The sequence below is a fragment of the Cnephaeus nilssonii genome, assembly GCF_951640355.1.
Source record: "Cnephaeus nilssonii genome assembly, chromosome: 12".
NCBI classification, from domain to species: Eukaryota; Metazoa; Chordata; class Mammalia; order Chiroptera; family Vespertilionidae; genus Cnephaeus; species Cnephaeus nilssonii.
This window is the reverse complement of record NC_137083.1, coordinates 5,827,282-5,971,460: the sequence shown is the minus strand read 5'-3', so window position 1 is coordinate 5,971,460 and position 144,179 is coordinate 5,827,282. Positions and strand designations below refer to the sequence as shown.

General features: G+C 48.3%; 1 protein-coding gene and 1 long non-coding RNA gene across 3 annotated transcripts; both read right to left on the bottom strand.

The window, feature by feature from the left end:
• Positions 1-46,553: 46,553 nt before the first annotated feature.
• LOC307107979 lies at positions 46,554-101,705 on the bottom strand. Its single transcript, XR_013814268.1, has 3 exons — positions 101,328-101,705; positions 50,716-50,981; positions 46,554-49,765 (listed from the first exon to the last, which is right to left on the bottom strand). It is a non-coding gene; the product is annotated as an uncharacterized lncRNA (long non-coding RNA).
• A 9,643-nt stretch (positions 101,706-111,348) lies between these two features.
• Positions 111,349-131,505, bottom strand: HERPUD2 (HERPUD family member 2). 2 transcript variants are annotated; one of them, XM_079786572.1, is made up of 9 exons: positions 131,147-131,504; positions 130,533-130,938; positions 122,306-122,383; positions 119,285-119,398; positions 116,214-116,368; positions 115,745-115,867; positions 113,448-113,771; positions 112,661-112,775; positions 111,349-112,203 (listed from the first exon to the last, which is right to left on the bottom strand). In XM_079786572.1, exons 2-9 carry the CDS (start codon positions 130,677-130,679, stop codon positions 112,042-112,044), a joined length of 1,218 nt encoding a protein of 405 aa, XP_079642698.1. In that variant the 5' UTR covers positions 130,680-130,938; positions 131,147-131,504; the 3' UTR covers positions 111,349-112,041. The 2 variants fall into 2 exon arrangements, with proteins under 2 accessions (XP_079642698.1, XP_079642699.1); XM_079786573.1 differs by lacking the exon at positions 122,306-122,383 and having other exon boundaries at positions 131,147-131,505.
• Between the last annotated feature and the right edge of the window lie 12,674 nt (positions 131,506-144,179).

The window sequence follows — 144,179 nt, the reverse complement described above, 5'->3', positions numbered from 1 at the left end:
ATAGAGATGTCAAAAATTCAAGGCAAAGGCCTAGGACCCTTCAGCTCTTCTCCACTCCACCTGGGAGAACACCTGTTTAGGTCCCAATAAAGAATGACTGTCCTGGAAGGTGCTGTCTGGGCCACTTTGCATGGGCTCAAGAGCCAGTACCTGTGGGATTTCAATAGACCTGTAGCCCATGTCTCTTTCCCACCTTAGGCTATGACAGGTAGGGATATATTCTGGGAGAAGTAGAGAAAGAAAAATCTGGCGAGGATTTAAAAAAATGCCAGCTACTAATGCAAGATGCTTATTAATGAAAAGGGGTGACTAAAGGCCAGTCCCTCAAAAACACAAACTCTCCCTGGTAAAGCACATTTTCCATCACAAAGGACACTCCCGTCTATTTCCTTATGTGAGCCCCATAACGAGTCTGTGAAGGTTTTCTGATTCCCATTTTAAATATGAGAGAATGGAGGCACCCCCCAAAAAATTAATCACCAAGTTCATACAACGGTGAGCCTGGGATGCAAAGCCCAGGCTGTATGATGTCAGACATGTTGCTGTCTAATACACAACCTAATTGCATGGGATGGATCGCCCCTCTCCCCATCTCCTCCGATTTCACTCCTATGCAAAGCTCCAGACTCTACTGATCATCTGATGGTAGACCTGTTGGCCCATCAGAAGGGAATCCTCAGGGGATGGCACCCTTGTGCCAGTTCTGTGCAAGCAGGGAAAGCACCTCACTGCCACGTAGGGATACATGGGATGTGAAGCAGAGAATCCTAGACTGGGCTCCCAAACTTGCTGTGGCAGCCCGTCTGTGAATTTGGACAAGGGGCTTCCTCTTTCTACTCCCAATGCCATCTTGGCTCCTTGCCAGCTCCAACATTCCCAGATTCTAATTCTCCAGTTGTCTAAATCTCATGAATGGTCCCTCGGATCCATTTCTTGCTGCCTACAAATTCATTTTTGTGTTTGCCCTTCTCTTCCTTCCTAGCTTTCTCTTTTGCTACACCAAGTTTGGGTGGTCATTAGCATTTCCAGTGCAAAAGCTACCCCCAGTGTCTGCTGGGTTTGCAAAAAACACCCCTCTGCTGCCCCTCCCGGGGTAATGCCAGACCAGAGGATGGAGCCCTGGGTCTCTTCACTTTGCGCCACATTATCACAGAAAGGTGGATTAGGAGTTATCTCCGCTCTGCTTTCTCTCAGAGCTCCTTGGCAACACAGCCACTTCGATATAAATACACACCAGAAACGTGCACAGACTCATACTCAGAGCTGAGGCCTTCAGAGGCCCGGGGGCAGATGCCGCCAGGGAGCAAGGACATCAAGAGATGCCCAGGATGCAAAGGAGTGCCAGCCTTGCCACTTCAAGGTCAAAGATGGCACCCATCAAACACAACGCCCTGAGAACTCTGGCACCCACCTCCAATGCACCCACCCAAACACAAATGGAGATCTTTCATCCCTCTGGATAGCCAGCATTTCACAGTTGAAGCTTCCTTTCATTCTTTACAATTAAACAGGGTCAGATTACCATGCCGGTCTTTGTTTTTCTAACACTTTTTCTCCCTGGTGTTGCTAATGACACCCATTCAGGTTGAAATTCCATTGTTCTTAGCCATGGGTCATTGAGATTAAACTCAAATGCGATGAAGTCGTGCTTCTGAGTGTGATAGTGTGCCACGTTTTAGGACTGAACTGATTCCTAGCACACTGTTCACTCTGATGACTAAAAGATCTAAATATTCAGGAGACCGAGGCAAACTGATATGGGTTCAATCACATATCATTACCTCCCACTGGCCCTCTCCTCGGTCGGACCATAGACAACCACCCACAAACCTGATTCAAGCACATGGAGGAGACACATATGTCAGCTTTAAGGACGGGGCAACATACCCTCCTGCCTGGAGAAGCAGGAACGAGGTCCCCTCAATGTCTCTCAAATATATGACAGTCCTCTTAACATTCATGAAGCTGTCAGACATTCTCCAACTTCAGAGAGCCTGGGGAGAAAATACAATAAAGAGATCAGAGACCTAAAACACCAGGCCGAGGAAAAGAACCAGAGGAGCAAGATGTGTTCATTGTAAATATTTTTAAACCGTATTCTTATCTTGGTTCAGCGCTGTGTCCTGTCTTGTCTCTGATCAGTGTAAATATTTAATGTGCTATAGCTGCATCTCTCACTGACACAAGGAAGATGAATAAATCCACACGGGGGGCCCTGTTTCACTTGTGCGCAGGCTGCCCGTTGAGCACCCGCAGAGGGGCCGCTGTGGACGGCAGAACCCGCTGGGCCCTGTACGATGGGCTGAAAATCAAGTGCCACCCACCCAGCTCAGCGGCGTGGGGTCACTTCTGAGCAAAAGGCTCCTTCGTGCACTTAGCTGGCTGCTTTTTTTTTTTTTTTCAATTTCCAGCTTCCTAGCGTGAAGGGAATGAGCAGAGCCGATGAGGAAAACACTCCTGTTCATTAAAAAAATCCAGAAATCTTTTAAGTCTCAGTATGATTTTCTCCAAAGGAATGATTTTCATTCCTTTTTCATTTCCTCAGCAGCCTACGCCTTATCGCGGGACTTGGTTTCCATTGCCAGCGGACCAAAGCAGCTTCCAGAGCAGCCGTCTGCGACAGGGGAGAGAGAGGGAGACCGTGAGGACTCGGGCTCAGAGGCCCTGCCTCTGTGGACAGGTCTGTCCTGCCTGCCATCCCCCCCCCGACACCCGGCTGTTGGCCCCAGGTCTCCCTTTGCCTTGGCTCCTCCAGCCTTCCCACAGTTCACCCGATGGCTTCCTCACCCAGGGCCGGGCATGCTTCAGCTCTGCGGCTGCGGCCCAGGGCCTGCTCTCCCGGGAGAGGGCGGAGAAGCAGGCAGAGGAAGCCCTTGAGAGTCTAACTGGAACACCCTCCCACAGTTACTCTGACCACTGTGTTGACCTTGGGAAGATGAGCCCTCTCTGTACTTCAGCTGGCACTTGTACAAAGTGGGGATAAACATACCTACCCAGAGACTGTGTGAAGAGCCAATCCTACCCCAAATTAGACTCAGTGTGCACCGGTGTGTTTCCTCTCAGAAGGGCTGGGGCCCCAGGGCAGTGCCAGCAAGAAACGGTCCCTTGGGGTGGACACTGTGGGCTTTGCTCCTGAACATGAAACCAGGAAGAGGTGCCTGAGAAACAGTCTGTGAGGAGGACGTTTCTATGCAAGAAAAGCCGTCTGTCTTTCCCTCTGCAGGGAGGACAGCGTGTGGCCTCCCACGCAGGAGGATTGGCGGTGGGTCGGTGGTGGGAGATATGCGCCTCACAGCTCAGGTCCCCTGGCTGGTGGGGCAGGGGCCATCTGCCCAGGGTGCCCTCTGAGAGCTGAGAACCCCCTGAGCTGCCGCTGTCTTCCTCCGCTGTCTGGCCTCTTTCTGCTTTGCCCATTGAGTCTTCAGAGAGAAGGGGCGAGGCCAGGGGACAGAGAAAGCAAGAAGCAAATGTGTCTGGAGCCAGGTCCCAACACAGCTGAGCATACCAGAGACTGGCGCCCACAGGCAGAGGGAGCGGGATAAATACAGTGAAAGTGGGCAGGGGCCCTCATGGGCTTGTCTAGAGAAAATGCCGGGACGGTCTCCCACAGACCTGTCCACAGAGGCAGGGCTTCTGAGCCCCTGTGTCCTCACGGTCTCCCCATAAAATGTTGAGATATACAGAGACCTGGGGTCTGTCTATATAGCATCTACCTGTCTGTCTGTCTGTCCCTCTACCTACCTGTCATCGTTCACAAGTTGACTTGGATTCTCTACTAAACGCACACAATGCAGATGCATTTGGATGCAGATACACCAGGAAACCTCCAGGGTGTGCTGTGAGCCCCAGGGGTGCAGGTCACGGCACCAGGTGCCTATTTAAGTGCATCCTTGGAATCAAAGGTCATAAATATTCTTCCCACAACCTCCAGCTGCATTTCTCAAATGGGACGCGGGGGATTGCTCTCCGGTCTCTGTTGTCTCTTTTGCAGATGTGAAGGTCATTTAATAGTGTTCTTGCATCTCATAACATCGTTCTTATATGAGAGGGGGGATTCCTCTCCTCTTTACAGTTCTCTCTCTCCTCTCAGCCTCGGTCCTCTTCCCTTACCTAACGACGTGCCTGTCATTCATTCATCTATCAGCCATTCAACTCATGTGCACCAAGAGCCCATTAGAAACTTTGCTGGGAACTAAGGATGCACACCGGGCACGTTAGACACAGTTTCTGCTCTCATGAAGCTCAGAGTCTAGTGAGAGACAGAAAACGTGCAAAACTTACATGAATAAGGATACGATTCTGAGGTGCATGCCGGGATGTCCTGCCCAGACCCCCTTCAGGGTGGGAGTATTCATTATCCAGCTGCTGGGAATTCTCCCAGAATACAGCCCTGAGGGACTGCCTTAACTGGAGAGAGCTGCAGCACCCCAGGTCACGCCCCCTCCCTGGGAGAGTCCACTTGACCCAATGCCACTTGACCCATTGCCCCCTCTGGGCGACTATGAATGACTATTTCAGCTTCTGAACCCCCCAAATGTACAAACTCACTGTGGCTGTACCTTCTTCTTCCCATAGGGCCATTGACCTATGAAGCAGCCAAAGTTTATAAGCAACCAATGTCCCTTCCTACACCAAGTCTTAGAAAACAGGACATCAGGAATCAAAAGAGAGGACTGGTGATGATATTTTGGGCAATGACAGTCTCCAAAAATAGGAATAGCTGGGGTGATGGGGGCAAGAACCTTCAAAGCAATGCATTCTCGGTGTTGTGACATTTTCATATTCCAGTGGTTCAGAGTATGACAGGACCAGATAGCAAAGAAGGCCTTCTCAGCAGGGCCGTCATAGGTTGGTAAAAGCCTGACAAGTACTGTGAACTAGACTGCAAGCTGTGAACATCAATCCACCTTTCAAGCACAGGACGAAGAGCAGAGCTCACCCACCACGGGTGGACACAGCATCGAGCCAAGGGCCATCCACACAGGTTATCTGCTGACACCCCGGAGCTTAAGCTGCCCTCACCTTTTTGAAAATGACTAATGCTTTTGGACCACTTAATGGTAACAGCTACTGGAATTTACGATGGACTACATACTAAGGTTAATCAAAGAGGATGTATTCTTCATTAAGAAAGCTGCAAGTAAAGGAAAAATCAAGGAAGTATAAAAGCCAGAAACCACAACAGAATAAGGCAGATATAAAATGAAATAAGTAAGATTTAATAATAAATGTAAGCAGGTTAAGCTTGCCTAATAATAGGTCGGTAGTTTCATACAGGGTGGGAAAATCCACATAAACACATAATACGTGTTTAGAGATAAACACATCATACATGAAGATAAAGCCGCAATCAGAAGGACAGCGTATGATTAGCAGCAACAGAAAACAGTGGTCACAGTTTTAATTGTGGAGTCGAATGACTCTGGGGGTGACAGTGTGTCCGTCCCCTCCTCTTCTGTCTCCCTAGTTTCTCTTTCCTCCACCACTTCTGGAGATGGATTAACAGCATCAGGGACAGATTGGAGGGAGAAAATACAAGTCAAAGGACTGTACTCCATGGGGACAGACACTGTAAAACTGAAGTGTCAGGGACATGCTGTGGCACTTTACACGGGACAAGGCGGAGCGAGGCACGAGATAAAGGGATCAGGATGCTGTGGCCGAGAGTTCTGGTAGAGTAGGAGGGAGAGTGTTTGTGGTTCTGTAAGGAGATTACAGTAGGTCTCCTTTAAAACTTAAGAGAAACACAAGTACAATTAGAATTCCAAACTTAACTGTTTTCCCTTTTTCTTGATGAAACACTGGCTAGGGACTCAAAGAATCTCAAAAATGTCCAGAAGTTGAAAAAAACCTCTACAGTCCATCCCTACTCTTGACCACAATGTAGCAAACTAGAAATTAAAGACAATTTTTAAATGAAATCCCCAACTATTTATAAACTACAAACTTTTATTTCTCTAAAATTCTTTTGTTGGCAAGTAAAATGGCAACACAAATTATTTAGAAAGCAATGTCTAGAAGAATATGCCATACAAAATGTATAGAATTTGGCCAAAACCATGAGAAAAATATTCATAGCCCTAAATTTTATTAAACAGAAAGAATGAAAATAAAGTAATAATAAACTCTAATCATGAAGCTATAGAGAAAACATTTAAAAATATAAGAAAAGAGAGGGAACATTTTGCAAAGAAGAGCAGGAATTAATGTTTTAAAATAATAAAATTGAGAAATGAGCTGATTCTTTGAAAATACCAACAAACATATAACAATCATTTAAGAAAAGTGACATATACACAATATTAAAAATAGGAAACATAATAAAATTACAGATTTTGGAATTTTAAGTATAGACTTGATCATAATACCATACAACTGGGTAACTATTTGGAAAGAACAAAGCTACGTTCTTAGTCATACAAAACCAAAATTAATTCCAGATACGTTAAAGTAGAAAATAAAGTATATGCAAATATTTATATTAATTTATGGTAGAGAGGTATTTTATAAATATGACATCAAAAGCAGCAACCATAAATGAAATAATTGATTAGTTGCACCACATTAAAAAAAACAAACTCCTATATAGGAAGTAAAAATATATCACCCAAAGAAGTAAATGACAAATTGGGAAAAATATTTCTAATATATGTGACAAAATATTTGTGACTCTAATACATAAAATATCCTATCTAATAAAGAGGGAATATGCTAATTGACCTTCACGTCATCACGAAGATGGTGGCACCCACAGCCAATTAGGAGGGAATATACTAATTGACTGCCCCACCTTCAAAGATGGCAGCACCCACAGCCAATAGGAGGGAATATGCTAATTGACTGCCCCACCCTCAAAGATGGCGGTGCCCACAGCCACAAGATGGCGGCACCCAGTCCCCTCAGCCCCATTAGGGTGCCTGCCTCCAGAGTCCCCCAGTCCCCGCAGCCCTCCAGCCACCCAGGGCCAGCCCGAGGCACAGGCAAGCCTCAGATGGCGGCTGCCCAGCCGCCCAGGGCCACCCGAGGCTCAGGTAACCGGGGCTGGCCAAGGCTTGCGCTGCTGGCAGTGGCAGTAGCAGAGGTATGATGGGGGCATCGCCTTCCCCTGATTGCCAGGTTGCCTCCCGCCCCTGAGGGCTCCCGGACTGTGAGAGGGGGCAGGCCGGGCTGAGGGACCCCCCCTCCAGTGCATGAATTTTCATGCACCAGGCCTCTAGTATTAATATAACAATCAATAGAAACAAAATTAATAAGATAGAAATCTCAAAAGTCTAATACATAAATTTGAAATATTTGTTTTTTTGGATGTAACAGATATGTTCATTTAAAAATGAGATATGTTTTTCAGCTATTGAATTAGAAAACATTAACAAACAATATCTTTTGGTATAAATTTCTTGGGCTGCAGTTGGATTATGTGTCAAAAAGTCAAAAAATTGTGTGCACACTTCTATTGAAATGCCACTTCCAGGGAGTTATCCTGAGCAAAGAATCTGACCGATGTGTAATTATTTAGTTACAATGATTATTTCTATGCTTTTAAAAATCCTATCTCCAAATTGAGAACAATACTAATTCTTAGCAACAGAGGGTGGGTAGAGTTCATCTGATGGACTACTTGCCATATAAGCAATGGAAAATAATATGTTCAGCAAAAAGAGCACACAACAGTGTGGACAGTAACATCCCAGCCTTGTGTTAGGATAAAATATGACAAGTAATATTACATACGGGTACTGTTCAGACATTTCCACTACTGATTGGTGAGACTGGGGGTTACTTTGTTGATCTTCAAATTTTACAGCCTATAATAGGTTGTATTATTTTTTTAAAAAGAAAGATAACATTAAATAAAACCAATTACAAAGGCATTGGCTATGGTCGAGTTTATATACTTCTACTATCATACTGTTTTACAAATTTTTTTTTTACACCGATCAGTTTTCATGTTTGTTTTGTGCCTCTAGCCATTATTCTGTTGAGGACAGGCACTGTTGTTACCTTTGCATGCCCAGCACTTAGCCCAGTGGTTTATATATTGTGGACATCATTAAATGTTAGTATTTCCAGGAAGGAAGAAAGGAGGGCAGCGTGGAGAGGAGGGGAGAAAGGGGGTGAGGGAGGGAGGGGAAAACAGAGGGAGAAACGAGAGAAGAAAAGGGAGGGGAGAAGGGGAGAAGGAAGGAAAGAGGAGGAGGAGGGAGAGAAGAGGGGAGGAAGAGAAAAGAAAGGGAAGGGGAACTGGGAGGGGAAATGGAAGGATAAAAGGGAGAAAGAGGGCTGGAGAAGAAGGGCAGAAACTTTGGTTATAGGTACTACCTCTGCACAGACCTCTACCTCCTAGAGATTAATTAAAATCCCAACCTTAGCTGCCTGCCATGCCAGGTCCCCACGTCTGCCATGTTCCTCTGTCTCAGATGCCCTGTGACGCTGCTGGGTGTCCCAGTCTCCCAGGGCTCGGACCAGCAGGACCCAGTCTAAGAAGACCTTTTCCCACAAGGTACGGGGGCGCTGTGCAGATGTGTGCTAACACGGCCACAGCTGGAGCACTGCCTCACACAGTTCCTCAATCACTAGCAGACATTACCTAATTGATAAGGGCGTCCCTGGGAGCAGAGCGGCCGTTCCCAGTTCTGTGTGACACACAATCAGACCCTGTTCCCTTTCCCTGTGACATCAACATTCTTGGCCAGGCCATCGGAGGGGAACTTCTCTTCCACCCAAGATAAACTGAGATCTTGGGACAGAACCATTCCCCGAGGATCCCACAGCCACCCTCTCCCACCCACTCCCATCTGCCCTGTCCACGCAGGGCCCCGGCTCTAGCCATGAGGCTGCTCTTCGGGCCTCGCTGACATTGACCCCAGTGCAGCTGCGGCTCCTCACCAGCTCCCCGTGACAGTGGGAAACAGATTGGAGGCACCAGGCCTTTGGTGTAATCGGACGGACATACGCAAACCCCTGAGGACCATCTCTCCCTCTGCTCCCCCCGCCCCCCCGACACAACTGTGCATCAACACTGAAAATGTCCATCTGGTCTCTCCTGGCAATAGGTTCCTGGTGATAACGTATTTCCTTAATGGCACTTGGATGGCGTGTGAACCCAAGAAGCGATGGGCCCTGGCCACGTACGGCCAACTCAGGCCAAGAAGCAGAGAGAAGCACAAAGCAGAGCCCCGCTTACAAGGAGCACCCTGAAATGCAGCCCGAGGCAAGCGCGTCCTCTGCCTGTTGAATGCCCCTGCGGGTGCCGATTCCTGGGCGAGCAGAGCCTGTCCCTCAAGTGCTGTGACCTCTCTTCCGGTTGCAGAGGAAATCTTTGTTGCTGAATTGGTCTCTGGCCCCTGAGATTAAAGGAAAGATATACAGGGTGGGACAAAAGTAGATTTACAGCTGTGAAACAGTTTATTCTTGTATTATTATTTATCAATTGTTGTATTGTTTTCCATACAAACAACTGTAAACCTTCTTTTCCCCACCCTGTATAACTAGTAGGAGAGAGAACAGAAGTTGGGTTTTATGGGGTGTTGGGAGTGGGGGTGGGGAGGGGAGGTTTAGATAAATGAGAGGTTGGTTTCTCTTATCTCTGTCTCATAACATAATGGGGAATTTGGAGCCAAAGAGACCCAAGTTCAAACACTGTCTCTACCATTTACTGGCTTTATAACTTTGGGCAAACTTACCTCCCTCAGCTGAATTTCCTCGTGTGGTTCTTGTAAAGACTCAGTGAGAAAACTGTAACCCCCAGCCCAGAGTGAGAGCAATTCTTTTTCTTTTTTTAAAAAATACATTTTATTGATTTTTTACAGAGAGGAAGGGAGAGATATAGAGAGCTAGAAACATCGATGAGAGAGAAACATTGATCAGCTGCCTCCTGCACACCCCCTACTGGGGATGTGCCCGCAACCAAGGTACATGCCCTTGACCGGAATCGAACCTGGGACCTTTCAGTCTGCAGGCCGACACTCTATCCACTAAGCCAAACCGATTTTGGCAAGAGAGCAATTCTTTTAAATCCATGTGCGTGAGGAGCGCGAAGCCCTGCCTTGGATGTGTGTGTCCAGGTCGCTGTTTTTCCCTTTTGTCACTTGGTGGTATCTTCCCACTTCACAGTCAATGGTGACATGCTTAGCAATTACTTTTGGTTATAGTTGTTATAACCAAAAGTAATGCAAACCGTGGCCAGCATTTAAAAGAAAACGTTAGCACGGCCAAGGTCTCCACCCGTCTCACCCAGCGCGGGCCTTCCCAGAGGAGGAGGCTGAGGCCTCAGGAGGGACCGTGAGGGACATTGCTGCTACGGGTCTTGACCCCAAGCCTAGTCATGTGTCATTTGTCCCTGGCAGCACCCTGAGGGGCACAGTGGGCACAGGCCTAGGCCCACACCTCTCCCAAGGGGGAGGCAGCCAGCAGGCTAGCTCGGGCTCTGGTCCGCCCCGTCTCTAGAGCAATCATACTGGGACTCTTCACCCCTCAGAAAAATTCCGTCATATTTTACCCAGTTTTCTGTTCTCCTCACAGTTGGGTCTCCACTGGAGTGTTCAGCTTAAGCTTTTTGCTAAAATATCCCTCCAAAGAAAGCTAGTGTGGGTCTGGAATAAAACCCCATGCCATTGACATCAGTGGGGTGGCCACACCCTGGCCAGCTGGGGGCCTGGAGAGAGGGGGGGGGTGTTGAAACTCAAGCCCCAGTTGGTGAGCAGGCTCAACCATCACCCCACTACACCTGCCCCCTGAGTTGCCGCAGGAGAGCCTAAGGGAGCCTGGTCACTGTGGGGACATTGAGGGTTCAGCGGGCACCTCCAACCAGCGAGTGATGGAAGGAGCCCTGGGCTGGTGCACCTCCTCCCTGCCCCCTCACCCTGGGAGACCTTGGGCCACCACACCCCTTTCTCGGGGTCCCTGTCTCCCCTTCTAGATGAGAGGACCAGCTGCCTCCTTCAGCTCCACCGCTGTGGAGTGTGGAGTGCTCACCGTGTTGGCCTCCCCATCCCTCCTGCCTTCCAGGCCTCTGCCCAGGCCTCCGCAGCCCCAAATTCAACTGGACCAGAGGCCACAGCCCCCAACCCCCACGCCATTTAAGCATTTGCATCTCCAGAGGGAGGATTCCGTGTAGAATTTCACTCTCATTCACCTGAGCACACACTGCCAACTCTCTCCTGTCAGGGAAGCCATCAGAGACCAGACGAAGTGAGCTTCTAGTTCCATATCTCACTCTCTCGAGGAGAACACAGCCATAGCTCCACCGAGTAAACACACAGCCTAATCTTTCTCGGCGCTCGGACAGTTTGTTGAAACTGGTGAAATGATGCAGACCCCACTGAAAGGGTTTGATAAGAGCTGTGCGTCCGGCTTTGTGATTATTAAACAGAGGGAGTGGAACTCAGCTGCCCCTGATAATTTTAAAAAGAGCCCTCTCCTACCCAAACCTTACTCCCTACCACGTACACATGGCTTATCGTGAGAGCTCAATGGTGCGTACATGCACGATCCACATTTTGTTTCCTTGGAGGGAGGGTGTCTGTGCCTCCAGGGAGAGAGAAAACCCCACCCTGATTTTAGGATCACTCATTGGCTTATTAGCAATATCACGAAAGAGGAACCACGTTGGCGTGATTTACACTGCACAGGCATGATGCTGAGAAGGAAGCAGTTTAATGTAGTTTTGGAGGCAGAAATGCTTCCTTTCTTAGAGCAAGGCTCAGCCAGCCACAGAGACCACGCCCAGTCTGGCCCACGGCCCACGGCCCACGTTTGTAAGGCTACAAATCTACATTTCCATTTTTGAATGCTTGAAGCAATCAAGAGGAATAATATTTCATGACACATGAAAATTATGTGAAATTCAAATTTCAGTGTCCATAAATAAAGTTTTATTGGGACATCGCTTTGATCCTTCATGTGTGTATGGCTGATCCTGCTAACCAAACATATTTACAATCTGGATCTTTATAGAAAATTTTGCAGACCCCTGAGCTGGAGAATTTTTATGTCTTTTTTTTTTTATTAACCAATATATTTTTTCATACCATTTCACAGATGGATGAGCTGGGAAACTAAGTGAGAATGGGACGTTAAGGAATGTTCTCGATGTGACTGAGCCCAAAGAGAAGCAGACGGGTCATCCCACGAGCCGGGTCCCTTTCTACTCCCTCCACCATGCACTGTCCCTCAGAAGCTATCCCCCGCTGAAGGGCTGTTGAAATGCCCATTAAGAAAAATTGATTCTGAAGTGTGACATCATGTCCTTGATGATACACGGTATCATGACGGGACATGATATGATGCCCTGGGAAAAAATGAATTGCACTGTGAGAGCCCCAGGTGCTTGAGGAGGAGAGACGGCTGTGGAGAAAACCATAGCTCACGAAACTGTGGTGTTTGTGGAAGGATCGCGTGGCGCTGAGAACTCTCCTCTCTACAGTGACCGTCACAGCTATGTTAGCTGCTCCGTGGCCACGTGGTTGCCTCCTTTGTTCTACTGGCAACCCCTCAGGACTGGGTTTCCCCGGGCTGTGTTATTTTTAGGCGTTGCTTTCACTCAATGATATTTCTCAGGAAGGTCACTTTCAAATTCAACTTCTTACATACCATTAGAGCAACACCAGGTTGAGAATTCCCAGAACTTACTTTAAAAAAAAACCCCAAAACATTCTTAATGAAAACACGAGGATAATGAAATCGTCTAATTCGTTTAAGAGCTGTAGGAAGTTCAGAGAAAATACCGTGCGGCCATGTCCTACGCGCCAGAGTCCACGCAGCCTAAGGAGTCAGGGGAGAAATTGTTTGCCCCTCCTGGGGATGGAAGGTATAAATTCTATTATGGTTCATAAATGACATTTGTCCCAGACCAAATTATGGATCTGTTTCCATACAATACCCTAACCCGGCCGAGAGTGTCTCCCCCCAGCTCAGAATCAGCCCGAAGAAAGGGAAGTAAGAGACACACGGGTCATAGGCACGTGGGCAGCTTCTCTCTGACTGACCTTGGGTAACAATCAAGGGCAAAGACAGAGCAACCACAGAAAGGTGGGGACGGAGGGCCCAATACTTCTGGATTTCTGTGCGTTGAGGGAGGTGGCGGGCACATGAGGGCCCACCTACCAGGCCCTGGGAGCAGCGGGCCTGGGTCCCCTTACCGTGTCTCAGCCTCATCTCCCCAGAAAATCACCTCATTCCACTACCCAGAGCACCTCATGGCTCCTTTCATATATATCCATGTTGAACACTCAAAACGAGACTCCAAGTTAACGCTGCTTTAGAGGGACTTGTCTGTGTCAGCCACTGCACAGGCAACCAGCTCCCTTGGACTTGATGTCATTCTCACAATAACCCTCAGTGATGGTCATTGTCATTCACATTGTGTAGATGCGTCACACAAGGCTCACAGAGGTTATTTTGTCCCAAAGCTGTGAATTCTAAGAATTTAAGTCTAGGCAAGTCTACCACTCTTTGCCAGCCACACCCCAACCCCCACTGCTTCTCCGATAAAATGAATCGGACTGAACGGGCTGTTGGGGCAATTGGGGTTTCACGTCAGGAAGACTTTCCCAAGTAACAGTGATGTGAAACATTCAGCCTAGGGAAGGACCTTGTAGAATCTCCTGGGAAGACTCTGACACTATCCATCCTGCTTTCCCACAGTGGACACCAACTTTTGAGTTGAGCAATGCTTTCTTGAAGATAACATTTTAAAATACTTAAATCTCTGGACCCACTTGGCAAGTTAGGGCCAGATTAAGAAGTGCTGAGCTTCTCTCTCTCATGAGCCATCCTACCCAAGCAAGAAGGTCCTCAAATGTGCAGCGAGCAGTTACCCTGGACCATCTTGCCCAGACCAGAGGCTGAGCGACAAGTCCAGCCCAGGACAGGACGGCTGACCCTGCTCAGCGATCACACTTCACACTTGCTTCTCTCCCATCTCTGATGTTAATGGCTGGTTTCCCCAAGGCTCCCTTTTCACCTTTCACCATGTGTCTGTCACCTCGGCTTGTTAATGGCTTTGGGGGATCCTGTGGCACCGTGTATTGCTGTGCATTTCCACAGAGACCCCCTCCAGCCTTTCTCCTTGGTAAAGGGTTGCTTACAACTTGTAAATCAGCCTATTACTCACAGTCAAATGTTTACTGGAGAACTTTCCAAACACCCTGGAGCCACCCCGGAGCGTGGCTTACAGCGTGCAGGGTGCTTCCGGGGCAGAAGCAGAAATCGGCTTGCGGGCCGGAGTGCGTGCAGTCCCAGGGCACCACTGCCAGGTGCCACCCTGCAGGGTGAGGCCACCCAACACCCGGAGCACCCCAGGAGAAAGCACGGGCACCCCAAAGGAAGCAGGGGAAAGCAGACATCGCTGCTGCCCATCTCCCTCAGGCGTCCTGGCTCAGGACCTCTCCTCTTTACCCTGAAGCCTCAACTACCAGCTTGCCTGGATTTATGCGCAGAGCGTTTTTGTTTTTTGAGAAAATGGGTTTCCATATCTTCACAGAACACGCGAGCTGCATGCCTCCTGGCCCCGGGAGCTCCTCACACCATCCTGGAACACGCAGGCTGGCCATGCACAGGCTCCGGTTTCACAGGGGCCTTTCCCCACATGTGGTTTCTGCGGGCCACTTGCTGGCAGTCCTTGGGCTGTGCTAATGTCCCGCAGTTAGACAGACACAACCTGCCATCTAGAACTGGCCTGGATGCAATTCCCATATGCTACAGTCTCAGAGGGTACTCCATGAGAGCCCTGCCTCTCCCGCACGCCACCACGTAGTCCTTTGGGAAAAATCCAAGTAGCACAGCCCAGCAGAAGAGAACCGTCAGAGGAGGAGGAGTGTCCAAAGATGGACAGAACAGTCAACACTGTACCGGTGGCCCTCATCCTCTCCTTGGAATTAAAGGAACTCCTGTCCAGTTGGTTGCTTAACAAAATACATTTCCTGCTGCCTAGAACTGACTTCCATTGGTATAGAGATCAAGTTTATATTTTCACGTTGGATGGCCAAACAATTGAAGTCAACCCATGAAGCCCCCGCTTGCCAACCGCCAGTGTACAAAGCCTGCATTTCTACTGGTGCATATTTTAATACAGGAAGGCATTTAATAGATACTCAACAAACACTGTGGAGGAAGTGACGCGGGTCTGTCTCCCAGCTATCAAGCTGACACAGGAGATTTCAGATTTTCAGAGGGTGGGCCTCGGAAACACGCTGCTATGGAAACACACGAGCCTGGGTAGTGGCTTCCGCAGTCCTGTTGATATTAGATGGAAAGTTCCGGTCCGCCTCCTACATTTTGGTTAATGACCGTCGTTCACACCAGGTCATCTTGGAAAATGAAAGGAGGTTCCACTAATAATGACCCTGGGAGGTCAGGTGTAAATGGCACTGCCCCAGGTGAAGTGGACACTCGGTCATCTTTCTCAGGACCCACTTCACCTCGGACCGCCACACATCAATCATAAGAAAGCAAACGGCCCAAGCTGAGAACAACCTCAGAGGTCACTGTCGTCAACACTCTTACTTTACAGAAGAGGACACCTGTGCCCAAGAGCTTTAAACACTTAGCCTGAAGCCACACAGTGCGGTAATGCCGAGTCAGGCGAGAAGTTGGGTCTCCCGTTCTCAGCCCCGGTGCCCATGCTGTTGGCAGTGCCTCTCTCTGTGTGCAACCCAGCATGCTCGCTGCCACACACACAGCGAAGGGAAAGGCGCAATCTCCAAAATTCTTACTTTCTCACACCAGCGTGTGTGTCCTGGACTTCCTGGGCGATTTTAGATAAAGTCCCTCATCCTTCTGCGTCCTGCTTCCTGACTTGGGAAAGCAGGAGAAATAACTGGCCGCTGCCTTCTACCCAGGGGTGTAGTTGGGAGGAATGAGACGAAATCTGTAGGGAAAGGGGAAGTGATACTCATCCACACAGAGCAGTCGGTGTTCTCGGGCTGTGAAATTATACCCAATGCACCGATGGACCAATTACTTAACAGTACTCCTGTGTCCTGAAAGTGATAAAGTGGCCCCCAAAAGCTAACTTGTAAAGCAAGAGAAATTTATTGAAGGGAAGGAAGGGCACAGGGGAGACCGGGGGAGGGGAAGAACATGAAGTAGGGAAAAGCTTTCCTCAATGTCATCATGATTTTCCCTAACTGAAGAGTGGGAGACTGATAAAGAAATAGACAACGTTGCTCATTTCAAAACATCTGCAGAAAAATTGAACACAGTCTCACTATCCCCTTAAATCCAAGTGTGATTGCTTCACCCAAATAGGAAAAACAGAATGCACTAAAACCCTGGAGATGCTGTTGGTACTTATGAAAACCCTAGGCAATCATCCCAGCTTAACTCACTGTCCTCCACAGGCCAACCTGGCCATCAGCCGCCATTTGCATAATGTTGCATCAGTTTGCAACATTATGCAAATGTAGGTGGGCTTTGCTCCCCACTGCGCCACACTGCTCTGCGCTTCCCAGATCGATTGCTTCCTAGAGCGCAAGTCCTCTGTAACTTCCCAGGTATCGCAGTGTGACGTGTGCACAGCCTGCAGAATAAGACTTCCACCTGCAGGGTCCCCTGGCTCCTCGCATCCCCGAGGCAGTGACACATCCCAACAAAGCCACGTGCCGAACGTGGGAGGAGCAGGTTGGGGTGTGCGCTTCAGCTGCCCAGTGTCACTGTCATCTTACGGACGTCTCGTGCGAACAAGTGGTGGTAAGTGTGTGTGAGAAGGTGACAGGGAGGATGAGGGAGGCCACAGGCAGGCAGCTCCTTCTGTGGTCAAGGACGGAACCTGATGATGGATTATGAAATTGCAACCTTGCACCAGGCTGGGGCCACGTGGGTTGGTGCTCACCTCTGCTTGTCTTTAAGGAAGGAGGCAATCTGATGAAAGCATGTTCCCCTTATTAAAATCCAAAAATGTAAATCGCAGGGGCATCAGCTCTTGGGCTACTTGCGACTTTCAGGCATAAACTTACATCATTTGGGGAAAGATGCTATGGATTGTGAACTCAAATGTCAGACCCTGACAAAGGGAAGGTTGCATGAGACAGAAAGCAAGTGAGCGAGCTTTCTAGCACTAGTGCTTGCCAGGCCGCAAGAGTGAAGCCACCCGAAAGCCTGTGGAAAGGAAAGAGGGTTGTGTTTCTTCCAAGTTGAGGCTTTTCCCATAGGGGGTAGGGGTTTGGGCAACAAGAATATAAAACCGAAAGGGTGTCCTGGGACCACGCTGCCCAACTGCTCGGGGCTGGAGCAAGCAGTAAAGCAGGGGAGGGGATCAAATTAAGTAAATGGATTTTAAGAGGGGATTCCAGCAGGCTTAAGGGATCCTTGAAAAGCCTCCTCGGAAAGGAGATCAAGGGTCAAACAGGGGCCCCGAGGCGGCCAGGTGTTCCTGCAGGAAGAAAACTGCGCAAAGCGCTCACATGGTTATGGCTCACGGGAAAAGAGGTGGGAGGTGAAGGGAAGCAAGACAGCAAGCCCTCGACAACTTCCCTTTACGGCAACACACATTGAAGCCGCCGGAGAAACTGTAAAATGGACTCGTCCCCAGGGAGGACGGCAAAGAAATGAGAAAAATGTGTTTAAGGAAGCCAGGAAGTGGGGGGCAGTATCTGAGATCTTCCCCGGGGCACCGTCGAGGGAAGTGCCGTCCCTTTATTGGGTGGAAGGGTCAGGGAGGAGATGGCCACCGCCCCTATTCAGATGCTGGCGTCTGAGAACTATGAATGAGCGTTCCTTAGAAGAACACCACGTTCTACACTTCCCAAAGTACTTCCATGCCATCTTATTTGAGCCGCCTCACAAGCCAACAGAAAGATTAAGAAGGCAGGTAACCCAGAGAGAGGGAGGCATGAGCAGGCGGATGCCAACGCTTGCCTCAGGTTGTGAATGGAGCTTGACTCCACGGCCTGATTGTGACCCAGGCCACCAAGAGAAACGCCCAGAGACCTGCCAGGTGGGAAGCGCAACAAGCCCTGGTGTGATGGTGAGGCATTTGAGGGAACCTTCTTTAACCCTCTGTACGCCATAAACGTCCACAGATGCGGGATGGTTTCCGTTTTGGACATGTGGCAGTAAACTAGTTAAACTCAGACCCTACAACCAGCAAGGCAAAAACAATGTCTTTGTAAGCACTCGGAGGTGTTCAGGGAATGGTGTAACATTCTTACTCCTGTAGTCATTCATTCGACAAATATTTATTGAGGACCCTACTAGGTGTGAGACTCTGTCCTCAAGGTGATGATAACCAGCATAGCCTTATAAAGTAAGCTTTCTGTCAGAGGGACCTAATTAACCTTCCTAGGATAGGCTTGATGTCTGGGTTAGAATTCACCCTGGCAGTCGATCTTGACTTTGCCAGCTTTGGGGTTGTCCCTCACATATAACCCTCCACCAATGGAGAAAGACCATGCATGCTCATGCCCAGAGAATGCATCAGCCCACAGGATGGAAAGGGTCAGGCCACACATCCCCTTTGCTCCTCTAACCACTCTGCTAAACAGGCAGGCCAGGAGTTTCACCGATGAGCAGATGGAGATTCTGAGAGGGGAGGTGCCAGGCCCAGGGCCCACAGCTGGAGACTGATGCCGTGTTATGGAGTTCTTCCAGAATGGACTGCTGTTGCTGCCAACAGGATGGAATGGAAGGGATAGGATGGAACAGAGCCAACATACTGTGCAAACCACAGAAGGCCAAATGTGAGGAGATAAGAGGCCCTGGGGTTAGGAGCACTAACCAAACACAGGATGCCCAGCTCCATTTGAATTTCTGATATGTCCAAAATATTGTCTTTTTTTGTTTTGTGTTTTGTGGCTAAATTTGGCAACAGACTTCCTCCGATCCACTGAAAAGTTCCAGACTGCATTCCAGGGGCCTTTGCCATACACTCCGTTGGGGCCCAAGTAGCAATCTCTGGAGAAGGAAGGCGCTGCTCCCTTGCATATGACCTGGGTTTGCTGCCTTCTCTAAAGGAGTGTTTGAGCTGATGAGGTAGACATGACTGTCTCTCCGACCAGCAGAGAACCTGGAAGATCAACAAGACTGACAGCTGCCGTGTGTGGAGCCATGACCTGTGCTTCAACCCTTGGGACAATGCTTAGGATCAGCTATGACTTTCTCCATTTTAGAGTCCATGATTGAGTCAATAAACTGAGGCCCAAACATGAAGTGTGAGGAGCTGGGATTTAAACCCCAAGGACAGGGTCTGCGCTCTCCCCATGACGCTCCATAAGGAACGAATGTGCATTTTCCTGAAACTGGACCTGAGCTGCTCCTAACAGGACTTCCTAACAGCTTCCAGCAGTGAGACCTCCCCCAGAGACAACAGTGCCTCAGAGGAGGAGGACACGTGAAGAGGCCCAGGAGAGCCCTTAAGATTTGACAAGCAATGGAAAGGTGTCAAAATGATGAATGCTGTGTTGCCCCAGGCACTAGAATTTCCCTGTGGGGAGTGATGGAATGAAATAAAACTTCCATCTTCTGGGGCTGTGTTGAGGCTGTTAACATCTCCCCCTGGGGATCTATTCTCCCACACACCCCTGGCCCGTCCTCCCAGTAGGGTACTCAGCCCAGGGCCTCACTCTTCCGCCAGAGCCCCCAGCCGTCACAATGAAATGATTTGCCCGAACCCTGGACATTTGGCGAGGGAGCAAACACAAATGATTTTCTCCAGTGCATGTGTTGGTAGGGAGAGAAGGGGAAGCACAGAGGTTCCTGGGACTTTCCCATTTTCTATCGCCTTCAAGAACCAAAAGCAAAGGGTTGTGTCCTTTTGATTCTCTGATTGATTTGAGTCCTTGGCTATCCATCCTACTCCACTCTCATTTCACCTCAACCATTCACAGACTGGGGTGAAGAGAAGGGAGAGAACGCGAGAGAATGAGAGAGCTTATTCAAAGTCAGACTCATCCCAGGCCAAACCTCCATTCCACCCCCACAGTCTGCCCACCACACTCTAAAAGGCTTTTTGCATGAACAATCCATACAAATTCAATTTGGGACTCACAATAGAATGGCCACATAGAACCAATGGAGAGGCGGGTTAAAAACTAAATATATGGATCATCTTCGGGAGGAACTTTGGTTGACAACATTGCTCTCTTAGCCCAGGGGTGAAGGCCAGGACTAAAGGTGGCCCCCAATGTTTCCAAGACGTTCTGATCAGACCTGAAACAGTAGGTACATCCGGGACGACCAGGCAAACTCAGCAGCAGCCCAGGGACAGGAATGAACTGTAACCTTGGGCCAACTCTACAGATATGGAGACGTGCTGTCGGAAGAGGAAATAACAAGGAGAAAAACTCTTTAATGGACCCAACACAAAAATTTTTATTGAAAAATACGTCATCGTTCTGTGTTGGGATAGACTTTATCTCTTGTTCTCAAGAGCTGGCTGCATGTCGAGTTTTGTTCGCACAGCCGTGTTTAATCCTCCCAGCTTCAGGATTTGCTCTTCCCCCTCCTGGGAGTTCCCCCCAGAAAATGACATGCAGGTCTTGGCTCAAATGGCATCTCTTCAGAAAGGCCTTCCTTCCTGGGCCACCCTACATGAATTAGCATCCCCATCCTCTCCACCCCCTTAGCCTTTCTCTTTATTGCACTTATTAATGTGTCTTTGTCTCCCCAACATTCCATGTGGGCAAGATCAGACTTAAATGAGCATCCAGAGTGACTTTGAAAGGCAAAAATGTTCCAATCAGAAGGGAAACATTCAGCTTGGTGTGCGTATGTGGGTGTGCATGTATGTGCATGTGCATGTGTACACACGTGCAAAAGAGAAAGATCGGTCCTTCCCATCTGCCTCGATGTTAGGCTGGCTGGTGGAACCATACTTGGGAGGATGTTTTTGGTTGTTTTCAGGAACAGACATAGATCGTTCACAACGTACAAAGCATCTGTGCTCTGACGGGAGCCTGAGGACTCTTCCTCTCACAGCGAGGCCAGCTCTGTCCATTTCACTGATGAGGACACTGAGTTTGGAGAGCCTGAGGGACCTGTGAAATGTTTAGAGGTGCGTGTGGAGGAGAAAAGGGGCCCAAGATAACCAGCCTGGTGCACCAGACAGTGGGGGCAGCTCTCCTGTGAGGAAGGTGATTCATAAGATGGCAGCAAATCTGCAAAAATAGAAGGACAGCACCCCAAACCACTTCTCCCCGGGGAGGAGAATGGGGGTAAGGGGAAGCGTGTGGGCACCTGGGACAGCAGGGGCAGGGGAGTCTGACCCACAGACTAATGTCATGTGGCCCTGGGCTGGTCCCTTTGTCCTGCAAGCCTCTGTCTAGTGCCCTGCAAATGGGATGGTGATCGCTCTCCTTCTGCGTGCTGGGAAGAAATAACGTATGCAGTGTCTAGCATGAGGCCTAACTGGTGCTCCATGGGAAGTCACCAGTCGGAATCCGACACTCACCAACTTGCCTAAGGGCGACGGGAGAACATGCCAGTGAGCTTTCAGAACAGAGGCATTTCCTATGTGCAGGCACAGTGCTCTGGGGCTCTAACACTTGGAGAGACATGCACTTTGTGTGTTTCCCTGCAGGGCTCTGCCTGAGTTGTCTTTGCATCGGAGTCACCAGTCACCGTCAAGGCAAAGGAGGTGGGGACCTGAGCCAGGGCTGGCTGCTAGGCTGAGGGGGGAGGGCTGGCAAGCCCACAGGGCAGGGCGGGGCAACCACATCAGCAGGCAGTGTCGGGCAGCTGCAGTGTCCTCTGGCCTGTGGCTCCTGGGCCCGGGAGGGCCTCCATCCTCAGCCTCTCTGCAGGGGCCTGGGCTGTGCTGGGCCTTCAGGCTGCATGAGAACTTGTCAGGGCCTGGGAGAGGGGTCCACCCTGTGCTCACACCTCAGAATCCCCAGGAGCAGGGCCTGAGAATCTGTATTGTAACCAGGCCTCCACCCCCACCCAACCCTGGAAGATTTTTACCGCCAGGCAAGCTTGGCAAACCCTGATGTGGGCCAGTGATTTGTAAATTCTCCTTAGCAGCAGAAGTCTGTGCCAAGGAAATGTGTGCAAAAGCCTGGGCTGCCCCAGGTGAAGGGGGGAGGGGCCACAGTCTGACCCTCCCACCGTTTTTCTCCTCCCTTTCCTGGAGGTAGAGACTCGTAGGGTCACAGAAGAGAATGTGAAAACCACCAATTTAGTCCAATGCCTGCATTTGACAGATGAGAAAGCTGAGGCCCACGGAGGTTGCAGTGAATTGGCAGTGATCATGTGGTAGGAAGTGACAGGGCCACTTGTGAGCCGGGGACACTGGCGTCAACCTCTCAATCCAGAGCTGGGAGTAGTTTCACAAACTAGAGAACCAGGGGAGGAGGGGCCGGCTGGCTCTGTGCTGGGCCCCAGGGAGTAAGCTCGGGCCTTAATAGCATCGTTTCCCTTCTCAAACCCACTAATGTTGTAGCAAAGCAGCCACATACACATGGAGGGCAGGTCAAGGAGCGAGGAGGGACTAGGAGTGGAAGGTGCGGGGAGGGGGGGGGGGGAACGACACGTGTTGGGAGGGAGTCACATTCTTTGGTGTTCCATCAGGTTTTTTTTTCCTCTAGAAGGAGAGAAATCAGATAACAAAATAGGAGAGAGAGGGAGAGAGAGAGAGAGAGAGAGAGAGAGAGAGAGAGAGAGAGAATAGCAATGACTGGGGAGAGGATAGGATAATAAGACAGAGGAAGAAAAGAAATTTATTTTCCAAACATGAAGGAAGATAAAAGAACAGGAAGTGAATACTATGCATTTGGGTGCTCACCTGAAGGGGGTCTGTTTATCCCCTTAGCCTCAGGGATAAGAAAGATACGAGAAACCCCACTGACCCTTAGCCACCAAGCCTATGCTTCGCCCCGCCCCCTTGGGTCCTGTCCATCCGTGGTTGCTCCTTCCCTGAGCAGCAAGTCCCCAATGGCCACATGCAAGTCAGGCTCATCCGCAGCCCACAGGCCTGGTTCCCCCCTTGGGGCAACGCCACTGAGTTTGGGGTAACATGTTACACAGCAGTCAGTAACCAGAACAATGCCTGCCTCCGAAGACAGCCGGGAGGGCCTAATGAGATTTATGTGTAAAATGCATGGTGACCCACTGAACATTGTTATAACAGTTCCATTAACATGGTTAATCTATAATAATAAAAGCGTAATATGCTAATTAGACCAGACGTCCTTCTGGACAACCTTCCAGACAAAGCTGGGGCCGTGAGGGAAGCCTGGGTCCTGGGTACCGGAGGGAAGCTTGCACAAATTTCGTGCATTGGGCCTCTAGTTAATTAATAACCATTCGCATCTTTTTAGCATGGCTGCTCTCTCGGTCATCTCTAACCCGAGAAGGGGAGATTTTCTGCGTCGTTAGAGGTATACCACTTAGGATGTAGGTCACCAATCAATCCGATTAAAACAGAGGAGCTTCCTGCCATTGCCAACCACCCTTTGGAAACTTGACAACAAACCTCTTAATGGATGTTATTTGGAATCAGATGAAAGTGCTCACAATGCAATCTTCGAGTGTAATGCCAGCAAAATCTGAGTTTTTGATGAAGAGTCATCATCACTTGGCCATTCCTGTCCTCAGAAAAAAAGTATAACGGGAAGGTGCAGGGCCAAAACTTAACAAAAAGGACTATCAATGCCATCACATTTTTAAAATGTGCTTGAGGTCAAATATTTTATGTTCTCCCTATTAGTTCTGTCCACACCATCCAATCGTCCAGCTTAGCAAAGCTCTAGGCTGTGCAAGTCACAAAATAATAGACTTTTCCAGGACAATGCAGCAGAGACAATTGGATCAAAGTCACAATCCACTGGTCAATCAAAGACCTGCTGGGGTTCTCTGAGTCTCATTAGTCAAATGGTTTCCGTGGTCCCATACTACTAATTGGAAATTAAATGTGGCTTTTAAGGCATTTACGCAAGAGTTAGAAGTGTTAATTCCTGGCTTTCCTCTCAGATCTGTGCACACAGATTCATACACATATTGAACTGAATACTGCTTACGTGGAAATAGAGTCCATTTAATGTAACACAATTATTGAACACCCAAGATGTGATAGGTGACAGTGATATCATGGTGGCAAAACACTGCCCATGAAATTATCCCAGTTTTTTTTCATAAATTAAATTGAAAATATTTAAAATTCAGAGCAACAATTCATACTTGGTCTCAATGCTTATGTGATTTGAAACAAAGTATGTTGAGGACTTTCACACTTTTTTAATATTTTTAAGTATTTCAGTAAGTATATGTTAAATGAATGGCTGGGTGCTGTAGCTCATGTCCATTAGTTGACTCAAGCTGATTACAGCATCGATTGTGTTTCTGTTGGCACGTCCATTCACAACGCCATCCGTGTTGAACTTATGATTGTCATCTGAGTTGTGGGTGGTTAGTACTTCAACATTTTGTTTGCTGGCAAACCTGTTTCCTGGGACTCATTGATGGATTCTTTTTAACACCCTTTCATTTCGCTAATAGCCCCAAATAAAGCAGCTAAGTAGCTCACTCGTGAGTTTGAGGGCAGAAATATCAACACTTCTATACGCTGTTAGCTTCTCGGTCATGCTGGACACACAGTGTCCTCGGTCTGTTTATAGACGCCAGTGGAAAGTACACATGATTTGAAGCTGCCACGTAAAATAGAAATCATCTCAAGTCAGCTACTTGCTAAAACTGACGTCATGGGCTTTTCAAACGTAAGGGTGGAATTCTGGACTCTAAGACTTCTGTCCGTGCTGAAGGGAGCTGGGAGCTCCCTTTACCCTAGAAGCTGCTGTGCGATCTGTTTGCAACTCACGCAGGGGACGTTCCCACACCCCCTCGGCCATGTCATCACATAGGCCCGTGCTCTTGACCAAGCAGCACACACCATGAGGAGTGAGGTTAGGGTGCCCCTCCTGCTTTCTTACTTTCACAGTTTAAAGGTGAAGAATAATGACAACCCACTGAAGAAGAATGTTGTCTCCCCTTCTACAGGGCAGTTGTTTTCATGCAACATCTTGAGAGTCTCTGACTCTAAACAAATGGACTAGACGCAGGAACAAGTCCACCTCTCTGACAGGTGTGGATACTGTTCGTGGTTCCTAAATCTGAGTCTTTCTGTCCCACTGCCCCTTCAGAGTCCTTCCATATTTCCTCAGGCTTCCCGGATCCTTGGTGGTCTATTCTGACATCTGTTCACACTTATCTCCAATCATTTTAGCTGAGAGGCATTTACTGCAAAAAAAAATTGTCTAACAGATTTTTTAAAAAACTCCACTCACAATGACCCAGTACTCAGGAAACTATCTTGGTGGCCTGTGAGAGTGACAGTCCCAAGACTTCCAGAAAGAGGATCACCATGGAGGTGTGTTCTTATGCTTGACTGTGTTCTGCATCAAACTGTGGGATCTGTAAGCCTTCTGTTTCAGCTCTAGGAATCCACTGCACAGGAATACTGACTGCTGTCTGAGTGACCTGTGTGTGAGCCCGTTTGTGGCCCTTCCTAAAAGTGTGATTTTTGAGAAATCACAGAGTATGGAATAGCATGGGGCAGAAGGAACACACTGTTTTGTAATTGTTAGGATGAAGAGGTAAAAGGGAGATGGTGGTGGGGGAGGTGGAACATGAGAATGGATTTGAGGGAATTAACATGGAGGCAGGGAGTTGGTTGGGGTTTTGCTGTGATAGTTTTAACAAAAGATAAAGAGACTGAACTGGTCTCAGTGACAATGAAAAGAAGGGAGAGCGGATTTATTGGAATGACAATTAGGAACCAATTGACAGCTCATAGAAGTAATCGAATGACTGAGAGGGAAAGGGAGAGACTTGAAGGTGGCATGAGAGGTCTTGTGTGCACGGTGACTAGAAAGAAGATGGTGCCAGAAAGGTGGCCGAGGCTGTCTGTGGAGGATAAGACAGGAGAAGTGAGGCTGAGGACCAGGTCTTGCAGAAGACAGGGCAAGAAAGGTGAGGATTCCATCTAGAAGTGGCTGGTTTGAGGTAGAGACTTGGGGAGTGACAACTTACAATTGTTCTTTGCCATTAGAACACCTTTAGAAAAATGTAATACATGGAGTTCGTCGTGGTGGACAGACTTAAAGATGGCCCCATGACCTCACCCCCTAGTATTCATTCACACCTGAATAATCCCTTCCCTTTGAATGTGACAAAACCTGTGACTTGCCAACAGAATATGGATGGATGGATGGATGGATGGATGGATGGATGGATGGATGGATGGACAGTCAGGTAGACAGAAGGAAAGATGGATGGATGGATGGAAAGATGTGTGCACAGAAAAGACAAATAGATTAATGGATGAATGGATGATGCATGGATGAATGGATGAATGGATGGATGCATGGATATAACAAAACCCAACTCAAGAGAGAGAAACGAGTTCAGCTCCTTTGAAATTACACTCCTGATTTCTGTCCATGGACTCCTGGACATCCTAGAACTGTGAAATGTAAAATGTCCATAAGGAATACATAGTTTTCCTCCTCATTGTCTCTAGCCACATGTTCCAAAGATGTATTTTAAAAGTGGCAATAGACAAAGAATGTTTGTTTTATTAGGCATCAATCAAAAAACTTTCTAAAAATGAGCGAATTAAAAGACAGACATCATTCCTGCCATATCGAATTCTTCAGCGGGGACTTCACATACTGAGCCCCCAACTGGGCATGTAGGGAGCTTGAGAAATGGCACATTTCATGAGGGAAGCACAGGATTCATTGTGGCCCTGCCTGAATACTAACAAACTAATAAATTGAGCAAATTCAGGCCTGCAAAATGCCGAGCTAGACATTCAAATGCCATGGCTCCAAGCCTCTCTGCCTTATCTGCATTCTTGAAATTTAACCAAAGCTACGGGCAAGCTGGCTCCCAAGGGCTGATCTCTTGATACTGAGATGGCAAATGGGGTAATAAGCGCAGGTCTGGTCCACAGATAAAGGGTGTGCAGCTCCTCTTGCATGGAGCCGTGACTTCATCCTGCCACAGCCCATGTCTCCAAAATGCATCCTTCAGAGGCCAAGGAACTGGCAAGCAGGGAAGCAGGGGACATCGTCAGGGAGAAAGGACACTTTGTTGTGAAGTCCCTTTGGGTGGGGACATGTGCCAACTGGCCACATGAAGCTGAGGACATGGACATGTGATCCAGAGGGAAGCAAACAATGATATACACAAATTTTCCACCAGCCTTGATCCTTAGAGAAAGCTGTTTCCAGATGAGGCCTTTCATCAGCTTCCTACTGAGAGACCTCAAGGCGCCTCGGCCCTGTTCTGTACCATATGGATCATCTAACACACACACAGCATCTAGTGACACTGATGCACAGTTATCCAGGAGCTATTGATTTAGGGTGTGAGTTAGCCAGACCTCAGCTTCCTCTTCCCCTGCATGGCTGGCCTGGCTTGTACCACTGTCCAGCTCCTCCCTAGAGGAGCTCAAGCAAGGCTCAGCTTGGCTGCCTTTCTGTTGGCATTTGTAGGATTCTAAAAAGTCAGTGTCAGGACAGACCTTACCCAGCCATCCATTTCAATCTTTCATCCTACAGATGAGGAAAATGAGGCACACATTTGGGGAAGTTAGTGGCCATACTGGACCTCAAATGTAAGCCCCGGGATTTCTAGTCCAGTGTTCCTTCCACCAAGCCTAGTTAGCTCCAGTTCAAAACATAACTAGGCTAGGAAAGGCTGAACCCAAAGGGAACTGGGAATTTTGGGGCCTCATGCCTTCTTCATCCATCTATTCTTGCTCAGTGTCTGCCCATTTCCTATGCATCAAGTCTAAAGATGCTGGCCTGGGGTGGGAATAGAAAATAGACTGCATCCTGGAGGCCAGAGTGATCAATTGTCAGTGGCTGCCTGGAGAGCGCTACGGAGGACACAGTGCCATGAGTGATGCGTGATGTCTTCCTCAGAAAAAGGAATGGAGAAGGGCCACAGGCTTGCACATGGAGACCCACCCATCGTCTAGCCACATCCTTCGCATCCAACCTCATTTTTCCCATCTTCCAAACAAGGGTGCTCTGCTGGAGCCTGACTCAACCTTCCCACTGAACTACATCTGCGCCTTCCTTACTTCTGCTTTCGAGCTTTCTTCCTCTGTGTTTTCCTGCCTGGTGTACTCTCCATGATGTTCTCCATCCATCAGATCAAACCACAAGGCCTTCTTCACGACAGCCCACACAGATACCCCCTGAGTTGCGACAGATCACACAAGTTGGCATTTAACTACAGTCTTGCTCGGTGCCTGTGCTATTTTCCTTTGTGCTCATCTTTTCTCCCCAATTGGGAAAGGTGTCTTGAATAGAATAGTGGAAACATAAAAGGTTTTCAACAATTGACATTAGAAGCCAAAGTGAATAGCGAATTTAGTTTTAATTTTTAGAATATACCTGTATGTTTTACAGTTAGAAGAGAAGTGGGACTTGGGGATCCCATCTCTGTTGCCTCCTCCCCTCTCCTTCATTCAGCCATGACCTCCTTCCAAACGCAATCATAGTGAGGTTCAGACAAAAGCAGCATTTTCTAAAACCCAACCCAACTGTATTCTTAAGCAAATCAATCCTATCTAATAAAAGAGTAATATGCAAATTGACCATCACTCCAACACACAAGATGGCCGCCCCCATGTGGTCAAAGATGGCCACCCCCATGTTGTAACAAGATGGCCACCACAAGATGGCCAGCAGGGGAGGGCAGTTGTGGGCGATCAGGCCTGCAGGGGAGGGCAGTTGGGGGTGACCAGGCCTGCAGGGGAGGGCAGTTGGGGGCAATAAGGCCAGCAGGGGAGGGTAGTTAGGGGTGACCAGGCTGACAAGGGAGGGCAGTTATGGGTGACCAGCCTAGCAGGGGAGTGGTTAGGGGGTGATCAGGCTAGCAGGCAGAAGTGGTTAGGGGCATTCAGGCAGGCAGGCAGGAGAGCAGTTGGGACCCAGCAGTCCTGGATTGTGAGAGGGATGTCCCAGATTGGAGAGGGTGCAGGCTGGGCTGAGGGACACCCCCCCCTCCCCCGTGCTCAAATTTCGTGCACTGGGCCTCTAGTTTAATATAAATTCTTGGCACTTCAATAAGTCAAGGGGAGAGATTGTTAAGCCTTCCAAGTACAGTATTAACTTCAGTTAAACAGATGTTAACTGTCACCTATTGTAGAATTCCGTCCTCAGAACTCAGCAAGGAAGTCAGATATAGACAATATCCCTAAAGATTTTGCTTTCGGTCTCCATCCAAAAATGTTCGTAATCTCTTCCCCTTAGCAAAAAGCTTGTTCTTACCAAAAAAGAAAACACAACAATTATCAGTAATATAATTTTGAATAAAAACAAGACCAAATTAATGTGTTATTTATACAATGGCCATCTCTAACACATCTCTAGGAATTTGTGTTGGTGGGGGAGAGGTACAAGAAGCATAAAAATTCAGGATCTTTTGCCATTATTAAGGCCACTTCACATATTTTTCTAATTTCTTTCTAGGTAGGACTTTTAGTGTTTTTTGCCAAACTGGCTGGTAGATAATCAAAGCCCTTTCCTCCCCATCATTCACCCCCTTCCCCAACATCATTCCCTCACTTCCTCTCTCCTGTGACTGGTTGGAGGGCCTCTGAGTGTCCAACTGTCTGGAGACTTGCTCTCTCCTTCCATCAAGTCTGGCTGGAGTCTGGGAGCCAGCGGGGCAGTGTTTGTGGAGCCAAAGCGGAGATTAACTCATGTTTTAGAGGTGACCTCTGCCCACCCCTTCTCAGGCATCCCCTCCCCTCCTGGCCTCACTCCCCAGCAAGTCAGCACCTAGATGATTTCCTCTGGATGAGCCCCTCCCTGCCAAGACAAGGCCCAACACAGTCCCCACATGCCCACCCTCACCTCCAGACCGCCCTCCTGCCCCCGCTGACCCCCATGGTTGCCTTCTCCTCAAATGGACCTGGTCTTTGTTGTTCTAATTAGATTATCTCTGCCTTAGGGACCCAGGGAACGGTCCCCAGCAGCCTGGCTCGAAAGGCAGGTCCCATAACCCCTGTTATCAAGAGGCTTGTCATTTAGCATGTAGATCATCCAATTCCTTCGATACCAGGGGAGCAATTGTGCATCTTAATATTGATTTCTTTGGAGATACAATCGCCTACATTCCTGAGTCAGACTCACTTACTGCAGCTAAAAGGTTCCACTTATATTATGAAACTGCCCCCACCGCCATCACGTGCTCCATCCCAATGTAATGTTACAAAGCAGGACAAATCTGAAGGGCTTTGTGCTTTTCCACTTGGTCCCATTTCAGAACGAGCCTCCACTGGAGGAGAAACAGGAAAAACAATGCCGGCTGTTTTAACAGCGTGTGCCTGTGTTTGGGGTGGGATGGGGGAGTTTTCTGCCATTCCCACTCCCACCCGACCTGCCCATGCTTCCTCTACTCCCCACGCTCCACTGCAGTGATATTGGGCTCTTAATTTAATGAGGCCAGATTGTCCGAATTCTGTTTCATGATGAATTAGGGGGATGGGCTTTCAAATGAAGCTGGGGCATTGTCTTACCAAATACCCTTCCAGGGCAGTGGGAGGCAGAGAAAGAACATTTGAACTACAGCAGTAGGGTTAACAGTGCACCGAGCTTGGGACAGGTAGAGGCACTGATTCCATATTATGAAACAGTATGTGAGACAGAGGCAAATAGCAGCCAATGGCCAGATGTACGATTTGTTCGATCCAGAATGTGAGGGCACCTGCTACAATGAAGCACGTCGCTCTCCATGGCCACGCCCAGCACAATGACCGACCAGCACTTCCCTGGGGTGAGCCATGGGCGTGGCAGGACCGTGAGCTACATCTTTGACACGTGTTGCCCCAAGCAGTCTTTCACACAGCAAGCTTCGAGGCATGCTCTCTTCATGATGCCCATCTTACGATGACTCTACCAAGGCCCAGAGAGAGTCTGTGATTGGCTCAAGTTCCTAAAACCTGTAAATAGCAGAGGCCGATTCCAAGCCGAGGATGCCCGTCTAACTCCTAAACTTATAGTCCGAACTAGGAAACTGCTCTTGACGCTTTGCTGGTCGATAAGGGTGCATTCCTCTATGCCATTACCTGCCATTACCTGTGCATTTACTCATCTCCCAGGGCCTGGGAGCCAGAGAACACACAACACAGGGCAGGAAACAGACAAGACAGAGGAAAACTATACCATCGAATAAGGTGATGGATAGAGAGATGAACAAAATTCGGGAGGAATATTGGAGAGGTCTTTCTTAAAGATTCCACACAAGATTTTAGGGTGTAAGTTGGCCCCCTTGGAAAAAGTCCTTGCAAATATTAGATGCCTGCGAGAGGACGCGGAAAGGACTGTGCTAAGCGCTTCTCATTAAAAGTCTGTCCTGTGCACAAGCTGATGCGATCACACCGCTTTCCTTGGTATTCATGGGAACGCTTCCACCTCGTGGGCTCTAGAAGCAGGTTACCATTTTCCTGCCTGTTTAAGTCTTTAAACAGAAGAGGAGACTTTAAAATACTCTCAATGGGGAGCTGCTATGCCTTGGGGATAAGACATTAATGCATGACGTTTTCGTAGTTACTCTGCATTGAGGAGTGGAGAGGTATATTTACTTTTGCTGTGTAGTTATACATAATGCACGTGTGGTTGGGCAGCCTTGCAGGCTTCTGTCCTAGAAACTCTACCTATTATTGCATGGCTTTGCTTACCTATTTGTCTCATCCCATTGGACAGCAAAGTCTTTGCGGAACATGACGCAAGGGCCTCGTTCAGGGTCTAGCTGGAAATGTTTGTTAGGATAGAGAAATGAATGCCTGGATTCTGCCCCAACAAATCCCTTCGCCTCTCCTGTGATTGCTCGTGTCTCCATCTGTCGCCGGTGTGTGGAAAACGAACGCCATGAAACAGAAGGGGCAGCTGGGACTTTAAGAACAACTGCAATTCGTTTAACAACTTACTCCTTAGAAGCTGTTGGAAAAGTGTACACTAAAGAGCAATGATCTATAACCCTACCTTCACATCTGTTGTAAAGGCTAACCAGGTGTTTTATCCAGGACAACCTGTGTTTATCAATGCCTTGACTAGACATTGTAAGGATAATATGTGTTTGCTTTACAAGAAGGTGTAGATTTCACACTCCCATTTTAAGGTAAGGATCCAGACTCATCCGATTCTAACCAGGGTCTTCCTAAAATGACAAGGATGAGTCTTCACAGAAAAGTCACAATGTCTACACTTGAAAACGTATAAATTGTCTTCCATGCTGTGCACATCAAGCAGTTTCAAGTCTAGACCTGATGTATTGACACTATAGGTGAATAGTTTGATTATAAGTTTATCAAGTTCTTTGAGAGTCTTAGAAGAAGAAAAAAACATAGTAATTCAAGGATTCCGTCCAGACTAAATAGTGTGGCCTAATAGATTGAAAGCCTGCGAGAAACCAAGCTGTGGAAAAGTAATAATGTTAATAAAAATGTGATTTCAATCCCTGCTTGGCGACTGTCCTCGCTCAGGCCACCAGGGCTCGGTGCCATCAGATGCATTAATGCTGAGACACTGGTCACTCATGGAGGAGGGGGAGATCCCGGTAAAAGCTTTTTTGCCTGTAGATCCGGGGGAACTGCTTATAAGCCTTTGTCCTGAGTAATAACAATGGATGACCCCCAAAGACAGAGGCAGATAAACAGCGTTGGTGCCACACAGTCACTGAGGACAGAGCAAGGTACGGCAGTAACCAAGAAGACACTTAGAAAGAACTCCTGTTCTCTCGTTCTCTCCTCCTGTTCATTTTCAACTGCTGACACCCCGGGAGGGTTTAGGACTTTGGCTGGAGAAGAGAAGAGCATAGCAATGAACATCTGAAATCGAGGACTCGGAGCCCCTCGCTCAGATTGGGACGTTGCCCTGGAGCAGGGACTCTAAGAGCACAGGACTAAGAGCCGGGCATTGGAGTCAGACATCCTGGTGTTAGACTCTGACCTGTCACGCAGTTGCTGTGCAAACTGTACAAAGTGCCTAACCTCTCTGAATCTACAAAGGGGCCATAACAGTAATGTCAACAGGAATGAATTAGGATCACATTGATGCGCAAGTACCAGGAAACCTGAGACAACAGTGCTTTTGAAAGTCTATTTATGTATCAGTCTCTACCATCTTCGATGATGGCTTTCACATTTTGGTCCAAAATGGATGCGGCCGCTCCAGCCCTCATACCATACTCCACACAGAAGAAGCAGGCAAAGAAAGAAGGGGATGGCCTTCCCCTTCATAGACATGTCCTGCACATTGCACAGCCCTCCTACTCAACTTTCTCTCGTCCCGAACTTAATCATGGCCACACCTGGCTGCCATCAGGAGAGCCTGGGAAATGTGGTCTTGATTCTGGATGGCCACGGGCCTGGCTGCCATTAGGAAAGTCTGTTACTGAGAGGAAAGAATGAGACTGGGGGATGCATAGGGGTCTCTGCTATCCGACCTCTCAGGCTGTCATTAGGACTCAGGTAATGCTTAGCACAGAGGCCAGGTCAAAGGCGGTGCTCCCTGAATGGCAGGGTCTGCTGCCACCTCTCACTCTACCCCCCACCACCCTCAACCCCCAGCTTCTAGGTTGCCAGGAGGACGCGGCAGCAGCTGGCAGGAGACAGAGAGGACAGGGAGAGATGCTGTTTAGGGAGCGTGGAGGGTGCAGAGGGCTGTCAGGGAGCAGGGCTGGGAGTAGGGTACAAAAGTTGAGGAAGCTGTCAAAACTGATATTCAAGAAAAGCAACACTTCCATAAGATTTTTTTAAACGCAAAATTAATGCAAAATTTCCACAATGAACAAAATGTCCCCCCAAAAAATGTTAGTGGGACCCAACCCTGTCCTTGAACAATGTCCCTCCCTGCTTGAGCCTGCCCCCAGCCCCGTCATAGCCTGTCCTTCCTGCAGTCTTTCTCAGGCTGACAGAATGGGTGCAGTGTTTAAGGCAGGTTCCTTCAAGACCTGGGAGATGTATGCACAATGATTCAACAGGAGTCAACAAAGTATAAAATCTCTAAGGCCATATGGATATCTTAAATCTATACATTAGCTTTAAAGAAAAACAACACTCTTTTTTAAAATAAATGTAAAAAAATCTGTACTACCTAAATCACAAGAAAGAAAATTAAAAGCATTTAAAATTGTACCACTAAGAAAGAACCATAATATTTTGATATCTATCTTTTCGACACTTCAAAGCCATGGAACCATTTAAAATGGAACCATTCCGTATATACTATAACCTGCATTTTTGTTTACTAATATTTCTGTATCCTTACATATTCCTGTATGATATAATTTCTTATGTGTTAACACCATTGTGTGTATATAACAAATTTAGATGTTTCTAATCTTTTTCCTCTCTGAAATAAATATTCTTGTAGTTAAATTGTTTTTGCAATTATATGTTTATTTACTTGATATATAGGTTCCAAAAGAGGAATTGCTAGTCAACCTTAAGACAGCTAAATAAACTTCCAGAAGTTTCTACCAATTTATACTCCTCCCAGAAACATATAAGAAAGAGTGTTTCCCACACCTTTGGCAACACTGAGTATAATAAATTTTAAATCTCTGATTTAAGTCATGAAAAATTAAAATAAAACATTTTCATTCACATTTCTTTAATAGCTAATGTAGGTCGAGATTTTTTTTATTAGTATTTGCATTTATGTGACTCATAAATTCATGAAAAAAACCCACAAGATGTTGAGACTATTTCAATGAAGAAGTTGAACAGAGGTATCTCCAGGCAATCAGGAATTCTGAAATAAATTTGCTAATAGGTGCAACACTGGTTAATATCTTAAAGGTCAATAAAATGCAATGTTTTGGGTGATCTTTTCTACATTTATTGGATGAAGTTCATTTCCTTTGCTGTGGACAAGAATCCCTTGCATTACTGTCAAGTTTTCTAAAAGTAACTGCTACCCCCAAGGTTGGAAAATAGCCTCATGTACAGGAAGCTGGTCAAAAAGTGCACACCTTAGAGAGAGAGAGTATGCTAGACAGTGTCCAGAGAGCCCCTGAAAGGACACCCAATAGTCTCTTTTTACCCATGTTCCAAGTTTGGGACAAATTTTTTCTGATAACACCTTTTTTAATTGTTAAAAAAAATTAATATTGGTTTCCATCCCAGTCATTAACTGAGTGGATCGAAAATGCGTGGGGCCACTTCGAAGTCTCCTAACACGTAATCCCGCCTCCCCGCCTGGATTCAGGGCTGGCCACATGCTAATAATCCGCGCTGTGTGTCCCGGGAAGGTCATTCGGGTTTACTCTTGCTATCACGGGCAACACATTCAGCAAATTCTTAAGCTCTTGTCATCTCCCCAGCAGCCTTTGTGGTCCTTTTAACAGCCGGCCGGGCTGAGCAGGAGGAGACAGGTCGCTCTGGGCAGTGTTCAACAGCACAGCTCTTTGTCTCTCGTTGTCAGCCAGCCCTGTCACTACATTGTTCTTCAGGCGGCATGCCTTTGATGGACTATCAGCCCCTCATGTCTCAACACTCCAGGCAGCGTTTGGAGAAAGAGCAGCCCTGCGCTGATCCCTCTGGTACAGAATAATCCCATTATAATATGATGTCCTATCCACTCCAGCCCCTGCATTTGTGGAGAACACGGTGAGGTGAGTCCCAAAGAGGTAAAGGCACGATCCTTGGCCTCCAAGAGTTGTCCGTCTGTTGGGGAGACAAGCCATCCATGAGAGCAGACGGCGGAGGCCAGCAAGAACACGGAAGGATTATTGAGTCCAAATCCCTACTCTGCCCCTTGTGTGATCTTGGACAAGTATTTGTGTGTGTGTTTTAACATCATTACTGAAGTGTAACTTATATACCATAGAACTTACTCAGCGTAAGCATACAGTTCAATGAAATTATTTTTTGTAAATGTATACAGTTGTGCAAATGTCTCTTTGATCCAATTTTAGAACATTTCCATCACCTCGAAAGGCCCCTTATAACCACCTGCTGTTGATGCTCATTCTCACCCCAGCCCCAGACAACCATTGCCCTGCTTCCTGTTTCTAACGATTTGTCTTTTCTAGAAATTTCATATAAATGGAATCATATAATATGTACTCATTTGTGTATGGATTCTTTCACTTAGCATCTGTTTTGGAGTTTCATCCATGTTTCCATGTTGTATCATGTATTAGTGTGTATTCATTCCTTGCTGAATTGTATTCCATTTTATGGACATAACATTTTGTTTATCCATTCACCAGCTGATGGATATCTGGATTGTCTCAGTTTGGGCCTATTCTAAATAATGCTCCTATGAACACTCACATATAAATCATTGTGTTGATAGATGTTTTAATTTCTCTTGGTTAAATACCTACAAATAGATTTTGGTGTTGTATGGTAAGCATCTGTTTAACTTTTTAAAAAATATATATTTTATTGATTTTTTTTTTTACAGAGAGGAAGGAAGAGGGATAGAGAGTTAGAAACATTGATGAGAGAGAAACATTGATCAGCTGCCTCCTGCACACCCCCTACTGGGGATGTGCCCGCAACCAAGGTACATGCCCTTGACCGGAATCGAACCTGGGACCCTTCAGTCCCCAGGCCGACGCTCTATCCACTGAAGCAAACCGGTTAGGGCCATCTGGTTAACTTTTAAGAAACTGCCAAACTCTTTCCCGAAGTGGTTATACCATTTTACATCCCCACCAGCATTTCATGAGGGTTCCAGTTTCTCTATATCCTTGTCAACACTTGTTATTACCTGTCTTTTCAATTATAGCCATCCTAGTGGGTGTGAATGGCATCACATTGTGGTTCTGATTTGCAGTTTTCTAATGGCTAATGATGTTAAATATATTTTCATGTGCTGATCAGCCATTCACATATCTTCTTGACCAAAATGTCAATACAAATCAAGCCCAGGAGTGAGCATCCCGGCCAGCTGCCCCACTGGTGGCATGAGCCACCACACAGTCTTGTAACCTGGGCCAGTTCAAAACTGAGACCGTGCTGTCAGGGATTCAGCAGCCAAACACAGATTCAAGAGCCAAGGCCACTAAGCCATGACACCCAAACAGTCGGGAAAGAATAAGTGCTGGTATCTATTTGAGCTCATTACACAACACAGACAGGGTCAAGGTTTCATAAGAATTATCTCTGTTATGAATCAATCTTTGCTATTCCCAGTGAAGTAGGTCCTATTATTGTCCCCATTTTATATATGAGGAAACCAAGACTCAACATGATTAGATACTGGGTGGAGCTGGGTGCTGAATTTAAATAATCTGACCCAGGCCCTTGTGTACTCTATGCTGACCACATCCCAGCCTGGGATCCTGGCAGTGGCAGGAATCATTGTCTGTTCTCTCTGTAGCCTAGTCCGCCAGCACAGCACCTGACAGATGTGCAAGGACCTCAGAGGTGTGTATGGAAGAAAGAGTGGCAGGGACCAGGGCCAAAGCAACACGTAACGTCACAGAAGGAAGCATGAGGCACAATGAAGAGATGGGCCCACAGGAATGCCGTGATCACCCATGAGATGGAATGCAAGAAATATCTGGCTCATAGGAGTGAAGAATTCCAAAGTTTGCAAATCACCTGCTTCTTAATCATCCATTCGAGCAGGGCCAGGCTTATCCCCTGTAATAATAGCGTCATTCCACCCCACTTGATTTCACTGGACTTTGAAGCCAGTTCCATAACTGGCCCTCTGGGGCCTGTGCACGGACCAGTACCCACCACAGGAGTGGGATCGACGAGAGAACCACCACATTCCCAGCTGCCCAGGACAGGCTGGAAACTGCCCCTCCCACATACATGGTGGCCAAGGTCAGACCACATCGGCTTCTTGCTAGCTACACGATAGGCATGGAGCTGAATCTCTGGCCTCAATTTCGTCCTCTAACATCTAAATCATGAGTTTCAACCTCAACGCGAGCACAGGGCCTGGCTTTAGGAGAGCCTCAGAAAAATGCTGGTGTGTCCTCCGACTTCTCCAGGTGCGAATTCCAAAGTCAGGTGGGGGTGTCCCTTCCCCAGCCTATCACACCCTTCCTGCTCTATCCCAGGCTGGGTACTAGGACGCCTCGCTATTTGTATCCTCTGCAGAGGAGGGATGGAGGAACTCTGAAGATAAGGCATCCCTAATTCCCTTCCTTCCTCTGTAATTCTCCGCCACCTCTTCCCCCCCTTCAGCCTAGTAGACAAAGACTGAGTGATCTGGCGTCTGGCCACATGTAGCAGGAAGTTATGAATGAGGATTGCACAGGACAGTTGACTCTGCAGAGATAGTTCCCAAATCAATCCTGAAGGCTGGGCAGCGACCACAGGAAACCTGGAGCCATGAGGCCACCACTTAACACTTGCATATATCTGGCTCTCCTGGAGCTTAGGCAAACAATAGCCTAATCCACTAGAGGCCTGGGGAGGTATTATTAGTCATGGGCTATCTGAGATGACTTTGGGGAACATACACTCAGGACCAGAACCGGGTCTGGGGCCTCTGGTGGGACTCCATCCCTATATGAGGAATGTCACAGCAAATTTCCAACCACTGGTTAATGTCCACCAGTGCTTAGCAAATTAGGCCTGTGTTGAAGTGTCAATGCCCAAGGGCCTGATTTATTGAACTGCTCTAATTAGCACACCAAAGGGACAGTGAAGAAGAAAGTGCTGGTCTCAGAGACCAGCACACACAGGACACAGGCAGGGTCTGTTTCTTTGCCAAGCTAACAAATGCCATTCTGACACTGCAGTGGACTCTCACGGGACAGCAGCCATTAATTAAATTAAAACATTAACTCATCATCCAGAGCAGCATGGTGGAATCTCTCCCCCCAATGCCTGTTTTCTCCTTTTCTAGCCTCTCCCCCTCACCCCCCACCCCCTTTGGAGGTCTAAAGCTAGCCTAGCCGAGAGTCAAGGCCGGGAAAGCTCCTGGATCAAAGACCTACCCAGGACAGCCTGCCACTGAGGATTCAGAGAGAAGCAGAGACAATGAACCAGCTTTTGGAATTACGGTTCTCTTCCCACCACCACTACGTCTTACCTACGCATCTTCCACTTGAAATCTCTTAACCACAGCTTTCCTGTAGTCATATCTTGCCAAGCAAGTCAGTGTTGCTGCTGAGTACAGAGCCATAACTATTTCCACCCAAACTTGAGCCCACCCTGCCACGTCATTATCTGTAATCTGGAGTAAGATACTCAATCTCTCTATCTTGAATTCTTCATCTATAAAGAGGGAGAATTAATGATAACACCAACCATATGGGGCCACTGGGAGGATCAAAAATGCACATTGAGTGCCTGGTACACAGAGCTGATGAGTGCCATGATTGTTAAGACACTCCGACTATTAAGATCAAAGGAGACCCAGATGACTGGGAGTCACCTGAGAAACACTGACACATTTGTGCAGAGGGCCCTTCTCCTGGCCAAGACAGGGGCTGCCTCTCAGAACATCAGGATGCCTATGTCCAGGCAGCCTAGGATGCCCAGGTGCACATCTTTCCACAGCCCCAACAAGAATCAAATGAGGCTCATTATCTACGCTCCCATGTTTGCTGACATTGAAGAAGCGAATGCAAAAAGCAGCACTCACCACTACAAGTAAAAAGGTGATTTTAGGTATCAAACCTAATTTCCCTCCTTCCTCCCTCCCTTCCTCCCTTCCCTCCTCCCTCCCTTCCTCTCTTCCTTCCTCCCTCCCTCCCTTCTTCCCTTCCTTCCTCCCTTCCTCCTTTCCTCCCTCCCTTCTTCCTCCCTTCTTCCTCCCTTCTTTCCTTCCTTCCTCCTTACCCTCCTCCCTCCCTCCCTCCCTCCCTCCCTCCCTCCCTCCTTTCCTCCCTTCTTTGCTTCCTCCCTCCATTCCTTCCTCCCTTCCTTCCTCCCTCTCTTCCTTCCTCACTCCCTCTTCCCTTCCTTCTTCCCTTCCCTCTTCCCTCCCTTCCTTCCTCCCTCCTCCCTTCCTTCCTTCCTTCCTTCCTTCCTTCCTTCCTTCCTTCCTTCCTTCCTTCCTTCCTTCCTTCCTGTCCACAGTCATATGGTGGAGGCTGGATTGCTGTGCAGAGGGTTGGGGATATCTGGGGTGAGAAGCAGGGTCTGGGACTGACCTGAGAAGCAGATTGAATAGTAGGTTCATGGACAGCTAACTCAATAACCCAAGGTCAAACGGGAGCCACACACCAGACATCCTCCCAAACAAGAGGCCTCTCTGAAGGGCTGAGCAGAACCAGGTGTGGGGCCCGCAGGATGGAGCTGGGCCATCAGCCAGGAGAAGAGACCCCCAAAGAGCACAACTGAGGAGGCGTTGGAGCTGATCCCCACAGCCGATAGGCAGGGGACCACAAGTGCCTCTGGGGTCCAGACCTGGGGGCTATGGAGGCCTGCTCAGAGAAGCCCTGTTTTCCCTGGTGTCACCTACCCACCTTTCGCCCTTTATAGAGTGCCCCTTGTGTCACAACTCGGCTGAAATACAACCTCTCTCCAGGCCATTCGGTGCTTCAGTCACATAGAACTGGATACATTTCTGTGTTGGGAGAGCCTCAGACACTGTCTAGGTCAGTGGTCGGCAAACTCATTAGTCAACAGAGCCAAATATCAACAGTACAACGATTGAAATTTCTTTTGAGAGCCACATTTTTTAAACTTAAACTTCTTCTAACGCCACTTCTTCAAAATAGACTCGCCCAGGCCGTGGTATTTTGTGGAAGAGCCACACTCAAGGGGCCAAAGAGCCGCATGTGGCTCGAGAGCCGCAGTATGCGGACCACAGGTCTAGGTCATAGATTTCAAACTGTTCCAAAGCACCCGGGCAGCCCTCTCAAATCACCCCATGGGTCATGAACCCAAAAGTTGCTCTTCTCCTTTTCTGTCCCATTAATGCCAGCATTGCCTAGCATGCCCTCGTCCTTTAGATCCCTTCCAAGTCAAGTTATTGAATGTCTACCTATGTTCAAACCTCTGAGCCAGGTGAGGTTGAATTTCAGATCAACAGCCAAAAAATCATGTCGGAAAATGTGTTCTCCCTCTCTCCTAAAGGAAATACCTTTCAGAATTTGAATATAGGTTGTCTCTAAAAGAATGCCTCCTCCCAAACATTCTAAAATAACTTATGAGAACTGTCAAAGCCAATGTTATACGCACTGACGTGTAGAGCATACCATTGTCCAGGCTGGATGGACTAGATGTTCTGATTCGACGAGGGCACGTTTGGGTGAGAGTAAAACTGCAAAGCTGCTCTGTGAGATGTATTGTTTGTGAGTTATTGGATGCATTTTCTATTTCATAGGGCTTGCTGCTCAGTGGGAATCTAATTAGAGCAAATACTTTCAGGTTGCATTGTTTTGTATAGGATGAAAATAGCATACAGATTTTGATATTTTTTTCGAAAGAGATATATGTAGCAAAGCATCTTCTTCCAGAGGGTATAATTACTTTTATGCCTGAGATCCTTCGAGACACCGGCCTCCTGAGAGCCCCATCTAAAGCAGCCTCTAAAAGGGAGATGGTTTGATGTGCACCCACTAACAACTGGAGTTGGCAGGGATCCCTAAGGCCAGGTCAGAGGCAGACCCTCTGACTCAAGTTCATTTCTCATTCGTGCTCCAAGGCTGACCTTCCTGCACGTCTCCTGATTGTTCGATCCGAAACAGCCAACGGTATAACTGTGCAGTGAGAAAAGAGACCCAGGAAGGCGAGGTGACCTTCCTAAGGTCACGGTTGGTAATGGCAAGACTAGAAACAAGGTCAGGATGCCAGCTAAACGTCTAGCCCCCAGCCTCTCCGCCCTCATTGTGTGTTCACTTCCCCCCTCTGTTTTTCCAGCCCTTTTCTGTCTCTGTGTGCCTTGCTTGCACATCTAAAGCACCCTGAAGTCCCCAAGGCTGAGTTCACTTGAGTGGCCTCTCAGACAAAGCCAGGTCTTCTGCCCTCACTGATGCCCGGAGGCGGTCGCCACCCAGCAGCTGTCAGGGTGCAGTGCTTCTGGGGTCTGTGTGACCCCCACCTGGGCCCCAGGTCAGAAGCAGCCTGTCACTCTAGCTGAGTGACATTGAACTCCCTTGACTGTTTACAAGATGGGCGTCTGTTTGAATGGCTAGCTCAGAAGGAGGCACAGGTGGAGAGGGTGGAGAGTGGGGATGGGGGCGGGGGGATCCTGGTTTCCCCACGTTCCCTGGAGCAGATACTACTCTCAAGAATCCAGGGAAGAGCCCTGAGCCTCGCCACCTATGGACCCAGCTCTACGGCCACTGAAGGCCATGAGGGATTAGAAGAAACCCAGACCCTCCCCAGGAAATCAGATAGAAACCACTTCCTTCCTTCCCTCCTTCCCACCTTCCTGCCTTATTTACGTAGGTGCTAGGTTTTGGAGGGGAGGGGAGAAAAATATGACACTGAACTTAGAGCTCAAAGACAGGAGTAAAACGACAGCAATTTGTCAGATATCAGCCCTGTACACGTCACTCACTGTCAGACCTTTGAGACAGGCGTTCACACACACTGACACTTAGGAAACTGCTGCTTAGAGGACACGGGAAATTCACCCAAGGTCACATAGCCAGTAAGCACAGGACAAGGATTTGAGCCCCGCTTTGAAGGCAGAACCCAAGCTCTCACCCACCGAGACAGAGAAGGTCCTGGAACCTACCTTGCATCCTCCCTCACCCCCGCTCCCCGCAGACGAGAGCTTCTTGAGGAACTTACCTTCAGAGTTGACCGCTAGCAGGTGGGCCATCCAGGAATCTGGCAGGCAGAGTAGAACAGCCATTGGCTGGCAATGCCTCCCGGGGTCTCTCCACAGCCCCCAAAAGGCCCTCTGAGAACCAGCCCTTCTGAGCCAGCAGGCCCTTTGTGGAGACGAGCTCTTCCCAGGCTCTCCGCCCTCGGCTCTCAGCACACGTTCCGGACTTGCTTGGGCCATGGGAGCCCACAAAGCCAGGACAGACTTTAGCAACAATACTGAAGCCCCCTCATCCCATTGACCAGCTTCAGAGTGTCACCACCATGGCCTTGGAGCCGGTGATTGATATGATAACATATCATGACCTTCAACTCACCTTCCAAGGATTTCCTACCACTGCCCCGCCCTCGCCCCCCAGGATGCACCTCTCCTGCACTCAGAGGCTGCAGCTGGGCCACAGGCAGCAGGAGCAGGGATGGCGCCTGCACCCGCTAACACAACCTCCCTTTGCCCTCTCAATTCCCTGCTCTTCCCATTTTACAGACAAGGAAACTGAGGCAGAGAGGGGTTGTCTGTCCAGGTCCAACAGCTAGTAGTTAATAGAGCTGAGACCGTCTCCTTGGTATTCGGACACTCAGCTTGTTCTTTCCATTATCCATGAAGGCTACACAGATGCAACTCCTCATGGTAACGCATTATTATTCCTCAGTCTCCTAAAAGGGGCCCCTATTAAAACATTGCCGAGTAGTGGTAGCAACAGGGTCATTCTCCCAGCTTAAGGTGATCTGCTAATAATGTCTCCTCCTTCCCCCAAGGTCCTCTCCTCTCTGGCCCCTGCCCCGCCCCCACGTCCCATTCGCACCACCTGCCGTGGGCTCCTTTTCCCTAGAGATGTCCGTGCCCTCCACACCTGTCAGGGTCCCCAGGAGGAGTCACCTTGGGGGTTCTCACCTCTGATACATCTGTCAAAGTCAGAGAAATTGGGAGCTAAGGAGAAAGGGGAAGGTGTGGGACCAGCAGTGTCTCCTCTTTCGGTCCCTGGAAGAGGGGTGATTTCCGGCTCCTCAGCCAGCAGGCCCCAGAGAGGCGTCTTTTACATACACTTTGCGGGATGACTTAAGTAAGTCTTGACGACTCTCTCCCTGGAGACTAGACTAAAAGTATTGTTTAGAAATCTAATATATGGTTTATTTACTCAATTTGTGCTGAGCTCCACAGTTCCTTCAGGCCTGCCTCCCTCGCCCATTACTCTATTAATGCTCCATTACTGAAATTAGTGCTGTAATTGGAGGGGGAAGGGCTGAGGGAGGGGGCACTCCTTAAAGGCACAGGTCTCCTTTAATCACATCATGGGCAGAGGCCCAGAACTGGTGCGGGGGCCACAGGAAGGTTTGGGCCAGAAGGACACCTTAGCAGCAAGGTGACAGGAAGGGGACACGGGCCGATGGCACTGGCCAATCAGCATGTGGCCTGAGTAGGGGCAGAGGGGGTCAAGGCCACGGCCCCTCCTGCAGCTCTGTGGGCTTTGATGCTTTCGCCCCATTTAACCCTTCACACCAGGGATTCCAAATGCATCGGCTCAGCCCCCAGGTCCACCTCTGACCCCTCATTCTTTTTTTTTTTTTTAATCCTCACCGGAGGATATTTTTTCCATTGCTTTCTAGAGAGAGTGGAAGGGAGGGAGGGAGAGAGGGGGGTGAGAGAGAAAAACATTGATATGAGAGAGACACATCAGTTGGTTGCCTCCTGCACTTGCCCTGTCTGAGGATGGAACCTGTAACTCAGGTACGTGCCCTTGACTGGGAATCAACCCGTGACCCCTCAGTACGACGGCCAGTGCTCTAACCACTGAGCACATCAGCCAGGGCATGACCCCTCATTCTTAGCCAGGTGATGGATGTCAAGGCCGTTTTTCTGGATCTTCCTTTGCTTCTCTCCTCTGTCCTGCAATGTGCCCGTGTATTCTCGCTCCTTCCTCCTCCTTGCCTAAGCTGAGCCCTCCACCCACCTCCCACTCGCACACCCTGGACCTTCAGCCTGGGCCATGCCCACTCCCTCTAAGACCCTGCCAGAAATGCCCGCTCTTACTCCCTGTTGCCCATGGTTTCTTCTCCTCCACACGCTGCCTGTCTTCCCTGGGGTAAGACAGAGTCGGCTACCCCTGAGCATCTGGCCCATCTCTCCCTCTCGTGAATGAGTTTCTCATGAGGGGTGCCACACTCTTGCCCTCTCAAGCCTCACTGCCCACTCATTCCTCAGCAACCCGAGATCTGAATCGACCCTCTCCCGTCGCCTGAGACAGTTTCTTCACGGTCACCAGCTGTCCAGCCTAAGGCCCTTCTCAGTTCTCACCCTCCCCGGGCATCTGTGTGGCGTTGGAAACTGCCAAGCATCTGCCTTCTGGAACCAGTTTTCCCTTTGGCACCTGTGAATGACGTTTTCTATAAATTCTTCTCTTCTTTCGACAGAACATCTCCTCCCACAGCTGTGATTCCTAACATTTTTGTAAGTCACGGGTCCCTTTGGCAATCTAGTAAACACACATGCACACTCACATGCATGCACACACACACACTCATGGGCCCCATCTGTAAACTCCAGGTTAACCACTTCTGCTTTTTATTTTGTTTCTTGATGATCTTATTTTTTAAATCATATTTTCGGACAGTTCCCAAATCTAATCATTCAGTCTCGATCTCTTCACTAATTCTGTGTTTTCAGCAGATGAACATCCTACAGGGACCTCCAACATATCCTCCCCTCCTACCTGGCTCTCCTCTTTCTGTCTCTGCTTATGGTCAGGTGACAGCTTGACAGAGATGCAGCCTGGGAAACTTAGGGATCATTAACCCTCTGGTTTCCTAACCCTCCCCAAGCCCATTAGACACTAGGTCCTAGTCATTCTTCCTCATCCATGTCCCTCACAACCATTCCTTCCTCTTTGTCCCACTGGCGCCACCTCTGTTTGCCTCATCTTCTTAACTGTCTCTTGCCTCTAGGCCAGGCTGCCCAATCTGTCCACCTCTGTTGGGAGACAGAGATTTAGGAAGAGCGGAGTCCAAGGGTCCTTTAGGGGCCCGTCAGTCCAGCCCACTATCTTGTCTTTACGAGGCCTCTGAGAGTGGCTGTCCAGCATCTGCTTAAATATCTCTGATGAAGAGACAGACTTCCCCACTAATTAGGTCATTTAACTTTGTGTCAATTCTAATTATGGAAGGCTTCATCCTTACATCAAACTAAAATCTGCCTCAGTCATGTCACTCCTCGCTCTTTCTTCGGTGCTTCCCTTTGCCTACAGAAATTCCCATCTCCTTATCTTAGCACATTAGGCCCCTCGCAATAGGCCTGTAGTATCTCCCTAGCAACAGAGATTCGCTGGATAGAGGCCTGCACTGCTAGTGACTACATTTCCCAGCCTTCTCTGCAGCTCGCTGTGGCCCATGACTAAATTCTTGCTCATGGACAGCAGAAATGAAGTGTGCTGGGGCCACTTCCAGGTGTGGCGTTCAAACATCCAGCACGCATTTCCCCAGGTCCTCATCCTCTTCCTGGGGCCGGAATGTGGAGAGTCCCAGGATCCTGCACACAAGACCAACACCTGGGGGATGATAGGCCCACAGAGGCAAGGAACCTGGTCCCTGACAGACCACCCAGAGCCTGACAACCCTGACCATCCGGACCACTCCGCTCAGGACTGTCACAGGAGAGTGAAGCAAGCTTTTACACTCTTTAGCCTTGACTTTCTCATCACTTCCCCCTCAAAGTCTATACCAACCACACTGAACTTCTCACCATGTCCAAGTACAGCACGCCTTTCTACACCTCGGGTCCATTGTTCCAGCCCATGCCTCTGCCAGGAATGCTTTTCCCCATTTTCTCCACCTGATGAACTCCACTCGTCCATCAAGACCCAGCTCAATGTCACTCTCTCTGTGCAGCCTTCTTCCCCAGGGATTTAGTCGCATATCTCTTGTTACAGCCCTTTCCTCATTTTAATATCTAGGAATGCTTTTGGCTGCTAGGAACAAAAATAAATCCAACTCACTGTGGCTTGAACTGAAGGAGGTTTATTTCCTTAAAGGAAGTCAGGTGACAGATGATCCCAGGTTTGCCTTGGTGTCTCCATGACGCCACCAAGGACCCAACCACCAATGTCTCTCCTTTGCCACCCACAGTTATTGTCTATAGCTCTCCTCTGAGTCATGACATGGCTCCTCCAATTTGAAGCAGCATATAATTACACAACAACATCCCAAGAGAGAAGAATGGATGTGGAAACAAAGGTTTTTAACCTTGTAATACCTTCCATCAGGGAGAAATGACCCTTTGTAGAGGTCGGAGACTTCCCCGGACGTCTCACTAGCCAAAACAGAGTCACATATCCGTCCCTAGGGCTGGTCCCTCAAAAAGGGTATCAGACTCCCAGTGACTCATTCACTAACTGGTCCACCGTGGTAGAGTCAGCTAAATGGGGACGAAATTGAAGTTCTATTAGCAAGAAAGATGGGAGAATGGCCATTTGTCAAGCATGTAGGCAACTACTGATGGCAGGACATGGCATTATAATGTATCGGTTTATTTGGCTAGGCTGGGAGTTTCTTAAAGGAACTCACAAAAGTGTCTCTCTCACACAATAAAGTTGACATTAAAAGATGTTTTCAAAGGATAAATGAGAAAGCCCGCATCTCCCGATTCTTTTCCTCATTTCCCAGGTGCGTGGCGTTCTTGTGAGAGCAAAACGTGGACTTGAGGGCCTCCGTGCAGAAAAGGAGAAACTGGGAGACGCACTGTCACCTCGTCTTCATGTGCAACTGAAACAGCACTAACACGGGCCATTCCCAAGAAGCCTAGGTGTGCGGGCAAAGCGCTATTAGCGTCTCACGCTCTAGCCATTATTGCTGCCGCAGAAGCTGGAGGCAGACGTGCTAAAACAGGCCTGGAAGGCTGGTCTCAGGGCACTGCTGGCCAAGGCAACACTGGCAAGATGAGAAATCCCACAAGGTGGTTCTTGTAAAGCTTAAGGCTGGGTCTTGGCGAAGGGGCTGTCCTTCAGGGTGTCCTCCGCATGGGGGGGAGAGCGACAGGGTCACACTCTCTCTGGGCAGAGTGACATCTTCCACCGCCTGGGAGAAGTCCCTGTTAAGGACTTTCTGAGCGCGGCAGCTCTGAGTAGTCCGTGCTGTTCCCTGGTGGGAGCACAGGCTGTAGGAAGGTGGGGGCAGTTGCAAGGACGGGATGAGACCAGGTGTGTTGAAAGTGCTACATAGATGAGATCTGCAGCGTGAGTCCCTCGCCCAGTGCTGGCCCCGCTGATGTCAATACATGTTCATTGATTAATTGCTAGATAATCAAACAGTCCTTAATATTCCAGTTCTGGGAATCAAGATAGTGACTAGGCAGCCCGCTATAAATTGAGTGCAGATGTTTGATCTTGATCAGGATAGTGATCCAGGTGCAAGATGAAAGTTGTAGAACATTCTATACCCCCTCTATCACAAGAATCACCGGCCGACGGACAGAACTGCCAAATACCAGATGAAAAGCTTGAATTTTGTGATTTTTCTCTATAACTAAGAGGTCAATGAACCCAGAAAGTGTTCAAATGGAAAGTAGATCCCCCTATTGTCTGTGTCCATGGGTTATGCATATGTGCATACAAGATCTTTGGTTGATCTCTTCCCGCCCACCTCACACCCTCACTTTTAGATGTTCCTTGGCTTCTCTTAGGCTAAGAACTCATCAGCTTTCATTAAGCACCAAAGGAGGAACGGCATGCGCAATGGGGACAGCGCGAGTAGGGGTATGAACAGGGGTGTTCTGCGACTTCCTTTAAAGGGGCTGGTAAGCAAACACCGAGCCCTTTCTCACACAGGGTCTCACTGCCCTCCCCCACCCCTGCCCCGTCCCAATGAGGCCATCACATGTCCCTGCCCGGCTCAGGGCTGAAGCACACCCTGGCTGGGACGCAGCTGGCACCAGCCCAGGCACGAATGTGTGCCTCGCCCTCTGGGTCCCACTTCTCGTAGGTCACCCGGGCCATGTTGTCACCTTGAAACACTGGAGAGAGCTGTGAGCTTCGGAAGGTGAGACGTGCGGGCCGGGGCTGGGGGCAGGGAAGGCCAGCCTGGAGGGTGGCTGGAGAGCTTTTGACAGCCCAGACCAGAGCCCAGGGCCCTATTCCTGCCGACGTGAGCCCCCAGGCAGGCGCCGAGTGGATAAGAGCGTAGACAGTGAGGCCAGCGTGAGGCTTGCCAGCACCTGCAGATAGCAGGCCAAGAATTGGCACATGTTTAAAAAAAAATTAAAAAGCTATTGGATGTGAGTATTTTCTAACAGTGTCTGGCGGGAGTGCCTGGGAGGAATTTAATCAGCAAGAGTTGTTTAAACGGGCTTCTCGCAGAGGCCCTGGCCGGGCTGGTAATGAACTCGTATCATGTGCCACTCCTGTCTGCTGAGGACATTCAATTTGTTAATTCTGCAGCTGGTGAGAGAGGTCAGATAGGAAAGTGACGATTGTTTTCTAACGTTCCAACCCCTGCTCACATCTTTCTAATTAATCCTTTTAGGAGCCACGGGGAGATCAAGAAGGAGAAAAGGTGAGGGAAGCAAGTGGGAGAGAAATTGATGGAAAGACAGAGCTGTCTTTCTCTTCTCAAATGGGATGGGTGGGGGGACACAGCAGGAGCAGAAAAGGCCACGCTTGGCCGGCTGCCCGCTGCTCTCACTCAAAGGGAAATCGGATGCTGCGGGAAGTTGGAACCCACAAGGGCCTTCGGATATCCTCCCGTGGTGACTGTTTTAAACAAGGACCCTTGGTCTCCACCTCTCAGTCTGGGACCGACTCTGCCACTAGGAGGAGCTGTGGAGGTGTGGGCAGAGGGGATGCCCTGCAGGGTGGGAGTGTGACCTCCAGTTAAAGGCCCAAGGTCATGGGACTTTTGTAAGAATGTTCACTGCTGCATTATTCACTATAGCCAAGACATGGGAAAACGCAAGTGTCCTTCGACGGGGGGCTGGATAAAGAAGGCGTGGCACACGCATGCAATAGGACCTCCTCAGCCATAGAAGAGACAAAAGACTGCCATCTGCGACGAGGCGGATGGATCCTGAGCGTATCCAGCTCAATGAAGTGGTCAGGTGGAAAGAGTCAAGAACATATGATTCCACTCCTAAGTGGGATAGAAAACAGAGAGCAAACCATGAACAAACAAGACAAACAAACAAAAGCTCCGAAACCAGACAACAGCGTGGTGGTTACCAGAGGGGGGTGGGGGAGGATGAAGAGGAAAAATGGGGTCAACCACAGGGGGACAGAAGGCGATTTGACTTGGGGTAGTGAACGCACCACCAATATACAGATGATGGGTAATAGAATTGTACACCTGAAACCTATATAATCTCCTTAACCAATGTCACCCCAATAAATGTAATGTTTTTAAAGAATGCCCCCTGGGTGCCCGGGGCCTGGTTGGCACATGGCCCGTTGTCCTTGCCCACCCGTGTGAGATGCTCCTGGTGGGCATGTGTCTTGTTTGCCCTTCCAGGTCCACTTCCTCCTGCCCCACTGCCCTCTGCCCCGGAGGCAGACTCCCGTGGACCCCAGGCCCGGCTGCCAGGAGCCCCTGTCGGAGGGGGACTGCAGGAGGTTGCCTGGGGCTGGCTGAGTCCCAGAGAGGGAGGCCTGGTCTCACAACAACCCCTCCTTCCGGGTGTCTGCGCCTCTCTCCCCTGCCCACCGCTGTGTGCTCCCAGCTATACCCAGCCACAGCTCTGTGATTAATGTCTTTGTAAATAAACACCCACCCATTATCTCAATGGAGGGCCCTGTTCCCGCTGGGACGCTGACACCGGTGCCTGATGGATAAGGCAGCCCAGAGTTTGCATCTGACCTCGTTCTCATGTGAGAACATGAGAAAGTTAACTTAACTCTCTGAGCCCGGGCTACACGTCTGTAAAATGGGGGCAATGGTACCAACCCACAGCGCTGTGAAATGACCCGAACCCACACCTAGTGGTTGCTTTGCTGGTGCCCATTTCTTCGCTTATAAAAGTCTCAAGGTTAGGAGAACCACAAAAATCAGTAAGGGGCATGGCATAAAAGAATACAAGGAACACATACATAGTTATCAAACCCAAGATGGTCAGATACTTTTCCTGCGGCGTGACTCCAGCCAGGTGGCGCTGTCTGAATGGGATTATTCCTCTGTGTGGTCGCAGGAGAGCTTGGATCAGAGCTGATGTGGGCGGCCGGCACTGGGAGTGAGGCATGGATGTCCTCTCCACCTCCCCGGGGCTCCTCGAATTCTTCAGGGCTTCATTCATGCTCGGACATTCATTCCACACACCTTTGCCTGTTACCTTCTGTGCCCGGAGCTGTGCTAGGTCCTGGGGAATCAGAGATGAATCAGAGCCAGCACCAGACCTCTCTCAGGATGCGCACCACCAACTGGGGGACAGGTCCCTACCTTTGATCAAATGCCACCAAGCACACATGGAAGTGTGTGTGTGTGTGTGTGTGTGTGTGTGTGTGTGTGTGTTAGGGGAGGAGGGTCTGGGAAGACTCCTCTATAACCTTGTAAGATGAGCCTCCCAGAGAATACAGAAGAGCTTGCAGGCCTAGGGAACAGCATGTGTGAAGGTGTGGAGACAGGAGAGCCTGCGGGGGATCTGCCAACAGCCCCCAGTGGCTGGAGCAGGGGGTCGGAAGTGCTGAGGACAGCGGCTCCACTGGACATGAAGACTGGCTCAGAAGCAGGGAGGACCTGGAAACCAACCTGAGAACAGTGGTTTCGATTTAGGAAGCAAAGGAGAAGTGGGAACATTCTTCATTCTAAGCATTTTGCAAAGAAAACTCTGGTATGAACTTCATGTGCGTTGTTTGTGATCGACTAACTTCTGACAGCATTCCTCTGGGTTGGCCACCTCTGAGACATCCCCTCCCTGGCTGCCACCCAGGATGGTGCCCTGTCCCAGAGAGTCGCACTAAAACCAACCCCAGGGGGCCCCTCGAGGCCACCCCTAAGGTCTGTCCATCTCGCAGGACTGCCATGAAGCAGGAGTGGATCCCACATCTTTCGGGCAACTCACTGACCTGAGACCACTCCCCAGGCTGGGAGTCAACTCTCTCTCTTGTCCTCTTTTGACCCTTAGAATCTTTCTCTTCCCGTCTCCCTCCTCCTGCACACACACAGCCTGTTTACAAAATACAGGAGGAACCACAGACTTCCAGCAGTTTGGGTTTGTTACTCTCCTGCAAAAATTCTCCGAAGCAAGAAAATGCTGAGGGCGTGAGGACTATCTTGAAATGTGGGGAAATCAGAGAGAGCAAACACAATGAGGATGCCCAGGAATTAGCCCACCGTGCACAAGGCGAAGGCCTTGGGTAATTGCTACTAAGTAGGACACACCACCTTCTGCGGCCATGTCTACTGAAGTAATTACCCACATCACTTCGTCCCCCAAGGGCTTCTGGCAAAAGCATCCAGCTAACAGAAACTGTCGACATTTTTCACAAATTTGTAAGAATCACTGTACTAGACAGTGGACTTCTTCAGGGCAGCACTGTTAACTGAATGGTCTTGAAGTTAAGAGTTTGCTTTTCATCTCTGAGTTCTAGAACCTTGAGCACATTATTTTAATCCCTTGAGCCCATTTGCTCATCCATAAAATAGGGCTCACCTTCTAGCACTGTGAGGACAATGGTCCATCATGGGACCTGGCAAAGAGTAGGCATTAAATAAATACCGACTGGAAGGGAGGATGGATGGAAGGACACATGGACAGGCAGACAGATGGACATCTCAGCCCTTTGGTCTAATCCGCTTGTGTAGTACCCGTGTCAAATGCCTCAAAGCATTGCTTAAATACATGTTTTCAATCAGGACACTGCGTGCAAACTTTGCACCTTGCAATAACATCTAAGCATTTTGTGAGGTCTTGGTCAAGTGCACCTTCTAAACGAGGGCCTAAACTGGTGTCTCTGTCTTGCCTAAGCAGGTTGTTGCACTTAAAAAGAAATACGGTGGAGAGAGAGGAGGTGGGGTCAATTAGGTCCTTATCCGGTGTAAGGACAGCATATTCTCCCATTCATTAGCACCCACTTATGCCTGCCAAGAGAATGCCAACCAGCTGCCATTTGCCTGGGGCATGAACAGGTGACCCAGCAGAGAGAAGACTGAGTGAAGCAGTAGAGGGAACCCAGGAAGAAAGGGTAGGCCTGCCGACCCGTGTACACAGGGGAATTGGAAAAGCCAGTTCAGGTCCAGGCAAGACAGGTGTTCAGAAAATAAAAATGAACATTTGGAGCATCCTCCTTAGGTTGATTCCCAGACTCAAGTATGTCCAGCTTATAGGCAGAGGGATCCCTCAGCACAGAGCCAGTCTGGAAACACTGAGAGAGGTGACTATTTTCCAAATGTCCAATCTTCAACTGAAAATAAAATAAAATGTACAAAGAAACAGAAAAACGTGGTCCATTGGAAAAATAACACAAAATGAATCTCCAGAATTCATCCCTTAGGAAACACAGACATCTGACTTAATAAACAAAAACATTTTTTAAAATCGCCTTTTAGTATGCTCAAAAAAGCTAAAGGAAAACAGAAAGGACCAAAGGAAATCAGAAAAAAATGATACATGAATAAAATGTAAAAGTCAATACCAGAAGGAAAACTGGAAAATTCAAAAATACATGGAAATTACAAATATACTCCCAAACAACCAATGGATGAAAGAAGAAATCACAGGTGAAATTAGAAAATAGATAGAGACAAATGAAAATGAAAACACAACAATCTGAAACTGATGGAATGCAGCAAAAGCAGTGCTCAGAGAGAAATTTATAACTGAAACATTTACATCAAGAAAGATCTCAAATCAACAACCTCACCTTACAACATAAGAAACTAACTAAACCAAAAAAAGAACAAACTAAATGAAAAGCTAGCAGAAGAAAAAGAATAGTAAAGATTAGAGCCATGGTAGAGAATAGGAAAACAATAGAGAAAATCAGCAAAACCAAAAAGATGATCTTTGAAAAGATCAATAAAATTGACCAACCATTTAGCTACATTGACTGAGAAAAAAAGAGAGAAGACTCAAATTACTAAAATCAGAAATGAAAGAGGGGTAAATCCTACCAATTTAGAGAAAAGGGATGAGGAATAAAATATGAACAATTGTATGCCAACAAATTGGATAACCCAAATGACATGGGCAAATTCCCAGAAACACAAAACCTACCAAGAATGAACCATGAAGAAAGGAAGCATTCGTAATCCCACCACTCATTATCACCCTGATGTCTACAGAACCAGACAGATGTATGAATGGACAGATAGGAGCAAAAATGGAGTCTTGTGCACTGAACTGCTTTTTCTCCTACCTCAATCAGCCACGTATTTTGAAACTCTCCTGGTTACCATTTGCTCCCCAGAACTGCACACTCCAACATGGTAGCCACTTGTCCCAAAGTAGCTAATGACATCTTACCCTAAACTAATAAACTTAGCCCAGCCAGTATAGCTCAGTGGTTGAGCATCGACCTTTGAACCAGGAGGTCATGGTTCGATTCCCAGTCAGGGCACATGCCCAGGTTGCGGGCCCGATCCCCAGTAGGGAGCGTGCAGGAGGTGGCTGATCAATGATTCTCTCTCATCGTTGATGTTTCTATCTCTCTCTCCCTCTCCCTTCCTCTCTGAAATCAATAAAAATATTTTTAAATTAATAAACTTAAATAAAATTAAACATTCAGTTCCTCAGTATATTACCTTCCTATTGTTACTGTTACAAATGATCACAAACTTAGTGGCTTAAAGTCACACAAATTATTATCTCAGTTCTGGGGACAGAAACTTGGAAGGGGTGTCATTGGGCTGCACCCCTTCTGGAGGCTCTGGGGGAGCATCCATCCCTTGACTTTCCCAGTTTATAGAGGTCACCTCCACGCCTTGGCTCCTGTGTCCTCCCCGCTCTCCAGCAGTGTGACGCCTTCACGGCTCATGCTCAGCTCCGACTCCTCTGGCTCCTTTTCATAGGGACCCATCCAGATACCCAAAGACCCTTAACTTAATGACGTTTATAAATCCCTTTGCCATACACGGAAGCACAGCCATAGGCTCCCGGAAGCAGGATGTGGACATCTGTGGGGGTGGCGGGGTCATTCTGGGGCAGACGCTGCCTACCACACACTCTCAAGTTCTCGGTCGCCACGCACACTGGACAGCCAGATTTTAGAACGTTTCCATCCTGGCAGAAAGGTCTTCAGAACCTGGGACAAGTTACCGGTTTCCTCTGTGCCTAGTGGCCTCCTCCGGGAGCGTGTGTCGGAGCAGGACCCGGCGAGGCGGTTGTAAGACTGGAGGAATTCACAACTGTGCTGCGCCGGAGGCAGGACTCGCAGCGTGCCAGGCACTGCTCCAAGCACTTCACATATTTTACTTTATTTAATCTCCACAACAACCCCATAAAGCAGATGAAAAGCGATGATCTCCGTGTTCTAGATAAGGAGACTGACACACAAGAGGTCAAGTGCCTTGCACAAGATTATGCGGCGAACACGAGGCGGCGTGGGGACTTGGTTGAATCACTGAATGGGCTGCCCAGCTTGCTCAAGGTCAAACACGGAGTGTGCGTCGGTGGCGAGAGGCAAACCCATGTTCTTTCACCTCTGGACGAGCAGAGACTGGCACCGAGGACAGTGGAGGCTCTTCTGTCTCCAGAAGAAAATAAAAACTGCCACTGAAAGACAGAGGCCCTCGGGCCCCATCTGGGCTGCAGCCCTTGGGGCCCTGACAGTAACGTGGTGGTCAGCACCAAGGTCACGGGCTCTGCTGCCCACCCCGGGGGGGGGTGCGGGAATGTGGGGTGACCTGGAGCTCATGATTCTGACCTGGAGTGGGGAGCAGAGCTCAGCTTCCTCCCCAGGATGACGGGGAACCAACTCCACAGGCTTTAGTAGAAACACGGAGGGCAAGAGGAGGACACCCGTGAATAGAGGCGCGGGGAGGGAGCGGGATTTCTGCACGCATGTGCATTTTCTAGAATGTTGAGGGCTTCTAGAATCTCTATCTGCCCTCTTGGAGTTCTAGAGAGAGGAAGGGGAGAGATGTAGCTGACAGCCAGGATGTACACCTTCTTTCAGAAAGTCTGGTCAGTGATTGAAGGATGGGTAGAGGGACAAATAAAATGGATAGAGCTGTGATAAAGTAAGTATAGTAAACGCTCATGGCCCAATCTAGGGATGGGTATACGGGAGTTCACTGTCAAATTCATCATTTCTCACACATGTGATGTTTCATAATAAAATGCTGAAAAGAGACTCATTCTGCTGTTTGGGGAGATCCTGGAGGGAGGCAGAGAGGCAACTGGGAGACAAGCGAGGGGCCCCTTGCCAGAACCCTGGCTGGCGGGGGTGGGGAGAGAGCCCCGCGCCCTGGCTGTGGGGGATGGAGCCCTGGGCCCCGGCTGTGGGGGATGGAGCCCTGGGCCAGCAGCTGAGGGAGAACCCTAGAAATTAATGAGTGGCAGTAAGTTTGTTGGGAAGGGCAATTAGAGGACAATTGGGCATCAGTTTTGAGCAGGGATGCAGATGGCATAGTCTGGAATCCTGCCTCTTCCACTTGCTGTGTGGCCTTGAGCAAATTACCTAAACCTCACTGAGCCTCCGTGGCCTTGAGAACAGAGTAAGGGAGACTGAACCGACATGGCAATGTTCTTTTCGGTAGCATGACTCGCATCAATTGCCAGAGAGAGGGTTGAAAACATAGTAGATGCTTCATAAGGACCAGTTCTCCCAAAAGGGGGCGTGAAGGGAAATTGAAAATAATTGGTGGGGCGATCAATAACCACTTAAAACTCTGCGGCTTTAAAACACGAGAAGGTAAGAAATGTCCTCTAATATTGTACGAAAATGAGGACCAAGACCTGAAACTGCCGGGCAAGCTTTCGTTAATAATTAAAATGTCTTCAGAGCAATAGCACAGGAGGCCTTATTGGGAGAAGAAACACGTAAAAAAGTGAGGCCCCATTTTTCATGGCGGGGGGTGGCGTGGAGGGGGGGGGTGGCTGCTGCCCACGCTCATCTTGGTCCAGATGAGCAAACGTTGCCTCCAGGTATTTTTCTGACTCTCGGACGATGACGTTAATAAAAAGTAGGAGCAAATTGGAATCCAGGGCTTGTAGTTCCAGACTCGACACTTTGTGATCTCCCTAATGACTTTCCAGTGTCTTTAAACTTTCCAGGTTGGGCTAAACCAGGAGTAAAAGATGCCAAAAAGCTATAGACAAGACGCTCTTTTATAAAGGTACCGGAAAGTCCACACAAGATGTCCAGTAAATTGAAATTTCTGTGCCAACACGGCTGAATCGATTGATTACTCCCCGTGAAAACATGCTCTCTGACTCTCCTTCTATCACCTCCTCTCATTCCCTTCTCTCTCCCTCCCCAGCCCTTGGACCAGCCTCTCTCTCCTGGGACCTCTGACTCAGCTGCATCAATGACAAGAGAAGTAATGAGAGTCAGGAGGTCGAATGCTCCAAATGCCAGTTGGCCGATTTGGTCTTTTCCCACCAGGACATGGCGTCTCGGTTTCTGGGTGGGAGCAGTTTTTGAGGCCCCATCGTGCAGGTAGTGAAAACAGTGGTCCAAGAGAGATGTCTGGGGCCTGGGCGGAACCCTGGTTCGCAGCAGAAGGAACGCTGTGGGTCAGCGCTGCGGGGCATAGGATGGCAGAAACCCTGGCGCCCTCTGTGGGCCACTCCTGCAGGTGCTGGCTCCGCCCAGCCTGGGTGACTTCATATGAAAAGAGCTTGGATGTGTCTGATGACTTCAAAACTCAGTAATAATAGCAAGAATGTGCACACTATGGCAGGCCCAGGGCTTTCCGCGTAAGAAGTCGCTTAGTCATCACAATAGCCCCATAAAGTAGACACTAGCATCGTCCCACTTTTGTAGATGAAGAAAGAGGCCCAGAAAGGCAAAGCCACTTGCCAAAGGCCACACAGCCAGTACGTGAGGGGGCCGGGATTCACACACAGGCAGTCTAGATTTTTAGCCGCGACATCAGGATTCTTCTCACGTCCCATCCAGTCTCATCCCCCAGGGCTGGGGACCCTGTGTCAGTTCCATCAACATCCCATGGTCAGGCCAAGTATTGATTCTCAAATTCTTGCAAGTAAGAGAGACTTCCAAGAGAGAATGGGGATCAGGCAGGAACCTTCTTCCAAAGACTGGAATGCTCAAAACACAGAGGCCAGAAGTGTCCATGTCCGGACACTGCAGTGGGTAGTTTCAGTCCCTGAATGGTCTACGTCAGGGGTGGGGAACCTTTTTCCTTCCAAGGGCCACTTGGATATTTACAACATCGTTCTCGGGCCATACAAAATTAGCAACTTGAAAACTAGCCTGCTCTATTTGGTCAAACATTTAATTAACTCATCCCTCATGCCTTGGCAGGACCAGACCAAATGACTTTGCGGGCCTTATATGGCCCACGGGCCAGACGTTCCCCACCCCTGACCTAGAGGAACAGAAATCCAACTCAAGGAAAACACATTCCACATGTTGGATGTGAAACACGGAGCCTGACAGGCTTCCCCATGATTAATGGAGAGTGCATTTAAAAATCCTCTCTAATAAAATGGTAATATGCAAATTAACCATCACTCCGCTACATAAGCCACGGCCACCAGCCAATCAGGGCGAATATGCAAATTAACCCCATCCAAGATGGCTACAGCCACAGAAAGCAAGGTTTCCCAGGTAACAGAGCAAGCCAAGCTTTCCGATAGCCGCTGCAGGCCTAAGCCTCCACTCAAGCTACAAAGTTTCAATTATAGAAGGTAAACAAATTGAAACAAATGGCGGCAGAATGGAGTTTGAGAGAGCAGGCCAGGGTTGCCGGTGGCAACAGGGGAAGCAAAGCTTTCCGCACACCCTGGCCAGGCCCACCCGCTTAAGGCAACAAAGTTTCAATTGTAGAAGGTGAATTAACTGCCACACAAATGGCTGCCACCCCAGAGGGAGCAGCAGGCTTGGCTCCGCTCCAGGCTACAAAGTTTCAATTGTAGAAGGAAAATAAATTCCAGATACCAGGGCCTCTGCTTGGGTTGCCAGGGGGTGTGGCCGGCCTGCAAACCACCACAGGCCCCTCGCTCAGGCCGCCCCACGCCCCAAGGGAACCCCACCCTGATCTGGAACACCCTTCAGGGCAAACCAGCTGGCCCCTACCCGTGCACCAGGCCTCTATCCTATCTAATAAAAGAATAATATGCAGATTGATCATCACTGCAACACACAATATAGCTGCCCCCATGTGGTCAAAGATCCTGCCCCCATGTGGACACAAGATGGCCACCACAAGATGGCCAGCAGGAGAGGGCAGTTGGGAGGCACCCAGCCTGCAAGGGAGGGCAGTTGTGAGGGACCAGGCCTGCAAGGGAGGGCAGTTGAGAGGGACCAGGCTTGCAAGGGAGGGCAGTTGAAGGTGATCAACCCTGCAGGAGAGGGCAGTTAGGGGTGACCAGGCTGGCAGAGGAGGGAAGTTGGGGGCAAACAGGCTGGCAGGGGAGCCAGTTAAGCATCAACCAGGCTGGCAGCAGAGTGGTTAGGGGGTGATCAGGCTGGCAGGCAGAAGCGGTTAGGGGCAATCAGGAAGGCAGGCAGGCAAGCAGTTGGGAGCCAGCAGTCCTGGATTGTGAGAGGGATGTCCGACTGCCCGTTTAGGCCCGATCCCACCAGGATCGGGCCTAAATGGGCAGTCGGACATCCCTCCAGGAGTCCCAGATTGGAGAGGGTACAGGCTGGGCTGAGGGACAACCCCCCCACCGTGCACGAATTTCGTGCACTGGGCTTCTAGTAGATTATAATAGGAAACTATGAAAAAATATCTGTGGCTAAGGGAAAGGACGCATCCTATGGAACTCCAAGAGGAAAAGCGTACCTCTGAAAAGAATCGACTATCTGAACAAGGGGCAATTTTTCAGGGACTGGTCTCTGCAATTGAATGTAAGAAAACAGTCTCCATCTGTATGAACTGGACAAAATAAATCAGAAAAAGGCAGACTGAGCTCAAAAGATGAGATGAGAACTAAAAAGGCAGTAGAGAAAGATGGAAACAATGGAAATCAAAATGACAAATAAAAGTCCTCATTGTAGGCAACAGAGAGTGTAATTGGTACCCCAAAAAAACAGACCAATGTACCGGGTGGGGTAAAGGTAGGTTTACAGTTGTGAGTGTGTGAAACACAGAATTTATTTTGTATTATTGCTTATTAATTAGAGTAGGACTTTCCATACGAAAACCTACTTTCCAGCTGTAGACGTACTTTTGCCCCAGCCTGTATGAAGGGTGAATTTGAGGAACCCCTCCCTCCCAGGATTCAGGGGACCAGGACAAAGAGATGAAAATGAAAAAAGGAGATGAAAAATATAGAGGACAGAAAATAGATAACCAACATGAGAAGTGTCGTTGAGGTAGAAAAGATTACAGTATTTTAATTAAGACACAATTTTTAAAGACTCCCTGGAGTAAATAGGAAGCCAGATTATTGAAAGGGTCCTCACATTCTATTCTAAAATGAATGGAAGTAGGACCACACCCACATAGTTTTGGAAAAAATATCTCAATCTTAATAATAATTTTTAAAAATAAATAAATTAGAGAGTCCTATAAACATCAGTTACACTCAAAGGAGCAAAGGTCGGGCGGGCCTCAGGCAGTTCTGCAGTGCTGAAGGTCAGAATATAAAATGTCCCTGCAAAATTCTGAGGGAAAGGTGATGACTCAGGGAGGTAAAACACAGAGCAGCTTTCTTTCAGGTGAGAAGGCAGCCAAAAGACAAACGCAGCAATTAGCCCTAGCCAGTTTTGCTCAGTAGTTAGAGCATTGGCCTGCATACTGAAATGTCCTGGGTTTGATTCCGGTCAAGAACACATGCCCAGGTTGTGGGCTCGATCCCCAGTGTGCAGGAGGCAGCCAACCAATGATTCTCTCTCGTCATTGATGTTTCTAGCTCTCTCTCCCTCTCCCTCTCTGAAATCAATAAAAATATACACTGAGTGGCCAGATTATTATGATCTCTGAACACATAATAATATGGCCACTCAGTGTATTCATATATATGTATATATATTAGAGGCCTGGTGCATGAATTCGTGCATGGGTGGGGTCCGGCCAGCCTGGCCAGGGGGAAGGGACATGGGTGGTTGGCCGGCCTGCCTGCTGGTCGAACTCCTGTTTGAGGGGACAATTTGCATATTAGCCTTTTATTCTATAGGATATACACTGAGTGGCCAGATTATTATGCGTTCAGAGATCATAATAATCTGGCCACTCAGTGTATATTTTTAAAAGCATCAGCGTATCCTTACTGAAAAAAATGACTGAAGACACAAGCTGCCAAGGAGATGCACTGAACTCACAACTCACTGTTTTCTCTTCCTCGGTGTGGGTTGCGCTGTAGGTAGATTCTGAAACCCACATGGACTTGGCCCTGCCAAAGGGCCTCTGTTTCATCGGCATAGACTGTGCTGCTGCCACCACATCCCTCAGTCCGTTCAGAAGCAGACAGTGCATTTGGTGGCCACCGCGCCGTTCCCTCCATCGCTAAGGACACTAACACAGTTCTCGCAGTTGGATCACGTCGGCAGGACTGTTCCAATACATGCTGAAACGTATCTCTGTGATCAGCGATCAATGCTTATTTCCCAAGAACTGAAGTCATTCTGCATCTTTAAAAGTTGTTTGCTTAATTAACGGACTCATTGGAATAATTGATAAAGACCAAGAGCACATATCTATCATCGAGTCCCTCTCCATAGCATCTTCCTTTATTGAGTGTGCTTGAAAGTCAAATAGGCTTTTTTTTAAAAAATCTTGATTTATATTTTGAAGTACACAGAAAAGAAGCTGTCAGGACAGATGCCCGTAACTTAACAGAGATTATCCATAGGTGGTAAGATATTGGAAATCTGTCTTTTTTACTTTTAATACGTTTTCTATGTTGTATATGCAGTATGCGTGAACCTTCATCACCATGAAATAAAAAACAGACTTTTAATAACTGCTATGAGCAATTCTGTATCTAATATATGGTTGTAATATGTTAAAAATATATGTAACTCACAAGGATTAGAACTAAGTACCCGAATCCGTTTAATAGCAATTGTCTCCAGGTGGTAGCAAACGGGTGGAATTCTTTTTCTTCCTCCTACATGTCTATATTTTTAAAAATTTCCCTCATTGGCATATATATTTATAGTGACAGAAATGGACCCGTATTTTCCCCTCCCTTCTCCTGGTTGAGCACGTGGAGAATGAAGATGTGGGAGCTGCACCTTCCAGGATCCTGCAGGGGAGCAGGGACCCCCAGGCTGCCTTCCTCCACCCAGTCTGGCTGTCACTTATCTAACCTCGGGGTCCCTCGCCCTGTGCTCTCCTTTGTGGTCAGGACAAGGTCCTGGGCTCTCTCGGCAACCAGCCCCACTAAGCACCTTGAAGAATTCACAGACCAGGAGAGCCTTCCTCTGAGACCCCCCCCCCTCTCCCCACACCACAGAGCCCACTGAGCCCCAAGTAAGACCCTCTCCCTCCACAGAGGTCACCGGGCGTGGGGCGGCGGTCTGTTTTCCTGGGCTGGGAAAGCACCTCACAGACAGAAAGGTGAAATGTGAGGTAAAAATAGAGTCGCGCCAGCCCAGGCCCCTGGGGTTGAGGCAGCGAAACAGAGGCAGACTCAACAGAAGGGCTGTGAGCTGGAGACAGACGCCCCCACCTCCCCGCCCCACCCGCCTCCACATCTGCTCTGAATCAGCCCTCCAACACCAGCATCTCCCCCCTCTCCTACGCTGCTGGCCTCCCAAGACCACCCCCAGGTGCTCCGGCAGAGAGAGCCATTCCCTTCCATGTCTCTTGGTGGCCCTGCACTCCACAAGGCGAGTGCCAAGCATTAGACCACTGGACGACTCTGAGGCCCCAGCTCCAGGAAGCGCTGAGCAGGGATTCGAGCTACTCAATGCCTCCCACGCTCCTGGCTGTAACATCACCCTGTAACGTGGAAGGGCAACCTTCGCAGGTGGTCCAGGCTCCCTGGGAGGCGCCCAACCCAAATCCCGTCAGCTCATCAGCGGTCAACCCTTCAGCCATCTAGCTCTTTCCACTGAAGTATTAGAACAGAGAAAATCTATCCACCTCATTAAATTCTACATCGTCCCGATATAAATATGTTCCTACTCAGGCCACACTGACTTTTGAGGCCTTGACCAGATGTTAGGACCCATTTCCTAGCCTCGTGACCACAGAATAATTCTGAATTCTCTAACACTTCTGGTCCCAGCATTTAGATAAGGGCTTGTGCACTTAGATTCAGTCAGAAAACCTAGGAATAGTTGGACGCTGCCTTGCTTCTCACTCCTTCTCCTCTCAGAGTTTCCACCCCGATGAGAAACAAGAGCGGCTTTAGGAGAACCTGGGCGATGTCTGACCTCCCCTGATGGAGGCTCTTTGGTGAAAGCTGATGAGAGCTTGATGCTCAGGTAGAGAGCCTTCCTGGGGTCCCCATGCTCTGTCCTCTGACTCCAAGGGGAACGGGCTGCACAGTGGACCCCGGGGTTCCCTGCCCACCAAGGTACATGGTCAGTGGAGGAGGAGAAACAGAAGGAGAGGAGGCTGGGCTGCTCCCGGGAGCACAGAGGGCTCACCGCCCGGACCCAGGACCAGAGGGGGAGCATGGTTCAGGGTGCTGATCGTTGATGCTCACCAACCTCACCCAGAGGCAATTAGGTTGGACAAATCAAATGAACCCTCTTCTAAGAAGAGATGGAGTGGGGATGTGGGGTGGGCCCAGGAGTGAGATCTTGGTGAGATAGACCAAAGCTCCCCTTTTAAACTTCCCTCCGGGGAACCTTGCTTTGGGAATTGTGCTGCGTAAAGGGCACATTCCACTTCTTTGGCAGAAAATAAATTAATTAGGAAAAAAGGAAAGCCACGTTCAGTGCTGGGTGAAACCTTTTTCCAAGTCGCCCAAAGGGATGGCCAGCGTCTCCACATAGAAATATAAATGCCTTACCTCCAATGGCCCTTTAAATTTATTTTTAATATTCTTTCATTGTGGCAAGAACATGGCATGAGGTCTCTCCTCTTAACAAGTTTTTAAGTGTACGACAGAATACTGTTAACTGTAGGCACAGTGCTCTAAGCAGACCTCAAGAATGTGTTCATCTTGCTTACCTGCAACTGCATGCCTGTTGCTGAGCAACGACTCATGCCTCCCGCCTCCCAGCCCCTGACAATCGCTCCACTCCTTGGTTCCATGAATTGGACTGCTTTAGAGACCTCATGCAAGCAGAACCATGCAGTGTCTGTCCTTCTGCGACTGGCTTATTTCACTTGGCATCATGTCCTCGAGGTTCATCCAGGTTGTCACAAATTGCAGGATTTCCTTCTTTTTTGGTTAAAAGCACTCCCAGGGAGGTGATTTCCCACGGTGCCTCTCATCACCTGCTGAAGTGTTGGGGCTCCGAAGGTTCCCCGAAGTGGGGGATAAGGGAGAGGGAACCCAGACCTGACCTCCAGGCCCTTGCCTCTGCCAACCAGATGGCTGACCTTGATCGCCACTTAAGGTCTCTGGGCGTCAGTTCCTCCTTCTGTAAAATGAAGTGATGGTATTACATGCCACTAAGACCTCTCCTGCCTTGGAGTGACCACAGTCCTGGGTGGATTAGATAATGCATCCAACACGTGTCTAGGCACGAGTGTCTCACGCATCCACCCATCAACGTTTGTATGTTTCCTCCCAAGGCGCCTGCCATGTGGGAAGGGAAGTTTGTTTCATGGCGGCTCCAACACTGAGTTGTGCAAGAATAAAAGTATGATATTGGGCATCTCCCTGTACGATGCTTTATTGTTTCCCTTTTTTTTTTCTTAGAAAATGCCATAATATAAATGTTAAGATCATTATAGAAAAGGAATTCTTCCTGATGAGCTTGGGATCCTGTAGTAATTGCATTAAACCAGGCCTTTTATTGCTGGTTAATGAAATTCTTTTAAAATTGAACCAGCTTCAAGTAAGCTGATTTGCATTGATTTGGTGATGTATAGAGCTCAAGCCACTCTATGTATAAGCAAATTAAAAGCCTTAAGCCCGTTCAGCCAAGCTGCATAGTCCCTGGCTGGAAAATTGATCCTATGGTGGCCCCCAGGGGCACCTTGCATTGAGGTTGGTGCTGCTTAAAGGGACACAGTCAATTTCTTTGGCAGAAAATAAATCAATTAGGAGAAAAGAAAAATCATGTTCGGTGCTAGACTAAACCTTTTTCCAAGTCACCAAAGACAATCTTTATAATGAAAAATCCTCTTGGATGCCTTCGAAGTCCGTCTCACACACCGCAAATGACACGGCAAAGGTGAAGCCCCGAGCTCCTTCCAAGCTGTTCTAACTGAGCATCCCACGTGGTCCTGGGTGCTCTGGGGCCTCGGGAAGGCTGGTCCTCTCTCCATCCTGTAGGACATTGTACCTATGGTTCACAACACGGTGCTGTACTCTTAAAACTTCATTTGCAGCTAGCAAGTCAACAGCACAAGAATCAGACAAGATAGGCTGTTATGCTTTGGTGAGAACCAAACCCAAAATCTCAATGACTTCACAGAATAGCCCATCTCAAAGTCAGCGTGGCCCATGGGTCTGGTCTTTCCCTCTGAGCAGTGACTCAAAGATCCTGAGGGTTCCCATCTTGTGGGTCCATCATCTCAGAACACAGCCTCCACAGTCTCAAGGGCAAGGGGAGAAGAGAACTTGGGGGTCTCTCGGGAGCTTTATCCTACAGCTGGGAAGTGACACATGCCACTTTTGCTCAGTCAGTTGGCTAGACTGGCCGCGTGGCCTTGGCCAACCTCAAGGGAGGCTGGGAAGGATGGGGAGCCCATGGATATTTGGCAAGCATTAAATGTCTCTGTCACTGCCCTCTTCTCCCCTTCCAACGCTGCCACGTGCTAAAATGAAGCTTCCTATTGACCTTGTATGTTGCAGAAAACCTTCATCTTCTTCTTATATGTGCCCAGAGGGCTGTCCTGCATGGGTTTGTACCCAATTTACTTTTGGCTTTAAACACATTAGTAGATACTCATGTGATTATCATTAAAATACTAAAAGCATTACTTGATTATTGGTTTTTGATATCATATTAATGATATAGTCTTATTATATACAGTATATGCATTGTGGTGGTATTATGATAGATATGACATAGTATTAAAATCAATACTTAAAATCAACTACTATAAAAATCTAGATATACCTTATTTCTAGAAAATGTCCATCCCAATGATAAGTTATTGTACTATCCACATGGCTAAGGCTCAGAGTAGCATCATGAACTAGTTAAACCCTATAACTAATAAATTAATCCATTTAGTCCCTTTTTTAACACTTCTACTGACAAGGAATTCACTAACTCACATGGCCAAGATGGGGTGTTAGTCGCTTAGAGAAACTTTGAGGACAAATAAAGTTGCTGTTTGGATGAGAAAACAGAATGAGGGGCTCACAGAGGCAGGCTGGGGCCCCCACCCTGGCTCCCCGGCTCCCACATGTTTCTCCTTCGATGTGTCACAAACCGTGTCCTCAGAGCCCAGTCGGTGGCAAAGACAGCCTCATTCCACATGCAAGGACTCCTTTGATTCCCTGTCTTCTTAGTCATGTCTTTGATATTCTCCATAACACATCCATTTTCTTTCAATATAAAAATGTACTGAATTAATTCCTTTAATTGATCATCTAAGAAGAGCTGCATGCTTATTTATTCTGTGGCTGCCGGTGCCCCCAGCCCACCACTATGTACTTGCAACAGTACCCACGACCAACTTTGAGAAACAAATGTCAACCTCAGAATGAACACATTCCCTAGGTTAATTCAACCAGTATCACTCTATGTGCCCATGAACATTTCTTTAGTGCCTGCTGTGTGCCAGCTGCTGAGCCGAGCCCTTCAATCTCTATACTAAGCTCATTCAACCTGGGGACAGTCCTGCGAGGGAGATATCGTTTCCCACGCGCAGACAAGGAAATAGCTTCAGAGAAGCTAAGCAAGTTGCCCAGCTTCACTGCAATGTGAATCCAGGCCTGGATTTTTAATCCCAGTCTGAGTCGAAACTCACTTGTTCTCAAGTGATAGAAACTCAACAAACCCCACGCATGTGAGTGGGGAGTTCCCTGGGAAAGCCAGCCTCCGTGACACAATCCCACACACGGGCCAGCTCCTCTCTGAGTCCCCGGGTCTCCTGCTGCAGAGGGCAGGCCCCCTGTGCTGACAGCGATGGGAAAGGGGCATGGCCGCAGGCAGCTCGAGTTCCTATCAAATCCTCTCCATCATCTCCGCAGCCCAGGGAAACCGGGAGCCTCAGGCCAGGATGGCGTCGGCGCCCAGCTCCGCACCAATCACGGGCCCGGGGGGGGGTGGGATAACTGCAGTTGGCCTGCCTGGGCCATGTGCCACCTCATAGATGGAATAAGGATCGGGTGGAGGCGGTTGCAGTAACGAGCAGTCCCATGGATCACAGGACCCTTGGCAGACAAAATACAATACATGTTCCCCGCAACCACCTGAGACAACGAGAGAGGTTGTTGTCTAAAAATAACACTCAAAATCAAGTTATTCGTCCTCAATGCTCTTCACTGCCCTGTGGTTGAAGCAGGAAATGCTATTTAGCATCTGTCCATGCCCCCATTGGACAACCACAGTTTGGAAGGATGTGCTACTCGGGCCGAGGAACAGGACCGGGAGGATGGTAGCGCCATCAGCTGAGACAAACCATTACCTCCCCGAACTAAAGCCCAATTGCTCAGCCTCCCGAACCAATCCTCTGCGGGAAGACAGAAAGATTGCTTGGCCGCCATGATCTCTCTCAAAGAGTGGGTTCCTGCTGTGCCTGCCCCCCCTTGGCACCCTCAATGTCCCCCTGTCCCTTTGGGGGTGCTCAACCCAAATGCTGAGTCTGCAGGCAAAAGGCGGCAGCAGTTGGCACCACGGAAGGCTGGCTTTCCAGTCCAGCTCCCCACTTGCCAATAACTCTCTACATTCCAGAGGCAAAGCACACAGCCCGGGCCTGGTCGGGGCTGGGCGGCTGAGAAAGGGCCCTACGGAGTCTGAGCCCCCTGCCTGCCCAGCTGAGCTGTGGCTCAGGGTCCACATCGTCAGAATTCAGGGAGGACCTTGTTTTGACTGAAAGATCAAAGCAAGGGGCGTGTTTGATCTGAAGTGTCCAGACACATATGTTAGCCTCCAATTTATTCTGATTATGCAGAACAAGCCTGAGAGGGTCACCGCCCGCTAGGGAGACGGTCACTCAGTGCAGCCGCTGCAGGGACTGTCCAGTACAGGCTCGAACCCGCCCTGCTTGCTGAGCTCGCTGCGCTCTGATGAAGATGCTCTGATGAGGACGGAGGTGAGAGCAGAGGGGCCCCGGGGACCTCCTTCGGTTCACAGCCAGTTAGGGGCCCCGCTGGGAGGAGACAGGCCACCTCTCCTAACCCGGCCACCTGCACGGCCCCCCACGGCTCCCTGCTGAGAACGCTCACAGTGAAACATGAACCCGACAGCAACCTGCAAGCCCCGGAGCGGCGTCCACAGGGAGCCGTGGGCTGCCCTGAGAGGCTGGGGTGAGTCACAGCTGCAGGGCTGGGGGGCTGTGAAAGGGCCTGGAGCAGCCCCGGGAGGCAGGTCAGGTGTGGGGGTAGCAAGTGCACCAGGAGCAAGGCCCCCGGAGGAGGCAGAGGGGCTGTTCCAGGGACAGGCGCCTGCGTTCCTCACCGACCCCACGGACACCCAGGCCGGGGCCGTGCACAGGGCTTCCCAGCAGTGGCAGACACGCGGGAAATGGAGAGTGTGGAGTATTACTCTTTCTTCTCTTCCAAAAGTGCCTCCTCTGTGTCCGTGGAGAATCTCAGAGGCCCAGAACATTGCATGCGTTTTTCTGCCCCCGTGCACCCGAGGTCAGTGCTAAACCGTTACATTTGTCACAAGTAAATACAGCGTTCTGGAATTGTTCCTCCAGAACTGTGGGAATAATTCTGTTGTTTCTAAGCCACCCGTCTATGGTGGACACACACTCACACACACTCACACACACTGACTCACACTCATTTTATCCAAACGGGAAGAACCTCACAATTTCTATTGAATTGCATTACATCTAAGACACTACTGAATAAAAGACACATCATTAACCTAAGACATGCTATTGATTATTCAGCGCATCCTAACTTCGAAGATGTTAAAATGTCCGTGGATGACATATAGATCTGTTTAAATCCGCCTCTACAACAGAGCTCAGCTGGCCCTTTTCATGAATGCTGTCACCGGCCATCAGGAACGTGTATAGGAGTGTGTACGCCCATCCCCACGTACCCGACCCGGACCTACTGAGTACGGAGCGCGGCCCCCGGGGGCGGGACACCTTGGTTCAGACGCCAGCCCTGCCATTTACTTGCTGCGCCACCTCCAGCCAGGCGTGCCCTCCCTCGGCCTCGCTGCCCGCTCCGCTGCCTGGAGGAATGGCATCGCTGTCCCAGCCCAGGCTGCCATGCACAGCACCATGGACTGGGCGGCCCAGAAACCACAGGAACTCTGCCCACAGTTCCGGAGGCTGGAGGTCTGAGACCGGGTGCCAACGTGGTTGGGTTTGGGTGACAGTCATCGCCTCGGTGGCACACTGTGGACATGTGGCCTCACATGGCAGAGAGCTCTCTGAGGCCCCTCTGACCAGGGCACTGGCCCCACCCATGGCATTTAGTCCAGCAGAGAGCTAAGCCACCCTTGGTCACCAGGCTTGGTGGCCTGTCCCCTGACGAAATTTCAGGAACGAGAAACTAAACTAAATGAGGTTGAGTCCATGGTGACCTTGGCTCCGTGCCCTCAAAGGCCTCCCCTCCACATGCTGGCCAGAGCCGCCGCCTCCTCTTGGTCACCTCCCGCTGAGGCCGCGTAGCTGTCCCGGGCTGAGTCCTGAACCGGGGGAGGGGGGAGGAGGGAGGGGGAAGAAGGAAGGAAAGGAGGAGGAGGGAGGGGGAAGAGGAGGGGCGAGGGCACCCCTGGGGAGGCCCCTGCAGGGCTTCAAAGGCTGGGCATCTGGCACAAAACGGACCACAGGGCAAGGAGGTCTCCCCTCTCCCCGCCCCCCCCCCCCCCCAAAAAAAGAAAGGCTCCTCTCCCCTCTGGGCAGGGAGCAACAAAGGAAGGTTCTAGCACAATTGCCGATGTTGTGCCCCCCGATTGAAATGTTTCCTTTTTTTAAACCGAGTCTGGATTTTTTTCTTTCCTGAGCTGATCTCGTGCCACAGGTTTGCTGGCCACAGGTGTGGCAGGTGGAGCGAAAAATGTCTCCCAAACGTTACGTGGCCCCCACAGAAACAACCTGCCTTCCCGTACACCCCAGCCTGGGCCCCCTCTGCCCGCCTGCCTGCCTTCTGCAGGCGCCTGGCCACAAGGGCCCTGCGCCAGGAGGAGGGGAGCAGAGGGTCCCAGCCCAGTCCTGGGGAGCCTCTCAGCCTGCTCCCCGCTCCCGCCCCCAGGCCAGCTCCTGGGTTCTCGGGCCCAACAGGCTGATGGCCCAGGAGGAGCGGGAGCCGGGAGCCTGGGGCAGGTGCGGCCCCTCCCAGTCACGCTGACCGTGGCCGGCCTTCCCCACTCCCCAGGGCGGGTCCTGTGCTGCTACCGTGGTTCTTACCATCCACTCCTCCCGCCCCTAGAGAAAGTGCTCGAAACAAGCAGGTCTCAATGCAATGGCCGACCCGGATCTAGTCCCTGTGAGCACTTCTCTAGGAGAGCGGCTGGTGACGGGCGCCCTGCGTCACTCACCAGAGCTCAATGTCACCTGTCAGCATGGCCCACCGCCGTGGCCTGGAGTAGACGGCCCCGCCAGCCCGGTGGCCCCCAGCGGCACAGCCTGCCCACGCCCCGGTGAAATGCAGGTCCGCACCCGCGTCTACACAGCCCCAGGCGGCGCCCGCTTTCCTCCGGAAGCCAGCCCGGGAACAGACCCCACTCGGCCCGTGCGACATGCCAAGCCTCCCTGACAGTGACACCACCCGGCCCGTGTGACTGAGGCGACGTGGCTGGGGGAGTGACAGGGGACGCGGTGACATCCTGTGACACAGACAGAGCCTGGGGTCTGAGCGCCGTACCTGGGCCTGGCGGGAGCCTGCCATCCCAGCCCCCTCGCCAACGGTGCGCCGGGCCAGCTGCGGTCCGGGCGATGCAGAGGCAGCGGGGCGGGCGGGCTCTTCCAGGCCCAGCGGCGGCTTTGCAGGCCTCCCAGGCTGTGGAGCGCGGAACAAAGCCGGCCCTGCAAGCCTGTGCGTCTGGCTTCTGCTCCCCTCTCCCTGACTCCTCCAACACCCCCTTGCTCCTGGGCGCCCGCCCTCAGACCCTCCATATGCTCTTGTGTCCTCAGTGCTCCCCACCGGACACAGACACGGGTGGACACCTTTACGTGAGCACGGTGCCAGGAGTCACACAGTCTCTAATCCTCCGAAAGGTCTGCATTTGAAAGATGAGGGAATTAAGCTACACGCCCCAAAACCAGAGCAATGCAACAGCGATGATGTTGGAACCCAGGTTGAATGGATTCCATCATCCCCTCTGCCCCCCGCCACACACACACACACTGGGCACATCTGCCCCCTTCCCCTCGGCTTTTCCCTCCCACCTGTCCCGTTCCTTCTCAAGGGGTGGTCCCAGGCGGACACCAGCATCACCTGGAAGACAAATTCTCAGACCCCACCTTGGACCTACTGCACCAGAAACACGGGACGGGGGCGCAGCGGTCTGTGCTAGAACGAAGCCCTCGGATAACCCGGAGGAGACCACTGGGCTCAAGTGGTCAAACCACAGTCTGGCTGAGGTGACCAGGCCACGAAGCAGCTCTTTGCTCCTGTTTGAGAAACACCCGAGGCTCCAAAGACGGCGATTGTCTGGGGCTGCCGGGGCTGCGGGCAGCTCTTTCCTCCCCTCCAGTCCAGCAGCACCCGCCTGGGCAGCCACACAGGCCTTTCCAGCTCCCCGCACAGCCGCCTGAAGGGGGTGGTCACATCGCCAGGGGGTGAGCTTACTTCGTTTGCTTTGACTTTCTCAGGGGTGAGTTATTCAAAACAACACCAAAAAGCTTGAATGGAGACCAAGTGACAGGGGAGGGGGGGAGGTAGGAGAGGGGGAGGGGACAAGGGAAGACCAGTTTTAATAGGCAAACTGTAGGAGGGTTTCTTTGGATAGTGGAAAAGCATGCATAAATTTTGCCATCTTAACCATTTCTAAGTGTACGGGTCAGTGGCATGAAGTCCATTCACACTGTTGTGCAACCATCACCACCCTCCATCCCCAGAACTGTGTCACCATCCCAAATGGATACTCTGTCCCTTTAAACCAGTGGTTCGCAACCTTCCTAATGCCGAGACCCTTTAATACAGTTCCTCATGTTGTGGAGACCCCCAACCATAAAATTATTTTCGTTGCTACTTCATAACTGTAATTTTGCTACTGTTAATGAATCGTAATGTAAATATCTGTGTTTTCCGATGGTCTTAGGCTTTATAGCAGCGGTTCTCAACCTGTGGGTCGCTAGCAGGGTCGCCTAAGACCATCGGAAAACACAGATATTTACATTACGATTCATAACAGTAGCAAAATTACAGTTATGAAGTAGCAACGAAAATAATTTTATGGTTGGGGGTCACCACAACATGAGGAACTGTATTAAAGGGTCGCGGCATTAGAAAGGTTGAGAACCACTGGCTTAGAGGAACCTCATCTAAGTGGAATCGCACGATATTTTTCCTTTTGTGTCTGGCTTATTTCACTTAGCACAATGCCCTTTGGGTTCCTCCACATGGTAGCACGTGTCAGGATCTCCTGCCGTGTTAAGGCTGACGGAGCGTTCCCTGTGTGTATGTCCACATGTGGTTGACCCATTCACCCATCAGTGGATATTGGGCTGCTCCCACCTTCGGGCTATTGTGAATAATGCTGCTAGTGGGGTGTCCAAATACCTGTGTGAGCCCCTGCTTTCAATTCTTTGGAGCACCTACCTACCCAGAAGTGGAACTGCCCGTCCCGCGGTAGCTCAGTGTCTCATTCGGGAGGAGCCATCATGCTGTGTCCACAGCGGCTGCTCCATGGAACACGCTCTCCGGGGACACACCAGCGCTCCAGCTCTGCACGCCCTCGCCGGCACTTACATTTGTCTGATTTTCTTATAACAGCCAACCTAGTGGGTGTGATGTAGGATGAGTTTTTTTAAGATGTTGCTACCCACCCTTCATCACCAAAAAGAAAAAAATTGTTTGCTAGTGCCCCGTCTAATAGCATTTTAGAGCTGATGGCATGTGAGACTGCTGAGCCTAGCAGGGCGGAAACTGTGTTCACAGCCGAACCCTTTGTCTCCCCGCCCTCCCCCCCCCCCCCCCCCACACACACACACACACTCAGTGTTATTGGAAACTAAAATATAAAAGAGATCCAAGTGGAGCGGTTCTGGGGAATCAGAGGGAGAGGGGGCGGGGCCCCTCCCTTAGCCTCCTTCTCGGTCCCTTGGCGCTATCCAGCTAGAGGTCCCCCCCCCCCCCGCCCTCCCCAGAGCCCGGGACTCTGCAGAAATCAGCTTGAACACCGCCCGTCTGGGCCAACCTCAGGAGCAACTGCAGGTGACAAGCAGAGGTGTCTGTCTCCACTCCTCACTGGACTACGTGCTCTGTGAGAGCAAGACACTGCCTGTCGGGTCGCCTCGATGTCATCAGCAGCTGGCACAGCGCTCGCCACATAGGAGTGCTCCAGAGGCCTGGCCATTGGATGCCTGGCCGCGTGGACGAATGGGAACCGAAGCAGAACCCTGACTGCCGAGTCTCCTTCAGAATCTCAAGCGTGAGCCTGGACCAGAGTCACGAGTCCCCAGGCCTCCACCTGCTCCGAGGTTCTGCATTAGCAGGTCCCGGGTGGGGGGGGGGGGGCGCTGGGAACTTGCATTTCCAACAAGTTCCAGTTGATGCCAAACTTTGGGGGAGGCGTGGCAGGACAGGAAGAAACCAGGGACACCGAGGCGCCCCGCATGACTCTAGCTCCCCAGTTTTTCAAGATGAGACAGAAATCTAAATTTTTGTGTGAAATCTCCCAATTTTCTAATGAAAGCTCCTTTTTTTTTTTAGCCTGTGCAGGCCCAATGGGACATTCGGAGACTGAATGGCACCCCAAGGTCGCCAGTTTGCAATCTTCTAAGGGAAGAACACAGTCAAAGCAAAGATGTGAACTCCACAAAAGAAAACTGCCTACAACCAAGGGCGAAACCTGTGAAAGGGACACTGGGGGTGAGGACCCAGGTGGTTTGGGGAAGAAAAATATTGGGGAGAAGGAGCGGCTGTTTGGCTGAGAACCCGACAAATTATCAGCACAGCCTGTCCACATTAATCAAATTTGCCCGATAATTGCTCACCTCCTCACCTCCCAGAGCCTGCGAGGATTCATTTTCACAGCCGCGTCCTAAATTTAGCTCCGACTTCTGATAACCGGGAACCTGCCACGGCTATTCTCTGACCTGGGCCTGGCCAGCATCCAAGGCGCCGACACCCTGGGGAGGTTTGGAGGAGACAGACCTGAGCTGTCTCCCCAGGACTGGCCTCCAGGCCTAAGGCTTCAGAGCCCTGCCCAGAAGGCAGCAGCCACCCTCGCCTGTGCCCCTGGGCAGGCCACTGGAGCTCAAAGAGGTTAGAGAACTGGCCCCAGGCCACAGGGCCAGGAAGAGGTGACGCTGTGGTTTCTACCTGGGTCCCTGACATTACGTCCACTCTTCTTCCCTCTGCATCCCAATGGGCTGTTGAAGTTAAAGCAATGCAAACGGCCACCTTCCTGAAATGTTCTCAGTAATTCCCTGGCCTAGGGAATTTTGTTAAAGACAAAACAGCCTGGCCGGTGTGGCTCAGTGGTGGAGCATGGACCTACGAACCAGGAGGTTGTGGTTCGATTCCCGGCTGAGGCGTGCAGGAGGCGGCCGATCAATGATTCTCTCTCATCATTGATGTTTCTCTCTCTCCCTCTCCCTTCCACTCTGAAATCAATAAAAATATATATTTTTTAAAAAGTACAGAGTAAGGGCATTCGAGGACGACAGTCTGAGTCTTGGCTCTGCCACTAGCTAACCTGCACACTCAAGCAAGCGCCCTGCCTCTCTGCTTCCCAGCCCACTCACCTGTGACACGGAGAGTCTGTCTGCCCCGGAAGCGCCCGAAGAATACAGCAGCCATGCCTAGGAAGGGCCTGGCCAGGCCTGGCCCAGGACACACCGCCAAGTGGCACTTTCCCTTTGCCAGGTCTTGGAACGATTGGCCCGTTTCCATAGTATGTGTTGGACACAGACACACACACACACACAGACACACACACATGCACATGCACATGCACATGCGTGATACCTGGCCACTTGGCAGAGTTGCCAAAGGTGGGAGCCTCCTCTGCACCCTCCTCCCACCCCGGAAAAACGCAGACCCCAGCTCCTTGCCCCCCCCCCCCTCAGGAACACTGACCACCCCTCCATACATGCACGCCACAGCACGGCTCTGCCTTGTGGTAGGTCCTGAGTTCGGAAAGTCCCAAGTTAAGCAAAGTTGAACGGATTTATTTTTTTTTTCTCCAGGGGAACTTTTCAGTTTTTAAAATACTAAGATGCTTTATGATACTCCAACGACAACAGAATACAGACTTAGCCAAATATATTTCACTACAGTGCCTTGAGTTTTGTTTTTACTGAGAATCTTGCCAGTAATCTTTAAAAACACATGCTGGGAAATACTGGTGTGCCGCTCGGGACCTGGGTCTGGTCCCCTCCCATCACCAGCCTGAAGCCATGGCTGCTGCTCTGCTGAGACGGCACGTGGACCTTTCCAATGCCCCCTCGTGTGAATGCCTAATGGTCTTCTCTTCCGCATAAGCAGCGCCCACTAACTCCCAGGCCCTGGGTCTGGACTGCCACTTTGTAGCCCCTGGCTCAAGCTTGCAGATTGATGGGGGAGAAGGAGATAATTGGGAGGTAGCGCCACCTACAGGAGACTTGTGCTACTGCACCGCGAGAGCAGCTAGTTCAGGAACATAGGGGCTGGAGGATGCCTTTTATTCCTAAGGCGGTAACTCAGGTTGATTTCACGTCAACAGCCCAGTAGAATCTGCTCTATCTTCTCTCTACTTAAACTGGCGAGTTAACTATTGGAACATGGTCTCACAGGTGGACCTTTCATTTTTGCTAGCTGGGGGTGCGTGGAAAAACATGATCCTGACCACCTTTTATGCTGTAATAAAATGTACGTGTTGGGGAAGGGGGAGACTTGAAGATGTTTCCTTGGCAGGGCGAATGGTCATTATAACACAAAGGGGACCCGCTTTTAGTGTCTTCATATCAACCACAACTTAGTTTACCTGCAAACTTGTTTTTACCCTGACAGCAGGGTGCCCTATGGCTTCCAGGATGTTCCACAAAAGTCTGAGGGCTCTTCATGAGCAACTAAAACCTCACCATGGTTTCCTAGATGGGTCTTTAGTCCAGTGTTTTGGAAAGTAGACTTTCCTCCCAAGAAGTCAGGCAGTAGCATGTATGTCATAAGAACTCTGTCGGATTGACGGCGTTTTGTGATAAAAACAAAAGGAGCAGCAAGTTAACACACTTAGTCACAGGTGTGCACAGGTGTGTGCGGGCTGATGGGTGAGCTTTACTCAGACCTCTCAGGGCGGGCGAGGGAGGAGCCCACGTACCCAGACAGGTCATTCCCAGATCCTGTGCGAGCAAGGAATGAGGGTCCTCCCTCCATGTTGGGTGAAGCCCCATGTCCTGGTGACACCTGTTCCCCCAACCAGCAGGAGCGAGAGCCACATTTCCAGGTGGGAAGAATCTCAGAGACCATCCTATGAGAAATTCTCACTAAGAGAGGTTTCCAGACTTCAAGTAGAATTTGCCAACAAGGAGTAAGGCGGGCCTGTTGCATGGTGCGGCAGGGTAGTGGTACCCAACGCAGATGCCAACTTGTCTTCCAACTATTCGCTGGGAGGCGGGACCAATGCCCTCCAGGGAGGGTCAGGGAGCTGCGGGAGAGCAGCCGCCTGCACGCTCATCAGGAGGCTCCGCGGCTGTGGGTTCTCGCTGCTGTCCTGCCCTCCTGACATTGTCACCACAATGACAGCTTGACTTTCTGTGCATTTAGGGGAGACATCTCCTGAAAATGTGCATTTCCTAAAGTGCTATGGACATTCAACAGAAGACTTGCAAAGCCTGGAGAGGCGGTGCTCGGTGATCCCAATGAGAGAGGCTTCCACTAAGTCAAACGAACCAGCAGCAGCCCTGGCCGGTTTGGCTCAGTGGATGGAGCATCACCCTGCGGACTAAAGGGTCCCGGGTTCAGTTCTGGTCAAGGGCATGCACTTCAGTTGCAAGCTGAATCCCCAGCCCTGGTCGGGGTACATGCAGGATGCAACCAATCAAGTGTCTCTCTCACATCAATGTTTCTCTCTGCCTCTCCCCTCCCTTCTACTCTCTCTAAAAATCACTGGAAAATATCCTGAGGATTAACCAAATGAACCAGTAGTGATGGGGCACACACTCGATGCCTCGTGCTGGGCAGAGTCTCGGAGACACTGAGACCCACCACAGCAAGATTCAGGGTGCTGGGCCGTGGGGAAGGTGGCAGCCTGAGGCCCCTCCCCTGCCGTGCGAAGACGTGCAGGAGAAAGTAAGAAGTCTCCAGAGCCCGCCCTGGGGAGTCCCTGTCAGCCTCTTGCCAACCCCCTTCCTGATCTCTGGGCCCAGCCAGTGGTTGCCGCCTTGCCTGGCGCTTTGCCAAGGCTCTCCCACAATCTCCTTTGATCCGCCCGGCACACCCGCAGGCAGGTTGGCCCAGAGGGGGCAGAGTTGATTTGGGGATGAGCGTGAATGTCCACCCGGGTTACAGGTGAGGACTTGGGAGGTTTAAGGAAGAGAGGTAACCTGCCCAGGCGGCCCCGCTGGTACGTGGCAGGGCTCACCTCCGGTCTGTCTGACGGTGGAGGCCTGGCCCCTAACTCCCTCGGAGGATGGCCCCCTCCCAGCCCCAGCTGCAGGCCCAGGCCACCGGGGATGGGCAGGGCAGCAGGGTGATAAGGCAGGAAGTGGAGCTGGGTGGGGTCCCCTGGGTGCTTTGCTGAGAAGTTTGGACTCAGCCTGAGGGACTGACGTGTCTCTAGGATTCACAAGCATGAAAGTCACAAGTCTGTTTTCTGTTCTAGAAGGTTCCTGCTGGCAGCCACAAATCTCCCCGAGACAATGAACACAGAGACAGCGACTGGCTGGACCAGGAGGAAGGAAAATGAGAAAATACAGGGAGATAATAAAACAAGCATTGTTGGCCCTCTGCTCCCCCAAACCCTGGCCAGGGACCAGACCAGGCAGCACCAGCACAGGCAGACCTCATACACCCCACCCCAGGGCTGACGGCCCCACTCCCAGCCAGAGCCCTGCAGCAGGATGGTCTTCCCCGGATTCCCTCTGAGCCCCCTTCTATAGACCAGAGGTCTACAGGACAGGCCGGCCGGCTTACACACTACCAATAGACCCTCCTGTCCTCCACCTCTTCCCTGCTCGTCACTGACCCTCAGCACCTGCCCTAGCACCGGCCGCCGGCCCTCCAGCCCCGCCTCACTGTGCTGTTCTCTTCACTGGGCCTTCCTGGAACCCCCTTATAATTGAGGGTCATCCAGAGGCTTTATGGACCAGGAAGCGGGATCTAGGATGCCAAGTCATCGGGGGAACACTCTGTAATGTGTGTGCTTGTCTAACCAGTACGCTGCACCCCTGAAACTGACACAAAATAATATCGAATGTCGTTGAAAAAAAGAATGCAAATCATGGGAATCAAACTCATGCAGCCTCCATAGAAAATGGAACATTGTTCCTCAAAAATTAACAAGAGAAGGAACATGTGACCTGCAATTCCACTTCTGGAATTTATCTGAAGGGGAAAAAAACACTAATTTGAAAATGTATCTGTAGCACCATGTTCAGAATGGCGTTATTTACAACTAGAGGCCCAGTGCACGAAATTCGTGCGTGGGTAGGGTCCCTAGCAGCTGCCAGGGCCTCCCTTCCCCAGTTGCCCGCTGCTGGCTAGGGCATTCCTTCGTTCCGTGCCGCCCCCTGGTGGTCAGTGCATGTCACAGCAAGCAATCAAACTCCCGGTCAGTTGAACTCCCAAGGGGACACTTGGCATATTAGGCTTTTATATATATATACTAGAGGCCCAACGCATGAAATCGTGTGCGGATAGGGTCCCTAGGCCTAGCCTGCGATCAGGGCCATCTTCTGCCCGCTCACCAGTCCCCAGTCCCGCCCCATTCGCCATGCTGCAATCAGAGCCTGCGTGCCAGGGGAGGGACCAAGAGGTTGGCCATTCCGCCCTCTTGCCAGTCCCCAGTCCCGCCTGCCGCCACCCACCCTGGTTCACCATGGTTCCCTGTTCGTCAAGCTGCAATCGGAGCCTGTAGACCAGAGGGGAGGGACCGAGAGGTGGTCAATGCACCTCATAGCGACTGGTCGAGCAGTCATTCTAGTCGTTATGCTTATGGTCACTGGCCTTTTATTACATAGGATAGGTAGTCAAGGCATGGAAGCAACCTAGGTGTCTGTGGTGAGTACATGGATAAAGATGTCGGACATATCTACAATGGAATATTATTCGGCCATAAAAAAAGAAGGAACTCCTGTCATTCATGACAACATAGATGGACCCTGAAGGCATTACCTGAAGTGAAATAAGTCAGGCAGAGAAAGGTAAGTACTATATGACCTCACATGTGAGATCTACAGCAAAACTCACAGGAAAAGAGATCAGATCTGTAGTTACCAGAGGGGGTGTGCATGGAAGAATTGGGTGAAGGTGGTCAAAAGTACAAACTTCCAGAGGCATAGGATAATTAAGCCTGGGATGATGACTGCAGTTAACAATCCTCTGTATCTGTATATTTGCAAGTTGCTAAGAGAGTAGCTCTTGAAAGTTCTCATCACAAGGAAAAACATTTCCATGTGGTACACCTGAAACGAATAGAATGTTATGTGCCAATCCTCTCTCAATTTAAAAAAAAAAAATGTTTAAGAATGCCAAGTCAGCTCTCTGAGGGTGTCTGGCCAGCCCCCCATTTGCAGCCCTGACTGCAGCCTCTTCCTACCGGTTACACAGCTGTGTCCACAGCGGCCAGAGAGCCAGTCACTCCTTCCCATTCTCAGCCTCCAGCCTGCTGCGCGGGTCTATCTGGCTGATTCGCGATCCTCTTAATCCACCCTGGAGCACCGAGACAGAGGAAGTGCATGTCTCTAATTCACCGAAAGATATGTATGTAATAAAATAAGCAGAGGAGCCTGATGCCCGTGCCAGGAAATGTATGTCCACGTTATCCAGCCACATCTGACTATCACATGGAGCCGAGGGGCAGTGGTTGGCCTCGGTGCTCCGCGTGGGGAGAGGGGCGTGTCCTCCCCTAAGCTGGATCCCACGGGCTTTTGTCCCCGTGCAATGGACGCTGACTCGGGGTCCATACAAGATTTCTGTGCGCTGGTTTGTGTGAAATGAGCAAACGCTCAAGGAGATGGGCAGGCTGGACAATGGGCTTGAGGAAGGGACAGATGAGCTGTGGGCGCTGCCTGGGGGAGGGGCGGTCTTCCAGCAAGTTCTCTCTCTAGGGCTCCGAGGTGCCTGGGACTCAGAGAGTTGAGGAGAAAGGGCACCGGACAGTGAAGGAACGTGGACGGGTGGGAGCACCCCCTGGCCCTTCCCAAACTCGGAGAGAAGAGGCTCGAGAAGCTGGGATTAGAAGAGGAAGCACAGACAGCGAGGTTCGCTCGTCCCTGCAGGTGGGAAGGCTGAGGGAGTGACTGGGCTGGGGGAGGCGCGGGTGGGAAGGAAAGTTCGGGGAGGTGACACCTGCCGTGATGAAAAGGACCTCACACAGCGGAGGGCAGAGGGGAACCCTTCGGCCAAGGTCAGCGCTCAGAACACCCACGGCCCATCCTCTCTCCCCTGCTGGGCAGGAGGAGGGGCAAGAAGGGGGGCATGTGGAGGAGGGTCCCTCACAGGACCCCTCACTCTGCACTCCCCCCTAATAAACGACGAACAGGAGACCAGCTCTGGGAGAAGGAGGCGTGTCCTGCCCCTGCGAGCCCAGTTTCCAAGCACTAGACCTCCACTTGCCTTTGATGTTGCCATGGCGACTGCACCTGCTGGGAAGGGAGGCGGGGATTGCCCTTAGACATGGAACACACAGGCAGTTCGTGGGGAAGACACCATTACATCGACGCGGGCAATTTTCTATTCTCTCCAGGAGCTATTCTCTGCCCCTTGAATCAATGACTCGGGTCACCTTGTTCATGACCAGGGATGGAGAGTCCATTCGGGAAATATGACCTGAGTACCTACTATGTGCCAGGCATTGCCAGAGAGGGGAGAATTCCAAGATGAAAAATGTGCTGGTCAGAGGGAGGGCTGGAGCTGCAGGCAGACACCCACCGGAGTCACGTGTCAGGGAGGAGACGGTGTTGCATGGATAATAAACACGTGGGTGTACAGGAGTCGCCCTAACGCGCACACAGGCACCAGAGCCCGGAATTCCTCAGTGGGTCCGACCTGGAGCCGTGGAGAAGCTCACTCCCAGTGCGCAGCGACCCTGGCAGCACGTGGGGGCGTCAGGAGTGTGAGAAGGGCAGTAGGGGAGGGGCGGGAGGGGTGGAAGGGGAGGGCTTGGGGAGCTGAGGGAGGCTGGGCTCCTGGGGAGGAGTGTCAGGGCATATGTGGTCGAGGAGGAGCGTGTTGGGGGTTGGGGGCTGTGGCACAGGGGACTGTGTGGGGGGGCTTGTCAAGCAGAGAGCAGGCTGAGATGGCCTCTCCCTGCACTCAGCGGTCCATGTTTTCCCACTCCAGCACAGATTCAGCCCCCGCACCTGTGAGCAGCGGGATGGGGTGTGTGAGCGCAGATCAGCTGGGCACGGGCGCCACCTAGTGTTGGCAGAATTCTATTATTTCACCAAACTTGTACCTGTGATCAGCAACTTTCACCGAGGAGTCCCTGCGCCCTGGAGAGCAGAGATTTGCCCAAGAGCAGGGCAGGAGGTGCCACCTGGAGTCCTGGGTCCCACCTGGAGCCACTTGGTCCCCAATTCTATGCGGCCGGTGACGCAAAAGACAGCCGCCTCCCGGACAAGGTAACGCTGGGACGCTGACTTCCTCCTTGCTAAAAACTGAGCCACAGGTTACACTTCGTAGTAAAATAGAACTTCAAAGGAAATATAACCTCAGGACTCGGAAACCCTCATGGCAGTGGGCAGGGCTAAAGAGGGTTCCGGAGCGAGGTGGCTCTTGGGGACCCAGCAGGCCTGAAAGTGCGGGTGCTGCACCCCCGGCCCTTCCCTCCCTTTGCCTCTTGCTCTGGAAGGATGGCGGGGAACACGTTTGTCAGGGAGCAGCTACCACACCGTCCTCTTTGCACGTGTGCCGATTTGTAAGGCAGGAAAGCTTCCACGGACTGTGGGCTGGAGCCGTGACCGAGGCCCCGGTGCTCACAGCCAGCGGTGATCGGGGGGGGGTCCCCCTTAAGGAGGAGCCTCGGGGACCGCCTCAGAGGACGTGACTCAGACGCGGGGTCTGACAGATTCCCCACGGCTCGGCACCGGCTCCCTCTGGGGGCAGACAGCTCGAGCCCGGGCAGGCGGGGGGGGGGGGGGGGGAGCCGCCCAGGTGGGCACATGCCAGGCCAGGTGTCCTCACACGCAGCAGCCAAGAAGACATCCCCCCCCCCCCCCCCTCAACAGCTTCAGGTTTCTTGAAGCAAAGCTCGTCTTCGGCAGCTCTGGCCTCAGCAAGCTGCGGTTCTGACAAGGCCCGGATGGGAAGAGGGAGGGGCCGCCCCCTTCCGCCCCCCCTGGAGCCCGGGCCATTGGGCAGAGGTGGCTTCTCTCCCAGGACTCCCCAGACTCGCCGTCAGGAGCCAGGAGCGGGATGAATGGTGATGGCTCCTCGCCATCCGTCCCTTTCAGAGGCCGCCCTGCATTTATCTCCTAAATAGACGGGCGTTCCTGCCCCTCACTCCTTCCAGCTCCCGCTCAGAGCGGCCGATTCTCTTACCAAGCATCTGCCGGCTTCTGCTTGCTCGGCGACGACAGGAGACCCTGCATCCTGAAGACAAGGTGTCCTAGTTTAAACCCTGCATCCTGAAGACAAGGTGTCCTAGTTTAACCCCTGCACCCTGAAGACCAGGTGTCCTAATTTAACCCCTGCATCCTGAAGACCAGGGGTCCTAATTTAACCCCTGCATCCTGAAGACCAGGGGTCCTAGTTTAACCCCTGCATCCTGAAGACCAGGTGTCCTAATTTAACCCCTGCATCCTGAAGACCAGGTGTCCTAATTTAACCCCTGCATCCTGAAGACCAGGGGTCCTAGTTTAACCCCTGCATCCTGAAGACCAGGGGTCCTAGTTTAACCCCTGCATCCTGAAGACCAGGGGTCCTAGTTTAACCCCTGCATTCTGAAGACCAGGGGTCCTAGTTTAACCCCTGCATCCTGAAGACCAGGGGTCCTAGTTTAACCCCTGCATCCTGAAGACCAGGGGTCCTAGTTTAACCCCTGCATCCTGAAGACCAGGGGTCCTAGTTTAACCCCTGCATCCTGAAGACAGGGGGTCCTAGTTTAACGTGGCTGTTACCTTTCCGCTCCCTGGGCACCCAGGGTCCTGGCATCTTGGCCTTTAAAGCAATGATGGTCCATCTTCCGAAGTCCCAGGACCCCCACCAGCGGGGAGCTTGTTAGAAACACAAAGATCCCCGGGCCCCAGCCCAGATCCACGGAGCCAGGAACTCTGAGGTGGGCAGCAGTCTGTGCTTTAACAGGCCTTCAGGTCATGCACAGTGAGACGCCTTAAATGAGTTTGCTTAATATCCCAGAACCCCACACTTGGGAGGAAATACTGTGTTCTCAGCCTCCTAGGCTCGAGTTAGTCACCTGTGCAGGGCAAGGCGGGGGCATCTACAGAGAATCTGCAGGGTCCCGGCTTCAAAGCCCCCCAACAGCCCGATGAGCCCCGACTTCATTCGAGAGGGAAACCAAGGCTCGCACAGTCCCATCAGCGAGGGGCAGCCACGCCCCCACATCCACCCGTCGTACAGAGGAGGAGTCTGCGGGCCAGGGGGCCTTCGCCAGCTGCTCAGGTCACCAAGCGAGTAAAGGGCAGGTCGGAATGCAGACCCAGGTGTGCGTGTGTCCCCCCCCGCGCCCCCCCACCCCCAGGCCACCTCCGACCTTGTCCTGCCCACTATGTTCACCTATGGAACCGTGACAGCAGATTCCCTGGAAAGAGCTGGAATCCTGAAACCAGTGCATGGAGGAGGGACGGACAGGGCCAGCTCTTATTTGGAGTGAGGTCTGGTCTTTGTGGGGCATGAAGATGGGGAGCCCTGATAAACGCGGGGGGGGGGGGGGCGGGGTCAGGGCGCACTCCCAGCCTGCAAAGCAAGAAGGTGAGAGGCCTTGGCCTCCCCCAGCCCTCACCCTCCAGGCGGTAGAGCTGAGAACAGAAGAGCTGCTGGGGCTCGGGCCACTCCCACTCTCGGGAGAGAAGCCTTGTCCTCCCCTCCTTCCCTCCTCCCCTCCTTCCCTCCTCCCCTCCTTCCCTCCTCCCCTCCTTCCCTCCTCCCCGCCTTCCCTCCTCTCCCTCCTGGCCCTGAGCCGGAAAGACAAACCCTGACCTCCCTCTGAGCGGTCTCCTCTGCCCAGGCAGCCTAGGCAGCCAGTGAGCCCCCCCCACCCCCCCCGCACCCCCTGCTCCTCAGGCCACCTGTTCCACCCACAGCCAGGGAAGCCCGACAAGGGCACGGCGCGGTCCCCAAAAAGGCAGTAACGCCGAGGGCACGTGCTTTTTGAGGACCCGCACACGGCAGTCTTTGACAGACTGGTCCACCTTTGGGGTGACGGTGACCCCCGAGTACGCAGGTTTTAACTGATGCGCCTTCCGCCTTCCCTGCCTCATGACAGAGCAGTGGCAGCTGTGGGCACGTCTGCATGGTGGTCACCATCACAAACCGACCGGGGCTTGCAGGGACGCCCGCACCAGACTGTTACCTGCCAGACCGTGTAGGTTTTCTCTGCAGGCACTGAGCTCCTGGCCTTGCCCATCCCCCACCCCTCAGCCCTCAGGGCATCCGAATCCCACGGAAAGCAAAGGCTCGGGCCTCCTTCAAAGATGCTTTTACAGGAGGAGGTTGGGTGGGTCCGGCGGCTGGTCCTGAGCCTCTCCAGACGCCTACCCCAGGGCCCCTGCATGAGCTGGAGGTGAGGGGCGGGGTGGGCCGTGCACAGGGAAGGGCTCCTGGGCGCCCACAGTTTTAGATCTGGGGTTCTTTTACTTCACAAAAATCCAGTTTGCTGTATATTTACGTTTTATACAGTCAGATGTCTGTTGAATTCATTTTGGGAAACAGTTTTTGAAACACAGATCTAAAAACCATAGCCGTGCTTGTTTGGTTTCTGAAGCCTAGCTTTACAAAAGGCGCCCTCACCTACTTCCAGTTCAATCGCAATAGTGGCTACCGAGGCCTCCTGGGGAGACGCGGACGCGGACAGAGTCTGGAAAGGGCTGAGAAAGGACGGCCCTCCCGGACCAGAGGAGAGGAATGTGACGGTGCTCGGTGGGAGGCGCAGACAGGGGAGCTCGGGTCCGGGTCCGAGGGCTGTGCCTCCCTGCCCAGAGGGAGGCAGGCTGCAGGCGGCCTCCAGGAGGGCCCGAGGCGCCCGCTTGGGCATCGGGGGCTGGTGAGAGTTGGCACAGCTCAGAGGACAGGCAGGGGGGCCACGCTGGCAGAGGGCCACCCGCGGGGGCCCGGGCAGGAGCCCGCCTCCCTGCCTCCGTGCCACCCACCGGCTCTGCGGGGTAAAGCGTGTTCTCTAGGAAGCCACTCCCAGCTGGTCGCAGCCGGCTTTCTCCTAACGAGAAGGCTGATCAGGAGAAACCACGAGAGGTCCCCGCCTGGACCCGAGCCCCCGCGGACGTGGCCGAATGTGGCTCAGCCAGACCAATGGAGATGTTTACTGACAGCCCAATAAACAAATGGCCCTCGGAGGTGCCCGTGATGAATGGAGCATCCAGGTGTTTTCAATAACGGCAATAAGCACTACCACTCGGAGGCTCCCTGATGCGCGTGTAATGCATTATTAGGCCATTAGAGGCTGGGCGCGGGAGCATTTGGACGCGGCCCTATCAATAATGCGCTTCCCGGCCTGCATTTAGGCCCGGGGAATTAGTCATCCTGATATTCTATTTAATAAAAACCTCAAGGAGAAGCATCAAAAATCACATTACATTTTAACAGGGTTACAGCAGCCCTGGAGAACCACAAGTTTAATTTTCATAAGAGCATTCATTCCTCAATTATGTCAGACATGAAAATGTAAATGGCAAATTTAATGCTAACAATATCCCTCAAAGCACATTGGCAGGTAAGGGCGCATTATGTTGAGTGGATGCTGGCTGCATATCAAGCAGCCCCTGAGTGGGACTTGGGGGTGCAGAGAGGAGGGGGGGTTCGGGCTACTTAGCGGAGCTGCCCCTGGAAGAGCTGCAGCCTCAGAGCCGGGAGGGCAGAGGGGGCATTTGTGAGTCTTAGGGACATGGGCTCCTCGGTGCCCAAAGCCAGTGTGTTTGTGCCCTGACAGCCGCCGAAGGTGCCACTGGAGGGATCCCCGGCCCTGCGGGTGAGCATTCCTTCGGGGGACAGACAGGACCTGCGTGGAGTGTGCAACGGAAATCTGTATTTTCCACAAAATTCCAGGTGAGGGGCGCCCCTCCCTCAGAGGACTAGACCACCTTTTTGGTCAAGAGTGTGATAGAAACAGGAGAGTATTATTTCTACTTTTAACAGAAGCCACTGACATCGGCCACCAAGGAATTTCACTGCATTTTCCATAAAGAACACAGCCTCGGAAAGATGGTCATAATATGCCGAGCTAAAGACTACCAGCTATGCACTGTGGGTAGGCATGTGCATAGGACATCATCTGAAAGAGTACACACCAAACTACCAAGGGTACGTAATGGGCATGCATTACTTTGTAAGCAAAATTAAAAATGACAGACGTTTTTAAATATAGAAAAACCATAAAGGACTTAAATCCTACAAGACTCCATAGGCAGCAAAATAACAGACATATGTCGTAGCAATATTTTTATAGACACAGCTCCTAGGGCAATGGAGACGAAGGAGAAAATAAACAAATGGGACTACATCAAAATAAAAAGCTTCTGCACAACAAAAGAAACAATCAGCAAAACAACAAGAAAGCCCACTGCCTGGGAGAACATATTTGCCAATGATATTTTTGATAAGGATTTAATCTCCAAATTTTACAGAGAACTCATACAACTTAACAAAAGAAAGATAAACGATCCAATCAAAAAATGGGCAAAGGATCTAAATAGACACTTTTCAAAAGAGGACATACAGAAGGCCCAGAGACATGTGAAAACATGCTCAAAGTCACTAATCATTCGAGAGATGCAAATCAAAACAACAATGAGATGCCATCTCACACCTGTCAGAATGGCTATCATGAACAAATCAACAAACAACAAGTGCTGGTGAGGATGCGGAGAAAAAGGAACCCTCGTGCACTGCTGGTGGGAATGCAGACTGGTGCAGCCACTGTGGAAGACAGTATGGAGTTTCCTCAAAAAAGTTAAAAATGGAACTCCCATTTGACCCAGTAATCCTACTTCTAGGACTAAACTAGAAACACCAATCAGAAGGGATATATGTACCCCTATGTTCATAGCAGCACCATTTACAATAGCTAAGATTTGGAAACAGCCTAAGTGCCCATCAGCAGATGAGTGGATTAAAAACCTGTGGTACATCTACACAATGGAATACTATGCCACTATAAAAAAGAAGGAACTTTTACCATTTGCAATAGCATGGATGGAACTGGAGAACATTATGCTAAGCGAAATAAGCCAGTCAGAGAAAGATCAATATCACATGATCTCACTCATATGTGGGATATAATCATCAACATAATTTAATGAAGAAGAATAGATCCAGAGACAAATGGTAGGGGAGGAGGGGGGGTTAGAGAGCAACCAAAGGACTTGTATGCATGCATATTAGCATATCCAACGGACACAGACACTGGGGCGGTGGGGGCTTGCCCGGGGTGGGAATGGCTGGGCAGAGGCGGGGGGTCAATTGGGGAAAAAGAAGACATATGTAAAACTTTAGACAATTAAAAAAAAAAAAATAGAAAGCCCATGAGAGAAGCCATGGGAAGAGTGTCTCTCCGATGACAAGCAGTTGCACCATTCCTTCTGAGTTGCTCTGCTCCTGTCATTAAATCAGAATCATAAGATGGGGGCAGAAAGAAGACTTAGATGCAGTCTGCTCTTATCCCTCCTTCGTTCTGGGGGAAGCGAAGGCCCAAGAGGTTCATTCATTTGACAAGGATTTGCCAAGAGTCCGAACCGCGCTGGATAGAACCGCAGAACTCGGGGCTCTGGCTTCCCTCCGGGCCCGATCTGAGCCCCAGACTGCCCGCCGTGAAGCAGTCACATGACTGATATCTGACTACCACGGACCCCGACACGGGACAGCCAATTTTACCTTTCTTTCCTTTGGGTGGATTTTGTTGGAAAGAACTTTGAAAAGAACTGCTCAGATGTTTTTATTTCAAATAATATAATGAGTTATTGTTACAAGTACTCTTTGCCCTTTTCATATGAATAAGCCTTTGTAAAGGTAAAAAAAAGGAAAATTTGCAAACTGTATTATTTTGTGTGTGAGAGGTCCTGTAGGAATGGAAGAAGGCCTGCCCCTGAAGTTGATGTTATTGGGCGTAAACCTCTTATAAGACACCGTTGAGGACACAGCACCTGCCAGTCCTGGGGGGGAGTGAAACAAACAAACAGACAGGACAGCACAAGGCCATTGCTTCAGGAGAAAGTGCACGGAGGGGCCAGGACTGACTCGGGGGGCGGGGGGGGGGGGGGGTGGAGTTCAGGGAAGGTTTCAGTGGGGTGATACCCGAGCAGAGTGTTTGGTAACGAATAGGCCTTCGCCCAGCCCACATGAGGAGTCAAGAGCATTGCTGGCCAAAGGAGCAACAGGTGTAAAGGTTGCTACATATCAACTCACATGACATAGGAAGAGGTGCTGGTGTAGAGGGTGAGGGGTCGCACGGGGGTGGGGGCAGGCGGGGCAGGTGGGCAGGCCAGAGCGCGAGGTCTGTGTGTAGATGGTGACAAGGAGTTGGTGATATCGTGACAGCTATGAGGAAAGAAAAGTGTGTCATGATCAGGTCTGGCCATCTTATAGGGACCATCTAGTGGCTAAGGAATAGGACAGAAGGCACCGGAGAGGAGGCAGGAAGACCAGAAAGATAACGAAAGCACTGGCCGGGTAAGAAGAGACGAGGGTCCAGGCCAGGGCTGTAACTGAGGTGAGGCGGGAGGGGACACATGAAGGAGGCACATAGGAGGCAAAACCTTTAGGACGCATTGATGGATAGGATGCGGGCATCTGGAGGAGGGAAAAATCAAGAAGGAATGCCGGGCCGGGGGTGAGGGTGGGGGTCTGGTTTTGGAATCTGGGGGCATGGTGTTGTCGCCAAACACCTAGGGAAATCGAGAGAGGGGTTTGGGTCGGGTGGAGGAGGGAATTAATGTCGCTTTAGGCGGGTTGGGTTTGAGGAGTTGGGGGACATTCTAGTCTTTGGGGAAAGATTTGGACAGACACAGAGTCTGGAGCTCCCAATGCCAAGGCCTCCCAATGCCAAGGTCCCCCAATGCCAAGGCACCTTTTAGCTCAACTGACTGCAGTTACCGAGTGTCTCCACTTAAAGGCCATTTGCAGACCAGAGGGAAGGAAACCCAACATCCAAAAACGAGAACTGGTTCTAATGTAAACATCTGGTTACATTTTGGAAGACCCACCAAGCGAGGCTTCCAGACCACCTGCGGACAGGACAGACTCAGAAGTTAGTCACCCTGGCAAGGCTCCTCAGGTTCACATCCGAATCCAGGAGATGGGACAGCGCCGCTCTCGGGCTCTGCCTTTGGGGGCCATGAACAGCGCCCAGAGGCACCTGCCCGCCCGCCCGCCCACAGCAGCACCGCCTGGGGAAGCATCAGGCACACAAACAGAAAACCAGGCTGCAGGTGTGGGAAATACAGTCACACTCAAACCACCCCGTCATCTCTTTGTGTCTATTTGTTAATCCTCACCGGAGGATCCTTTTCCATTGCTTCTTAGAGAGAGTGGAAGGGAGGGGGATAGACAGAGAGAGAAACATTGGTGTGAGAGTGACATATGGATTGGCTGCCTCCTGCAAGCGCCCGACCAGGGCCTGGGATTGAGCCTGCGACCGAGGTGTGTGCCCTTGACCAGAATCGAACCCGGGACCCTTCAGTCCACAGTCTGACGCTCTATCCACTGAGCCACACCAGCTAGGGCTCACCCCATAGTCTTTACAAACGATACTCGCCTTCTCTGTTGTGCCCCATATTCCCTGTTGCTGTCAGTGGACTGCCATCAGCTCAGTGCCCCACTAGATGCCCAGGAGTCACCCCCACCTACGTCCGCTCCCCCTTCTCTCACACCCGGTCCTTCACCAAGGCCTCTCAATCCGCAGCCGGACGAGGCCCCTCCTCTTCCTCCTCCTGGGCCTCACCAAGGCCACACCGTCAGATTTTTTCTCTGGGACGTGGGCGGCTTCCTTCGGTCACCCTGTTCCCACATCCGTCTGTCCCCTGGTTGCAGAGTTACTGTCCGAAAGAAACTCTGATCCGCCCCCCCCGCAGGAGAGCAGCCCATCCCTGGTGTGCGTCCCCCCGGGGCCTCGGGGCTCCCTGCACTGCACCCCACCGGCTTTCCTTTCCAGCCTCTTCTCCCATCTACCAAGCCCCAAAGGTCCCCTGGCCCAGAATACACTGAAAACAAACTGTCGGAAAGAGAAATCAAAGAAACAATCCCACTCCTGATGCCATCAAACACAAGGAAAACCACCTGAGGGAAACGGAGGGCACACAGTGGCGATCACACAGCCGTGGGGAGATGAGCTCCTCCCCCAGGACACAGAGACCCCCAAGGGCACTAACGGGCTTCCGGGACGTGTTCGGTCCCGTGCTAGCCTGAACCCGGGGAGCGGCGGCGGCCGGATGCTAGAAGGTCAAGCTCCCCCACAGGGGAGGCCGCCCGGGGCGGCGGGCCAGTCGCTAGCTCAATTCCGTCAAGGGGACGATAAGGAAGGACCGTCAATGCGCACCCATAAATCTCTCCCTCCTGCAACCTTTTATCTGAGGATGGAAAAATCTAGGCAGGAAACATGTCACCCCGGAGCGGCAGCCTGATGCATTTATTGGTCGTAACCGAGTTTTCCAGAGACGCAGCCCGAGTTCCTAGAGGGCTCGTGCTTAAAGGGAGGCCTAACCGCGGGCCTCTACCACCCATTTACCATGTAGACAATCACAGTGCTCCTGATGACAACCAAGATAGCCATGTGGCCTGAAAACCATGCCCAGGACCCGCTGGCCACTGAGAAGGTCTGTCCAGGGCCCCATCTGCTCTCACCCCTGAGCTCCCACCGGGGACATGCCAGGAGCACCGAAGGATCGCCTGCTCTGGAAATGAATTCCAGGCCAATCTCCCAACTACCCTGACTCTGTTCCCTTATCTGTAAAACGGCGCTAGCATTTCCCTCGCCCTGAAAATTGTGAGGGTTTGGCGCGATGATCATGGACTAGTGCAGGCTGAGATCTCCTGGAAATTCAAAGGCAATGTCAAACGTGAGGGGTTAGAACTCATCTTGGTCCTAAAACACACCAAGTGGGAATGAGTAACATTGGCTTCTAGTCTTGCCATGCAGCCTGGGGCACAGGGCTGACTGCACCCCCAGAGCCCGGCTGAGCGATGAGGAGGGCGGAGCACTGGCCCCGCAGAAACAGAACTGGCCCTGCCTTCCATTTCTTTCATTCCAGAAATAGCGAGGCCCTCTCCGCGGCTCACAGGGAGCTGCTGTGTTTTGATTTCACCCAGAAGTCCTCCAAGGAGAAGAGCAGGCCCAGAGCCACTCTGAGCAAGAATGAGAATCATGCTCTTAATTCCCCCGGTTTAGCTAAGCTCTCTCCCTTGGCGAGCCGGACTGAGCTTACAAAGAGTAAATATTTTTGGGAGGGTCAAGCCAATGATTTTGCTTCCTGAAGATATGCTGCCACGGGGTCTGGAGAGAAGAGATGCAGGCGCAGATTAGGTCTGGGGAGCAGGAACTCACAGTGGAGCCCGACTGTGTATCAGACACAGAGCCGGGCATGTGCACGGTCCTCTGTACTCCTCACAGCAGCCCATGAAGGAATGACCTCTCCTCCCCGCCCCCCCCCCCCCCCCCCCCCGCCGCCAATATTACAGAAGAGGGAGGAGAGGCTATCTGGTCTACCCACACAACAGTCAGAAGGCTGGTATCTGAATCCAGCAAAGCCTCAAAGCCATAGACAAGGCTGCTCCCCAGACCCCCAGTCATCCCAGTGGCTCCTTTTTCTCCTAGTGATGGGGGATCGGCCTTCCCTCAATGCTCTGCTACCCCTCCCCGAACTGTCACACACAGGAACTGCTACACGCGGGGAAGATAACACGCAAACCTCAAGCCCAGGTCTGACTTCTCTCCACTTAGGACACTGAGAAAGCCCACGCTGGTAAAAGCAGGTGTTGCACAATGCGAGAAGAGCACAGATAGCACTAAGCATCTTTCCCTTCACAATGCGTAGAGATTGCTTGTAGGGGTCAGCCTGCATCCCACACCCTGAAATAACTCACAGGCCAATACACAAGGCCATGGAATCATACGTAAACACGCTCAGTGCAAGACAGATTTTCCTATTAACTCATTCTATCTGCCAAACAATATTATGAGATATTTTTTTGTCTCCATTTTACAGACAGTGAAACCAAAGCTGCTAAATAAAGAATAAAGCCACTGCCCTGACTGGTTTGGCTCAGTGGATGGAGCGTCCGCCTGCAGACTGAGGGGTCCCGGGTTCGGTTCCGGTCAAGGGCATGTACCTTGGTTGTGGGCATATCCCCAGTGGGGGGTGTGCAGGAGGCGGCTGATCGATGTTTCTCTCTCATTGATGTTTCTAACTCTCTATCCCTCTCCCTTCCTCTCTGTAAAAAAATCAATAAAATATATATATTTTTTAAAAAGAATAAAGCCACTGAATCTCTGTATTGATTGCTGAATAATAAATTACCCCCAAAAGTTAGTAGCTTCACCCAAGAATGAACATTTCTTCTCTCCCAAAGTTCTTGTGGGTCAGGTGCTAGGAAATGGCTCAGAAAGGTCTTGCTTAGGGTTTGTCATGAGGTGTCTGTCCAGCCGTCAGCTGGGACTCCGGTCAGTGAGGGGCTTGACGGGGGTAAAGACCTGCCTCCAGGGCCTCTCCACAGGCTGCTTGAGCGTCCTCCCGACATGGTGGCTCACTCCCCTCAGAATGAGCGAGAAACAGACTCTGCTTTTTTTTAGGGGAAGTGCGTCAGAGAATTTAGTCATATTCTAAAACCACCCCAGAGGCAGAACTGGAATTCTCACTTATCCCTTCCTAACGTTACAGCTCCTGCTCTTTCCCGGAGACTCGAGGTAGGGACACGTGGCATCGATGCTGCCGCAGTTCGCGGCCACATCCGCAGCAGACGGCATAAGCATCCTGAGCACGCGTCCTGCTGGCACTGGACTTGGTCTTAGGACCTCTCTCACAGCCTGCGCGAGGAAGCCACCCCCAATGATCTGGTGCCGGTAGAAATTTATGCCACCCCTGGCCATGCCATACCTATATAGAAACACCTCGCAGGTATGGTAGGTTTGGGTTACTCCGGAAACCTAACTTTGTGAGTCACCTCTTGTACCCTCTGTAAAACAGGATTTGTAATAATAAATGCTTCTCACATACGTTCTCCAAGAAGAAAAATGCTTTAGAAAGTCTCATTTGTTCTAATTTTTGGGAGATCCTCCAAATTCCAGAACGCCACCATAACTGTGCATCCTACTTCCCAGTAATGTCATTTATTCTCTAGTGACCATTTATTCTCTAACATCGACTGTTTTCTCTTCTTGGTACAGGGGCTCCCAGCCATGGGGGCCTGGCCTCCATCCCAAAGATGCCAATGTAATTGATCTGGGCTCAGCATGAGGTCGGGGGACTTTTCAAAAGCACCCCATGTGAGTCCAGTGTTCAGCCAGTTCTGAGAACCACTGCCTTAGGACTCCATTCTCATTGCCAAATAAGTGATCCAGCTGTGTGTGCGCTAACGCGTGCGACTTTGGAATGGTTAAATAAACATTTTAAAAGAATTTGGAGAATGATCCATCTCAAGGCAACATTCAAAATTTGCTACCCCTTTTCATAATGTCAGTCTCATTTTGACTTTAATAATTATGAAATTTTACGATATTTTGTAATTACAGTTCGATTCAAAATCATGGTAAACTACATTCAAGTTCGGTACATCGTTCCGCGTGCGTGAGAGCGGGCCCAGGACTGGACACCAGGTGGCCTGGAGTCCCAGAGCAAGTCCTTTAGCCTCTCTGGACCGAGATGTCTCATCTACAACATGAAGAGCTTCAAGGAAACACGTTTTCCCCCCTTTAGATGTTTTTAGTGCTAAAATTATATGACTTGGGCTTAAAACTGTCTCCCCTGCAAGCCGTTGGTGCTGGACTTGGTGTTGGCCATTCACAAAATGCCCACAGCCCCTCCCTCTTGTCCTCCTCGGCCCTGGGCTGCAGAGCCAACGCTCTTAATTCCCAGACTCCCTGGCACTTGGAAAGGACGGCTGTGGAAGCAAGTTCTGGCCAAGGACGCTAGTTGAAGTATCTAAGTGTGGAGCACGGCTACAGTGTTTGGACAGGTTCAAGCCTCGGACTAGTGAGAGGGCACAGTCCTCTCATGGACACGTGCAAGTCCCAGCTTGGAGGGCAGAGCCCTCCCAGCACAATGATAGCCAACAGCTGGAGTTGTAAGCTTGAACCTATGGTCCGAACACGTGGCCCCATATAGGCTGCAAGTAAACAAAGCTTGATCAGGTGCATGTAATTGAGTAGGATGGAAACCCATGAGAATGTTGTAAACATCTTGACCACGCCCTTACTTTGCCTTGTGGCATCTGTACAATAAAGACACGGGTTGCAGTCCGTGGCTCTGACTCTCCATGAGAGAAGCAGCATCCCACCGAGACCCAGCTTTCATTCTCTTGTCTGTCTTTTCTCAATCCTTCACTGCCCCCACTCGGGTTCACCCTTGGCCGTGCTGGCGAGGCACATCTAAGAGAGACTTCCAGGACAGATTGTTAAAAGAACAGCTCAGCTGTAACATCCCTTCGCCCTTTCATCCCCGCCTCTGTCTTCCTGCGTGGAGGTGGCCACGAGCCTGACGCTGCGGCATGTGACCACGAAGCACAAAGATAAGGACCAAGGCCACAGGCGACGCTAGTGCCGGAGGAAGACGAGAAGAGCCTGGTGGACAAATGCATCCCTGGGCTACCATCCCAGACCTCGTGGCCCACACCACGCTCTTGTCGCCTGAAACAGAGGCATCCTTGCCCGTCTAAAGCACTGCCCATCAGCCTTCCCATCAGCTGGGAATGAACGCAGCTACTAAGCCTCACGAATGACCTTTCTCAAACAGTAATGCTCCCAGAACATACGTCAGTGACTTCAGAATTAACCCTCTTCCCAGGAGTGTTCCCACTCTGGGATGACTTCCCTTCGCCTTTGTTTCAAGCTTCTCTACCTCCTCAGCGACCACGCACCTGCCCCTCCCCTCCTCCTCCATGAAGCCCTCCCAACTCTTTCCGGTAGAGCCCATCGCAGCCTCCTCTGTGCCACCACCAAGCCTGGCGCCTCCTCTGTTTCTGTCCCGTCTCCTTGTACTGGGACTCCCTTTCTCAGCCTTCCTCCTGCTAAACGGAAGTCTCCAGGGGACAGTCTGCACATCTTACTCGGCTTGGTCTATCCCCGGTGTTGCTTTGAACCTGGTACATAATAGGTGTACAATAAATGATACTTGGCTATTTAATTTTGAATGAGCGTTTTAATTTATTGACATCATAATTATTTGGCCAGCTCGCCGCTCTGTGGGAGTGGGTGGGGACTGCATGCTGTCTATCCGGTAGGGAGACTGTGTAAGTCTGATAGTTCTATCTGGACAGTAGAAGTGACCCTGTCATTTGCCTCTAAACACAGTACAAGCATCAATCAACCTATAGACCAGGAGGTCCCAGTTCGATTCCCAGTCAAGGCCCCTGCTTGGGTTGTGGACTCAATCCCCAGTGGGGGGCATGGAGGAGGTTAGCTGATCAACGATTCTCTCTCATCATTGACATTTCTATCTCCCTCTCCCTTCCTCTCTGAAATCAATAAAAAAAAAGGTTTAAAAAATAATAATAAACACAATATAAACTTACAAACTTCCTTTCAAGAGGAGTTTCCTTCCAGCGTCAAATCTTTGTCTAAGTTGGCTGCTCTCCCACCTTCTCTGATGCAGCCATAATATTGATCCCGAATTTGTTTATGCCTTTGAGCAAAATGAAAGATGTCATTGAGTTCTCAAAACTCACGGGAAGGAAAAACAAGGGGCTCCTCACACACGATGCTCCGTAAACCTCGATTACGCCCGGGGGGCAAGCATTGTGCCTTTCCAGGGACAGCATCGCTACAAATGGAAGACATGGCGAGAGAGTCATGCTCTCTGCTCTATTGATTTCCTTGGCAGAGCTGGGAAGAAGACATTCAGAACTGCAGATTGTGTGTGTTTTAAGGCAAGAAATACCCTAAAAAGGTCAAAAAAGTAATTGGGATGTAATAGGATTGTGTGAGATTACATTAAAGCCCACCGTTACTCAGTTTATTGCATTTTGCTATGAAGCACTAAAATGTCTATCTGTCCAGGCAAATGGAAGCTGATTCAGTTATGCCTAAGAATGCTCAGCTCGTTAATATTTTAGCGGCCCTCATTCACGGAGGCTGTGGAGAAAACAGAGTTTCTCAGAGGGAGGGACCTGCCCAGTGGGAAGCCGCATGGCTAAGAGTGCCTGAAACTTCAGGAATTCACATGTCAAATTCACCATCTGGGCTGTAATTGTTGCTGTATTACTATACAGCAAATGAACTGGGTGTTTTCTCTTGGGAATTGATTCTTTTTCCTTTTAAGTAAATTTATTTTAAAAGGAACTGCAAATCCCCTACCATAAGTTTAAATAAATGTGTCACACACACACACACACACACACACACACACACATATATGCTGGTGCCATAGCTTCTGGAAGGATCTCTCGACCTCATTTCTGGCTCCCATCCCCCTCCCATGGTCCATTTGTCTCATTACAGCCAGTGTGAGCTTTACAAATAGGAAATATATATGTCTATGGAATATTGAGTTTATGAAAAGATGTTCAATCTCAACAAGCAACTAAACGTTTTCAAATTAAAGTAACACATTGCTCCATATAGCGCTTGGCACAAAAGGAAGTACTCAGTGAACGTTCATTGTGTACATGAAAAACAGTTTTTCATCCGACAATTGGCAAAGAGTTTGAAATATTAATTCACGGTATTGGCAAGGGCTCCCAGGAATGGCACTCTAGACACCTCTGGAGAGCGCGTACGTTCTATCAGGAAATTTGTCTCAAAGGTCTCTGAAACGGCCATATACTTTGAGCAAGCACTTTCATATATCAATGTTTGATTTAAGGATTTAATTAGGGATGTGCAAGAAGCTGTACTTATATTTAAATAGTCCGGGCATTTTAAGGAGCAGTTTAACCTTACATGTTTAAGAATGGATTTCTTTCTGTTGTTATAAAAATTCATTCTGAATAGAAAGGGGCTTTTTTTTGTTGCCAAGGGGTGCTTTTATTCCCCGTGGCTGCTGTAACATTCACCACAAACTGATGGCTTAAACAACACCCACTTATAGTCTTACGGTTCTGGAGGACAGCAGTCAGAATTGGGCCTCCCTGAGCCAAACTGGAGGCGTCCCAGGGCTTGCTCCTTCTGGAGACTCTAGGGGAGTCCGTTTCCTGCCTCTCCAGCTCCCAGAGGCCTCTTACAGACCGGGTGCCTGCATTTCTTGGCTCGCGGTCCCTTCCTCCATCGTCAAAGCCGGTAGCATGTCATCTCCATGCCTCTCTCTGATTCTGACCTCCGATTCTGCCTCCCTCGTCCACGTGAAGGACCCTTATCATTGCATTAGGTTCACTTCAATAACCCAGAACACTCTCCCATTTTCAGGTCATCTGATTAGCAGCTTACCTCCTTCTGCAATCCACCTTGCCTGTAACACAACATAGTGAGAGGTTCTTGGGGTTCGGATGGGACATTTTTGAAGTGCCCCTATTCTGCCTACCATGCCAGGCATGAGAGTTTTGGTCTCATTCCTAAGCAAATGAGGCCCCTTCCAACCTACACGTGGGTCTTCAAACTTCAGGCTGGAGACTGTGGCTCAGGCTGCAAATACGGAGAAAGCTTCTCAGCATATTCCGAGTGCCACATGACGACCAGAGTGAAGCTCTTTGGGAATCAGCATTGCTCTGATTGTTTGAAATCCAAATATTCAGGCAACCAAAGCAGCCTGACCAGAGCCCAGATAGATAACTGATCCTCAGACCCGAGGCTGAGTCTCCTTAAAGCAACCTGAGGGAAAATGCCAGAACTTGAGTTCTCAAGCCATCGAAGAGTCCAAGCTGGGGAAACCAGGTTCAAACACAAAATCCATGCAGCAGACGTTGGGCTGATGCTGTGGGACCAAGCCAGTGGCAGAAGCCAAGTATAACTGGATGGAACTGGAGTGCGCATCCAAAAATGGAGCCCATTGCACTGAAGCACCCACTGCGTGCCTGTAAGACACTTGCTCTCCTGGTGTTTTGGCCGGTCAGCCTGGCTTAAAGGTACAGGTTTGGCTGACATCATTTTTCTCAGAAGAGACCTAATAGTAACCCCAATGCAGCAGTTAGCAGTGAGAACCACTGGCTGGGGTCTCCTCCCAGCACCCTTGCAGGTTCCTTCCCTGTAATGCACACAGCCCGACGGCAGGCAGGATGGAAACCAGGCATCTAGATGCACACCACTCACGTTCCTGAAGAACATGCATTCACTAGTCCATCCGGGGACCATCACCCTTTTCCTTCTTGCAGTAGTGGAATTACACTGGTGAAGGGAACAGAACACCATCGGAGCGATGCACAAAACTCAGTTGGCTCTGCTGTGCTCAGAGAAAGGAGCTTCCGTGCTCAGCCTTCTGACTAGTGTGCCTCATAGGTTTGAATGAGTAACAGAGAAAAGAAATATTGTAGCTCACTTCATACCACCCAACGTGGAAGGTGTGAAGGATTGTACGGAATAGAGATGAAGGAAGATGCACCTCAGCTAATTCTATTTTTCCCCAAATAGGGTCAATAAAACAAGAGCCCAGACCTTTACTGTGAAGTATCACCGAGCGCCAGAATCCTAAAAATCTGTGGGCTCCTGAGACAAGAACCGCAAGTCACCAATGAGCTAAAAGAAACCAGATCAGGGTGAAACTATCTTGAGATTCCATCACAAACAGTAGTCGCCTTCCCCTACCCTCGAAAGTGTCTGCTTGGCATGAAAACAAATGCTCTCCGTTTGGCCGCCAGCTAAGCCAACAGAAGAAACATTTATTTCCTCTGCCCCCGTCTGGGCTTCATCCCAGGGCCTGTGTTTCTCTCCCTCGGGGCCAGGGCCCTGGAGCCAACATCAGAGCCGTGACTCCTCCTCACCCCTCGCGAAGGAAGCGGTGTTGAAAGCCAAGTGTTTCATTTCAAGACAGGAAGGCCTGTTCCCAAGGCCTAAACAGTTAGCTGTAAACTGTGTAAACCGTGTCGTGCCATGGAATCCTTGGCTACGGTCACGTGTCGAGCTAAGAAAACATCACGCCCTCTCACTCCTGTATGTAGCACAGAGCTACAGCGAGCTGAGCTAGATCAACACACACATGAAGGGCTACTCTGAAGGGCTACTGGGAGGCTTTCTTTGTTGCTGAAAAAGCAGGGCCACCGCTGTGGAAAAGCCGTGTAAATTTTGCCTCGATATGGCCATCAGTTAAGCAGCAGCTATAGAATTCTGTTGATAGAAATGTACAAAGATAAGGGAATATCTTCTTTCCATTTTCCTGAAACAGGTAGGTTTCTGTAAATGAAATCACATTAGGCATACCACTATTTTAAAAAATGTTTTCTATAGCACTTACCCCCTCTACCATGGTGTAGAATTGACGTCTACTGTTGCATTTACTGTTTATTGACTCTTTGCATATGGAGGCCGCTGCTGCAGCTGGGGCTGTTGGCCCAGGACCCAGCTAACAGCTCCTCCCCAGCGCTTCCTACTCCTCATCTGCAGCCCTTCCTCTCTACCTTCCACTCTGCAGGCCTGGGCGCTAATGAGAACACATGATTATCCTAAAGGTGTTACAGGCTATCTAGTCCCCAAACAGGGGAAAGCTTCTCCCTTTTACCAACCCCTCCACCCAACTCCTCCATCCCTGGTTGGCGTGATGTTGCCGACACATGCCCTGACTTACCATTTCAACCTTAAAATTTTTCAACAACTAATACTTACTTGAACACCTACTATGAGCCACACGCTGCCCTGGTTGCTTGGGATACAAACATAGACAAAATAGACCCCCCAGAAAAAACTCCTTAATTCAACTAACATTTCTCAAGGGCCCGTTGAAACTGGTCCTGTGGGCGACGCCTCGCCATAAATCTACCCCATATCTCTAACCCTATGTTTTTAGAATCAATCCCACATTGAAATCTCAACCTGCACCCATTTCTGATGTTCGTCTTTAAGATAAGCAGGCAGGAGGGGCTGTCAGATTCCACATCGCCAGGGTTTTTATCAGAGCGCCGACTTCACGTTTCCTGTAAATGCGCAGGGGCTCACCTCCCAGAAGGCCCTGGGAAAGGGATCCTGGAGTGCACACGTCACAAGGTGCACAAACCCCATTGTCATTTCAAGGAGACTCCTCACACTCCCAAAGTCACCCAAACACCAACGGAACCATTATAGAATTCGGGAATCAATCAGAAATCCCTGTCACTCTGCTTCCTTCTGACCACACTGGTCCACAACCCACCCAAGTGGAGATCTCGTTCCGGCAAACCATGGGAGGTCTCCAGTCGGAGTGTAATTGATGCGCCAAGTCAAAATGACGATCTTGAAAATATTAGAAAAAGTCAATACAGTGAAAAGCTTTCCCTTGTCTCTTTCTTGAAATTCTTTCTCCAGCTTAACCCAATTGCCGGAGTCACTTAGAGGCCTTTCACCAACATGAAACCCTAATGATGTCTCTGCCATGAATAATTAATTGCTCACGTACAGTCTTCTCAACAAAATCCATTCTCATTAGATTAGGGGTTTCCTCGAGATATTCGAGTTCATTATGGACATTTTTACCTCCTTCCTGTGTCTTCCTTCGTCCATCTTCTCAGTGATCTGGGATCCCATCACGCTGGCAGCCTTCCAGAGAGGAACAGTGGGAAGGCCGTTAGAGGCCTTTGAGAAGTGGCCGCATGTCTTACTGCTTCCAAACACGGTGGCTTACCTGGGAGAGTCAACAGCAGCTGGTGGAGGACAGCACTCACCTGGGATGGACGGGGCTGGGTCTGTCAGTGGGAAAGGGGGACAGCATGGAGGGTCTGTACGCTTCACCACCCGACTTTGCACCCAGGAGTCTCCGTCTTCACGAGAAAGCCTTGGGAAGGAAGGGACATGACAACAAAAGGGCATCTTGTCATTTCTCTTCAGATGATGAGACGCAAGGTCTTCCTAGTAGACACGAGGCGAGCATCTCCGGAGGTCATCGCCCACTCACTGGCAAAGAGCTGAGCGCTGCTCTCCATTCAGTGCCAGCCGCTGGACCGTCCTGACCCTTGTCCCGGTCCCCTCCCCAGCCCACCTCCTCATTCTCCCCTCCTCCAGCCTCACAAATGTGCTCCGGGCTTCTAACGGAGCTGCTGAACTGTATCGGAGTCATTCATTCTGTGTTCAAATGTTTAAAGCTAATCTAGAAGAAAAGCACCTCTTCTATCATTTCAAACATGGTTTCTATTTTCCTCCTAAACGTAAGGTTGGGTTGTGCCTGAGTTACCATTGTTTTTCAAAGTAACAGTCTAACGGACACTGGGCGTAGGATGAACGTGGCAGATGCTGGGCACAGGGCTCTGCTCTCCCCGTACATGAATGGTGTGCTCTGTCCTTTCCCTCCCGGCCTATCAGACGCACTGCTGAGGTTCCGGGATAGGCCTCACGCCACCACTTAGCAAAGCCTGTGGCTTTCCATTCAGTGGACACGCTCTCTGTGGACGTACCCGTATTTTCTGGCGTATAAGACGACCTTTTAACCCAGGAAAATCTTCTCAAAAGTCAAGGGTCTTATACGCCGGAAAATACAGTAACCCACCCATCATTTGGCAATAACTCACTTTAATTCTAAATTGTAAATACCGTATTTTCCAGCGTATAAGACCCCTGATTTTTGAGAAGATTTTCCTGGGTTAAAAGGTCGTCTTATACGCCGGAAAGTACGGTAGCTCTTACCTTTCCATCTGTCGCTGCTAGTGACCTTTCTGCATACAACCTTCCCAACAGGTGGGGTTGTTCCCACAGGCTCCCCTCTTAGAAGTGCAAAGACTGCCTCAGAGGGTCGTGTTTGGGTTGCTGAGGCATATTGTGAAAACTTTCCCAAAACACTGCTCCCACTGAAACGCCTACAGCTCGTGTTCAATCAACAGGCTCAATTAACCTTTAATTTAAGTAGCCTTTCATCTAACGTGGTCATAATGAAAAAATAATAATCATAAAATAAAGTGGCCATACTGTACAGAAAAGAGTGACTTTAAATATTTGCTGCGAAATGGATCATACATACAGAAAAGCATATAAAAGACATACAGTTTAAAAGAAAAATAAAAAAAAATAAAAGAAAAATAAAATTAACGCTCATGTAACCCACCACCTAGTTTAAGAACTAGAATATCGAAAATACTTTAGCTGTCGCCTGAGACCAGTGGTCGGCAAACTGTGGCTCGAGAGCCGCATGCGGCTCGCGAGTCGCGGTTTGCCGCTCTGTTGACTAATGAGTTTGCCGACTGCTGCCTTAGACTCTAGTAGCAGCTACAGACAGATCTCATAACCTCATTAAAACACACACGCACACATACATCTCGTATGCATCACAGCCCATAACTCCCATGACACTTCCAACAGTAATTTAAGACTTTAGGTCCCGTCCATCTTATAATTGCACCACCTTGGAGTTTTTTGCTTCTAGTCAAGTGTAACAAGCGAGAGAGAGAAGGCGTGGGGACTCCTGTCTGCTTTTAACTGTCATCTGCTTTCAGCTCAAGAAGTGACACCTGTCTGCTTTCTTTGATGAGAACTGCCACGTGGCCTCAACTTTACTACACAGGTCGGCAGCCGTGGCCTTCTCACCCACGAACAGAGCTGCCGTCGCACACCCGCTGTGCACAGCGCCCCTCCCCAAGGCCACCCCTTCCTGACTCCTGTGCTAACCACTCCCTTGCTTTTCTTTTTTAGCTTCAAAAACTGTGAACAGGCAACACAAACCTGGCTGGGTGAGAGGAGAACATGGACACTATTCTATAAAGGCTCCCAGGAGAAGGTAAGTGTCTGAGCCACAGTCTGGCTTCGGCTTTCCTGAGAATTTGCAATTGACCTTTCTGGGGATGTCAACGTGCAAGGTCACAAGTGAGTCTTAGGCATCATAGGGATCAACCATGTTGGAGCGTGTGACATAATTACAGTTTGGGCCATGCACTGGACATCCATCAGACATGTCTGCAGCCCTGGCCAGTTTTCTCATTGGTTAGAGCATCAGCCCACATGCTGAAGGGTCCCAGGTTCAATTCCAGTCAAGGGCATGTACCTCCATTGCAGGCTCCATCTCTCGCCCTGGGCAGGAGGCAATCAGTTGATGTGTGTCTCTCACATCCATGTTTCTCTTTCTGTGTATCTCCCCATCCCTTCTACTCTGTCTAAAAAAAAAAAAAAAAAAAAAAAAAAAAAAAAATCAATGGAAAAATATCCTTGGGTGAGGATTATTAAAAAAATTTTTTAAAGGCTTCAGAGGCAGGAAGCTGCTCTGTGGCTTTCCTCCTAAATCCACCATAACCCTCAGGAGTGGTTTTAAGCTAACCCAAGCATCAAGGCAGAGAGAACACGTAAAGACGTTCACGGTACGTAGTCAACACCAGCTGAGTGCTGAGAAGAATCGGGGCCAGTCCTGATGTGGCCCCACGTCACAGGTGCTAAGGCAGCAGCGGTCTGGAATTCACAGCCCCCACGTCCAGTGGCCCTCCTGCCATCTTCCTCAGCACGTCCTACCGACTCCCCGCTCTCTGCTACTGAACGTCCGGATTCCAGTACCCCCCAGTGCCTTCTCTTCCTCCTTTTGGTTTCCTTTTATTTTTTATCCCCCAAACGCAGTAAGCATAGTTATTAATGTCTGGAGTCCTGAGGTTTTTGTATTGTCTGTTTTGTGTATGTTTTGTTTTTTTTGCTGGAAACACATCCTTTAGCAGCTTCTTAAGAAAAGATGCATGAGAGGTCCATTTTTTCAGGAAAAAATATGCATTTTTGAGGTTACAACGTAGTCTTCACAACCATCACTTAGAGAGGCGGTATGACATTCCATGGAGCGGACACACCTCATTCACCACGCCAGCCCTTCTGTTAGACATCTGTGTTGTTCCCACCCGCCCACTGAGCACTGCGCAACGAGCATCCTTCTGCGCCGCTGCCCACTGGGGACCAGGTGTCTGGTGGGCACACACCAGCAGGGGGCAGCAAAGGGGAGGGGATGTGAGTCTGTTCAGCAGAGAAACCAGCGTTTGTTTCCCTAAGAGTCTGAGGTACAAAACGGCCTTTCTCGGAGGTCTTTTTTTTTTTAACAATTTTTTTTTTTTTAGTAATTCTCTATTGTTGAAAGTTTCCCCCCTCTCGGAGGTCTTTATTCTAACTTAATTACACATGCAATTTTGCATTTTAATACATAATTACGTTTGATGGTTTTGACATAAGTAACAATCTCTTAAGTTACACTGGTAAACGACCTCATCTGGCCCTCCTGCTCTGTGAATACCTCCACACCCGTGCAACCCGCCTCTCAAACGCCCACATCCGTGCAACCTGCCTCTCAAACACCCACATCCAGACAACCCATCTCTCAAACACCCACACCCGTGCAACAAGCCTCTCAAACACCCGCACCTGTGCAACCCGCCTCTCAAACACCCACACCCGTGCAACCCGCCTCTCAAACACCCACATCCAGACAACCCGCCTCTCAAACACCCACACCCGTGCAACCCGCCTCTCAAACACCCACATCCAGACAACCCGCCTCTCAAATTCCTATCGAGCGTCCAAAGCTGTCTGGGGCCCCTGCACCTGGAAGTCTGTCTCCTGCTTCCCCTCCCGCCTCAAACCCGGCACATAGAGACCCGAGCTGGTCATCCTCATTCCGCCTGAGCCCTGCCCCTCAGCCGGCCAGGAGGCAGGAGGTAACGTTCCCATTATAAACCTGCCAGGTACCAGCTGACTGAAGGAGGGGACAGTGTCACTCGCTGGCGCTTTCTCACACGGACATCAGTGAAGGTGACTGAACCCCCCACGCCGCGGGCTGCTGCCCCGAGGAGTGAAGGGGCGCCCAAGGCCATGTGAGGGTGGCCAGGGACCAGCAGTGCCTTAGGATGATGACGTCTAGAAAGGGAAAGGAATGGGGGACGGGGGTGGTAAGGAAGAGGATTCGGACTGGGTTTTCTCTGAACGTGACCTGTCGCAGTGCTGGGCCACCAGGAGCCCAGGTGTTTGGTTTGCATTTGATTACTTCATGCCATGCACTGAGCCTGTTTTCTCTGTTGCAACATGGAACACCATCTGTCACAGGTTCAAAGACGTGGTATCTGTTGTTTTTTTCTCCTCAGATTTGCATTGATTTTTTAGAGAGAGAGAGAGAGAGGGAGAGGGAAGGACAGAGAGAAATATCAACACCCCCCACTGGGCATGTGCCCTGACCAGGAATCAAAGCTCAACCACTGAGCCACACCAGCCAGGCTCCCCAAGTAGTTTTATTAATTTTTAACAGTTTTATTAAAGGCAGCTCATCAGACAGCTGCCAGCACATGGGGAAGAGCCATGATGAATTCCAACCACAGTCGACTCCATTACCCCAGCAAGTCCCCAGCAGGGGCCCGAGGAGGGCAGAAAAGCGGGTTAGCAGGACCAGGACTTCACTTCCGGATTCAAAGACAAACCGAGTTGTTAAAGCTAAGGCCTCCTGGGCACCTAACCTCAGTGCCACGCCCCTCGCTGCCCACACGCCTCACCCCACTCGCAGGAACGTCTGCTGTGCCAAGTGCAGCCTCCAGGACGCGGTGGAGACCCTTCACCCCGCGCCTGTCTGAGAAGCCCAGGCTGTCAGGACCGTCCATCCTGGAAGGGACCGGGGTGACTGCCTCCAGCCTCCAAGGACCAGAATCCCAGGGCCAGCGGGGGCACTGGAGGGCAGCAACAAGCTGGGAAGGAACCCCGGGACCCACAGCAGTGGAGCTAGGTGGTGTTACAGCGCCATCTAGTGCTGCAGAGAAGGAAGTGCAACAAGTCTGCCCCTGCCTCCAGTCACAGGTATTGTAAGGAGAACGTAGACAACCTTGACGGAGCCACATGCCAAGATCTCATCAGTGTCCCCTACCTTCGCAGTGTGACAAGCCACTGGAGTCAGGCAGACCAGGAGAGACTCCTCCTCCTCGCCTACCCAACGTGACTTGTTCAGTCCCTGCACATCCCCGAACCTTCTTTTCCTCATATTAAAACACAGGCCCTGCCCGGATAGGTCAGTTGGTTAGAGCATCGTCCAGATACGCCAAGATTGCAGGTGGGACCCCTGGTCAGGGTACATATAAGAATCAGCCAATGAATGCATGAATAAGAAAAACAACAAATCTATCTCTCTTCCTCTCTCCCTCAAATTAATCAATAATAAATAAATAAATAAATAAATAAATAAAATGGCTATATTGAAGGTTGTTATCATGTACCTAAATGAGTCCTGGGTTCACAGCGGCCCCCAATGAACACGCCCCGCCCTACCCCACCCTCCCATGCTCTTCTCCAACCCTGTGCACAGGAATTTCCATGACAACCTAGAGTCATGAGAGGTATGCTAACGTTGACCTGGAAAGTGGGACAGGCTGTAAAACCAGAGGCCAAGCTGCGGCGTGTGGAGCAGGGGGCTCTGGCCGTGGACGGCCTGCCTCGTGCTGAGCACCAGCTCTGGCGGCGGCTGGTCTCCCATCTGTAGGACAGAAACGTAGTGAAGAGCCCTCAGCCTAGGGCGGTCGGGAGGACTGAGTCAATGAATGCCTGCAAAGCACTTAGCCCAGTAAGCATTTACTGAGTGCGGCCTATTATTAACAACATTTTTAATTTTTTAATTATATTGATGAGAGAGAGAAACTTTGATTTGTTGCTCCACTATGTACGCATTCATTGGTTGTTTCCTGACCAGGATCGAACCTGAAACCTTGGCTTATGGGGACGACACTCTAACTAAGCAACCCGGCCAGGGCCAAGGTTACATTTCTTTCTTTTTGAATCCTGTGCTTTCCCTAAACCCGCCCAGGCACACCCTCTATCTTCAGGTACCTACTGAGTCTGTGCCTCGGAGCTGGTAGCCCCCTGGGCCATCACCCAGAGGAGCCAAACCTGGGCAGCCTCTGAGCATGATGGACAGCTCAGCATCTCAGCGACGCACGTTCCCAGTAAAGTAACCCTTCTGTCATAAGATGGTCCCTGTACACTAGCAATGCTTCTTACCTTCGAGTCTGCTCTAGATACTAAATGCACCCCCACGAGAAGTCTTTTCCATCTCTTGGGGTTCAACTTTCCTGCATCTCTCTATCCCGGCCTTCCGGTCCCAGGTTCCACACCCGCAGATCCCACACCCGCAGACCCCACACCGCAGACCCCACACACCAGCCACCCGGACTCCCAGCACTCTCGGACTTAAGAACGGCACATTCCAGGGCCCAGTGCAGTTTTGCAAAAGCAGCAACAAGTTCCAGATACAACAGGCCCCCGGGTCTGACTTGCCCAGACTTACAGAAACTCGTCTTAAATCAGCACACCTTCGTCTTCAGTGAAGCGACAGCAAAAATGAGGCTCCAAACGAGGCCTTTCCCCCTAATTTGAAAAGCCAGATTTCCACAGTACGCGGGAGTCAGAGCCAGAGGGACTAGTGAGGATAATGACAGGTGGTGGAACTGAGCCACCGCACTGTGGTGAGCTGGCTCCATTCTCCAGCCCTCGGGACCCCCTTTCCTTTCACCCACCTAACATGTCTGGCTCTCACCAGTACTGCGTGACTGTAGAAAGCCTCGTAGTCTTTCCTGTGATTGTAAGGCGAGCAGTCCTGGGAAGTGTTTATAGCCCACAAACCCCTCCCGGTGTTGCTAATTGCCATTTGGCCCAGAGGGCGTGTCTGGGCTTCTGTGATCACCTTCTGCCTCCTGGAAACCATACCCAGGCCGCCACTGCCCTCCAGGCTGCCCCCACTCTCCAGGCACCGTCTGGCCCCAGTATGGACACTCCTTTAATTATTATTATTTTTTAAATATATTTGTATTGATTTCAGAGAGGAAGAGAGAGAGAGAAACATCAGTGATGAGAGGGAATCATCAATTGGCTACCTCCTGCATGATCCTTACTGGGAATTGATCCTGCAACCCGGGCATGGGCCTTGACTGAGAATCGAACCATGACCTCCTGGTTCATAGGTTGACGCTCAACCACTGAGCCATGCTGGCTGGGCCTCCTTTAATTATTTTTGACCAAAAAAAAAAAAAAAAATTACCACAAGTGAGACTAATATGAGGGAATTAGCAGCGTAGGGAAAATAATTTAAAACTGGGTAATGCACCCTAGACAGTTTGGCTCAGTGGATAAGAGCATCAGCCTGTGGACTGAAGGGTCCCAGGTTGGATGCCGGTCAAGGGTGCATGCCCAGGTTGCAGACTCAATCCCCAGTAGGGACCATGCAGGAGGCAGCCGATCAATGATTCTCTCATCATTGATGTTTCTCTCTCCCTCTCCCTTCTGAAATCAATGAAAATATTTTTTTAAAAAATTGAGTAATGCATTCGTGTCCTTAGAACCAGCCGTACCATCCACGGCTAGCGGCTTCCTCTCCTGAGGCCCCAGCCTGCAGCTCCGACCAGATACCTGCTCCTCCAGCTGGTGTGCCCCAAGGGCTGCTCCCCACTATGAATTCTGGGCTCCAATTCCCCGCCTCCGACTCCCAGAAGACTAATCTGGTGATTATCTTTGCCTTCTTACTCTGCCCACTGCTCTGCTTCAGATCTGACCTACACGGTATTTCTTCCAGCTCCGACAGTGCATTTAGCTCCCAGGTTAAAACCCAGACCCTCCCTCTGGATGTGATGATTGCACCAGCCTAGAAAGAAGCCATCCCTAACCATGGACCCAAACCGGTACAAACGTCTGTGCAGAGCTCATCATGCTGAGGATCAGTCCGTTTGAATGTTTTCCTATTACAAGCAATACAATGAATATCCTAAAAGCTCAATCTCCCCCTTCAAACGTTTGCTGATCCAAAGAAAGTACATTCAATCACTCATTCAGTCTTGAACTACCTCTAAGTCTGAAAATACAATAAGGAGCATCAACACACTCCCCAACCTCACAGCCCTGCTATCTTGCAGGAAGAGACAAATAAGGAAATAAACTTAAACTGCAACAATGTTAAATGCAAAGAGTAGTACTCCAGGGGGAGGGGGGTTTGCTTCCCTAAGGCACTGGCCATGAGCCGAGAGCTGATAAATGACTCAGTAAGTGTGAAGGAGTTCGAAGCAAAAAGCACAGCTAAAGTGTGAAGTCCTGGGGCTGGAAGGAGAGTGCTGGGTCGGGAGACCAGCCTCACTGCAACAGGTGGGTTAAGGGGAGCACAGACAGAAAGGGGCAAGGGCCCTGCCTCTCAGGGCTGTGTAAGCCTGATCTTGCCTCTAGGAACAACGGGATGACACTGAATGACTCTGCAACTTTAAAACCTGATATGTCCTGGATGGGCTATATACGATTTTACACCTCCTATAGCTTCACCAGCACTATTACCTTACAATGTGATAGTTTTAACTCGTAAACATTACTTTTTTTCAGGGTTATTGCCATGCTATCTGTTATGTACTTAATGTTTATGACCCCCACCCCCCAAATCTAACCCCCAATGTGACAGTATTAGGAGGTGAGCTCTTTGGGAGTTAGTGGGGCAGGAGGTGGAGCCCTCATGAATAGGATAGTGCCCTTATAAGAGACAGGAGAGACCTTGCTTCACCTCTGTGCAAACAAGGAAGAGGGCCTTCACCAGACACCAAATCTGTCTGCACCTTGATCTTGGACTTCCAGCCTCAAGAAATACTATCCTATATAATAAAAGGCTAATATGCAAATCGACCAAACGGTGGAACGGGTCGCTATGATGTGCACTGACCACCAGGGGCAGACACTCAACGCAGGAGCTGCCCCCTGGTGGTCAGTGCGCTCCCACAGGGGAAGTGCCGCTCAGCCAGAAGCTGGACTCACAGCTGGCAGTGATGGGAGCCTCTCCCGCCTCTGCGGCAGCACTAAGGATGTCCAACTGAAGGCTTAGGCCCACTCCCCACAGCCTAAGCCTTCAGTCGGACATCCCGAGGGCTTCCAGACTGTGAGAGGGCACAGGCCGGGCTGAGGGACCCCCCACCCAGTACACAAATTTCGTGCACCAGGCCTCTAGTTAGAAATAAATGTTTACTGTTTAAGCCGCCCAGTCTATGATAAATTGTTACAGCAGTCTAAACTGACTAAGAGAGTATGCTTGTCCATTTCTTACTGGGGTACTATCCTTTTTAAAGAAGTTTTTTCTTACTGAATTACCTATTACCTTTTCTTTAATCTTCTTTTCCTAATTGTTTGGCTTTTAATTATGTCCGTCAAAAGAATATATACATAGCAACCTTTTTTTTAGAAATAAAGTTATTTTCTCACCCCAGTATTATATAGGTATCGTCTATATTTCCTATTTGTATTTTTATGGTTCAGCTGCTCATATTCAATCGTGATGTCTTGATTGACATCTATGAACAGAAACCTAATTTTACTTTTCAAAAAGTAAACCAGTTATCCCTTGAAATGTCACCATTATCATTATGAGTAAACAACCTAGAGAATAATTCATGGATGTTTCTTAACCTTCCATTTTGTTCTAACATTAACTGTGTAATACATTTCCTGTGAGATAAAGTTTGCCCATGAAAGTCCTCCTAGCCTCATTTGTTCAATTTTAATTAGCTTCCCTGTAAGAAACTTACTCCTTTCATCTGAAATACTAAATTGGCTCACACAGGGTTTGTGTTTTTTTTAGAGCTACTGAGGTTTTGGCACCTGAGAACTAGACATCCATCTGGAATGGAACAGGCGAAAATGACTTTGAAGACTTCAGCAACCCTTCCCAACAACTACTTACATTTATATCAAGTTTTGCACCTACTGTGTACATTACTGAAGAGGTTAAACAAATATCCCCTAAGACAGTTTAACATAATTGACCTTTTATTTTAAAAAATTACAGGGAATGATTTCAGGCATATCTTATTTTATAAAAGTACTGCTTATATCAAACATTTTTTATCACTATTAATTCCATTGAAGAGCTGCCTTTTTTTTAAGGTACTAATTCCAATTGATGGGACACTTACCCTTAAATAGAAAAGTTTCCATTATTTATTCAAATGTCAAAATTAAGATCATTGAGAAGTTTATTGCTTTATGGCTGGGCAAGATGCTACTAGCACATTTTAGGTAAATAATCTTTTTTAAAACTATGAAGTCATTCTGTTTAAAACTTTTAGGATAACTCAGAAAATAGGTAATATTTATTCAAATTATACACTGGGGCTGGGCTATTATAACACTTATATGTGAAGCAGCTCTTTAAAGAAATAAGATGCACATATAGGCCTGTCTGATTTAATACACATAATTGTAATTAATAAAACCTGGAAGACAAATGTTGTTGCACTATGTTGTTAGGATTTTTCTTTTTAAATCACACATTTAGTAGTTCACTTGTGCTTAAACTATTCATATGCATGAAAAGCTTAAAGAAAAAAACACCTCTGTACATGATGATGAAAAGGAAGTAATAAATTTTTTTGAAATTGCACTGTTATTTAAGTCACGTTCCTAAAGCCAGACCTTCCTTTGCAGCTGGCAGAGTTTTCAGATTTAATTGGCGACCTGGGGAGGCCCCTCTGGTATTAGTGAAGTGAAGAAGCTGGTGATGAAGGCCCAAGCGGACGCCATGAGTCCAGGCCTGTGGAGTGCACTGCCGTCTTCGCCTGCCTCTTCTCCATGCTCGTCTTCAAGCCCATCATCCATGAGACGCTCCTTCCAAACAAAACAAGAAATGTACTCCTAAGTGAGTGAGCAGCTAGCACACACGCATGCCAAAAAAGGAGAGTTAAGTACTCCCCTACAGGAGGAAGGAACGTGAGATAGAAAACGGTACACAGCTGGTCATTAGAAATCTTTGTTAAATCCAAAATTGATAAATTCCTTGGTGTTTGAGTTCAAAGGGACAACTGCCAATTTAATACAATAAATTCTCACCATGTGCATAATTTTCTTTCTAGGCTATTTTAAGGAAGAAAAATATTAGTTCTTCCCACTTAATTCTAATATGACTAAGTTCTTCCAGATGAAACCACGCAGCTTATACGTTAACTTTTCTTCATGTGCTATTCCTCGAATACTTATGGAACACCCAAGACTATTTTATCATGTTGCCTCATACATCACTGAGGACACATCCACACTGAGGGCATACAAAACCTCATTAGCATACCATTTCTTCAAGTTCTAGGTTGTCTGCATTCTGCCCAGGATTAACTTCAGCATTATTGTTGGGAGCCTGCTGCTGACCTCCTTCTTGCCTAAAAGGAAACCATCCAGCTTGGTGTCTGTTTGGTAAAATAAAGAAAATAAGTCACAGCTGTTTTTATTTATAAAACTATGAAACATTAGTGTCCTACAAGAGAAAAATGATTAGAACTATATTAAATGAAAGGACCATATCGCCTACTTTAGGCTGAGAACTACCCCTCAAAGCAATGAGAGCAAAACAGAAATCAATTTAAGGCAAAAAGTCTATCATAAGCTTAATTGGCTCTATACTAGATATTAAGACATGTCAGGAGTCATAAAACCTTTTTGTTATTTTTTAAAATGAAATTCAACTAGATAATTTGCTTGCCTCTTATGGCAAGGCAAAGTTAGTCTACTTATGAAGGAAAAAATCTGACCTGTACCTAAAGGACTTACTATTAGTAACTATAATTAAAAAGAACATCCTTGTACAGGAATGAATCATATACTTCCACCAGTTCTAAATATTGTTAATAGCAAAATTAATAATTTTTATAAATGACAATGAAGGAAAAATTTGCTTCTAGACAATTCTGATAAATGTTCTCACTCAACATAACCTGGTCTGCTTCTGATGCCCGACCTACGAAACCCGACATTCGTATTTCCTCATCTGACATTCCCAACAGACGACCATATGCCAGATTGTGTGATCAGTTCAGAAAGTCGTCAAAAGGAACTACAGAAAGGTAGCGAACGTCACTCACAGATAAACCAGTAGCATGGCTCCCATGACCATGACAAAGCGACTAAAAGAGGAATAGAAGTACACAATGCTCAGCAGGATGGCGGCTCGTGAGAACGTATACATCCAGTCTAGCCAGTCTCGATTGAAGTCTTCTTCGTTTAGCACCGGACCGCCCTGGGCATTCATCTGAACATTCTCATTCATGGGCCGATTTTCTCGGGCCACTAAGTTAGGAGCTGGTGGGGGTTCTTCTCCAGGAAGTCGTGCCAAATTTAGAGGCTGTGAAGGCGCAGGCTGGGCGGGAGTGGCATCTGATGTGGCCTGAGCTGAAACTGCAGCTTGACTGGAAGAGTCACCAAAGTAAATATTGAAAAGGGAAGAACGTGATCACACTATATATTTTTTCAAAGCGTCCTGGATAAGCCATATGTATTTTTCATAAACCTGATATGGACTATCACTAGCCCTGCCCCCCATTTTTTAGGTAAGCACACATTTTAGTGGAAAGTGGGACCAAGATTGTGGAGTAGCTCAGGGAAGGATGCTCTCAGCCTGGTTTGGGGGATGGAGGGGAGATAAGATCAGCCACGTGAATCACTCTTTTCTCCTTTGCACTAAATACTTTATAAGGTAACAACCAAATCTCTTTCCAATCTCTTCACTAATGACCTTTTGTCACTCTACATAGTACCCCACCACCTCCCCCTCAGACCCAGGTTTTGAAGGACTGGTCTAAAAAATGCACATTGGTCATGATAAATGTGTCCAATGTCAGTGATAAATGATTTGTATTAGCATTTTAAGATATTAACCCTTCAACCTCAATCCTGACTTTTGGGAACTCTATCTGGGGACTACTGGTAGAGGTCCTTTGTTAACTTGTAAAGAATTGTGGTTCTCAAGTTTGCTTATAATTTAATTGCTGGAAAATCAGGAAAATTTTCCTATAATATGCTCCGAGTAAAATAATATATATAGAATTTAAATTATCAAGCCTAGGGGGTAAGTTGTAGAAGATGGCCATGAATTGATAAATGCTAAAATTGGGTGATAGACACATAGTGTTCATTTTATGTTCTATCTTTTTATATGATCTTCTAGTATAATTTGATATCTCCAATTTTGTTCTTTCTCAAGATTGCTGAGACTATTCAGGGTCTTTTGTGGTTCCATGTAGATTTTTGGAATATTTGTTCTAGTTCTAGAATAAATTGGTATGTTGATAGAAACTGCATTGAATCTTTAGATTGCTTTGAGTAGTATGGACATTTAAATGATGTTAATTCTTCCTATCCATGAACATGGTGTATTAGAGGCCCAGTGCACGGATTCGTGCACTGGTGGGGGGCATGGCCTGCGGGGATCAGTCTGCTGTGGGAGCGCCGCTCATCCTGGTCAGCCAAGTGGCACTCCCACTATGGGAGCACACTGACTACCAGGGGACAGATCCTGTGTTGAACGTCTGCGCCCTGGTGGTCAGTGAGTGTCATAGCACCTGGTCAACCAGTCGTTCTGTCATTCAGTCACTGGGCTTTTGTATATATATATAGATGCTTCCACTTGCTTGTATTTTCTTCAATTTCTTTCTTCAGTGTCTTGTAATTTTCTGAGTACAGGTCTTTTACATCCTTGGTATTTTATTCCTTTTTGAAGCAATTGTGAATGGGACTATTTCCTTAGTTTCCCTTACTGATAGTTCACTATTGGTGTATAAAAATGCAACTGAGCGCTAGCTGGTTTGGCTCAATGGATAGGGTGTCAGCCTGCGGACTAAAGTGTCTCAGGTTCGATTACGGCCAAGGGCATATGCCTGGGTTGCGGGCTCAATCCCCAGTAGGGGGTATGCAGGAGGCAGCCAATCAATGATTCTCTCTCATCATTGATGTTTCTATCTCTCTCCTTCTCCCTTCCTCTCTAAAATCAATAAAATGTATTTTAAAATAATAATAATAATAATAATAATAATAATAAATAAAAATGCAACTGATTTCTGGATATTTATTTTGTATCCTACTATTTTACTGAATTCACTTATCAGTTCTAGTAGAATAAATCCAACTTGATCATTATTTTTAATGTATTGCTGGATTCGGTTTGCTAATATTTTCTTGAGGATTTTAGCATCTATGTTCATCAGGGATACAGCCAATTGATTTTTTAAATAAGTATCTGCTGAGATGTCTGTGAACTCCTTATAATAATTTTTACAAGTTAATGTAATACATCAGTAAATGTAATCCCAAATTAAGTTACTTAGGATAAAAGCAGAAAATAAAAGCAAATAACACAGTGAGTGAAGATTCTGAAATCACTTACTATTGCATATAATACTGATGAGCATACATCTGCTGCCACCACAGCACCTGCAGCGGGCTGAAGGCGGGGTACACTGGGAATCCGGCTGGAGCAGCTTGTCCGGGAAGCTGGTGGTCTACATTTCTGCCATAAAGAGATAAAGAAATGTCTTTGAATGCTCTGGAATTGAAAGCATTTCTCTAAATTTTCATTTCTGAACTACAAGTCATCCTACTGAATCAGAACCTGCATCTACACAAGATCCCCAGGTAATTAGCACAAACCTTAAAAACTGCAAAACACAGCCCTAGATGATTCTGATACATGAGCAGCTTTCAACAGCACTGCTCTACTTCACCCTCTAATTCTCAAAATATGCACTTAGGTAATGGAATAACTTCAAATGCACTCTGATTACAGCAGAGGGCTACCATGAAAGTCAGGAGAAACAGATTTCGAAGAGGCCCACGGCTACCAGGAATTCACTCACCCTTGCATTACGTATGGGAACTGATGACTCTGTGCGGGGTCGGTCTGTGCTTGGGGAAGGGAACGCTGCCTCAGTCCTTCTGAGGAAGAACTGACAGCTAACGGCAAGGTTTCTTGACTGGATGATGGAGTTGTTGATCCTGACTGATCTGAACTCTACAAACAGAAATGTAACTATTTTTTCAGGAAGATTTAATTCATTACAATCATGAGGTTATAGACACAGTGCTAAAAATGTATTGATGAAATCCCTCTGCAAACAGTGAATTTTAGGAATTTACTCATTTGAATCTTGTGCCCAGCATAAGAAGAAGATACTTTAATTCTGATGAGACTAAAGAGTTCAGAAAAATCAAAATTTCTTAATTACACAACAGTTCATTTATCAACTAGAAAAGGCTAAGTAGTGAAGTAATTGTATACAAAGAGCATACAAAATTGTGAGGATTAAATTACATGAAAAGTTCTTTTCATGATGCCTAAAACATAGCAAGTGCTCAATAATGGTACCAATTCCTGTCCATTTCCTATGTGCCAGGGACTGTATAACGTGCTGTTAGTAACACACAGTTTTAAAATTATGAGGAACGTGCTAGAAATCAGAAGATCTAGAATCTGGTGTTATCTCTGACGTTAGCAAGGAACATGACCTTAACATTTTACTTAGCCTCCGAGTCTCAGCTTCCCTACAAAAATAAGATTGAACTAGATTTTCAAGATTCCTTTCAGTTCTCAACTTGTGTTAAAGATACCAAAAATATTGTTTTTAAAAATATGAACGAGGTATCAATCAGGGTTTTAAAATTCTCATGCTCCAATGATGTCAGTAACTCACCAGACTCTACAGCCTTAAACAATATAACGCCTTGAAGACTGCCCAATTTCTTAGTATTTGAAAATAATTTATCATGTCCTATGTAAATGTGAAACACAATTATATTTTATATAAATTATAGCTCTTCCATTTAAAATACCTGGGTACAATATAATTTGAACATCCTTCCAGGTTTGCTAACACTGCCTTCCTATTGACAGGATGTCTTTTTAGCGTATGTTCCCGTCCTACGTCCTGCCATGTAAAAGGTCCCAAGAACACTGGTCTTTTGCAAAACTAACACAAGCTTTCTTTAAGATGTTATTCCACACAAAATAGATACCAACTATCTCACTAGGGACTCTGATTCTTAGGGACATCACTCGGAAAGGCTTCTTTTTTTGACAAGATTTCTCATTAAATGAACCATAAAAAGGTGGTTAATTAAAGTTAATAGGAGAAAGGCCTAGCCATTTGGCAGCCCCGCCTTATTTCTTTAGAACGCAGGCTTTCTGACCTTATTAGATAACTCTCTCATGATTAGATTTTTAAGACAATTTCAAATCCTACTGAAATTTCTTAGTCATAAAACATTAAGGGGAATTCAACTTAATTTTCCTTTGACACATTTCAGATTTTCATACTACACCTTGAAAACTGAACATATATATATATATATACTAATGACAGGAAATCATGGCTCAGGAACCACCGGACAAGTCAGAGGATTCTAAAACTAAACGAAACCAACACAACTGTGCCCAAAGACTACAACACAGAACTTCACGCCACTGCCGATGCCTGTCCCTTCTGGTGCAAGGTGGGAAACAGATCCAGGCCCTTAGGTTTATTGGCAAAACATACTTCAGTTTAATATAAGCTAAATTCCCACAACTGGTACTAGAGAATACTTACCATTGAGGACATATAATTAAATACAGCAACTGGAGGATCTAGAATCAGAGGTCCTCAAACTTTTTAAACAGGGGGCCAGTTCACTGTCCCTCAGACCGTTGGAGGGCCGGACTATAGTTTAAAAAAAGAACTATGAACAAATTCCTATGCACACTGCACATATCTTATTTTGAAGTAAAACAAAACAAAACAGCAAAAACACCCGCATGTGGCCCGCGGGCTGTAGTTTGAGGACGCCTGATCTAGATCTTAAAGGAGCATTTAACTAGCATCTACTGGAAGATCTTTCATCTAGTTATCACCTCTGCCACTCAGCCCCTTCCTTACAGTTTCGGCTCAATTCTTGACAAGAAGGAAAGTATACTTAGCAGTATAAAAGTCTCTGCCCAGAAAGTTTAAAGCAAGCTTCCACTCATCCAATCCTTTTCGCTCACCTTCAAAGCTTTTATGGGAAACCAAAAATAACTTAAGGTAAAAGGATTTGGGGCAGTGTCTTTAGTACTTATAGAGAATGCCTAAGTTGAAATGTTTAAGATAAATTTCCCAAACAATTTTAGGTAAATGAAAAACTAAGGTAGGAGAAATGAATACCCAAGTCTGAAAGAGCTGAGTAGGTTAAGTAATTTTTCCTCCTACAGTTGGAATATATGCCCAAATCTAGTCATTTTTTTAAAAAGTAAAATTCTTGCCCCAGACGGTGTGGCTCAGTTGGTGGGGCATTATCCTGTGCACCGAAAGGTTGCTGGTTCAATTCCCCGTCAGGGCACATGCCCAGGTTGCAGCTCGACCTCCAGTAGGGGGTGTGCAGGAGGCAACTGATCAATGTTTTGTTCACACATAGATGTTTTTCTCTCTCTCTCTCTCTCTCTCTCTCTCTCTCTCTCTCTCTCTCTCTCTTCCCCTTCCTCTAAAAATCAAAAAATAAATATTTAAAAATTAAATAAAATTCTTGACCAAGCAATCTACTTCAAGAGGACTTAGCATATTTAAAACTGAAATAATTTAAACCACCTTGAATAAAATATACTATATTCAACACCTTATTTCTGAAATTTTCCTGGCCTTAGAGTTTATATTATGTAAGAGATCATAATTCTGTTTTCTTAGTATTTTAGTAGTTAAACTCCTGACTATTACATTACTGATCTGCATACAGGGGAACAGCCTTCAAGGGATAACACTGTATAATGGACTCCTAAAAACAAAGTTTAAATCCCTAACTCAAAACACCATCTCACAACCCACAAGCTCCAACTGATCTGTTTTTTGTTTTTTTCACTTAATTTTTAGAGGCAAAAGAAATATAATGAGAAATCATCATTTACTCCTCCCAAATGACTCACAGAATTGCTACTAGATGCCAACGCTTCGCGACCTTCCCGACGACTGCTGGACTGTGGAGAGCTGGGAGGAGTCCGGGAAGTACACACTAGGTGGACCATGTGATACTCGTCTTGCTGAAAGTAAAGAAGGTCACACTGAAAGGGTCGCACTGGAAATGCACAGTCAAAATGTCAATAGCAGCTAAGCTGAAATGCTTGACTCAAAACTTAAGTTCCTTTCTGGCATAGCCATTTATTAGTAAGAAATTGTTGTCATTTGAAGGTAAATTTACCATTTTAGAATTTGGAGCCCTTTTGAATTCTACATTTTCTCCATGGCTGGAAAATGGTCTAAACACTCAGTAATTGCTATATGAAAAAATGATTACTTTGTACACAAAGGAGTCTTGAAGCAAACAGTGCTGTAAAGCTGTGCCATGCAACCTATTATTTCAATATAAAAACATCTAGCACCTTAATATCGGAACGGCAATAGTTGCTGAAGCTTAGCCCTGCAAACTTTGAGAAATAAAAATATTTCCATTACTTAGATTTTGCAGCTATAATAAAGAAACTCAAATAATTTCACCATAATCTCATTTGCCTTAATTTTAGCAAGGGGATGTATAGTTGTTTATTTAGTCAAAAACTGGTTTTATCTATAATACTTATATTTAAGTAAAAGCATACGTTTGAACTATATTCTATAAATATTCCATGTGTTTCCATAAACCTATAATTATGAAGAAAAATTCTAAAAATAATTAGGAATGACATTTTAGCTTAGCGATTACATGAGTATATTTATACTTAGGCATGAAGCAAGTAAATAAGATGGAGAAAGGAAAGAGAATAAAGAAGGGCAGAGAAGAACACAGGATAGCTCAGCAACTTATAAAAAGAAAAGAAAAAACGAAGTATGATAAAGGAAAGGGGCAGAAAGACAAGGAAGATGCCCAGTTGTGAGAAAGAAAAACAAAGTTACTGGAAACTAAGCATTTATCCACTGCCTACCATAAATCTAGAATTGTGCTTAATTCTGAGGGGAATACCAGAAAGGTAAGAGTCAGCCCCTCCCCCGAAGAGGCTCATGACACTGTTAAGAGATCAGACTAGCGCATTAGAGCACAGTTAGAGAACTATATAAAACAGTCTTTCGCACAGAACTGAGAAGCACAAACTACAAGCTCTCAGGAGTTTAAAGAAAGAAGTTAATGGGGATTACTAGTAGAATGCTAAGAAGAGGAACTTCCAGAAATAGTCTGACATGAGATGTGCCTAGTACGGTAGACAGAAGGCACTCCTGATCTACAATGTCCCCTCAGAACACAGAATATTAAAAAGCATTCAAGTGTAAGATGTTTACCCTTAGGAACCTAGTTTCAAAGGTAATACTAACTGAATTAACTATAGCATTTGTTCACCTTTTGGGAATGTTCCTATAAAACATTTTATAACTAAGCAGGTAAAGCTAATGGCAGCATTTAATTGAAAAAAGAAGTGGTTCACCGACTAACAAAAAGAGTTCAAAGATCTATTCATAATGTAAACATGTTATTCAAAATGTTTTATATAAGGGGCCATCCGTCCTTCCACTGAAACATTTTTATTTTAAGTGTTCTGGTCAGAAACCATTTCTGGCACAAGAACCTTTTTAAAAAACATTCCAATGCAAACTAGCTATCTTTGGGTTAAAATAATAAAATAAATCTCTACTTTAAAGAGTACACAGCAGCAATGTTTTTAAGCATAAAAACATAGAGAAAATGAACAGGTGAGGCACAGAGGATTTTTAGGCAGTGAAACTATTCTGTACAGGACTATAATGGTGAATACATGTCATTATACATTTGTCCAAACCCACAGAATGTACACCAAGAGGGAACCCTAATGTAAAACATAGGCTTTGGGTGATAATGATGTGTCAATAATGTAGGTTCATCAACTGTAACCAATGTTCCACTCTAATATGGAATGTTGTTAAGTGGGGGAGCCTGTGCATGTGGAGGAGGGACGGGGGTAAAAGTGAAATCTCTGTACTTTCCACTCAATTTTGCTATGAACCTAAAACTGTCTAAAAAAAATAGTCCATTAAAAAGAGAGAGAGAGAAAAACCTGCTGCAAATTCCACTATTTTTGAGAGAGAAAGAAGTTATTAAACCACCTTGGCAAGTTGAAACTACCTAGTTAAAATGAAAATGACAGCAAGAATTCACACTGGCAGAGTGAGAATGTCAACTATTGAACAGGAGGAATATACTGGTAAAAGATTTCTTAGTTTCCCTGGTGATCATAAACAAAAGGAGAGGATGCAGATTTCCTAAATTGGTCCCGAACAACATTAAGAGTTAAGTCAAAGACCTAAGGCAAAATATCAAAGCTATAAATTCACAAACAAAATGTAGCATCACAAATGCAGAGAGGTTATAAAAGTATAAATTCAACAAATAAACATGAATTAAAAGTTGCCATTAAAAAAAAACAACACAAAAAACCACAGTATTCCAGCTGATTATCAAAAAGCTACACTGAAAAAAAAAAAAAGCTATACTGAAATATATTTTAGCTCTAAGCACCAGCCTTCAAGGTTGCTAACTGATGGACCAATTGGGCTTCCTTCTATTTCTTGCCCTGAAATTAAACTCCTAACCCAAGCAACCTGCATTAAAATGCATTCCGGTTTGGTCAAAGGGGAGACAGGCAAGGAGACGGTCCTCAGTGAAAACCCTGCACCACCCCTTGAACTCTCCACTCCTGCACTACTGGTAAGTTATAGAGTTTCCTGCACAAAATGCCAATCACCTGAACACAATATGTAATCCTAGTCAGCTATCAGATAGATATACAAAACTGCTACCTAAACTAACTGGAATCTATCATTGTTTTTTATTTTCTAGCTCATGTTTACATGTTATGCTACCCAAAGGGCCGATTTTAAGTATCTGAAAACTGAACTGGTTGGATATCGATAAAATTTCAGAACAAATCTCCTCTCACACTCTGATTGTGTCTGGTATCGAGTAGTGGTAGAAATCTGCTTACTTTTCTGAGAATGTCTTTCAGCTGCAGATGATCGGGAAGCAGTCTGCCCGAATACACCAATCTCTGATCCTTCGTCAACTAAGAAATGGGACAAAGAAAATAATTCAACTTTTTCTAATTACACAAAATAAAGGTTGGGAATAACATGCCTAAATATGGGTAAAGTAAACTCCCTTTAGGCACAAATAAGCAGAAAACTGACATATTTTAAGAATTTTGTTTCTTCAAATTCCACTTAAGACATTAAGAGCTCAGCAAATGGTAGCATATTTATTGTAGATATAATAAAATACAATTACCAAATTTCCTAATGACATTAACAAACAAAATATGCCATTAGCAAACTTACTTATATGCTTTATCCTACTATATACAACCTCAAAACAAGAATAACAGTATCAGATTAAGTTAACCATGTCTTGTGGCTTTCTTCTGTCCTTACATGTATCCCACTAGAAATACATAGATGAAATACTATTTCAAAATGACTTGGTATAATTCCTCTTGCAGTTATGTCAACATCCTGACATTAAATTATAAAATTATTATGTTGCCATTTAAGGATTACTTTTTTCTATTTAATTTTTTAAATTATATGGCAACAGAGTAAAAATTATAGAATGAGATGTGTTCAGAGAGGTTTAGTTTCTGTCCCTATTCCCTCCCTAATTTTTTAAAGTATGCTTTTATTTACTTCAGAGAGAGGAAGGGAAAAGGGGAGAGAGATAGAAACATCCATTTTGAATTGCCCTTCCACTATTTCTTTTTAACAACACAACAAATCTGAATATAAGCAAGTATTTCCCTTCTTTTCTCACATAAAAGCTAGTACACTCTACCTAATATTTTGTGCCTTGTCCTCCCACTTAATATAACCTGGAGATTATGCCTCAGCAGTATTAGGATGTCTTCCCCATTCTTCTTGACAGTCCGTAATATTCCATTATATAGAAACTAGAGGCCCGGTACATGAAATTCATGCACTTGGGGGGCGGGGGGTCCTTCAGCCCGGCCTGCGCTCTCTCGCAGTCTGGGAGCCCCACGATTGATCGCCCTGCAGAGGGAGGCCCTACCCATCACTGCCAGCTAGGTAGCCTGGGCCTCCCTCTTTGGGGCAATCATGGGGCAATGGTGGGACCCCCCGACCAACTGCATCACACCCACCTTGGCAGCGGCAGTCAGTGCTGGGTCGCCGCGGCACCCGCAACCCAGGAGGGACCGAGAGGTCAGCAGTTCAGCCAGCTCGCCAGTCCTCACCCACCCGAGCCTGCTGTGCGCTCAGCCTGGCGTTCGGTCGTCCGTTCAGTAGTTTTGGACGTTATGGACCCTGGCTCTTTATACATTAGGATGCTACCATTTACTAATGGATATGTGAGTAGTTCCAGGCTTGTGTTATTACTCACAGTGTCCTTCTTTCAGACTATTCTATTTATTTCTGTACTCCCTCAGAGTATCCTGCAACATGGAGATCCCTAGTGGTCTTCATAAGAGCAACGTGGTGGACAAACTTAGTTGGGATGAATATGAGAGAAAAGGAGAGGAGTGCAGTTAGAAACATCTTTTAAAAGTGTAAATCAGCCCTGTCTCTCGGCTGGATTCCCACCACACTGGATTTAAAGCTAATTCCTACCATCGCCAGACAGTCCCAGCAGATCTGGTTTCTGTCTCTCTCCGACCTCCTCTGATGGTCTTCTTTCCTCCTCACTCACTGGCCAAACTAGCATGCACTTAGCTCTCCAATATGCTAAGCTCCTTCCTGACTCAGACACCCACCTGCATATTCTTTCCCAGCTCTTGCATGGCCATCTACATGACCAAGCTGATGGTGGTCCGAATAGGCAGAGAGAGAACTACACCACTCCAAATACACAGCTGCTTAACCAGCTGGCCCCAAAACTCTGCCACCCACTAAACAGACACTCTAAAAAAACAAGGTGAGGAAAGCTCACCGGCTAGTAAAAAATGCAAAATTAATACTAAACTGGGGAAAGATTTTTCTCTTTCTAAAAGAGTTACACATTATTATCTAAAGTGTCTGACTTTTCAACATTTAACCAGATACCAAAAACAGATAAAATACTATGCATCCCTAATGCATATTAAATATTCACAAGAGTCTGGTAGTTGAGTTTTACAAAGCCAGCAATACTTTATATTTCTAGAAGCCACCTAGTTGGTATCAAAAGTTTAAAGTTTTCATGTGAAGAACTAAATGAGCCTCTCATAATTATGCATGGCTTTAAAAAAGCATGTCCTTAGTATGTCCAACTTCAAAATAATCCAATAGCTCAGTAAAAGCAATCTACAACTTATATGTTAGTTCAAAGAACAATGTCCCGAGTCCTCTGAAAGTAGGAACTGTTAACATTTCAGTACTTGCATACAGCTGTCACAAGTGCCAAATAGCTTTGAAGAGCTGGTTCCCAAGACATGCACAAAACATCATTTCTGTGGGAATGAGTTCTGCGAATCTGTACTGGAACATATCTCCCACTCCCACTAGATCAGCCCACCTAAAGCCCCAGGAAATTCACAAACACTATAAATGGAAGCACAGTTTACCCAAACTGTCTCCAAACCTTATCTCCTTGCAACAACTATAAGCAACACCAGCACACAGAGCTTACAGAAGAATTTCCTCTAGAACTCCACAGGGACATTCCCTGCGTAGCTGTTTCCACTCACAGGCCATGCACAAACCAGGTATAGATACAACAGGACTGCCAGAGTACATGCCTGCTGTGGTTCACACGAACAAGCAGGAATGGGAGAAGATAGGGCAAAGCAATGTGCTTTGAGGTCTTAAGAGAGTATATCCCTCTATCTTCCCCATCATTTATCAAAATCAGCAGAAGTAACCATACACTGAGTTGAGATGCATTAGAACAGTATTAAGGTTATGTAACCCATTCATCTGTAGCCGTTAAATGACAAGCCAGCTAAACACATAGACCTCTTTTAACAGTTCAATTTGCAAGCATACAACTGAGGTGGCCAAGTCCCTAAAACTCAAATTCTACTACATAGAATTCTATGAACTTGGGCAAAAAAAAAAAAAAGCTAATAATAAAACCTAACATCATAAGGTATCTCTAAGGAATAAATGTGATAAAACAGATAAAGTGCTCCACAGAATGTCTGGTACACATGGTAACCACTTAGTAAATGGCAGTTAACATAGTTAGTTAACTATTATTTAGTTACACAACTATAATAGTTAAATAAAAGCATCTGAGACCATCAAATGAGTACTTATTGCCCTGGCCGGTGTGGCTCGGTTGGTTGAGCATTGTCCCCTGCATCAAAACGTTGCAGTTCGAATCCAGGCAGGGTACATGCCCAGGTTTTGGGCTTGATCCCCAGTAGGGGCTTGAAGGAGGCAGCCAATCTCTGTTCTGCTCTCACACTGATGTTTCTTTCTTCCCCCTCCCTTTCCCTCTCTCTAAAAATCAATTAAAAATATGTTTTTAATAAAACCTTTAAAAATTAGTATGCATTTATTATGTAAAGGAGAGAAACATAAACTGAAGTTCTGGAAAAATCCTATTTTAAAAAGCACTGATGCATGATTAAACAAACGTGTACTGTTATTTTTTCCCAAAAAGATATTAGGAAAAGGCTACAAAGGAATTACATAAAACCAATTTTAACCCACATTCATTCAAAACTTAACTTTTCATCAGCCTTCACATGCAATTTAATAAAGTTTTAAACATATGAACTATATTGCCCTAGATGGTTTTGCTCAATGGGTAGAGCGTCTGCCTGCGGACTGAAGGGTCCCAGGTTTGATTCCAGCCAAGGGCACATGCCTGGGTTGCAGGCTTGATCCCCAGTGGGGGACGTGCAGGAGGCAGCTGATCAATGATTTTCTCTCATCATTAATGTTTCTATTTCTCTCTCCCTCTCCCTTCCTCTCTAAAATCAATAAAATATTTTTTAAAAATATGAACTATACTATGTGACATGAAACCCTCTTAAATGTATGTACTAAAATTTTATAATTGTCTTATAAATTTTTTTTAACATGTATAGATTACAGCCCCTTTGAATCAGTTTGGAGGTGGTTAAGCAGATAATATTTTTACATGACCTGCCTAAATAAGATAATGGGGAATTACAAAATTAAGAGACATAACCTCAAATTATATTACACAAGCTATTTTCACTGATAATGAAAGTCAGATGTCCATCTCAATTATAGGCAATTTGGTTCTGAAATAGAACTTACACAGCTGGTTCTATTCCTGTTTTCTTTATTTCTAACAGAATCTCAGAGTGGAGGAACAATTTGAAAACCAGCACAAACCTCCCTAGCTGAGCAGGAGCTGGAAGGCCTGAGTAAAGAAACTGACTGCTTTGACAGTAGAAGCACCAAGACACAGGAAACCTACCCCGTACTGAGGGACATGTTCGACAGGCATCTGACCTCAACACTGACCAATGGAAAGCCAGGCAGACAAGCTCCAGGAAGGTTTGCATTCAAAACCGAATTCACTGTGAGTCAGGTCCATCTCAGTAATTACGTATGTATGAGAAGAGTAAAAAAATGAGAGAGAGAACGAGAAAGGTGCCTAATGGATTTAGAGATTCTTATTTTTCAAGTTTTCTCCAGCACATTGCATTCTACTGGATAACATGAAGTTCAACCGTTCTGATATTTACACCTCTAAGAAGTGTCAGCCACGTAAAAGTCTGAAACTACAAGTAAAAGGGGTCTTCTTCACAGCAGCTCCACCCCTTAGTAGCAAAGACCAACATTTCAGGATCTCAAAACCTAAAGTCCTGAAGCGATGACAAATGTCTGGTTAGAATATTATCTACATATACTATCCACATGAATTGGTACACTTCCCAGTTCTAAACCAATAATCAATACCATTCAAAGTTCAGCAAAACTCCAGAGTTCAATTCCACATCTGAGGTTTTTAATAATGACGTTGTAAACTTTTGCATAAATATGGCGACTGCCTTACTTCCTACCAGGAAAGAAAAACACCTTCCCGTGTGGCCATTATGGACCCATAACCTTTGTACACAGTACTATCACACCGAGTAATGAAGTGTATAAAGAACTCAGAAGCAGTGCAACAGGAGCTCGGAGAGAAGAGGCTTTTATAAAGCTCTCACCTGGTATGCTTAAAACTGTTACCAACCCTAAGAAAAAGGTCCCTGTGAACGAACCTCTTCTTAAAACAGCTACGCATTCCCTTCCCCTGGACCCGCGTGACTGTTCCTTCCCTGTGCTCCGGCCACACTCAGTACATCCCTCTCGGTAACACCATTTCCATAGTATTAGTTCTTTTCTTTCATCTCTGTATCCCCCCACCCCCACCCACTAGACCTCAGCTTCATAAGAGAAAGGGACTCTTAACATCCCCTTCATTCTTGGCATACAGACATTCAAATGCCGTGTCAATAAAATCCAAATTAAAGTAAATAAATGAAGCCCAAGAAAGTGTGCTTGGGTGGGGTAGTTTATCTATTGTGGGTTTATTGAATTTAAAATATCCATGTGGAGATTATCTATGATTAAGTCAAGTCAATATCTGTTATTAAAACTAGAATTTTAAGATTTTATACACTGTTGCTGAATCCCATTAATAGCATGTAGACACATGACCTACCTCTGTAGAGATCCTAAGAGGAACAACTTCAAGCATCCATTCTTACCCCTCCATCAGCTTCCATTTATTTTCCTATAGGCCACCGCCCACAGGGACCAAGGCCTTCCACCTACCCGGAAACCATCACACCCAGCAAAGAGCAGTGCTGACCAGAGCCCTCCACTTTCCTACCTCCTTCTGGGGGACAAGTGCTTCTACAAGGCACTGGAACCCCACTCTGCTTCCAAGTCCACCCACCCCGCAGGCAGATGTGCACAGAACCAGGCACAAAAATGACCTCTGTTCAACACCAACACGGAATCGATGTGAAGTCATCACTGTGGGTGGTCCTAAGAACCTAAACTTCCTGTGTAATGTATTAAGTTGTCATGTAACATTGCTTATGTTGCAAAATGTTCTCTGTTCTAACAGCCTGACAAAGAAAACTTTAGGAAGTCCACCTCCTAGACCAGTGGTTCTCAACTAATGCCATGACCCTTTAATACAGTTTCTCATGTTGTGGTGACCCCCAACCATAAAATTATTTTCGTTGCTACTTCATAACTGTAATTTTGCTACTGTTATGAATTGTAATGTAATTACAGTTATGAAGTAGCAATGAAAATAACTTTATGGTTGGGGGTCACCACAACATGAGGAACTGTATTAAAGGGTCGCGGCATTAGAAAGGTTGAGAACCACTGTCCTAGACTGAGGACTACCTATGGCTTTGGGGAATTATTAAACAGCTGGTCTGTTTAACCACGGTGAAACTTCAAATTCTCACGTGATAATGAAGTTAGACTGTAAGCCTGTCAAATCCAATCACCATACAAAGTTTTCAGTGAAGTTCTATGAAAATAAACACCTGCGACCTGCCCCAAGGCCCACCCACTCTCATTAACCTAGAAATAACCTTCAGATAATGCAATTCAGTTGGCGAAAACTTGCTGGAGGAGGATAAATGTCGGGTTTGTCACAAAATTAGGTAGTCAGGCAAATACTAGGTTGCATATTTTGTGTACAGCCTGCAAGAGTCTCCGGTGTGTCCAGGCAGCAGGCAGATAAGGAGGGCGGGGTGTGAGAAGTTGGTAACTGCTCTGTCTCCAGCAGCTGGCCCACCCAGGTGAGCACAGACAGCCTGCACAGATGCATGCTGGGAGGGGTGCAGGTAAGGCAGACCCGCTTCACATTCCTCACTTAGTCTTTACAAAAGAGAAAGTTTTAGGAAAGTAAGAACTCTTGGTCTATCAGAGTGCAAACCAAGTTCCTTTTGACTTGGTTTAATCATATACTATAAAGCACTTCACTTAAGTACATACTTGAGAGTATGTACTGGAACATGTATTACTTAGGAACGGTATTCAGATTATGTCATGAGCAGTACTATGGAAGTCTATGACTTTAAATTGACTGTTCTGAAAAGCTATTTTCCACTTCAAAATTGTGCAAAAACGAATCACATACAATAGGAAATCTTTTGTAAAGCGTACGTTTTTAAAACAAATTGTTATCCCTTGTGTAAACTTTAACTTTCATACAAAGATTTGAATAAATGAGAGTTCCAGCTAGTTTGTTCCAAGTCCTTAACTTCCTCTGGGTTTTTATTTCCTGTACTAAAAATATTTGTATCACAAGGTGCTGACAAACACAGCAAATGCCAACTGAGGATTGTTTTTCTAAACCTCCCATTCTTGCAATAACCGCAGGATTTCTGTAATTATTTCAGAAATCTAAACTAACTAAACTTACTACTGTAACACCGAAACAGTCCTAATTCATCAACATCTGACTATAGATCACATGCCTTCTTTACTTATCAAGACTTCTTAATTACCAACCATGTCCTTTCAAACCTACCTTTGGGGACAGACGGAGCTGTAGTCTGTATTTTACTTATTATCTTTGCAATACCCAGATATGATTCAGAATGGAAAACACTGCCACTCTGACTTACAGTGGCCATATGAAAGGAATAAAAAGAGGCACCAAATGGTGGAGGGGGTGGAAGGATTGTTCTCTTCTAAATTAGTGAAATGTCTGCGTCCTGGTACAGGGGAAACATGAGGGAGGGAGGGGCCGAGGAATGTGAATCTAAAACTCATACTTCTTTGCTCCTTAGAAGATATATACTAATCTTCAACATGTAATTTTTATAGGGGTACATACTTATTTCCAAGAAAAAACTCTGCTCTTCAACAATGGTGAGCAACTGACTGGGCCGGTGTTGAAAGTAAAGAGGAATTTTTAGTCTAATAAGCAATAGCAGCTTTAATAAGAATTGTAGTGCTTCTTTACCTTTTTTTTTTTTTTTAAAGAATGCAATCTGTCATCCCATCTTAGGTTGATGATTTCTAGTCCAAGGAAAATGGTCTTTTTTTATGCCTGCCTGCAATCCGTATGTCCCTTGATATTTCTGTCAACTCTTACTAATTAACTGAACCTCCTAAGCAAGATATTAATGATGGCTCGGACACTCAAGAGACGCACACACCTTCGGAACGCAGACTTCCCAGTCTCCCAGCCTGACTCCAGGGGGTTGGGGGGGAGCAAGGAGAAGGTGAGCCCCGGGCACGAGAGGCGGCGGCCCGGGCCGCGGCGCCCAGCTGTCAGACACTTACTGGTTTGCTAGGGTACACGTTAGAGAGATGCGTTTTTAGTTTCCCCACGGTCCAGTGCAAGAAGCAGCTAATGGTCTGGTCACTGTATTTCTGATTCGGTGCTTTAATGATGAGGGTCACGGGCATCTCCATCCCACTCTGCTCCATGGTGCCCCCAACGCCGAAGAGTCCAGAGGAGCAGCCGTTCAGAGCGCAAAGGAGCCGGTGCGGCCGGGATGGGGGCGGAAGCTGGTGGGTCTTAATATTCCGTGTCCAAGTCAGTCACTAGTGCACCGGGCGATACAAAGGCCATTGCCGGGACCGAGGAGGACGGGCGGTGGCGGCGGCGGCGGGGTCTGGGGGCCGGGCCGCGGGTGCAGCGTTCCCCGCCAGGTCCGGGCTCCGCTAGGCTCCGCCGGACTCGGGACTGCGGAGGGGGCGGGGGAGAGAGGAAGAAAGCTGTGAGGAGGGAGGGAGGGAGGAGGGAGGGGTGGGGGCGCCACGGCCCGAGTCGCCGCCCCGGCCCCGCCGCGACCCCAGAGCTGAAACGCAACAAGGCCCCCTACGCGACGGCCCCGCCTCGCGGGCTGGAGAGAGGCCGGGCTCCGGGCGGCCGGCCGGCCGGGCAGAGATACCTGAGAGACGGTCGCGGGGCCCGCCACCGCCGCCCTCCGCGCCCGGGCAGGGCCGCCGGCCGCACAGTCGGGCCGGGCGTCCTCCGCCGCGGCCGCTCCCTTCCTGCTGCTCTGCGCGGCCGCGGCCAGCGGGTCTCGCGAGGCGGCGCGGGCGCGGAGGGAGGAGGTGGCCGAAGGGCGCGGCCGGGGTCCGGCGCCGCGGGACAGGGCGGGAGCGGGGAGCGGAGAGCGACCTGGGCGGCCGGCGAGGGCCAGGCGCGGCCGGGCGGCGGCAGGTGGCAGGAGGGCGGGGACTGGAGCCGAGGCGCCGCCGCCCGCGCACCCGTTTTGTTGTTGTTGGGAGCCAGGTTCGGGCCCTTTAAGCCGGAAGCCGCAGGCCGGAAGTGCGTCACGCGCGGCTCTCCCGACGCCCCGCCCGCCGGACCCGCCGACCACCCGCGCCGGGTTCCCCCAGGACAGCCGGGGCGCGCTTCCTGGCCACCCCTGCGCCGTTGGGGCGCGTGGAGCCCGCCGGGCCTCACCACTAGCTTAGCGGGCGTTAGCGTGTCCCGGGTAGACCACACCCCGAAGATTTGGGACGGGTTCCTCCACCCTCAGCGTTGTCTCTGGAAAAGTCTGATGTTAAATCAGGCTTCTGCTCAAAATGTCTAGCGTCGACTGTCTGCAAAGCAGGGTTCCCGCAGCCCTGGCGGAGAGACCGTGGGGTACCATTGCATAAGGCGCAGAGGCTTTCAGATAACCCTGAAGTCCACCTCCAAGTGGGACTCTGGTTAACCTTTCTGAACCTCAGTTTACTTCCGAATGGAGCCTGTGATGCCCACCTGACTGCGTGCTGATGAGTCCATCCAGGAGCGATGTATGGAAACCACCTGTACAGTTCTAGCGAGTGGCAGTCTCCCAAACACATGTTCATTTCCATGTCTTTCCTCTTGGTCTTCACAGCAGTTGGCAAGTGTGTCCTGAGCACCTACTGTGTGTTCAGCAGTGTTATCTTTCTGTTTTATGGCTTAAACATGGGGACGCAAAGGTTAAGTGCAGTGCCCAAAGCTGACTTACTCTCCATTTTCTGCACGAGTTTGGGAGTCAGTACAGTAAGTTAGTTGGATGCGCATTTTCACAGCTTCAGGATTCCCTTCAAGGAGGATGCATGCAGCTGCTATAGGGGACTCTGGGGAGCTGGTCTCTTTTTCCTCTCAGTTTCTGGGGGGTTAGTGAAGGTTATCGACCGCTGCGTTAGTGACCAAGGGCAAGCTCTCCCTCTCAGCAGCTCATGCGGCAGCATGGATCCCTCACACCTCTCCTCCTCTACCTGGTTCTCTGTGGTAGGACACCTATCCTATCACCCATACCCTTTCAATGCTCCCCTGAAATGAGAGGAAGTCCTTTCTTTCTTGTCATGGGATAAGGACAGCTTGCTCCGGTTTTCTGTAGTAGAAGTCTTCTGGTCTTGTTCTGACTAGTATCTAGTCATCTAATGGAACGTTGTTTTCCTAGCTGAAAAGTACTGTTTTAGACTCCCATGTATTAAGGGCAGCCATTTAACACAATTTGGCCAATAAGATGAAAGTTGAAGCTGCTGCTGGGGCTTCTGGGAAGTATGGACAAGTGCAGATGGGGCTCATCCTTGCCCTACACCCGTCTCTCTCTTCCTGGAGGAGTGGAGGTGCAGCAGCCATAGTTTAGCCACAAAGCAACAAACAGCAGAACAATTAAAAGACGCCGGATCCTTTATGGCACCATCGTGCCACCAAATAAGCCCCAAACTGTCACCTTTATGGCTTTTTTTTTTTTTTTTGTCTAATTCCTATTTAAACCAGGAAGTCTCCACAACCACCCAAACCTGCAGATCTTGTCACTTATGCTTGTGACTCAGACTTCCAAGAATCCTTTAGAGCAGGCGTCCTCAAACTACGGCCCACGGGCCACATGCGGGTGTTTTTGCCGTTTTGTTTTTTTACTTCAAAATAAGATATGTGCAGTGTGCATAGGAATTTGTTCATAGTTGTTTTTTTTTAAACTATAGTCCGGCCCTCCAACGGTCTGAGGGACAGTGAACTGGCCCCCTGTTTAAAAAGTTTGAGGACCCCTGCTTTAGAGTAATGGGCCCTCTCACTTGGTACTGTGAAATATACATTATTAATGAGAATATACATGAATAAAAATATTAAAACAATGTACACTTCACTATGATAAGCACTATTCTTTTTTTTTTTTTTTTTTTTTTGCTGTTAATTCTCACCAGAGGATATTTTCCCATTGTTTTTAGGTAGAGAGAAACATTGATGTGAAGAGACACATCAATTGATTGCCTCCCGCACACAGGTACGTGTACTTGACTGGGAATTGAACCCAAGACCCTTCAATGCACGGGCCAATGCTCTAGCCAGGGCTGCTGAGCACTATTTAAAGCAGAGCCCATCAAAGGTTCACTAGCATAGACAAAAATATTTAAAGTGTAATGAACATTCAAGAGATTGAAATATATGGGTATAAAAATGATATATATAGGGTCTGAAAAATGATTTTTTTTTTTACTTTATAGTCATCTGAATTAAGTACCTAAAAATGCTTTTGATGCCGTTGACCTTGGTCACAATAAAAACTGTACGTAAATATCCCATTTTTGTTAAATTATGTATATATGTATAGAACCATGTATGAAAGTGGTTCCCAGAATATTGTTAGTGTTTAACTTGGAACTTCCAGTAGGAAAAATAGATAGCATTGAGGGGATGCAATTCAGCAGTTACTCAGAGGCTGCTGTGGGCCTTGGACTGCCTAGTTCAGTCACTGCAGTGGTTGGCAAACTGCAGCTCACGAGCCACATGCGGCTCTTTGGCCCCTTGAGTGTGGCTCTTCCACAAAATACCACGGCCTGGGCGAGTCTATTTTGAAGAAGTGGCGTTAGAAGAAGTTGTAAGTTTTAAAAATGTGGCTCTCAAAAGAAATTTCAATCGTTGTACTGTTGATATTTGGCTCTGTTGACTAATGAGTTTGCCGACCACTGAGTCACTGTATGTGTCACAGATAAGAAAAGGAAGTGTAGCGTGGCCGGCGTGGCTCAGGGGTTGAGCATTGACCCATGAAACAAGAAGTCACCAATTCCTGGTCAGGGTACAGGCCGGTTGAGGGCTCCATCCCCATTGGGGGGCGTGCAGGAGGCAGCCAATCAATGATTCTCTCACATCATTGATGTTTCTATCTCTCTCCCTCTCCCTTCTTCTCTGAAATATATATATATATATATATATATATATATATATATATATATATATGGAAAAGGAAATGTGAAAGAAGGATTGCATAGCTCAGCTTCCATTTGTTACTTAAGGACAGCCTGTAGTGAGAGTGCTTAAAAGTACGATGCTAATAGATAACAAAGAATTGGTGATCATTAAGACTAAATCTACTTTAAGACTATTAACTAATTCAGTACACGTCATCTTAGTGGCTAGTTCAAGAATTTGGATTGATCTGCCATTACAGTAGCTTTCTTTGTTAACAAAGAAAAACAAAGATTTAAAAAATTATTTGTAAATAATAAAAACCGACTCCAGTATTTGTGAGGTTTATTTACTTCCAATTATTATAATCTTTGGGGTGGGAAGAGCAGCTAGAAAAGCCTATACTGACTCAGTCTGCTAGATTCCAATTTCTTTTACTATTTTAAAGAAAATAAAGTCTTTGTTACTGGGGTTTGTTTGTTTGTTGCTGAAATTTGGAATACCTCTCAGGAAAGTTAAATACTTTATTGATGTTGAATAATCTAGTTTGTGATGTTTTGGTTTTGGTTTTGGTGTGATTTTTTTTTTTATATAAACTCTTGGGAGGAAAGACTTTAGTCAAGTGATGATCTTGCAGTTGCAAATTTCAAAGATGATGTTGGCCATCTGGCTTCTGATTCCTTCTATTTTTACACACAACAAAATTGTCTTTTCCCTTTTTTTAAAAAAAAAAAGATGCTGTGCCACAAAGCATCTAATCAAATATTAATCAAGTTTGTTATTTGAAAAACAAATGAAATCCTACAGTTAAAGCCTAGGAGAATTAGCTCATTTCAACATTGCACTCTCAAAATCTTAATGGGTCCCAGATGTTTGATTATGAACCATACCATTGAAAATGGAAGAAAGAAATCCACATATGCATCAAAAGGCAAGTGAGTGATTAGAGTGATGTGACATTGAATGAAATCTCAGAACAACCCTCAAAGGTAGTAAGGACAGTGAAGCTGGGAAATGCTAAATGTCTTGCCCACAGTCACATAGCTAGTAACTTTCAAATAGAGTTCTGACTCCTCTGTAAGGCACACACTTCCCACTACCCTGAACTTTCTTATTTAGAGATGTTCATGCGTAAGAAGACACATTTAGGAGGGAAAGGTTTTCAGGCACAACATCTTCGAGGTCCCCTAGATCAGTTTCCCAAGTACTGCCGGGATCACTCTTGCCACATCTCTGAAGGGCAATCGGCCAGTTTCAGATTAAACCCCTCCAAGGAGAGGAGATGCCCTAGTTTTCACTACAGCATGACCTGTTGCTCAACAGCTATGGTTCTAAGTGAAGTAGAAACTGCATTCCTATAATTTCTCATTAAGCCACTTTTCTCCTCTTGACCAACCCAAAATATAACTCTTATTCCACTTGCCAGCCCTTCAAATGTGTGCCTGTTAAATCAATCTCTCTCTCTCTCTCTCTCTCTCTCTCTCTCTCTCTCTCTCTCTCTCTCTCTCTCTCATCTTCTCCAAACTAAAGAGCCCCAGATCCTTCAACCGTCCTCCAGCTTAGTTTCCGCCTCCTTCAGAATACTCACTCACCTGGGTACACACTCTTTTGTATATCCTTCATCAATTATGGCAGCCGTAATGAGCATTTAGACACACTGTGACTTTAGAACAATCTTCATAAGGACACATCTGTTATTTCTATAAATTTCTGCATCAATAGAAATCTTCATAAGCTGGTTTAGCAGTTGGATTTCCTGCTTTTCAGAAACTACATGTCCAGTCAGTACTTAGGCAGGGGTGGGGAATGTCTGGCCCTCGGGCCGCATAAGGCCCATGAAATCATTTGGTCTGGCCCTGCCAAGGCATTAGGGGTGAATTAACTAAACATTTGACCAAATTTGGCAGGCTAATTTTTAAGTTGATAAATTTGTATGGCCCGCGAATTATGTTATAAATATCCAAATGGCCCTTGGTAGAAAAAGGGTTCCCCACCCCTGACTTAGAGTGACCATTTGACCAACACAGAAGTCTGTTATTTCTCTGATGATTCTACTGAGTGACTTATTTATGACTAGGGGCCCGATGCACAAAATTTGTGCAAGAGTAGGCCTTCCTTACCCTGGCTGCCAGCACCAGCTTCCCTCTGGCACCAGGGACCCGGGCTTCCCTCTGGCTGCCGGCAGGCACCTGGGACCCAGGCTTCTCTCGCAGCCCCAGCTTCTTCTGAAAGGTCGTCTGGAAGGATGTCCAGTCTAATTAGCATATTATGCTTATATTATTATAGATAATGGTTGAAAAAAATGTAGCTAAATAGCTATACTGACTTCTCCTTCAGTTGACCAGAGAGACCAGGGCGGGTGGGGGGTTGAGAAGCGCCCAATCCCTTATATTTTCCACCCATTAGAGAATTTTGACCTAAATGTTATACATTAGTTGTCTATTGCTGCAAAACGAATTACCCCAAAACTGTGGGTCACAACATTGGGAGCAGCTTAGCTGATGGTTCTGGTTCAATGTCTCGTGACACTGGAGTCAAGATTGCAGATGGCATTCAGTTATCTGAAGGCCCCAGTGGGACTGGAGGATCTACTTCCAAGGTGGCTTGGTGGCTCACCACAAAGCTGGCAAGGCAGCTGGTTCTTGGTGCAAAGTCTCAGCGCCTCTCCCTGTGGATCTCTCCACAGCACTGCTTGAGTTTCTCACAACGTGGTGGCTGGATTCCCCCAGAAAGAGACCCAATGAACCAAGGCAAAAGCAGAAATGGCATTCATGACTTAGTCTCAGAAATCACCCTGTCACCTGCACGGTGCTCTTGGTCACAAACACCAGCTCTGAGTCGGCGTGGGAGGAGAGGAGACATGAGCATGGTAAGGACCATCCGTGTCGTGTTTGAGGCCAGCTGCCATAACATGCCTTCCCAAAGCATAGCAGGTCAGGATAGATACCCCGTTCCGTCTACAGGCAACTACCCAAGTCCAAATCCCAATGGTGGTCTTGCAATTGTTTCACAATGCTTGCCTTTCCTCTGGTATTCAGCCTCTCTTTTCCAGATAAATTTCACCAAGTTTCTCCCCCCAAAATAGAACTAGCTAGCACTATTTGGCTATGTTTCTCAAATGTTTATCTTTGTTGCTGAATTTGGGATATTGAATTTGCTACTCTAAGTGCAAATAAATAAGTCACTGATTTGAACACGGGGAACAGTCCTTAGCCTAACCAGGGGTTCTTAATCTGGGCTCAGATAGTTACTCTGGACTGTCTATGAGACTGTATGTATGCACATGTGTGCAGTTATCCGGAGGGAGAGTCCATGGCTTTTACCAGCTCCTCAGGGGGCCATTCGTAACACCTCCCAGAGCCCCATTAAATCCAGTCTTCCCTGTACGGTTTTCCCAGTTAAAGGACACAGATTTATTGATCTGATTATTACATTATTGCCTAAAGGGTCCCCAAACAGTTCACTGCCTGCTTTATGATAATAGGGATAAATTCTTTAAATAGTTCTCCTTTTCGAGTTGTGGTGAAATAAGCTCTGACAGTGGAGGGCAGAGGAGTGACCCCAAGGAGGGAGAGATCCCGGCCGGAGCGTGCAGTGTCCTCTTAGGCGGCTCTCCCAGGCCGTGCCTGCTGCTGTGGCCCCTTCCGGCCATGCCCAGTGGCCAGCAGTGCGCAGCCCCTTCCATGAACAGCTTCTCCCACAGCCCCTCCAGGGGCCCCCCCGTGAAGGACCATCAGTACAACACCCTCCGCGAACAGCTTTCCTCCACCCCCTTAGCAGCTCTGCACCCTCAGCGAACTTCTCTGATGTGAGATGAGTCACAGTCACCAGACCTCTTCAAGGATGTGTGTTACCTGCACATCCACTCTACCCCTCCAACATTCCATCTCAGCCCTCGCCTCGGGCAGTAGCTGATCCCTCTATCTGATTTTCTTACATTCCTCAGCATTCTCTTCGCTCCTTACCCGCCATCTCCCTATCTTTCCAATTCCCTGTTATAAGTAAGAATCTTTGTATTTAACCTTCCATATTCAGAATATCGTTTCTGCCTCCTAACTGGCTCCTGACTGACACAGAATTGCCTCAGTCGTGATCCTAGGAGACAGATACACAGGGACTTTGAGGATTGCTGTGGTCATGCCCTTTGGCCACGCTCCTCCCCAGTGGGAAATGAGGCAGTTCATCAAACTCTCATCTGTGGTTGACAGTGATGATGAGCCAGCTGAAGCCAGGGATTGCCCAAGCGGTGGCCGCACTGGACTACCCATGGCAGTTAAGGTGTCTATAAGGACAGGGGTAGGAGATCGATTCTTCTGAGAGCACCTTAGCCCTCGTAGGAAGAAAATGACGAGCTCATGTCTTTCAACTTTCAGCTCAGGTCACAGTCAGAGACCAGAATGCTTCCCTGACAGCTATAAGGAACCATTTAGTTCTCTCGGGACAGCAGTAATATCGTTGAAAATCAAGCACAACATTTGGGTTGCTGAATTACAGCAATAATTGAATTCACAGACCCATCACATTTTCGTGACAGTTAGGGTATTACACGGGAAAGACTGGGATCCTGATCATTGGAATGGGGACATCGGCTTAGACCCAGATGACACTGACAATCTGGAAACTACGTCACTCTGAGCCTCCTCTGTCAGTGGATGTCGCCAGCCCTTTGCTGGGAAACTCTATGATAACCCCACCTGGGGGCAGTTCCTTAAAAGAGGATCTTTATTCTCCTCCAGACCCACCAGCCCTATAACCTGGGTTAAATGTCAGCATGCTCAGGGGCAAGTGCACACTGTGACCCAGGAAGAAACGGCTTTCACAGAAAACAATGACAAACTCTGCTAATATGTCCCAGCAGAAATCAGGAGCCTGCGTGGAAATGTATTCTGAATGTAAGAACGAGGACGGTGACATAGGACACTGGATTGGAGCAATTAATTGATACGAATACACTTACTAGAGATTCCGGATTTAATGTGTGAGTTCATGAAGCTAAAGGTGACTCTCAGAATTGACTGACTGACTGATTGACTGATTGATTGATTGATTGATTGATTGACTGAGACTCGGACCCATGGCCTACATGTAATATAGCTGAGATACCAGAGTTTTCCTGACACAATGTAGATCAAGGAATCCTGGGGCTAGGCAGATAGGAATGTTAAACCATACCATGTGTGTTACCTGCACATCCACTCTGCCCCTCCAGCATTCCATGAGAAGACCCAGAAAATATGTTAGTGAGGGGAGCACCCCATCCTTATCGAGCTCTGGGGTTACTCTCATTGGTAGACGTGGTATGGCAGAAGGGGATGTTACCATTGGGATGAACTCCCCAGTTGAAGTGCCAGTTGGGAGACACACCCGGGAAGGGTGGGATCTGTTTTATAGGATGCCGTGTACGCTTTCAATCAGAGACCATTACACACAGAGAGGCATGTGGGTCATTAGCTCAACTGCAAAAACATTTCATGTCCACCACTGGCGTTAAGAATAGCTGTGCTATTCACTTTGCAGAGGACACAAAGAGTAGGAAGATGTAGCTGCCTTCAAGGAGGTTGCAATTTCGCCGGAAAGACTGTAAGAGACAAGGGAGTAGGGGAGGTGCCCCAGGCACTTCTGGGGCCCCGCTCCAAAAGCAGAGGAGGAAAGTGAGGGGAAGTGTGTAATCTGCCATGTCCAAGTGGGCTGGGCGATGTGCAAAGGCAAACAGTAGTTTACATGGTTCTTGCTTTCCTTGGCCTTTTCCAACCTTCCTCACACTTCCCCCGGAGGTTATGTTCATCAAAACCCCACCCCTGCCTTTCCCCGGCCCAGCTGAGACCTCAGTTCAGCCACCAGGGCGAGGTCCAGCTGTGCTGAGGAGATAAGACATAAGACGGGCCCCACACTACCAGGCCGTCATGGGTGCCTTCTCAAGGCCTGCATTTCACTGCGCCTTTTTTTTTTTTAATTGATTTCAGAGAGGAAGGGAGAGAAATAGAGAGATAGAAACATCAATGATGAGAGAGAATCATTGATCGGCTGCCTCCTGCACGCCCCCTACTGGGGATCAAGCCTGCAACCCGGGCATGTGCCCTTGACCGCAATTGAACCTGGGACCCTTCCATCTGCAGGCCAACGCTCTATCCACGGAGTCAAACCAGCTAGGGCTTGCTGAGCCATTCTTAAAGAGCCTCACCCTCACCCACTCTCCACCATCCCGCCAGGTTCACCTCCAGTAACTACAATTTTGTTGTTGTTATTGTTGTTAACCTTCCCCGAGGATATTTTTTCCCCATTGATTTTGAGAGAGAGTGGAAGGGAGGGGGAGGAAAAGGGGAGAGAGAGAGAGAGAGAGACAGAGAGAAACATTGATGTGAGATACAATCGATTGGTTGCCCCCCCCACCCCAATGCGCTCCAACAGGGGCTGGGGATTAAACCTGCACCCCAGGTACATGCCTTTGACTTGGAATTGAACCCGAAACCTTTGCATGCAGGGGCCAACGCTCTAACCACTGTGCACACCGGCCAGGGCAACAATTTCTTTATGTTAGTAGTGCCTTCCTTACTAATTGTGTTAAGATTCCGAGGCCAGATCTTCGATCATGAGAATAATGGATTGGTTTGACTGACAAGGGAGAGGAAAGAGGAATGACAACTAAGTCAAGTACTTTAAATACTGTACACTAGAAACCCATTTCACTCACTCATTCATTCATTCATTCAAAGCATTTTGCACTCCAAAGATTTTATGCTTTTAATGTTTTATTAAAAAATATTTCCAAACTTTATGCCTAACAATTTTTAAATAGTTGCATAATTGGTCAAGAGAAAAGGCCAAAGTTCTTAAGAAAAATCTTGGCTGACTTCATATTTCTTTCCCCTTCTTAATTTCTTTCTTTGTATATTACTCCTCATGACTCCTTAGGGTTTAAAACTAGCTTGAGTCTTTGAAATAGCAAGCTGGCTTTGACCAAGAAAACTTGTTAAATTCCAGGCTTTAGGGAGTCATGGGACAGCTTCTTGAGTATAGTCTTTGTAATACTCATTGGTAAAGAATGCAGGATTTTATCTCCCCGAAGGGGTTTATGTTTCACAACTTTGACGTTGCCCAGTGCAAAATGCTCAGTTCTGTTGCAAGAAGCTGCAACTAAGATCACCCCGGAATGAAGGCAAGGCAGCTTAACGTTAGCAGGGTGCCTATTACCAATGAGTGTGTGTGGTGGGGGGGGGGGGGGCGGGGGGCGGTGCTAGGTGCTTTTATCTAGGGAGCTCTTTGAATCCCTTCAAGATAAACTCGATGTCCCCACTTTCAAACTCACCCTGCCCCATCCTTAGCTGTTCTCTCAATGCTTCCGAGTGACACCTACTGCATTTACCTTGTGCTAATTGTCTTTCTATAAGTCCGTCTCTCTCACTAGACTGTGAGCTCCTTGAGGCTAGATGTTAACCCTGTTTTCATCACTGCTGCCCAGAACAATACCTGCTGTATAATAACAATAAATATTATTGACTAAATGATAATACGCATTTTACAGAGAAGAGAAATGAGTTGTAGAGAAGTTAAGTAATGTGCCCGAGGTCACAATAATCGATAGAGCTGTTAATGCAAAAGCCCACGAAATTGATGGCATTCCCTGTTTTTTCTATTTAACGCGGCTTCTAGCTTCCGTTTCTGTAGGATTTTGGTGTTACCATCTATGTCCTCTTTCACGGTGCCATAATGGACAGCAGAGTGTCTGGGAGAACTCCAGGACAGAAATCTGGCCACACTGAGGAGCGGTACTGTGGGTAGCAAAAACTATTGGGGGAGGGGCCTCATTCTTCAGACATCTGCTAGGAACCCCAGGTAGCTAAAAGCAGCATGCCCCAATTAACTTGCTGGTTATCCACCCAGAAGAACAACCACAGGAATCTCTGCGTTGTGCCTGATTCTTATCTCTCCTACATTTTCTTCTGCCATTTCATAATTGGCCATACCACAGGCATTTTCCTGCTAACTCTTCAGCCAAACTCAGTATTTTAATCTATTATTTTTTATTGCACAAATGACTGGAATCTCCTATAATTATATGCTTACAGCTTTTTATTTTGTCTATGAAAGTCATTCTTTGGTTAACATAGCCGTTTCTTATTCACTCTTGTCCCAAATTGCAGCTTATGAGTAGCACTCCAGGAAGGAAAAAGCACGGGGCACCGCCTTATAAACTCCCACATTTGCGAGGACGCCAAGGGACCTACGAAAGTAAAGGAGCTTCAAGGAGGGAAAGAAAGCCCAGCGTAAATGGGTGCTTTTTCTCTGTTCAAATGGAGATGATCTTTGCTCCCCACCATTTATGTATCGGTTCTCCAGCTTTTTCAAAATCTCTGTAGAAGCTTCTATTTTTAAAAGTTGCTTGCTCACAAAGTCTTCAGACTTTCATGTGAAGAATTTGAGAGTGATATTCAAGTTATGGATCTCCCACTTACTATTCCATTATTAAATTTCTTATTAGAAGTATTTAGTGTCATATTTTCAAGAGGAAATATACACAGTATAGGTGTATATACACAGTGTATTCCTGTAACACAGGAAACACACGAAATGCACCAGGAAGCGCACGATGGCTGTGGTTACCCACTTGGCCACTGGGTGGCTCCACTGCTTCGCTCCACTCTCTGTCTCCCATGGAAGTTTCCAGGAACACAGAGGAAGAGCGAGGCTTTATTTACAGAATGCTTAACTGGGAACTGATGCAGCATTTACGTTCTAGACATTTTATTCAGAAGCAGTTCTGCTCATGTACGCAGTATTTTCTTATGCTCTTTGATAACTAGGCATTTGATTTGCCAACAAGAAGAGGGGGAAAGCTCTCTTTGTCCCTTAATATCTCATCATTTCCTATTCCAATGTTTTCATCAGAACCAAAATTTCTTCCTGTGTGACATCTTGGCTAGCTTCAGAGCTGTCATTTCCAGAGTCCTAAAATAACTCAAGTGGAAACAACAATAAAACGTTACCATTAGCCCTAGCCAGTTTGGCTCAGTGGATAGAGCGTTGGCCTGAAGTCCTAAGGCCCCCGGGTTCGATACCTCAGTTGCAGGCTCCTCCCAGGCTCTGTTCTGGGTGCATGCAGGAGGTAACCAATCAATGTGTTTCTCTAACATCGATATTTCTCTCTGTCTTTCCCTCTCTCTTCCATTCTCTCTAAAAATCAATGAAAAAATATCCTTGGGTGAAGATTAAGAATAATTTTTAAGCCCTAACTGGTTTGGCTCAGTGGATAGAGCGTCGGCCTGCGAACTCAAGGGTCTCAGGTTCGATTCCGGTCAAGGGCATGTACCTTGGTTGCGAGCACATACCCAGTAGGGAGTGTGCAGGAGGCAGCTGATCGATGTTTCTCTCTCATTAATGTTTCTAACTCTCTATCCCTCTTCCTTCCTCTCTGTAAAAAAATCAATAAAATATATTTTTTTAAAATAACTTTTACAAAGTTATCTCTAGACAGGAATAGAATAAAACATCCTTTTGGAAATGTGGAAAGCTTGGTGTTGGCCTCTTCCTGTACAGATGTCATGTGCTCTGGAAAGGGCTAGTGAATAGAAGAAAGGCGGAGTAACCCACACCACAGATGTGCAATTGGCCTCTGGGTAAGGGATCTTTAAGGCTACTTCTCCCTAAGGTCACAGATCTACACCTTGAGTCTGGCCATTACTTAGAAACTTGACCTCCATTTATATTTCAGTATGCCATGACACTAACATTTTGTGCCTTTACGATAAACTTTTGCTCCATCCTGCCTTCTTTTAGTGTAACATTTCTCCCCCAAACCTACCACTTTCTTC

What these genes read in the sequence shown, in the direction of transcription:
- HERPUD2 (XM_079786572.1), bottom strand. Translation starts at nt 130,679, where the DNA reads ATGGAGCAGAGTGGGATGGAGATGCCCGTGACCCTCATCATTAAAGCA. An exon ending in TGGCATCTAGTAGCAATTCT is followed by an intron (nt 116,369 to 119,284) that starts GTGAGTCATTTG and finishes TTCTGTTTGTAG; the next exon opens with AGTTCAGATCAGTCAGGATC. An exon ending in TTCCCATACGTAATGCAAGG is followed by an intron (nt 115,868 to 116,213) that starts GTGAGTGAATTC and finishes TCTTTATGGCAG; the next exon opens with AAATGTAGACCACCAGCTTC.